The sequence below is a fragment of the Dreissena polymorpha genome, chromosome 6 (assembly GCF_020536995.1).
Source record: "Dreissena polymorpha isolate Duluth1 chromosome 6, UMN_Dpol_1.0, whole genome shotgun sequence".
Taxonomy (NCBI): Eukaryota; Metazoa; Mollusca; class Bivalvia; order Myida; family Dreissenidae; genus Dreissena; species Dreissena polymorpha.
In genome coordinates this window covers 71,113,489-71,235,988 of record NC_068360.1, presented here as the reverse complement: position 1 = coordinate 71,235,988, position 122,500 = coordinate 71,113,489, and the positions used below count along the sequence as shown (strand labels likewise).

The window sequence follows — 122,500 nt, the reverse complement described above, 5'->3', positions numbered from 1 at the left end:
GCGCATGCTTAATTGTTTACATCAATATCTCAAACTTCTTCTTGCTATAGCGCAATTCAACACAGGAGTATCTAATACAATATACACGCAGGCAAAGACTGCACTCCAACTTCAAGATTGAACACTTATTTATTAAACCACAACTACCATTATCATGGTATCCAATAAATAGCTACATGAAAACAAACTTGTATAACTTTCACATGATTAATTTATTCCGAACACGTTTTATTAAAATGTCTTCCGTTTTACACACACTCCACATCGCATTCTGTCTGTGTTTAAAAAGGGATAATAATGCCTGTATTTGACTTATACTATTCACATTTGCAGTTTGCGGAAGTAGAAAATACGTTGCATATAGAAGTATGTCTTCTGTTGTGTATACAAACTGGTTTAACAGGGCAAATAAGAAAGATAAAGCCTATGTAAGTGTTTATTGTTTTCATGTAAACAATGTCACAATAAAATAATTACTTCAGTTTTAATACTGAATTTTCTATACGTTTAAATGTCTCTCAAAACATGAATAACCACATAAATTTGTGAATAGAATAATGATTTAAAATCGGTTCCCTAACGTTAAATACATATTAATATTGTCAGTTTGATTTGATCTGCAACAGTGCCATAAAATGGGTGGTATTTAAAATGTATTCCTCAGTAATTATCATACATACATTTTACCCTTTTGACAATAATTCACACTACAACTATGTGTTGATATCCTTGTATTTCTTACACTGAGTCACATTTGAATTATTAATAAGCAAATACAGCTTGAAACTTTTATGAATTGAGCTGTTAATACGATCTCAAATCATATATACCACTTCTTTAAGCCGGTTTAAGTCCCCACTGTGTAAGGGTGGTGGGAGTCATATTAATTTGCTTGTGTCCGTTTGTCAGTACCTTCTTTTGTCTGTCGAATTATTGTTCGCATGTAACTTAAAGCGAATTTCTGCTAGAGGGATCATATACGCCGCCCTTTTTAACTTTCGCAAATGATTATTTTGGTGGTCTTGACAACAGGACTCTTTAGATAAAATTGGAATGTTGCAACATTCGTGTCATACACACGCATGTCCCTTTAAGGTATATTTAGACAGTGGCTTCACAACCTGTACTTAAATGCAATACAGTGTGTATACAGTTAATAATTGTATATATTCCAATTTCCAACAATTATTGCGAGAGAAACGTATTTTAATTACTCTGTTAATACTGTGTAATGTGTATAATATACAAAAATAGGGTTAAAACAAAGAATAACAAATTGCTGATATGTCTATTTTTATTACTTGTTTATAAGTTAAACCGTTTGAACAACATGTAAAATGATCGCATGTTTAAACATTATAAATGCCCGAAAAATCTAAGAACACACAGTTTAGTGTTTCCAATTGAAGAATGGTTTGAGAAAGTATAATGAATCCTAAGATCCAAAGTATGTTAATGCAACATAAAATAGCCCTTGCATTATCAAAAATATAATTATTATAAAATGATCCATATTGTAAACATGTGCTAATAAAATTTAGAAAACACGTGTTATATCAAAGATTTTGTAATAAGGATTTTTAATGTAATGCAGATTCTTACAATAAAGTTTGTTTTAATATTTTTCTGAATTGCTTCAATGACCTTAACAATAAAACGTGTTAAGTTGCTTTTTTAAACAGAGGGCGGTGACAATTGCAGGTAATATGGAGTTTTCTGTATAATACAATAGTTTGGAAAGACACATGGAATTTAAGAAATTTAATAACATGTTCCATCAAACTCGAAATGATACTATAATGTTATCATTTATTAAACTGTTTTACTTATTTAACAATAACGGAACAAAGTGTGTATTTAAAATTATTGCCACGTAAGATGACGTGTGGATACAGGTTTGTTGTTCATTACAATGTAACAAAACTTTAATTAATAGCTTTTGGTCAAACTGATAAGCATTATAGAATACTATTTTTTTCCTATTTTTTTTTAAATGAAGCTCATGTTCCATTTTTTGTATATTTACAACCGGAAAACATATATTGAACTTTATGGACACAATTAATGTTTACGATTGTGTTTATGTGGGAACAAAGGTCTGTTTGTAGTACGCTGTTCTAGGAATCGGAAGGTCCCTGGTTCGAATTCTGCTGAAACCACTGGAATGTTTCTTAGCAAACAAGTAACCACACGCTTGCTCCTTTCCACACAGGTGTATAAATGAATTATCTGTGAGGGAAACAAGTAAGGTTGCCTTGCTGCATATTGCGGCGTCGATTGTGAACGGACCACTTAAATCAACAGTGATCGGGGGTTGATGTGGAAGTCGGCTGAAGATGTATAAACATCAATATCAGACTGTAAACCCAAACAGTTTACATTTAACCTAAACCTTCACTGGAATAACATATTCAGTGTAAAGGATTGTTCAAGATAATAGTGTAAACTCCCCAGAAAAGCTCACAACATTTTCAAACAAATCAAACTTATACAAATAAATGACGTATAGTTCAAATATTATTGTGTGTTTAACAAAAGGCTAGTGTGTATTCTAGAGTTCAATTAGATTGCAGTCTTGTTACAGAGTAAGCAGTACACAAGTATGCCACTTACTTATCAAGTGCTCGCTGGAGATAACCCTGCCTACTTGCCCACATAATGTTGAAATAAAGAGACTGTATTATTGCAAGCGCCTATGTTAATTTGCTTTACATTTAAAGCAAATTTATGTATGAAATCTATACTCATCCCTTTACATGATCTGACCCCAGGGTCGAAAGTTATAGGTGTTGGGAAGGGGCCGGGTAAGAGATTTTCACTTATTTTTTTAGGTTATTTTATATTAACTTCTTCATTTCTAAACCAATTTATTTCAAATTGATCATGAAAGTCTCTTACAACAAAACGGTTAATCTGAACTATGCATGGGCCAATTACCAACAATGGGGCGCCCCGCCCACATACACCTCGCCCACCCAAAATTTTGTTTTAACATGACTTCTTCATTTATTCACCAATTGACTATATATTAATACTGAACATCTCATATGACAACACGGTCTATCTCGACCATCCATGTCCATATTATCCACCCAGTGGCCCCATAAACATACGCCTTGCCCACCCAAAATTGCCTTTTAATATAACATCTATGCGGCGCGGGGATACCCGTCGGCCTCTGCCGCGCCATTTCTAGTTACTCAGTGACTTGCTAATTGATTAGCTGATTAATTGCCTGAAATATTGACTGAATGAAAAAATGACTGACTAAATAACTGCCTGACTCGATCACCGACTCACTTACTCACTGATACACTAAATGACTCACTCAAGAACCCGACCACCCATCCACCCAAGACGTCGTTTTGTAAGGTGCCACTTTTTTGTCTAGCAAACGTCCTTGAATTACTTCGAGCCTAAGGACTAAACATACAGACCGTAATTGCAGTACACATAAACTTTACTGTTTCTAGTGTTGAGCACCATGAATTATGATGATAATACAAAATACATAAATATATTTAGTGGGTATCTAATAAATATTATAAATTTAGTAAAAGGTGCATTTCACATATATTCAAACAAACAAGTTACATAACATTTAAAAATGTAGGTAGTTATATATGAAAACTATTAGGATGTCGATGTAATCAATAAAATAAAATACTGACGACAAATACCGTGTTATATATATTGAACTTAACGCAAACTTATGCGGCCTTTTGATTGATTGTTCTAAACAATCTCAGTTAAGATTCTGTAGTTCAAACGGCTGCCATATTGAAAATAACTTTATACATGCTCTCGAAATCCATATGTCTAATAAATAAAATTGTAGGTAATATTCTATATATCTGCACACCTCATACGATTTAATAAGGGTTTAATGAAAAACAATCCTCATCGTTGAGATTCGAACTTTGCATATTTGAAATCAAAATTGATCGCGCTACTACTGGATCATTTGACCTTTAGCTATTAGGCTCATATTTCAAACACAAAGCAAGTTTTATTATTATTTTCAAACTTAAAATATCAGATTTTCGTTGAAAAGCTAAACACTAGAAAAACAATATTTTTTAAAGATCTTTGCTTGTCAAGAGTGTTATTTATGTGTTTCTTTGTTTTGCATCTATACCACGTTTATTTAATTTTTATTTTGAAAGACCGTCAACGTGTTGCGTTCAAGTAATATATGGCGAAAATTAACCTACACATTGGTAAATAAAATTGAAGAGAAAGTTTAAGGAAAATCGTTCCATTATCAATATTAAAGAAAGATTTCGCTGAATACAGATAATATAGTGAAGTACAAAGTGTATATATAATGTCACATTTAAAGCGCATGTGACTCTCTGATATATGGACTCTCATAAAGTTTACTTGATTAAGCAGTAATATGATATGCAATTGTTTGTCAATATATTTGCATTAACAACTTAATTTCTCTAACCATGCTGATACATATTGAATTAGCTTTCAAATATTATGTCGTCCTTTAGTTAAGGGAACATTTTGATAATAAATTGTAATTGGTGCGAGCTAAAATTATGTCGTGACTAAAACATATCGTAAGATCTTGATAGGACAAGATTATCTTTATTAAAGACTTAAGAACATTTTAGAAGTCGGAACCTGCTTGCTTGAAACATGTTTACTACTTGTTCTCATCCTTGACATGGGCTGTTGGGCCAGTTTTGGGACGATTTGTTTTGCTGTCGATAATATTACAAAGTACATAAGAAAAACTTCAAATCAGATTTGGACGTACTCTTACCGCTTGATTAAGAATCCCCTTCAAACACTTCCTTGCTCTAAGTAGCATAACAACTTCATCAATATCTTTAAGGACCTGTCACCGCTTTTCTTGAAACTAAAGCTAGTGAGAATTGGCACTTGATAATTTGCTGACCACATGAGCTGTGTTATTTTGAATCTGGGTCAATGGCTGTTGTGTTGTTTTTGGTACAAGACCAGCTCAAATTGAGACGCCATTTTGTTAGGAACAACTAAAGTATAAACAAATAACTAAATAAATAACTAAATAAATAAACATACAATATATGTATATATATATATATATATATATATATATATATATATATATATATATAAACAGCCTTTAACAGGAATTCAGAAAGCAATTTAATAAATAAGTTATACATTTTACGTTATTTTTATTTTACGTAGAACTAAGTGTAAAGTGTTGGCGAAAAGTGCGTCGTTCTTATATGACCTTGCCTAACTTGAACATTTCACTTTAAATGTTTGTACTATAATAATTGTGTGAGTTGATGATGCTAGGTCTCACTCTTCAATACATTTTATATGTTGTTATCTCTAAAGGGTGAACTCAATAAGAAAGTTTCAAAGAAAAGTTCAAATCATTTTCAAATTCATTGCTATCACATGTTTTGCAAAGCCCCCAGTTTCTTACTATTCGATCACATCTACCAGTCTGCATTATAAGGTAATAAGCGCACTTATTATAATACGAACTTTCATAATCGCTGTTTTGAAATTTCTTGACATTCTTTCGCAACAGATAGAGGCGATCTTTTGTATTTACGGGTGCTTACAACGCAATAGTAGAAGGTTAAGCTTATTTATATTCACAGTACTCAATGTATAAAATGTTTGCAGTTTTATCCACGTTATTTTTGTCCATTAAACGTTTTGTCCACTTACATTCACAACGTTTGGCGGTAGTACATATTTGGCTATATGCTTGATATCTACAAAGTCATAGTACTACATCGGCACTATAACATACGGATTTCTTTTTCGTGCAACCCTCAGAATTGTTTCTCACTGGCTTGGTACATCTACCGATGTATGTTGCTTTGCTAGTTCTATTGAAGCATGTACACTATCACAGCTAACGTCTTCTGGAAGAAAGCGTTGCAAACACGTTTCTTATCTAAGTGATATACTCTGGAAATAGCTCTGCGCTTTGATGAGTGTGTCCTTACACGACTCGGCACATCCTCCGTTAATGGCAATTGTAAACTATTGAAACCAATCCCTGAATCATGTGAATATGCCATGAGGTTGGGTTAACATATAGCCCGATCAGACTAGGATATTTAATACATTGTATACACATTGTCGGGTATAAAAAATAGTAACATAGGTTTTAACTCAAATTCCTCATGCTTACTTTTTGTAAACTTATTATTATGCGTGTATTACAAACTGGTTGGAGAGAAACTTATGTTTGTTCTCTATTTCATGTGCGTGAATTACATTTTGAATTAAATTTTGAACGTGAGTAAAATACTTTGTTATTATTTTGTAAGAATAAATACTAGCAATTTCTCTCGCAGAATATAATTTTATTTGTATACCTCCTTGTTATACCATTCGATCCTAACATATTGACTGATTGTATTCATAAATATAGCATTATTTGTGTTAAATTATATTTGTATGTTTCTAATTGGTATTTGTGGTCATGTGCTTCATTTAAATATAAAAAGTCTAACTGGTAATGGTTATACATGCGTAGTAAAATACAACACCCTGATGTGCGTGATGCTATTCAAGACTTAAGGTAGACGTTAATATTACTCTAAGTTGGATTGTCAGGATGTCACATGCTGAGAAACATAGTGATACTCATTCATTGCTAACCACTCGAAAGTGAATTACGTAAATTGATGTGGGGTGTTACGAAAAAGGCCTGAATTATGTGAAGATCCAAAGTGTGTCCCACCACTCCTATCTAAGTTAATTGCTAGACTCATGAAAAATGAAACGAATTTGAAATTAAAGCTTAAGTTTCCAGCTACATGTGTATTTAGGTTTTACTTAAAGTTATTCAATTTTAGTGTGGTCTTATGCGGTGGAGGGGGGAACCGTATTGCCCAGAGGAAACCCACCTGTCAGGTATGGCGACCACCTACCAAACTCACATGCCACGGGAATGAGGATTGAACCCCGGTTGCAGAAGTGAGAGGTGCATGTACCAACCACTGCGCTGACTGGACAGCATTGAAGATAATGACTTAACATAAACCTATTTAAATTGAGATTTTAAAAATCAGGTCAATGCTGTTGCTGCATAATACAACTAAATCTGGTCCATGTGTTTGCTGCATAAAACAATTAAACCAGGTCAATTTGTTCGCTGCACAATAAAACAAAGTCAGGTCAATGTGTTTTCTGCATAATACAACTTAACCAGGTCAATTTGTTCGCTGCGTAAAACAACTACATCACGACAATGTGTTCGCTGCGTAAAACATCAGGTCAATGTGTTCGCTGCATAATGCAACAAACAGGTCAATGTGTTCACTGCATAGCGCAACCAACAGGTCAATGTGTTCGCTGCATATTGCAACAAACAGGTCAATGTGTTCGCTGCATATTTAAATTAAATCAGGTCAATGTCTGTGCTGCATAATTAAACTAAATCAGGCCAATGTGAGTGCTGAATAATGCAACAATCAGGTTACTGTGTTCACTGCACATAACAACTAAATCAGCTGAATGTGTTTGGTGCATATTGTGTTCGCTGCATAATGCAACGTTCATGTCAATGTGTTTGTTGCATAATGCAACAATCAGGTCAATGTGTTTGCTGAATTATGCAAAAAACAGGTCAATATGTTCACTGCATAATACAACAATTAGGTCAATGTGTTCACTGCATAATGCATTAAACAGAGTAATGTGTTCACAGTAGAATAAAACAATCAGGTCGATGTGTTCACTGCATATTGCAACAAACAGGTCGATGTGTTCACTGCATAATACAACAACCAGGTCAATATGTTCACTGCATAATGCAACAAACAGGTAAATGTGTTCACCGCATTATACAATAATCAGGTCAATGTGTTGTTTTGTACTAAATCACTTGAATGTGAATGCTGCATAATTAAACACTCAATTCAATATGTTTGAAGCAAAATGTTATGTCAGTCTGTTCGCTGCATAATACTTCTAAATCCGGTCAATGTGTTCATTGCATAATACAGGTGAATGTGTTTGCTCTATAATGCAACACTCAGGTCAATGCGTTGGCTGCAAAATGCAACACAATCAGGTCAATCTGTTTGCTGCATAAACCAACTATCAGATAAATGTGTTCGCTGCGTAATGCAATCAGGTTATTGTGTGTGCTGCTTCAGGTCAATGTGTTATCTGTATAATGCAACAATGAGGTCAATGTGTTTCCTGCTTAATACAACAATCAGTTCAATGTGTTCTCTGCATAACAACTAAATCATGTTAATTCATACCTTGACCAATACATTAGTTGTTACAGTGATGTATGCATTTACCTTTTCGTTCATTTTCTGTTCTTATTGATATCCGAGTTTTTCACAATGCAGCGTTACATCATTCTCTGATATATTGCTTAAGTGCGAGAAGGTAACATAATTGCAGGGACCTAATTTGTGTAAGTTAATGCATGTCATTTACCCACGATCTATGTCATTACATTTCTATTTGGTTTATTGTTTTTAACAACAACAAATACATCTGGAGCAGTTAGACAAAACTTCCGTGTCATACAAATATAAACAATCAATAAGAAACATCTTTAAGGATATAACAATTTTAAAAGTGCTATGTTGCAGATAATATTATAACATGTATATCGCCTTTCTAAGTTTTGCTTGTGGCAGTCCAACTATTGTTTTCCGATCAAAATTAGCAATGTTTGTATCGATCCGGAGCGAAATATACACAGGGCGATTTGTTAGTGACTATCTGATATATCTGTTAAGTTGATAACTCGTATCGTGTTTAATTCGGTTGTTATTGTCTCTATGAACTAGGATGTACATACTAGCAATACTTAACTATCGGTCCTTCAAAGTCAACATTCAAATATGCCCTTTCGTTTACCAGATCTGATTTGCGCTCCTCACTAGTGGTTATTTCCGTTGATCTTGATTGTGACACCAAATTGTGTATGGTTCTTACATGAATATATTTAACAGTAGACCCAATCCGAAAATATTGTGTATGCAACGGCATTGACTGACTGGGGGATGTATATTGATTGACCCATCCTTCCATCTCTACACGGTTAACACACAATGACACATGCCATAGAATATCAATTATGTTTTCTACAAAGCTTTCATACTTGAACACTATCAACACCCCCACTCTAACCTTACCTCATGTTGCTGTTGGCGCTGACCTACATTTGGCTCAGACTAATGCAGATTCCAATCTCTTGTTTAATTCTTTACCACTTAGATACATATTTTTTACACATTTGTAGTCCCTAAGAAAATAATATTAAATTGAATACCTATCTAAAATGATGCAAGTTTTAAAGACCTCATTTCCAACCCTTAGATATTGATTAGCACCAAACAGCAAAAAAAACACGAACAGTCTGCGAGTTACTCGCAGGGTTATGGTTAGAACGGTATTTTAGAACTTTTCTTTTTTCGAAGATCTGGTTGACTGCCCCTCTAAGGCTAGTGACTAATAACTGACTTTACAATATTGATCTATTCATCGTATCTTAAAATCTGTTTTTGAGCAAAGTATGCTGTCTCATCATGTGTTTTAAAAGCCCTGCTTTAGACAGAATTTCACTACCAACACCCTGCCAGCTCACATCGAAATATGTATAAAAGGTGCCCAATATACATACTTATGTATCTTTTTCATGACATGGTAGTGATGGTGAAAGATTTGTGCTTAATATCATTAAACATGTATTAATATGAAGTCAGTCAAGAGCCACTAATTCAGGAAACGGATGCAGTTTTTATTTACTGATAATCCAGCCATCCACTATCTAAGTACTCTCAGTCAACAAGGATGTGTGTTGACCGTATTGTTTTTTCTGTAGCTGTGTTATCCAGAGGTTTTGACCTAGATTCCTTTCCATAGTTGTATGCAGCGAGAAAATTGATGACATATATATTTGCACACATGTTCATGTTTTTTGCATGTTCATTCTATTTGCATCTGCCTACCATGTCAACATTAGTAGATTTCACGCAAACAATCTACCCTCCATGTAAACATAAGTAGATTTTACGCAAACAATTGACGATATCTGCAAGGCCCATGATGTTAGTACATAATAGGATGTAAATATATGTTAGTAATTCACTGATGTAAATATGGGGTGGTATTTCACTGATGTAAATGTGGGGTGGTATTTTACTGATGTAAATATGTGATGGTATTTTGCTGATGTAAATATTGGGTGGTTATTCACTGATGTTAATATTGGGTGGCATTTCCCTGATGTAAATATGGGGTGGTATTTCACTGATGTAAATATGTGTTGGTATTTCACTGATGTAAATACGGGGTGGTATTTCACTGAGGTAAATGTGGGGTGGTATTTCATTGATGAAAATATGTGATGGTATTTCACTGATGTAAATATGGGGTGGCCATTCACTGATGTTAATATGGGGTGGCATTTAATTGATGTCAATATGGGGTTGTATATCACTTATGTAAATATGGGGTGGTATATCATCGAATTATTCACAGTACAGTTTATTTATAATAATAGAGTTAATATCAAATAAAGAATGGCTATTTTGTCCAAATAAATATATGATGCAAACTCAGGGACAGAGAATTCAATTAACCAACCCTTTGTCCTGTTATGTTTTCAGTGTTTTTATGTTCGATTTTAGGTCCATTCCATATTCAAAAAAGTATGTATTTTTTCCAAAAAATCCCAATAGAAAGTTTCCAAAAAAGATTTTTTTTATAATAAGTCTTAACATTTCAATTATCTCCAAATACAGCTCTACAAGTTGAAAATATTATCTTGAAGCACTTTTATGAACACTTTTGAAATTTTCCCAATTTCAGATTTTTTTTCTTACAATTTTCCCAAATGGGATGGTACCGGTATTTTCTCAATTGGGCAAAACAATCGCTGCAAATTCTCTTTAATGGTTGGTAGATCATGCTCAAACTCACACAGCTGAATGACGTGAATGTGCAGATGATCGTAAATACATGTAAGGCCATTTGGCTGCAACTTGTTGTGGCAGAATTATTGCCCTTTGTATGTTTTTCGATTATGTAAAAGCCCAAATATCTTAATTAATTCTCAAGTTTGTTCCAGATTTTTTTCTAAATTTTTCTCAGCTTAAAGTCATGGATGTGTAGACATTTATAAAGAGGTGAGTTTTGTATGCTACCAGTTTTAGTTGAATTATGGCTCTTTGTCATTTTCTTCTTCTATGGACTTTATGGGCCTCGAAAGGGTGCACTCAACTCCTCATAAACTGCTTAGCGATTTTGCTCAAACTCACTTGAATGACTGAAGAAGTGACATGCACAATAACCATAACCATTCACTGTCTTAAATAATGGTTATTGTCTTTTGTTGTCTTTGTATGATGTAACTTTTCAAGGCTATATCTCAGATACAATACGATATTTCAACATAAAACTTCATGGGTGTAAATGTATATATGAGCGAAATTCATAAAACAATTATCTCGTGTGAAACCTTTTTAATTCACTAAGTGCCACATTAATTGGCCAATATTCATGAAATTTTGGTCAGAACATTCGTCCCAATCAAATATCGCTCATCTTAGCCCCGGCCTGTAAATTGTCAATTAACTTTAAAAGACATCTTCAAACCGCCAAGCATATTTTAACCAAATAGTACAGTTTTAATACTTGTGTAGGTAACCTCAGCGGCCTTTATATTATTATGTTCATATCTAACCCAGCGACCACTTTAACTAAGTGACCAGATCGCTCCCTCTGTCAGAACGATTTCAGACCAGAAAGCGGTTAACGAAAGTCCGTGCTTACTAAAGGTAGAGGTGGAGGATGTAATGCGCAGTCTGAAGGCAGGGAAATCTCCGGGAGTGGACAACTTTCCTTCTGAGCTGATCATATGTGAATATGAACCGTAAGAAAGGCATTTTGACAGTTACCAATTTTATCTTAGTTATCGACCTTTGTGATTTTTGCCATTTGTGGAATATCATAGTGGATTTGTTTGTGTCCAAACATGTGCCATGGGGGCATCAGTGTTTGTGACACATTTATAGTTTCTTTTATAGAATATTAAACTATTTTCTTAAACTCAACCTCTCTTTAAATGCTTTGCAAATTTCACTCAACAGCTGAAGACAGATCATGCATAATTGATCATAGTTGCAGGAATTGTTTATGCAATCAATTTATGAAAAATCATGTCTGTCTGTCATTTTTCCAGTATTGCTAAACATATATTTGCTTCATTAAATTATGACAGTTGTATTGTTTACGTATAATGTATATTAAAATTTTGGTGATGACCTACATTTGATTTGTCTGTGTTCAAACATGTGTCATGGGAAATCAGTGTCTGTATTCTAGTTTTGTATGATATAGGTGGAAAGTAACACATGAACATTCAGAGTATTGTAGATTCACTTGAATAGATTCTTGTTCTTAATTAACTTATTCTTTTCTTAATCTTATTTTTCACATTTTTTCTCATTCGTATGTAGGAATTTTTAACTTCGTTTGCAGATTTTAGTATGAAGGCCACAATTTATTTTACATGAAATATTAAAGCTAGACATTGTTTAATCTATAAAACAAACTTTTATTTGGAATTTTTGTTATGCTCTCTTCCAAAAACATTTGTAATAATTTAACATTCAGGCTTGTGGAGGAAGAATGGTAGACTGTTCTCAAGTGGTTGAATACAGAGTCGTGAATGCATACTTCAACCACTAGTTAATAACTAGGAGTGTTCTCCTTAACAAGGAAGATTTTATACATAATGAGAAATGTTTAACTGAAAGTGATTTCCGAAAGACACACTCAACTTATCAATACCATCATTGTAACTATATACTTGGAGAAAGATGAGTATGAAAACCCATCAATGGTTAAAGAGGTTCGTTTAAAAACAAATTCAGTTCGCAAACTTATTATACAATTTTAAGTAAGCATCACAAGATACTTTGCAAATTATTTTTAATTGACTGACATGTATAATTTAATCATATAGAATACATAAATGTGATATTTTATTTCTTAGACCGTCTATGGCAGTATAGTACTTGCATATTTCTTCATATAAAATGTTTATCATTTGTTTTCAATGATTTTTATACCTCAATAGAAGCAATAATTTCCTTTTGCCTTATTAAAATGGCATGAGCCAACATTTTGGTTCAAATTGCAGTATTAAGTGGATTTTAACAAGTTTGCAATTCCACTACAATTTACAGAATCATGATTAACTTTATTTTAAATAATTATCATTTTAACACCACCCTTACCTATTTTCTGTAGACAGAGATTGAAATTAAAGGTTATTTTGCGATAAATCATGTGGTTATACTGCAATACATTATGGAGTTATTCTACCATCAAAACCTGTAAATGCTGAAGTGCTTTTTTCCTTCTTTGCGTGTGGCCTGGGATGACCATCTCACAATTTTTACTCAAGCATTTCACAAATCTAATATTTCCACACTTTTTTTTTACAAAAAAGCCTTTGTAAGATGTTTGACATTTAACAGGCATTTTATATTCAAAAGTATAATTTATCCGTCTGTCTGTCACAAACTTTTTAGGGCTATATTTCAGACACTATTTAAGTTTTTTAACATGAAACTTAGGTATCGATATATAAATAAGGAGAATGGGATATCAATTCAACGAATATGCTTGTTGTTAATGAATTACACGTATGAGACTGGTGAAACCAGTGTTGTACCGTAAGCTCGGCTAATAAACACAACCAGTGCATTAGACCATCATTAAATTGTATAGTAAAACTTGAGATCCTTTGTTTAAAAAGTCAGCATATGTGTAAATATTGTTTAAAGTTTAAATAATTTATTTTGAAATTGATTAAATTGCTTTTTCATGAAATGCATTTCAATTTCAAATATTGTTGATATTTATGATTTGTAGGGAATCCAATGCGAATGTGACATGTCACAATTGTTATTGACAAAGGTTTTAAACTTGGCAAAATATATGGCTTACATTTCTCACACGAGAACTGTATATACATGAACAAACCTTCACGTAAATAATCAATGGGTGATCCTATATCAAAGTTGTTAAAAACGTTGCAGTAAGATGCATGTATTGATCATAAAAAGTACGATGGCATAGAGGTGACATTCACTCCTTTTTGTTAATCACTCCTCTTGTTTTACAATGCAATCCTCTTTTTTCTATCTCATTGCAACGACATACTTACTTGAGAGAACGACCTACTAACTCGAACTCGAGGAAACAGTCAGTTAAGTCGAGTGAACGAGATAGAATAACGAGGAATGCACAACTAAATGAAAGAGGCGTGCGATTAAAAAAGCGGTACAGTAAATATATGAGGGGTGCATTAAACAAAAGAAGAGACCATTTTAGCTAAATCCAGGGAACGACATACTAACTCGTGGGAACGAGTTGGCTATGTTGTGGGAACGACTAATTAAGTAAAGGGAACGATCGATATAGAAAAAAGAGGAGTGTAAAACTAAATAAAAGAGGAGTGCAACGAAACAAAGCGGTGCAGTTAATTGGTTACTGCACTCCTCCTTTATTTAATACACTGCTCTTTTTTCATTGCACTCTTCATTTATTAAGTGTTGTTCTACTCGTTTTTGTATCTCGTTCTCTCGACTTAATAAGTTATTCCCACGACATAGTTAATCGTTCCCTCTAGTTAGTATGTCGTGGGAATGAGTTAGAAAAAAAGAGGAGTGCATTTTATTAAAAAGAGGAGTAAATGTCATTACTATATCACGATATTAAACTATACCAAATGTATACAATAAAACTTAAAATAAAGTTATGCAATTCAATATAAATTTAATTTTGTTACATACATAAATGGGTAAAAAAAAAGAAGTATCTACTTTAATATATATCCCTACATAGAAGCATATATATTATTTTTCTTCTCCATCCATCCGTTATTGAGAAACTCTAGTGAATACGTGAATGAACATTTTAATTAGTTAGTGTTGTATCTAACTTTCTCCAAAGGATATAAATAATCGCGAGCTCTCATCATCCTACATATATACTTCCGTGAACACTTGAGTATTATTATTAAAATCTCCGTCCCGGAAACTGCTCTTGACTATCTTAAAGCTGATATTGTCAACAGCTATATTTGCAAGTGGTCTTGAATAGTTTGTAGATCGAAATTAAACAAGGAGAATATCAAAACACCGAAGATTTTAAACTGAGTTTGTTTTCCGATTTATTTTTTATTTTCTGTGGCCTCGTATCTAATTTATGCATAAAACTTTACCTTGGTCGAGTGCAAAAAACAATTTGACAGTTTAAAGAAAGTTTAAAAAGGGATCATATATTTAACTCCAAGTTCATTGACACTTTCCCCGTCATAGTATTATCTTCCCTATTTAGCTTGTTCATAGATGTACATACGCTTTAAATATTTGAAATTTATAGTGTATCGTGCAAGGGAGAAAATCTTAACATTTTTGTCATTACTTGATATTCGATTGGCTAGTCTACAACCATGTATAGATTTAAACATAATCATTGTTGAATCACAAGTATGACAATATTCCCAATACAAATTTGTCTCGTTGAATATAACTGCAAGGTGATACATTTAATTATATTGAGCAAATGGACAAAATATTGAAGATCCTAACATCTAGAGAACGTGGTACCTATATACCTTCTATGTCATCTTATACGTTCAGTGAAAGCACCAGCTGGAGAGAAACCATATTAAAGCTTGTAGTCATATATAGATGATAAAAACCAAGCTGCCAGACAGTGTGGCACTAAATAAATGTTCTAGAAAAGATGCTCATGTAAACAACAAATACACACAACCAAAAACTTGGGTCATTACCTAGGACAGGCCAATATGCATATTATTGGGGGTAAAACCGTTGTAACAGGAGCTTCAACCTCATACTTGGTCCAGAATTATTTTAAGAAAACATTTTAGTGTACCTAACAATTTACTTTATAGCCGGAGCACAGACCCTTATGCCTTTACACCCTCTATAACTGAACCGGACACACACAGAACCTGGAGTCTATACCCATTTAAATCAAAGCATAATAACTAAAAAAGGTTAAACTCTTGCCCCAAGAGCAAAAGGGGTTATCATACTACCTGATGTATGGACTTTTACACCAGGCTTTTACCCTGCACGAGCTGGCCAACTTGAGGGGAACTGAAGTGGGCAAACCTCACCCTGTCCATGAACAAGAAAGCTGGATTCGTTGAGAGGTAAAACTATACAGGTTATTGCATTTTATAAGCGTCACAATTCTGACCAATGTGACAAATATTTTTAGAGTATGAAATGTGATGAAAGTAAATTACAAGCTTTGGGAAATTACCAATTGTAAATATTTTGTCAAAACTCCTTTTCTTTTTTTGGTTCCAGAGTATCATTAAAGCTGAAATCCAGCATGAAACCAGGGAGGTGAAGGCCATCGCACAGGCCATGTGCCGACTTTTCACTCCCCACCAGCTTGTGACTTGCTCCATGAAGGGAGCAACAACTACAACGGGGTCACCAAGACCAAGCCTCCCCGCTGCTGAGAGAAATGCAATCATTGGTACTTTTTCTTCATCATACAAATTTAAAGTACCAGTTACCCGTATAGAAATTCAATACACAACCTACAAATATTTTTCAGATCACTTACTGTTTACAGTCGCATAAATGATAATTATATTACATCATTTGTGAAAAGGGGGAGTTTTTATTATCCAAGTGACAGTTAACAATGTTTTTTTTAATTCATGAAGACAGGATTGAAAACTCTGTCTGTCTCTCTAGTCACTGTCTCCAGGACAATCAGTTCTAAACTCATTTGTGTTGACTTCATTAATATGCAAATATTTAACCTCTTTTTCTGGCTAGAGTATTTTATATTTAAGAACAGATTTTGTTTTTTTTGGCATGTTTTTAAAATGAATAGTCAATTATATTTTTTCAGATGTCATAGCCAAAACCTTTGACAAGCCTCTGGTGGATGTTGAAGAAAAGATGAGAGGTTGTTTAAGGCGTCTGCGGCTGATGCACAAGTAGACTGAAGTCTTTGTAAATAACATGTGCTGTTAAAATTATTATTTAACCATTGTTTTCACTTTGTTATATAGATTTGCACCTGTTGCAACAAAATTAACTTATTTTTGTGCTCCCGGTAGGGTCTCATATAGCAGTTGAACTGTCTGTCTGTCTATCCGTCCGAAAACTTTAGCATTGGTCATAACTTTTGCAATATTGAAGAAAGCAACGAAGAAAGTATGGGGACAGGGAAACATGCTGTTAAAAATGCCTGATTGTATGCTGTGATTTCGTTGAATGTAGATATGTTATTTAATGTTAATAAATATGTTTATTTACTAAGTTTATTGGCTGTACTTGTTTCAGTTCATATTTAAACTGGTCACTTTTCATATCCAAATGAATGTATCTTTAAAATACTCATTTTTCAAAGATACACTTAAGTGTATCTTTATCTATCTTAAAAATACTCGTTTTAAAAAGATACACTTGAGTGAATTTTAAGTGCACTAATACGCTTAAAAATACACTTGAGCGTATTTTTTATAAAATACACTTGAGTGTATTTTAAGTGCACTAATACGCTTAAAAATACACTCGAGCGTATTTTTTTATAAAATACACTTGAGTGTATTTTAAGTGCATTAATACGCTTAAAAATACACTTGAGCGTATTTTTATAATATACACTTGAGTGTATTTTAAGTGCACTAATACGCTCAAAAATACGCTCGAGCGTATTTTTTATATAAAATACACTTGAGTGTATTTTAAGTGCACTAATACACTCAAAAATACGCTTGAGCGTATTTTTTAGTATAAAAAAATACACTTGAGTGTATTAATGCACTTAATTAACGCAGTTTAAATGCACTTAAATACACTTGAAGTGCAGTTTCTGGGGATCAAATAAAACTGAAGCGTATTAGTGCACTTTAGTACACTTAAATACACTTAAATACACTTAAAAATACACTTAAGCGCATTAATACACTTGAAAAGTGTATTTTTTGAGAGCAAAATGCAGAAAAAACACACTTTTTTGCACAGAAAAATGCACTTGGTAAAGTGAATAATACGGTGCCAATACCGCTGCGTTTTATGCGCATTAAATGCGCATTTAATGCGCATTAAATGCGCATTTTACACACTTTTTCGGGAAGGGGAAGTAATGTCAAATATTATTGTATATTCAATCATTTATCTGTTATAAATAGGAGGTTTTGGCGTGACGTCACAAGATGGTTTTTCCGTAACTAAATATAGATTGGCCGTCACACCTCTCGATCGTGGTCATTTACATTGTATCAGAGGAAAGGCCGTTGGAAGACTTAATACTGACAATTTCACAAAACAAAACTATAAATACCCGTATTCTTTATTAAAGTAACACTTCACTTAATGATATTTCAAAAATAAAACATATAAATATTTAATTATAATTATAAGTGGTGTGGATGCGATAGTGTTATTTTTCATTAGCAATCGAAATTTATTGTAAGAGGTGCATTGAATCAGTTATAAAACATAGCCCTAAAAAAGCGCAAAACATAATGTACAATCTTTAAATGTAGTTTGAATTTTCTTTTACATTGAATGAATGTTCGTTTCGTTTACATTGAATATAGATATTAATAAATTTTAGCATTCATATTGAAAAAAACACCTGCATATTTTGAAAATCAAACTGGCATGTACATGTGTATTGAAAACTCTTAACTAGTGATAATGAGCGATACAAATCTAGCATTGTATGATACCATAAATATATACATTTAATTTATTTTACGCAAGTATGTTATATACTATGATCAAACATGATTGCTTGTTTTCATGATGATGTTTAGAACACTGCAGTAACGCACGATCTTTTCACGTTATAGCGGAGTTTACATTTGCAGGTACCCGTTAAATATGTTAATTGTGTAGCAGTAAATTTGTACAATATTTAAAATTTATAGTTATTAAACACTTTATTGTTATGTTTAAACTGGCTAATATATATATATATATAAATATATATATATATAAATATATATACATATATATATATATATATATATATATATATATATATATATATATATATATATATATATATATATATATATATATATATATATATATATATATATATATACACTTTATAGTTCCTGTTAATCCATTTCGGGCAAATGTCTATTTTACAAAATATGTTCAAATATTTTATTATAGCAACTTTTAAGTATTTGGCTTAAATGACTGCTCAATATGCCAAGAGATGGCATGGAGGTATCATAAATTGTGTTTAATAACCAGACACATGTGTTTTATGCAGGGTACAGGTCCCCGGGTTTATCACACCCTGTTTTCTTAGTAATGGTCGTATTCCATCATATCGAGATAATCGGTTTGTGATGAACAATGGGGCAATTAAACACTGGGTTAAAAATAATGTGTCAAAGAGTGTCAAACTTGGTGTGAACAATTAAATGAAAAACAATTACATTTAACAAGAGGATTTAGTTAATCTGTAACAAAGGTAAGTTTTTACAGACATATAGGTTAAAATCAGTTTCTATTTGTTGATTACATAAAATCTATCTATTTGTTGTTTGTTTTCGTCAGTTATTTGTGTTGTTTCATTGAAATCAATTTATTCTGAAAGAATTACAATTTCTGAGTATTTTGTTGTTCTTAAAAGGGTCGCGAATATGTGTCAAGTAGAGATTATTATGGTAACTTTATTACGATGCATTTCATCAAATGCAAACAATAGCAAAATGGCCGCAGTTTTGACCGCCAAAATTTGAGCATGCACAAATGTGACGTCATTGGAATCCCCAAAACCTCCAATATGGTGTTTGTACACAAATGATTATTCCTTTAGTGCCCAGGGGTGTAATTTATTATCCTTTCAGCTGATTTCCTCCCTTTCAATGTCAAACTGATTGTACAAATAATTAATTTTTTTTAAAGTGATATTATGGGAATTTTTTACTATTGAATTGAGCTGAAAAAAATTAACAGGTCAAAATAGTAAGTTAAAATGTGGTAACTGACCAATTATCTACAACTCATCTTGCTACCATTTGTTTATAAAATATATATAATATATTCGATATTTTACATGACTCACCCAGTCCTCTAAGCCGAAATGATCTGTATACAAATTTGTGTTTAGTGTCGTATGAATGAATCTGCATGAAAACTACATTTAGACTCACATCGTACATCGAATCGTTTCTGTCATCAGTTGTCAAAACGAAATTACGGATGATATTAAAATGTATTATGTTTCTATTGCCAGTATATTGTTTTAGTATGTTGATGCTGCATTAACAAATATAAGTGTATATGAAGTGAAAACATCAACAATAAACAAGGGTTGCAATAGACACCTATAAATATAACATATACTGTTAGATGCCGATAATATCACTTTAAATTTTATGGATTTTATACAAAGTAAGAGTTTGATTCAACCCTGTAAGGGGAGTAGGGCATTTTCCTCCCTTCAGGTGGTTCTTAAATCACACCTCTGGTACCGCGAGAATGCTGTTATACAAGCTACTTTGATTTTCTGTGATAAGTGATTTTAAGTAAATAATAAATATGCACCAAAGTAAATTTTTTAGTAAAAGTGTACAGAGTTTACTTTGTTAAATGTTTACTTCCTGCACTTGAATGACATAACCAATTTATAAAAAACATTTAAAATGAAAGTTTTCTACATATTAACTGTCACACATAAAATGCAAAAAAACAGTAAAGAATTATGGAAATATCATATTCAAAACTGTTCTTAACTGACTTATTCCTGCTTAATGTATGGACAAAAAATTACCCATCAATTAACCAGATATAACTTGTGTACCATTAGATCGATACCTTATATGAGCATAAGATTGTTTGTATATCCACGAAGTGCCAATAATAGTCATAGTGGTAGGCTAGCAGAGTGCTAAGGCTAAGCTACAATTGCTTGTCAGTCACTGTTAGTCTTCTGTCATCACAAATGCCGACCAGCACCCAATTGTATAAACGCTGGTTAAAGTTACTGCTCGGTAGCTTTTAAACCTTGGTAAGTTTGCGGTTATTCAGGTTTAGTAACCGTCAACGTAACTCGATTGTATAAACACGAAATACAGCAAAGTAACTAAACCGCGCATAGTGGAATTTAACCAACGGTTAATTTAACCAAAACATCCCCACAATGCATTTTCTAATGACGTAATTTTCGCGCGAAGTGTCACGCTTCGATTTCGTTAACAAACAAAATAAACAGCGTCATGTATTTTTTTGATCAAATTCATTTACAAATGCTTTTACAATAAAATAAAGTGTACATTTAAACTATGAATTCATCAAATTTTTCAAAATGTTTACGATCATATGTCACAGACCAGGGAAAAAATATCATGATGTCGGGATTTGCCTCATTTAGCGGAATCCCTGGTGCTTCCAACTGCGAGAGAGTGCTTGATAAGACGCCTAATTTTCTTGTTTTTTAAATGATGTAACATATTCATGGTCGTCGTAACATGCTAGCCTATTCTTTTAATTTTGCTTATAACCCGTTTTCATATGACTGCGTTATAAAATAATATCTTTCGCCAAAGAACGATGTTTACACATTCAAAGCACAACGATGAGTATATCCCTAACTTCAAATTACATCCGAAAATCACTCTGTCTGTAGTCCAATATTGCATATTGAAATTGAGAAAAGTGCGAGTCTTTTTGACGATTTATTATAAACGCGACTTATTTCACACGTACATTCACTGTATATTGACGCATTTCAATTGTCAATTTATCACATTTTCCTTATTTCGTGCAATGTGCTTTGTTTTATAATCCGTGCATATACTTTTGACATTTTTAGAATGTACAACAAGCCATACAAATATCGCACAATTCATAAATAATCTGCAATATTTGCTTTCCGATTAAATTCATGTTAGGCATAGAGATGTGTAAAGTATAAGATGATAAAAATGGATTATTTATGGATTTTAAAGGATTATCAAAGGTAAGATACTAGTTCGAACGTGTTTTGTTTTTTGTTTGTACTATTGTCGTTTACGGTTTTCGGAGAAATGATTTTTACATGGGCGCCATTGATGCATCGAATCACACACGGCATATCCATAACATTATATAAAAAATCACGTTCTGCGCTTCCTTAAATTCGTCGTCCGAAGTCGATAAACGTATTGCCCTGTAAATTAAGTCAAATAAAGTGTCAGTCGCTGCAATTGTCTGTTTACTTGTCGAAATGTTCAAGGTCGTCGATGGTTAGCTTTTATAATGTCGCGCGACTCGGCCATTTTGTGTAAGTTACCTCTCGGTTACTCGTACTTACCCACCTAGAGAAGCAGGGTATGTTTTAACTGGGATTTAACCGATCGGTATAACTTACCCAATTTTATACAAACGCTTACCAACCAGTTACCAACAAGTTACCGACTTTTAACCGCCGGTATGTGGTTAACCGCCGGATTAACTGTTTATACAATCGGGTGCAGTAGGTTTGTTCTCTACCTTTTAATAATATACGGTAAATACACAAAGCAAACTGCTTGGTTGATTAAAAGCAATATTTCAAGAATTGGAATGACAGCGCCAAAAATATGTAATGTGTTATTTTTTATTTTAAAGGAAAGGTTGAGATTTAATTGTACTTTTTTGATTGATTCTGTCTCCATTAATTATTGCAGCAAAAAGAAAATGGCAGTGCCATTTTGGATGCAACCACTGCTGGTTGTTATCTGTCCATCAGCTTTAACGAAGATATGTTACCACTGGGAGAGTCATTTATTGAAATGGATACAGTAGGCATAATTTTGATTATATATTTCTTTATATGTATTCCATGTTTTTAAAGTTAAACATCACCTTTATGACATTATCAAGGCTTACTCCGTCATTTGCTTCAAAAATCCTCATTAAATATATATATTGAATATTCTTAAAAAAAAGGATATTATAATTGAATACAATATATATTTAGCTAGCAAGAATTTGTATAAATGATAATTGTGTCACCAAGTTAAAAGACAAATCTCAACCCGATAAGTAGGACTATTGTTTAGAAAAATATGTCCTCAATTACCAAATAAAAACACTTCTAAAATGTTGCCCCACGCCAAGGCAAGGCTCCATCCGGCATAAAAATAACAACACCTGATCACTAATGCTAGTATAGTCTTTTGATTTGTTTATGATATTTTCAGGGAACAACACCTCTTGAACCTGCTCTTGATGACACTGGGAGATATAGTTATATTGCATCTGAGAACAATGACTCGGCAGATCATCCACTAGGATGCTTCTTGATGCAACTACATGTAGGCCTGGTACATTTTGTTGTTTTACTTAATAACCTTCACGTGTTGAATGAAGTTAGTAAAATTCCTATATGCAATTCATATATGATTAATACAATTTGTATATGATAAAAACAAGCAGAGTCACTGGTATGAGCTTTTGTAATTGGAATGTATTCTGATAACAGTTTTCATGCCCCCGGTGTAACAGGCCATTTTTTCCCCCCTGGCCACTTTTTCCCCGGGGAAAAAAAGGACTAGTCCATTTTTTCCCCGGGGGAAAAAGTGGCCTAGGCCAATTCTTCCCACCCTAGTCCAATTCTTCCCCCCCCTGATTTTTCATTTAAAGGGGCCTTTTCACAGATTTTGGCATTTTTTTTACTTATTCATTAAATGCTTTATATTGATAAATGTAAACATTTGATCGTAAAAGCTCAAGTAAAAAATCAAGAAAAAAAATAAAAAAAGGAAAAGAACATTGCCCGGAGCAGGTTTCGAACCAGTGACCTCTGGAGTCCTGCAAGAGTCCTGAAGTAAAAACGCTCTAGCCTACTGACCTATTCCGCCGAGTATATATTCTTGACGTATTTTATACCTTATAAAAGCAATCTTCGTAGTTTCACAAAATTTAACGACAAAAACAGAACTCTCCAAATTATTCAATCGTTTCGCGTTGCAACGCTTTATAATTTTTAGGTTTTAAAATCGTCAAAAGATGCATATAATGGCTCTATTAGAGCATGGTTAATGTTCAGTATTACTGTTTCCTCACAAATATCATAACTAAAACGAAAAATTACGAATCTGAAACAACTTTTTTCAATTTTGTCAATTTACCAAAGCGTGAAAGATCCCTTTAATATATCATCTTCGTCTACACCTTTCGTCCAGTTTTTCGCCCCTGGCCAGTTTTACCCCCCTAACATGTAAAAGTAGTTTTAATATCAGAATTTGATTGAGAGTTGCTAAAACTGCCTCCACCCCCTTATCTTTTATTTTACTAATCTTTTACATTTATATTTCACTTTTCTTCCAGTTTTTCTCCACTGGCCAGTTTTCTCCCCTACCATGTACAAGTAGTTTTAATATCAGAATTTGATTGAGAGTTGCTAAAACTGCCTCCACCCCCTTATCTTTTATTTTACTAATCTTTTACATTTATATTTCACTTTTCTTCCAGTTTTTCTCCCCTGGCCAGTTTCCCCCCCTACCATGTACAAGTAGTTTTAACAACAGAATTTGATTGAGAGTTGCTAAAACTGCCTCCACCCCCTTATCTTTTATCTTACTTATCTTTTACATTTATTCTTCACTTTTCGGACAGTTTTTCCCCCCATGGCAAGTTTTTCCACCTCAACATGTAAAAGTAGTTTTAACAACAGAATTTAATTGAGAGTTGCTAAAACTGCCTCAACCCCCTTATCTTTTATTTTACTTCTATTTTACATTTATTCTTCACCTTTCCGCAAATTCCCCCCCCCCTCTGAAAATTGGTCAGAATGTTCATCTCAATGAAATCTAGGTTAAGTTTGAAAGTGGGTCATATTTGTTCCAAAACTAGGTCACCAGACCAAATCACAGAAAAGGTTAGTTAACACTCCAGAGTTCACTTTTCATACCAATCTTCATGAAAATTGGTCAGAACCTTCATCTCAATGAAATATAGGTTGAGTTTGAAAGTAGGTGATAGGTAGTCAAAAACTAGGTCATTAGGTCAAATTATAGAAAACTTTCTTTAACTCTCTAGATGTCATATTTTCTTCCTGATCTTCATGAAAATGGGTCACATTGTCCATCTCTATCAAATCATTACCTGAGTTTGGAAGTTGGTCATGTGCAGGCAAAAGCTAGGTTACAACTAAATCAAATCATACAAAATGTTTGTTTGCAATCTAGAAGGAGTTTCAGGTGAGCGATACAGGGCCCTCTTGTTCATTCACTTTTAGGCCATTTTCCCCCCTGGCCAGTTTTTCCCCCCTACCATTTGGTTTCGTTCCAAAGACCACTTTTACACTTACATTTTATCTTTTGACAATTACTTTGGGGGGGGGCGAATTGGCCGAGGGGAGAAAAATGGCCAAGAGTCATGTTGCTATTAATTCTTTAAGTAGGGGGGGGGGGGGAAATTGGCCTAGGGAAGAAAAAAATGGCCAAGAGTCATGTTGCTATTAATTCTTAAGAAGGGAGGGGGGAAAGATTGGCTGAGGGGCGAAAAAAGTGCCAAGAGTCATGTTGCAATTAATTCTTTAAGTAGGGGGAAAAATTTTGCCAAGGGGGGGAAAGATTGGCCTAGGCCAATTTTTCCCCGGGGAAAAACTGGGCGGGGAAAAAATGGACCGCTACACCGGTAGGGGGCATATATATATATATATATATATATATATATATATATATATATATATATATATATATATGAATAAATAAATAAAACGATTATCTGAAATATCCATTGTTATGCCCTGTTTGCAAAACAGGTCGTATGATGGATATTTCGATAAGAACCTGTTACTTGAGCATTAATTACTCAAGCGCATGTGCAGGTACCTACATTTGTGCAATATTGAAATTTGCCTTCCATATCTCGAGGAGTTTATTTACAGTACTACTTGTATGAATCTGTTTTACGGGCATATTGCTGGGCCTTTTGATACATTTTACCGATTAAGGGATGTGTCATGAACAGTTTGAGAAATTTATTAAGCTTGCATAACAAAAGTGATATTAAAACTTCAAAAGTGATATCTTATTACCTATATTAAATGTATTATCTTAAATATTGGTATATTGACATCTTATAGGTTGGGATGTATTTATAATTTTTGTATAAAAAGATGTACATAATTATTTATTTCGTTTACATATTTTTATCGGCACTTTGATTATTTAATGTAATTATTTAGTGAATTGTTCATGTATGCACTCCTGGAATTTGAGCTTTAGCCTTTGTGAAATCCTGGTAATTCTAACATTTTAATTTTAAAGAAGCTGTTCTAGCTATGAACACATTCCTTTAAATACAACATATTTAAGTAAATGCTAATTATGCTTGAATTTTAGTCGAAAGACATAAGTGGCAGTTTCCAACTAGGTGAACAAGATCTTGGAGCTTCTTTGACTGATGATCACCCAAGTCCATTAAAAGGTATGTATGTTCCTAAGATGGTTCATTAGCTGGACTATTCACAGAATTCAATAGTCAGAGTTATACTACTCAGCAATGTTATTGCCCCCGGTAGGGTGGCATATAGCAGTGGAAATGCCCGTCTGTCTGTCTGTCAGTCTGTGCATCCGTCCGAAAACTTTAACATTTTCAATAACTTTTGCAATATTGTGGATAGCAACTTGATATTTGGCAAGCACATGTATCTCATGAAGCTGCACATTTTGAGTGGTGAAAGGTCAAGGTCAAAGTCATCCTTCACCCTTGCAAAAAGTTAACCCACTTTCATACCAAAACACACTTAAACCAACATAAAACTGTGTTTTTTCTAAGTTTTTCTGAGCGGAAGTTGGTTTTTGCTAATAAAAGCGAGTTTTATGTGAGCTAAACTGTGCTTAACTGAGTTTAAAGTTGGTTTTTTAAAGTAGATGTGTGTTAAAGCGAGTTTTTTTGCTGTAAGAAGTTGGTTTTTTATGTGTCAAAAGTGAGTCTTTTTATTTATGAGTTGGTTTATGTGTGTTTAAGTGTGTCTTTTTGTTTCATAAGCGAGTCTTTTACAACAGAAGTGGGTCTTTTTATAAACAGAAGTGGGTTTAAGCGAGTTTAAGTTGGTCTTTTTATAAATAATTTGAAAGCCGCAACAAGGCTAAAAGACTCACTTTAACACACTTTTCAATAAGTTGGTCTTTCGTTTATTAACATAACTCAACAATAAAACAATAATTCTTCAACTAGGTCTTTGTTTCATGTTTATAGCCATATATTATCAAGGTGAATTGTAAAGGGGCTTTTTTACAGCTTGTTTGCCATTGCACCTTTTGTACATTTGTGGGTTCCCCATAATTTTAAGAAAATATTGAATAAAAATTGCTCTTTCAGAACATCACAGGTTCTCAGATACTATAAAAATGTTAAAATGTTCAAACTTAGTTTTATACCTGAATATGAAATTGTTTGTCTTTCACTTTGAATCAATACATAAATATGAAATATATTATAAGAACAATCACACATCTATAAAAATGTGAATACTTCCATTTAATTCATGTTCTATGGAGAATTCAACAGACTTACAGTGTGTTTTTTTATTCATTTTTTTAAGGGGGAGGGTGACACTGTTTCTATAATAAATAAAACTAGTTTCAGTGTGAAAGTGTTGATTAATATATGGAAACTTATGTGGGCTTGCCAGCATCAATTATATCTCCTCAACATAAAAACAATAACTATTTTAACTTTCTTATACTGATATTTAACCCCAATACAATTAATGTCTACCACATTGACCTTTAACATACAATTTAAAAGGCAATAAAAATAAATAATATTTATAATATTATTATTTGTTAACACCATTCAGCATGTTATATTGAAATATTCACAATTGAATATAATATGCTAAGGGTGCTGTGTATTATTCAATAAATACATATATGTTGGTGTTGAAATCAGTAGATATTTCTCAGATTTAGTAATTGGCTGACACACATAAGAGATTAGCCCTCCCCCCCCCCATTAAATCATAAAGATTAATCCTTATCACAGTATCAGTGCTCCATCTTGATAGGCCTAACAAAGGGGTGTTGATAGACTTTTGATTGGCTGAGCCACCATCTATTTGAAAACAAGCGACTTTGATTGGCTGGAGACAGGAAGTTATGTTTTGAAAACAAAGGGGGTTTTCATCAACTGACTTTGAGCTATAAGGTATAATTGAGTAACATTAAGACTTATAATTCTAGTTTAAAATGTCTTGAATAACTTTCAGCATGAAGTATTGTGTGGTGAAAACAATGTGTATTTACTACAATGTGTAAATCAACAATAAGTTTGTTGCAAAGGAGATTCAAAGTGGATGGTTAAAGTGATATGGTCTCATAATTCATCAACTGCCTGTTATCTTGGAATACTGAAGAACAGTTGTTTAAGGTTTGTATTTTCATTTTTACATCACTTTTTTATTTAGTTTTATATTGAATTAATTATGATCATTATCATATTTATGTATTGTCACTGAGAAATGTAAATGGATAAGTATAAATGTAATGCAATTATAAGGAAAAACAACACCATTTGAATAATTATGGCTGTATTTTATGATTATAGACGAGTTAACGTGTGACGTCACACACACCTGCAAAGTTTAGACTCCGCCCACTGGTTGGCAAAAGAGGTGCAATTTATATAAGCGCATAAAGAGAAGGTTGACACAATCTTCGTTTTTAATGATAATCATGCACAATATCAAATATAATTTTACTAATTATGTCTGAATAAAACATTAGCATGCAAGGAAATGCATCTTTGGAACGATTATAGTGTTGTTATTATTATTTGTTTTTACTGACAACGAACTCGGGAGTGGAACACAATCTAAGAGCTCGGTATGTGGTTAAACAAAAATCTCTCTACTTGGCACTTCATCGCGACCATTTTTAGTTAAAAACTTCTCAGAAATTGAAATTCTTTCAGAATAAATTAAATTTAATGAACGAAAACAAATAAGGATAAAAATAAACAACGAATAGGTCAATTGTATGTTTGCGACATAGGGTAACTGATTTGAACCTCAGTGCCTTCCCCAGGAATTTTTCCAGGCGCCCCGGGGCCGATCGGGGGTGGGATCGGGAGGGGTGTCCCCTCCCTACGTTGATTTTTTAAAAATTTAATGTGTCAATTCACGTTCTGTGGTGCGTTATAACTCAAAGAAAAACAGCGTCATAAGACGTCATTTGGTGCGCTATGACTCTCAAAAAAATCCCCCAGTCATTTAAAAATATATATTTTTTTTATTGTTTAATTGCTTTAAAACTTTTCCGCACAGATAGTAAAATCCCGACTCGAACGATTCCCCAATACATCCGTTTCAACCCGACTCTATTACTGTATACTTACTATTTTTCAAGTTTCTATTTATTACCCGATAATCCCGTTTATTCCGTTTTTATCAATCTCTTTCTGGTAAATATTTACGATTAAAGCTTTCAGTTATTTCATTAACACAAACCTTGCCAATTTTTAAGTGACTATTTATAGATTTGATGTAATATTGCCTCTGAATATGCGTCAATCCCCTGACCTGTTGTGTGCTTGTTAAAACGCTCCATACACGCCATTTGTATGCAATAGACGCGACGTTTTACATGCTGCATAATTTTCGCGCTCTTTTTAATTGAGAAAAAGATTCGACACAAAATAAATTTGCACTGCTAATTTGAAGCAAAAATATTTAACGTTGAGGTTACATTTACATTCGGAAGTGTGTTTCGGATTAAAAACGCGTTAACATCGACTTACGGGAATGGGTTTCGGATTACAAATTTAATTAATTCAACGATAATTTGTTTAAACACTTTACGAGTCTAATAAATGTTTTGACGGAATTATGCATGAAATTCACGTTGTCCACGAGGATCATGGCCGGTTGCCATCATCAGTCTTCTAACTATCGATTATCGGACGAAACATTTACAAGTGTGCGTAATAAATTCAACGAAAATTTGTTAAAGCGCATTACGTGTCGAATAAATGTCAGAAAAACGAGGTTAATCAGTTCTATAAATGGACATGTTGAAATATACATGTACTGGAATTAAATAAATTGTTATCACATAATTGTAACTGGGAGTCATTTGCACAACTTACTGGCTATAATAATTAATTGTTTACCACTTGCAATTAATTTCTCGTATTAATTATGAGTCATAGGTAACACTTGTTTACAGTAAAAAGGTGTGATGATGATGCCCTAAACCGTCTTTAATGTTCTGTACTGTACTAATTACCGGTTTATATTACTCAAATGGTACATCTTCTTACTTATCAAGCTGCGATAAACTCTTACTTCATGCCCGACGTCAATCAAAAATAATGGTCTATAGTTAACCCCGCCCTCATAAGCATTCGCGTAACCGATTGGACGATGAACTTCACAGTTTGACGACTGGAAGTTACCAGATACATCCTTGTCAGCATTTAAATGTGTAATGTGGCTAGAATAATCGATATGCGCGTCATGCTATTCTCTTATCAGTGGATTATCCATTACCCCATGTGGTGTTTATGGCGATTACTTGTGAAAGTAGGTACCGAGTGCTCTTTTTAAACAGGGAATATTGATACACTGATAGGGAAACCTTGATTTTTTGGACAATCTCCACTTTCTTTTACTGAAGAATACACTGATCGGAAAATTTCAAGCGCCCCGGGACTCTGATTTCGAAATTCAAGCGCCCCGGCAAGGGGCGCTTAAATGGCCTGGGGAAGACCCTGGAACCTTTATGTGTCTGGAAAAACTTACCTTCTTACACATTCAATAAATTCTTTTGTTGAATGTAATTGTTTTATTTAATTGTTCACACTAATTTTGGCACTCTTTGTTGCAGCATTTATATCCCGGTGTTTAATTGCACCTTTGTTATCACAAACCGATTATCTCGTTATGATCAGATACTGTCCAGACAATTACAAAGAAAACATGGTGTCATAAACCCAGGGACCTATACTTGTGCCCCTGCATAAACCACATGTTGCAGACGAGTCAGTAAACATAAGTCACGATACCTCAATGTCATCTCTTGGCATATTGAGCAATCATTTAAGCCACATTTAAAGGCTAAAAATACTGATATGTTAATTTTAAAATGAAATATTTTAACATTTTAACAAATATGAAGACATTTGTCGGAAATGTATTAACGGAAACGAGTGTATATATTTATTAGCCAGTTAAACTTAATAATACATTGTTTAATAAATATACATTTAAATATTGTGCAATTTTACTGCTATGCAATTAAGGTATTTAACAGGTACCGTCAAAAGTTAACTCCGCTATTATGTGTAAATATTGTACATTACTGCAGGGTCCGAAACACGATCATGAACATAAGCAGTCACAAAAGGGGCCGTTAGATAAGTTAAATATATGCATTAATCATAAAATGCTATATTTTTATCACTCCTTATTACTAAAAGAGATTTCAATATACGTGCAAAGACAGTTAAATTTGCGTAATTAATATGCAGGGTTTTTCCATTTGTATGGTAAATTGAATTTATATTCATTAAATGTAAACGAAACGTAAATTCATTAAATGTAAAAGAAAATTACCACAATATTTAAAAATAGTACTGTATTCCGCTTTTTAGGGCTTTTTTATAATTGATTAAATGCAACTCTATCGATCGCTGATGAAATAAAACACTATCCACACTTAAAATTATAATACAATTAATATATGTTTTATTAGTGTTTAAATATAATTTATTCAAGTCTTATTATCAGAAAGAATACGGCTAATTTATTGTTTTGTTTTGTGGAATTGTCAGTATTAAGTCTTCCGATCACGTTTACTCTATGCTAATAACTACTTCGTATTTTTATGAAGAGGAAATTTTATTTGTGAATATACATTTATTTGGTACTAAATATGCTATATTTGCGCTTTTTTTTAAAGAGTTTTAATGTTTATTTCGTTTTTATTATCAATTTATTGACTAAACAAAAGCCCTTTATACATGTTTTACGTTACTGTAATCAGTGTTTTTGCCAACCAGTCAGTGCGCATGCGCGGAAAATCCCGAATATAAACAATAACAATTAACTCGTCTATTGTCATCTTAAATGTTATTTATACCTATTTCTGGTCATTAAGGAACAGATTTCTTTCCCACATATTCATGAAAACTTTTATATTTTAAATTTGAAGGTTAAACTCCCAAGGTGAAATTTACATTGATTGGAAGATTCTTTTGATAGAATATTCCTGCCAAAAGACAGCAGAAGGGGGACTAACTGATGTATGGATTTTGACACCAGATTTTACCCTGCACGAGCAGGCCAACTTGAGGAGATCAGGAGTGGGAATACCGAGCCCTGTCCTTGACTAAGAAAAGTTGGATTTGTTGAGAGGTAAAACTATACAGGTTTTAGCATTTGAAAGGCGTCACACTAATTCCGACCAGTCCACACAGCCAAATGAGACCACATATCTTGGTACATTTTCAAACAGTATTTTCTACCACACGTAATTTCTTTTAATTATTTATGACAAGCGTTAAGTCACATGTGATCACAAGATTTAAATTGCAAAAATAAACAAACAAAAACAACACGCAAACAAACTTGTTTTGATTTAAATTAATAATATTTATAGTAACAAGATATACCATAACAGCAATATTTATCACTTACATTATAAAATATCTTTCAGGACCTGATCTCAAATGAGATCATGCACAAGACGCACCTCGCAAAGGCCATGACAGTATAGTTTTCAGACCTGATTAGCTGGTGACTGCTCTATGAAGTGTTGTTCAACCTACCCTAAGGGGGAGATTCGAGAGGGTCTCCTGATTGCTGAACACTACGCCATGGTTGGTATGATTCTTTTTTTTTAGGGAAAAAGGGGATTTAAATATATAGGTGTTCTACTGCCTCCATATTCATTTTGAAACAAACATAATGCAATTAATTCAAATTTGACTCCAGCACATAATCTGTCTTGCGTTAATTTAATACTACTGCTCAAATTGAAGAGTTACTAAAAATTGTGTTTGTGTATAAAAAAGTTTTGAGAATTTAACACATAGGCAGACAAAAATAACCTCAGTATAAAGTTAATAACCTCAGTATAAAGTTAACGATCAAGCTCTCATTTTGAACGATATAAAAAATTCAAGCAACAGTAATTTGCCTCCTTGTTTCAAAAACCTCTTTTGAAATCCTTCTAATGTAGATGATGTTAAAATGGGATATCTGAACTGATGATATTGATGTAAAAGTTTATTCCACCAAAATTAAGTCATTCAGATCAGACTTGATTTGGGTGGAATAAACTTCTCCATGTTTTTTTAATAATGTAATGTACAGTAAAATCCTGCATTGATTGTCCATATACATTTCAGATGTCATCTCCAAAAAGTTTGCCCTGCCCATATCAACAGTGGAAGAGAACATGAAATGGGCCTTGAGGAGGCTTCGTGTCATGTACTGCGGGGAGAATATATAAACTGTGTAGTGTTGAGCAATATGTTCCTTTGTTCATAGGTGTAAATATGTGTATAGGGCTATTCCAGGAAAAGATAGGATGAAGGATTCCTTAATGGCGTCATTTAATAAATCCGGTACCACCAATACAGTTAAAAACAATTATTATTAATTTTATCCTCTGTATCACCCCTCACTAACTGAAACTGTATATATCATGGTTCATATCCTTCCTCCCATTTTTACCTGTGGTAGCCCTAAGAGGAGAATGTTATTTATTTTAATTTATTATGTTAAATGTGCTCGCATATTGTGATAATGTATCTTGGGTAGATGTTTTCCTGGTTTTGTTAAAAATGCACTGTAAAAATGTTCACATTATTTGTTTTTTTAATATAAACATATTTTTTTGCAAATTGTGTGTGTCTTTTCTTTTTAATCACATGGGGCTTGTAATGATCTGTTGTGATTTTATCTCAAATACCCTTTTTACCATAAAGGTGTAAATATATATTTTTTTACAAAGGTTACAGGTCAGACTCAGTCAAGCAAAATTTTATGATCCCTTAAGCGAACAAAAGACTCACAAAAACCAACTTTAACACACTTTTGTAGACAGAAGTGTGTTTAAGTTGTTTTTTTGTGAGTTTTGGTATGTTGGTTTTTTGTGAGTTTTGGTATGTTGGTTTTTTATGAGTTTTGGTATGTTGGTTTTTTGTGGGTTTTGGTATGTTGGTTTTTTGTGAGTTTTGGTATGTTGGTTTTTGTGAGTCTTTGTAACACACAAAAAACCAACATACCGAAACTCACAAAAAACCAACTTACCAAAACTCACAAAAAACCAACTTACCAAAACCCACATTTGTGTAACAAGTGAGTTTTTTCTGTGTTTAACTCAGTTTTAACCAAGTTGGTAAAAATACCCACTTTAAACACAGAAAAAACCAACTTACCAAAACTCACAAAAAACCAACATGCCGAAACTCACAAAAAACCAACATACCAAAACTCACAAAAAACCAACTTACCTAAACCCACATATGTGTTACAAGTGAGTTTTTTCTGTGTTTAACTCAGTTTTAACCAAGTTGGTAAAAATACCCACTTTAAACACAGAAAAAACCAACTTACCAAAACTCACAAAAAACCAACATACCGAAACTCACAAAAAACCAACATACCAAAACTCACAAAAAAACAACTTACCAAGACCCACATGTGTAACAAGTGAGTTTTTTCTGTGTTTAACTCAGTTTTAACCAAGTTGGTAAAAATACCCACTTTAAACACAGAAAAAACCAACTTACCAAAACTCACAAAAACCAACATACCAAAACCCTCTAAAAACCAACTGCCAATACCGCTTGGTTTAACACGGATAAAACCCGTGTTAAACTCGAGTTTTACACACTTATTTGGGAAGGGTGCAAGGTCAAGGGTCAAACTAATGGCTTCTAAGCGGAGCAGTAGGGGGGCATTGTGTTTCTGAAAAACACATCTCTTGTTAAGCATCTGATGATTTATTAAACGTGCAACATCTCCCCATCAATGTAGTACAGTGGTCAGGTATTAATTTGAAACTTCAAACTTGTGTTCGGGATCATCATCTTAGGTCACAGACTAAGTCCCATGGGTAATTTTGACCTGCATTATAAGAGAAATATGTCCTGCTTTTTACTTTTAAATTCATTGTTAGCTATTGTGACTGGTCTTTGTCTGTTGTAATGCATTAATGTGTCGTGCATCATATGTCAACATTTTTTATGGCCCTCTTGTTATTATTTATTAGGATGCCAGACTTATTCTATTGTTAAAACTTCAACAGTTGATTGGTGCCAAGTCCTGTCTAGTACACCAGTAAAAGGACAACCCATTCCCTTTCCGTTCATTGATATTGAGGAATTTTCAACCGTTCTCGCATCAACATTTGTAGATTGTTCAAAAGGTAAAAGTTCTTTTGGTAAATATAAATGCATGATCTCTAACTTTGGGAAAGCACGTCCATTTGTAGGATAGACACAATTTGAGAATAGATTCATTAGTCCTCTTCTTTTTCATGTTAAATATGTTTAATATTGCTGCTTATCTAGAAGTAAAAGAACTGGAAATATTTAATTAATAAGTGCAAGTGTTTTTTATTCCTTTCCTGTATTTTAAAATGAGTGTTTGTTCATCTTCTCTGTCCTAAAATTCATACTTTTTGAAAGTGTTAATTATTAAACCACATACGAGGTTAACCCTTACCCTCTTTGTTGTGTATGTGATATTCATTTTTTTGCATGCGATAACAGGGTTCTCATCTCTGTTTTGTGGGGCCGAATTAAGGCCCCCTCCCCCTTACAAAAAAAGTATTATTTCACCCATGTGAGATAAAAATTCCCCCAACACTCATGCAGTCGAATGCCTTTAACCCAAAATTGTCAATATGAAATTCACAATGGTGAAATCTAAATAAAATGTTATTAAGGTTCATTATGTTAATAGACAGTCGGCGGATTTTTTACAATAAAATGATATAAAAATGTATTTTACAACCTATTTCTTATGTTTTGGTTCAATTCCCCTATTTGGGAAAAGAAAAATGATCCTAAATTTCCCCCCGCCTAAGGGTACAGGTACTGTTGGCTCAAACTAGAGGGAGACCCCTTGTTGTACAGATAACCTCTACCCTTTTTTGCAAGGTTATAAATTAACATTTTTAAAACATGAGTCCAGCGTTGTATTTTTGATCTTTCTGTATAGAGAATTAAGGGGTTTTCTATCAGCCCAACACAAAATTTAGGGGCCATGGCAACTGGGCTCGTGCAAATTTAAATCCCTATTTTGTGTGTGTGTTTTTTTGGGTAAAATATTTGCCATTTGAAACGTAATCCAATAACGGCTTTTACAACAGCGGAAATAGTCCTGCAAAGAATTTATGGCAGATATGTAACATCAGTTGTCTGTTTCTTTTTTTACAGGATATCACAAAGATTCTTCAGGAAAACTTGTCCAGAAAGCACTGAGCATTGAAAACGTAGAAAAAAGTTCAAAACATGTATGCAAATGTTTAAAAAAATGTATGGACAAAATTTCGAAAGATGCAATTTTAAAAATGCGCGAGACATTCTGGATGAAATCTTATCAAGAGAGATTAAATTGGATATCAACAAAAGTCGGAATGAGCCAAAGGTGGGAAAGTTCACCTATGTTTTTTGGACAATGGCCAAGGAGTGTGCCTTAAGGCCATTCAGAATATCCTACTAATCAATAAAAATACTTTAACGAAAGCTAAAAAAATCAAGAGACACTGTTTGGGCATCATTTCCTAGTATGAAAAGCATAAGAAGGCAAAGCATTGAGTGTATCAGTTGGATTGAAACATATGCATCAATGTACGTTGATGGAAATCCAAATTCCAAAGATGTGCTTTTGCCATTTAAAACATTAAAAAATCATGTTTATGAAATATACTTAGATATGATAGACTTTGTCTCTGAAAAGACATTCTACACTTTATGGAGGAAGCATTTTCCACAGGTGAAAAAAAAGGTAATATTTTTGTTTGATTATGCATGTTTATTTTAATCCGTCAGAAAACAATTACTCAGTAATCTTATTGTAAAGCAAAAGTACTTAAATTTAGTGAACAACCCTGCAATAAAGTCCAACTCCTAAATACCTGTATTTGCATTTGACCTTTCAATTTTGTATTTTGATCCTTCAATATTTTTGGTAAAATGGTCAATGACCCTTGGCATGAATCTTCTGATGGGGTAACTGCATATATTGATTGTACCATTGTTCTTTTTATTTTGTATAGTCCAGCACATTTTCACAGTGCGCGAAGTGTGCAATTCTGCTAAGAAAATTTGAAAGTTCCACTTGCCAAGAAATGCGATTGCAGCTTAGAAAGGAAAGGGCGCTGCATAACCAGCGGCAAATGTGAGTATTTAGGTGTGGCCAGTTTGGGTAGCTTTGTGAGGATTTATAAGAGGAATAGCTTGTAGTATTATGGTCAACCCAGATGCATACTGGTATGCTGTACATTGTGTTGCATCTGGATTTATTAAGATCTACAATAAATATGTTCATATACTAAGTAAATGTGACAAAATGATATCATGTTAAAGGTATTTAATACGATTGTTATTATTTCTGGAGCGCGAAGAGGTGGATTAAAGTTAACTTTTGTTATTCTTAATGAAACAAAAAAATGTATGACAAATGGTTCGCACGTCACCAGTTTGTGTACTTTGACATCATACATATGACGTCATTTTAAGCCAGAGTGAAAATATCAACCTTATGTTTTTCACTAATGAAAATATTGGGTTATCTTTCACTGGTATTTGACACTCTTTTACAAAAAAGTATTAAATAAAACAGTTTCTGTTTATAGACTCTGGGGCCAAATAAAAAGTTACAATATTTAAATCTATATAGACAATAAATACCTTCCACTCAATTTAAGATGCCACTTATTGTTATTCGCAAGCGTACTATCCAGATTTAAAAGAACGAGTTATCAACAAGCTCAATACAAAAATCAATCATGGTCCATCTGATTTATTATCCCCGGCGAAATTTTTTTTGGAGGGGATATAGTAATTGGTCCTGTCCGTCTGTCCGTCCGTCTGTCCGTCCGGCCGAAACTTTGTCCGGAGCATATCTCCAAATCTATTCAATGGATTTACTTTAAACTTAGAATATAAACAGATGGCAACTAGGAGCAGTGCAGTGACCAAGAACCATAACTCTATCTACCTTAGATTTTGAATTTTCTCCCCTTTCATATAACTTTAAAGTAAAGTTTGTCCAGAGCATAACTCTAAATATACTAAAGGGATTTACTTGAAACTTGAAATATAAACAGATGGCAACTAGGAGAAGTGCAGTGACTAAGAACCACAACTCTATCTACCTTAGTTTTTTAAATCATCTCCCCTTTTATATTATTTTAAAGTAAATTTTTGTCCGGAGCACAACTCTAAATCCACTAAAGGGATTTACTTGAAACTTGAAATATAAACAGATGGCAAGTAGGAAAAGTGCAGTGACTAAGAACCATAACTCTATCTACCTTAGTTTTTGCATTATCTCCCCTTTTATACAACTTTAAAGTAATTTTTTTTCCGGAGCATAACTCTAAATCTACTTAAGGGATTTACTTTAAACTTGAAATATAAACAGATGACAACTAGGAGAAGTGCAGTGACCAAGAACCATAACTCTATCTACCTTAGTTTTTGAATTATCTCCCCTTTTTATATAATTTTGAAGTAAATTTTTTTCCGGAGAAGAACTCTAAATCTACTGAAGGGATTTACTTGAAACTTGAAATATAAACAGATGGCAAGTAGGAGAAGTGCAGTGACTAAGAACCATAACTCTATCTACCTTAGTTTTTGCATTATCTCCCCTTTTATTTAATTTCAAAGTAAATTTTTGTCCGGAGCATAATGAATTATCTCCCTTTATTTGTTTTTACAAATATTATTCTACTCTCTAAAAAAAAAGTCAAACAAGCAAACACATTTTGGGATTTGGCACTTCTGTGACAAGCTCTTGTTTATTTTACTTTCACTAGTGTATTTGCTTATTTTAGAATGCAAACATTATAAGTAAAATTGCAGCAATATGCAGCATTATCAGTTATGTCAATGAAGGACTGTTAATTAACCATGCATAACATAGTGTAACCAAATAACAATTTACATGTACATATCTATTGTGGTTAAGGTTAGAAAGGAAATACTACTATGCAAAACGGCAGGCTGCAAAGTCTATTCCTGATGTGTTCCTGTCTCTTATAGTAGATGGTATGGATCAATGTAAGTTGATACAGTGTATAAAAAAATATTTGTTAGGTGTCCTTAATTTAATGCTTATGTGAAAATCTAATATCACAATCATTAAACACTGCATATGTAATTCAGTGAAATCAGGATTTTTGTTCTTCGCAAGTTGTTTCCTAATAGTTTTTGAATTAAATTTCATAAACCTTGAATAAATGTATATCCTTTGGCAGTTGTGCACATACAAGATTTGTTGGGATCAAACGGATTTCTCCAAAGATGTGACCACTCAATTGATTGAAATTGAGGAAAATTTTCCATCCCGACATGTCTCTTTGTGCTTTAATGACAATACATTTTTATATCCCCCACCACTATAGTGGGGGACATATTGTTTTTGCCCTGTCTGTTGGTTTGTTTATGTGTTTGCATCAAACTTTAAAATTTGCCATAACTTTTGCAATATTGAAGATAGCAACTTGATATTTGGCATGCATGTGTTTCTCATGGAGCTGCACATTTTGAGTGATGAAAAGTCAAGGTCATTCTTGAAGGTCAAAGGTCAAATATATAGTTTCAAAGTGGCGCTGAAGGGGACATAGTGTAGTTGACAAACACATTTCTTGTTGTTTTTTTCAAATTAATCTGTACATGTTATTCATTCTGCAGGGATATCAATTCTTTTAATTTTTATGTAAGCTTACCTTAGCCCACATTATAGTTAATAGTGTTTTTTTTTCAGCCAAAATTGACCTACCACATTTTACTGGAAGGAAATCAAAGGTAATGTCAAAGGGACAGTTAACTGCAAGATTTTGACAGATTAAATATTCCTTAAACTGAATACAACTGTGTATACTAGCAATTTTTTCGTAATAAAATGAACAAAAAAATGAACCTTTTTGTGAAATGTGTAACTTAAGTTTTAATGAACATGTATTAATACATTATAACATGTATGTTATGTATCATTTGGAACATTGATACTCCTTTACGTTAATGAACTTTTCTGTGTTTCAGGCTATTAAGTCTGCAGCTCTTTTGACGACGCATATAACTGGAGTAATAAGTCATGGAGATGGCCTTTTTGCTTCATTTTTGGATTATTTGCAATTTCAACATGATCCAAATTTGACAATCAATGTAATTCTCAAGACATTGGAAAACAATTTCATTAAGAAAGGTACTTTCTTATTTCTTACCTCGCAGAGTTTTCGTATAATATCTGTCTGTTGTCTGTCTTTAACTAACATTTTCAAACAAACATTAAAATACCAGTATATATTAAGTTGGTATTATGAAATTACCAGTATGTGCATTGTTTAATTTAATATCTCAAAAAAGGGAATCATCTAAAGAGTGTTTTTTTAGGTATATTAAATTGAACCATTTCTTGAACTTGCCACTTTACAGATAGCTTTTTGAATATTTTCATTTTGAGGTATAATTTAAAACTGATTAAATATAGGATCTGGCACGAGTTGTCATATTATACCATATTTTATTAAACGAGTTCAGGAATTTTGTAAGTAAGCGAGCCTTTGGCGAGCTTACTAATGAATTTCATGGACGAGTTTAATAAAATATGGTATGATATGACAACGAGTGTCAGATCTTTTTAGCTCATCTATTTTTTGAAAAAAAAATTATGAGCTATTGTCATCACCTTGGCGTCGGCCTCGGCATCGGCGTCCGGTTAAGTTTTGCGTTTAGGTCCACTTTTCTCAAAAAGTATCAATGCTATTGCATTCAAACTTGGTACACTTACTTACTATCATGAGGGGACTGGGCAGGCAAAGTTAGATAACTCTGGCGTGCATTTTGACAGAATTATGTGCCCTTTTTTTACTTAAAAAATTGAAAAATTTGGTTAAGTTTTGTGTTTAGGTCCATTTAATTCCTTAAGTATCAAAGCTATTGCTTTCATACTTGCAACACTTACTAACTCTAACTATCATAAGGGGACTGTGCAGGCAAAGTAATGTAACTCTGACTGGCATTTTGACAGAATTATGTGCCCTTTTTATACTTAGAAAATTGAAAATTTGGTTAAGTTTTGTGTTTAGGTCCACTTAATTCTACAGTATCAAAGCTATTGCTTTCATACTTGCAACACTTATAAACTATCATAAGGGGACTGTGCAGGCAAAGTTATGTAACTTTGACTGGCATTTGGACGGAATTATGGGCCCTTTATACTTAGAAAATTGAAAATTTGATTAAGTTTTGTGTTTCGGTCCACTTTACCCCTAAAGTATCATAGATATTGCTTTCATATTTGGAACACTCGCAAACTATCATAATGGTACAGTAAAAGGACAAGTTGCATAACTCTGGTTGTCATTTTCAGGAAATATGGACCTTTTTTGACTTAGTAACTTTGAATATATGGTTAAATTTTGTGTTTGGATCCACTTTACTTCTAAAGTATCAAGGCTATTGCTTTCAAACTTGAAATACTTTCATACTATCATGAGGTTACTGTACCTGGCAAGTAGAATTTTACCTTGACCTTTGAATGACCTTGACTATCAAGGTCAAATTATTAAATTTTGATAAAATTGCCATAACTTCTTTATTTATGATTGAATTTGATTGATACTTTGACAAAACCACTCTTACCTAACATACCACAATCGACTCCACCCAAACCATTCCCCCGTGCCCTCCCCCCCTACCCCCCTCGAACCCCCCCCCCCCCCAAATTATGTTTTTTGAAACGGTTAAAAAACACAAATATTTATTTTTATTATTTAATATTTGAAATACTGTCCAACCATCGCACCCAAGAATCCCCTCCCCCACCCCCACCCCCACACTATACGCCCCTCTTCACTCCACCCCTCCCCCCTTTGTGATTTAAATTGAGAGTCCCTTCACCTTAAAAAAGAAAATAGATGAGCGGTCTGCACCCGCAAGGCGGTGCTCTTGTTTATCACATGCTTTTAAATGAGCAAATTAAATACATATTTACGCACACATAAAGATAAATCCCGAATGTTGTTTACATTTTGTGACGTCATTTGAAGTTGCAACGTCATTTGAAAACGCTTAAAAATGTTGTAAAACACATGTGTAATAAAAAAAATATGTAATGGTTGTATTACATGGGAAACGGTATAGCATGTGATAAATTTGCTTTAATTGTGTGAATATTTAATCTGAAGTAACCAGATACACAGGTATGCCTAAGTTAGCTTTGTTTGGTTGATCAGGCGACTTTAGATTAATTTGCCTGTCAGTTTGCTGATGAACACAGGCATATCAATCACAAGTGGAAGCCACTTTACAACAGTATGTTGTGTGTAAAATTTAAGCTTTCATTAAATTATCAGCAATCTGTTTGGCTTTTATGTTTTCTTCCTCCTATGTGTGCCACTTTAGTCCTCTTGGCGTCTTTTATAAAAAACCACATCTACATTACCTTTATTTCAGGGATTTTTGCTCCCAGTATTGTACATTCAGCTAGACAATTGCCCCCGTGAGAATAAAAATAAATATGTAATGGCCTTCTGCGAAACATTAGTTCGATGAGGTAAGGCATACATATTTTAGTGGCAAACAATAAAACTTCAATGTACGATAATGTTTTTACATAACCCTGCAAATAAAGTTTGGGGAATGATATATAGGGGTCACTTTGCTTGTCTGTCAGTCAGCCTCGGTTTTTTTTCTTTGTATGTTACCACATAATGGTTGGAAATAAGCTTGATTGTGTAATTTTTGTTACTAATTCTTTAACTTTCACATATTAAATAAATTGAGTTCAAACATTAGATTTGTCATCAGCAGCAAAGGTGGAATTTTAGTCAAATTTGTAACAAAGCTGAATTTGTTATGCCCCCGGATCGATAGATCGGGGGTATATTGTTTTTGGCCTGTCTTTCTGTCCGTCATTCTGTCCCAAAACTTTAATATTACAGTAAAGTTCTGCAATTACTTTTGAAATATATAACATAGCAACTTCATTTTTGGCATGCATGTGTATCTCATGGAGCTGCACATTTTGAGTGGTGAAAGGTCAAGGTCAAGATCATCCTTCAAGGTCAAAGGTAAAAAAAACACTTTAATATAACAGTCAAGTTTTGCTATAACTTTTTAAAAATATTGGACATAGCAACTTCATATTTGGCATGCATGTGTATCTCACGGAGCTGCACATTTTGAGTGGTGAAAGGTCAAGGTCATCCTTCAAGGTCAAAGGTAAAAAAAGCGGCGCATTAGAGGGGCATTGTGTCTGACAAACACATCTCTTGTTTTGTGTGCGCATGTGTTACTTTAAAAAAGTACATAGGTAAAACATCATTTAACTAGAGTGACACAAGTAAATGTATCTTATTTCCAAATAATGCATTAAAGCCAAGCTGAAGGTATTTACAATAAAATTTCTATATTTTGTTAATAAAACCAACCTTAAACAGAGTTATGTCTCTTTTTTTCAAATTATTAGCAAAATATTCTTTTTGGTTCATTTCTTTTAGACAAATGTATTATATTTGTGATAAGGCCATATTGTGGGAGTACTCAACACTCAAATTAAAATTGAAGTTTAATGTGTTCATATGTATATGGTTCAATATGTTCCATTGATAAATTTCTAATGCATAGCTTTTTGAACAAATTTCAGGTCCACATTTCGTTCCTCTATGTTGGACACACACATGAGGATATTGACGCAGCATTCAGTAAAATTTCTGAAAAGTGACGTTAAAGAGATGCTGAAACTATCCCTGATATTATTAAACTAATTGATGGAATGGAAAAGATTGACTATATATGGGATATTAAAAAGTGGCTTACACCAGACAGTTCTGAACAAAGTTGATAAAATTAGTCAGCCATTACACTTTAAGATTAGTCGTACAGGAAAAAAAGTGTTAGTACAAATTAAAGGACAGCAACATACACAATGGACAGTTCTCGGCGGGAGGGGATCTTTTTTTAAAAACATTCCCACCAGTAGACCCACTATTATAAAACCTAGGTATGACACAATTAAAGAAAAAAGGGAGCTTTTGTTAAAACTGATAAAAACACATTAAACACTTCTTTAATGAAAAGAACAGTTTTGAGTGGTGGTTAGAATTTCTGGACAATTTTGAAAGAACCAAACAACCAAGCAGCAAATTCTGGGTTACACAGCTACCTCGACAAGCAAGTTATCCAAAGAAAAAAAAAACACATGGATTGTCTGGATCCCATGACCCGAGCCATGTTGAACAGAGAAACTTCAACACCACAGGTTTGCTTCTTTATAAGCAATTGTATTAATGTTATATACAAAATGTCAGACAATTCTCCGCTCCGACATTTCTCCGCTCATTATTTTCCAGACCCCGGACAAATCTCCGCTTATTATTGTGCAGGGTCGCCTGGGTCGGACAATTCTCCGCTCACCGTTTGCAGATGCGGGCATTTCTCCGCGTCTCCGCTTTTTTTCTTATCATGATTGTATAAGTATTTGTGCTGGATTAATGTGTGTGTCCTTAAGGATGATATTTTGACACTATACTTCTAGAGTATGATAGACTGTGAATCCTCAATTAAAGAATCATAGTGTGAACAAATTAATTACAGCGTTTTCACATAGTGTTTTAATGAAACAGAATAATTTAATAATCGCAAACAATGACAGGTAATTATTAGTTTAGAGTTTTCAAATGTCTGTAACAATTGAAAATTATTTTTGTTGCGCATTTATTGTTTCATTAAAATCATCAAAAGTGACAATGAATGTTTTGATACATAAGTTACTCTCCTTTTCTAGTGTGCTTGTAAAATAAATCACTAGTTTACTGTTCTATGCGTCATAATAATAGAAGCAAAGATTTTTCCCATCATGTTAAGTGGTTAGCAGAGAATTTTCCACTCTTGAAAAAAACATGAGAAGTGGATGCCATTACAATTTGAATGAGCGGAGAAATTTCCGGATACCTTCTATGCATATTAATTTGTACTTCGTACAAGTTTTCTTAATTCCCTTACTGTTCTCATGCAGACACTAGATGACAAGAGGAATTTATACAAATACCTTTGTTCAGGCGCCTTTGAACGTGCACTCTTGCATGAAAAGGGCGCTATATAAATCCGGAATAATAATAATAAAATAATATGTCGCAATTAATTTGAACTTGTTGTTTGTGGAAAACTATCGTATCTTTGATAATATTAATGTCATACAATGCTAATGGTATAATATTTTGTTCATTTTATGTATTGATTATCCAAAGGTTAACAAATGCAGGTAGCCTTAAAACTTTGTGCTTCTGCTTCACTGTCCAACTGAACAATAATGTTACATAAGATGTAAACGCAGAAAAAAATAGAATTGAGATTATTTATACATAGAAAGCTCCAATGCCGTGTTTTGATTGACTTAGTTTTGATTCAAAGGTAATCTTACATTTAACACTCAACTGGATTATTTCTTAAACAGGTTACGAACTATAACCGATCAAATATACATACCAAGATTTGTATTGCCTAATGTTACGTACTGTGATGATTGTTAAAACGTTTCTTTAATTATTCCATGCGTAAATACGCAGATACGCTTTTTATCTGGAGCTCTGAATATGCCGTTTAATTGCAGCATTTTTTTTTCTTATTAGCAACCAGACTTTTTTCAGGGTTCTTGAACTTCTACTGCATGATACTTGTTATTACCGGTAAACTTTTCCATTAAGGAATCTTATGGAATCTGTTAACATTCTCACAATTTGTTCAAAACTTAACATTTCATCTGTGACCAAAGTGCCACTTCAAAACTGTACGTATTATTGCATGGACATTTCTTCACTTCTTTTTTTAAGACGTCATGTCAGCGGATGAAGAAGTTAAAATCAACAAAATCATCAACTGCACGACATTGCATAGGGAGAGTGAGAAACAGAGAAAACGGGAATCAAAAGAAGAGCAACATAAAATCAACAAAATCATCAACTGCACGACATAGCATAGGGAGAGTGAGCAACAGAGCAAACGGGAATCAAAAGAAGAGCAACATAAAATCAACAAAATCATCAACTGCACGACATAGCATAGGGAAAGTGAGAAACAGAGAAATGGGGCATCACAAGAAGAGCAACATTGGATTAGGTAGATTTAATGACTTGATCAAGTCAATGTTTATTCTACATTATATATTATGCTTATAGTAGAAATAACAAAATGACCAAATCCTATGTGAACGTTTCCAGCTGCCCTAGCAGTATAACACTACCATGGTTGGCAAATAACATGAACTTATTTATAGTGTTACTCTGTATGTACAATGTATCTGTGACAAAGCTCCAATTGAATTGAAGATTTTTTCCACCTGGAGCTGTTTCTCAGTAACTTTTGCATAGAAGTTCATAAAAAATCAAGTATACTTAAACTCAAAAGGAGCAACTGCACACACTATCAGTGCCTTACATAAACATTTAAATTACTATTCTAGGAAACATTCATCATCAAGGTCCATTTCACTTAGTAGAATCATTTAGCTAATAACATAATATTATAAGAATATATAACATTTTCAATAGGGTTGCTTGTAACTTGTTTATGTTTTTGTTCACAGGATAACAGAAGACACGTTCAGAGAAAAGTATGTCCTTTATCATATTATGCCTCCAAAGAGAATTATAGTTTTTGAACAATCTGTCGATCCGTCCATATTTGTGTGTCTGGTCCGTATCTTTGTTCTTAATGTTTAGATTATATATTAACTCGGTGCATGCATATAAATATCACAACAAGAGAAAAATGTGGCAGACAAAACTAAGGTCCCTAAGCATAAGGCCGTGTCACACTCATTTTTAATTTCAAGGTCATATTTCATAATCATATTATTGGGCATTCATAGGTGTGACCAGTTGGTGTCTTTGTCATTAATGATTAGAACATAAAATTATGTGGTACACATCAGGACTTTAGAACTGACCTATACTCGTAAAATTGGGAATCATAGCACCGAAGCATTGATTGTGAAAATATGCCTCCCTAGTTAATGCTAAACCTAGCTGCCTGCTTATCAGTGGCAATATCAGTGCCCCATCTTAATAGGTATTATATGAAAAACGCAGTGTTCTCACCCTCATTACCTTTGAACCTGATTTTCACATAATAGTTGAAATACAATTTTAACACACTCATATGAAAGTTAAAGCTATAAAATGTCCTTTCCTGTGGTAAAAACTATGTATTTGTATCTTTATGTTTATTTATTAGTTATAGTCCTGTAATGTTGACTGTAGTGTATTTTTAAGAGTTTCAATTAAATTCTCCCATCTCCTAAACTGCGATAAGTTTGTGTTTTACAGCAAATACATAACAATAAAGTTTGTGAATGTTAATGTTTCTTCTTATTATCCAAACTATATGTCTTCTTTCTTGAAGGATATATACATATATTTATTTTATACTCAAGTCTCAAAATTCCTGAGAATTGTTATAAAATAAGTTAAATCTTACAATACTTGGTATTGCCATTTCATTTGTATTTACCACATGATTTATTAATATTTATACGTACCAATAAATATTTGCGGTTACTTGCTAAAAAATGTGTTGTTTTAATCGTTTGGTCTCAAATGCCATCTATATTTTTATGCCCCCTTTCAAAGAAAAGGGGGCATATAGTGATCGGACTGTCCATCCGTCTGTCTGTCTGTCCGTCCGTCTGTCTTTCCGTCACACTTCGCGTTTAGGTTTCGAAAAATGCTCATAACTTCTATGTCCCTTGAGATATAACCTTTATATTTGGTATGCATGTGTATATGGACGAGGCCTTTCCATACGCACAAAAATGTTCACCCCTGTGACCTTGACCTTGAACTTAGGGTCCGCGCTTAGGTTTCAAAATCTGCATTTAAGTTTCGAAAAATGCTCATAACTTCTATGTCCCTTGAGATATAACCATCATATTTGGTATGCATGTGTATATGGACGAGGCCTTTGCATACGCACAAAAATTTCACCACTGTGACCTAAACCTTGAACTAAGGGTCCGCGTTATGGTTTCGAAATCTGCGTTTAAGTTTCGAAAAATGCTCATAACTTCTGTGTCCCTTGAGATATAACCTTCCTATTTGGTATGCATGTGTATATGGACGAGGCCTTTCCATACGCACACAAATCTTCACCCCTGTGACCTTGACCTTGAACTTAGGGTCCTCGTTTAGGTTTCGAAATCTGCGTTTAAGTTTCGAAAAATGCTCATAACTTCTGTGTCCCTTGAGATATAACCTTCATATTTGGTATGCATGTGTATATGGATGAGGCCTTTCCATACGCCCATAAATTTTCACCCCTGTGACCTTGGCCTTGAACTTAGTGTCCGCGTTTAGGTTTCGAAATCTGCGTTTAGGTTTCGATAAATGCTCATAACTTCTATCAAAGCATATATAGGTGGCATATGTCATATTATGGTGACAGCTCTTTTTTATGCCCCCAAAGGAGGGCATAAAGTGCTCGGACTGTCCGTCCCTCTTTCCGTCACGGTGTACGGAAGAAACCCCCTCCGGAAGAAACCCCCTTCGCTTAAAACGGCAGGGCGGAAGAAACCCCCTTTCATAGTTTGCATACGCGGAAGAAACCCCCTCGCTAGTTTTGCATAGGCGGAAGAAACTCCCTCGCTAGTTTTGCATAGGCGGAAGAAACCCCCTTCCATAGCGGAACAAACCCCTTCCAGAAGATTTAGTTACATTCAAATGCACGGTAATTGTTTACAGAAATTCACTTTCATTTTCAGAAAGTTCCCGGGAAGCATGATTGCATGATTCAAATTTTGTTTAAAAGACGAATGCTTCGGTTATTGAAGGAAAATATGTACAAATAAAATATCTTCGTCACTATCGGCTCTGGGCGCTAATTTTGTGTGTTTTGTTATTTGTATCAATCTAGTACAAGTTAACGCATATAAAATGGTATAATCTCACTGAAACGAGTGTAAGACAAATTCACACGAGCATCTTATCATAAACAACTTGTGAACATACGGCCGGTACACCTCTTTACTCAGCACATAACAGTTTGGAAATAGATTCTCGCACCTTCATTTAATTATATAAAAGGTCCTTTAATGTACCGGCTATTGTAGATAATGATGAGAAGTTGTGTCATGATCGGCGCCTTTGCGGCTCGTGTGAAGTTATGTACAGTTTTGTTTAATTACATTAGCATTCGGCTAGAATTGTGTGATTTTAGGGAATGATATGATCTTTGTAAATAAATGTAAATATATGCCTGTTTATCGTTAATTAATGCGTGTCTTTTTTCAACAACAAATTGTTTATTGCTTTTTAATATATGCTTGTTTGAGATCTTTGTAAATAAATGTAAATATATGCCTGTTTTTTCATTAAATGCGTGTCCTTTTTTGCAGCAACAATTTGTTTAATGTTGTCTAGTATATGCTTGCTTGATCTTTGTACATAAATGTAAATATGTTTCATTCTAGTTTTGTCTATTTTTTCCTTCAATAATAATTCTTTCCCCTTCATTCAATTATCACGATAACGATGTTTGAGTTTCACAGATTGAATATTTAGTGTGTATCATTAACAACTTCATTAACAACTTGTGAACAAACGGCCGGTACATTTCTTTACTGTAAATCCGAACACGTTGTCCTTATTTGTTAATTTGCTTAATCGGTTGCAAATGGTGCCTTGGAGTTTTGGATTTCAATGGTCTTTTAGTTCGAGTATTATATATGAAAAATATATAGTGGAGCTATCCTACTCACGTCGGCGTTCGATTTCCGTGCCGTTTCCGTTAGCGTGCAAATGTTAACGTTTTCGTACTACCCCATTTATTTTCATTGTCCCTTTACATATTGCTTTCATATTTTGCATACTTGTGTACCAACATCACCCCAACCTATAATCAAGAGCAGACAAATCTATCAAGCATTTTGTCTTAATTATTGCCCCTTTTATACTTAGAATATGCATATTATTGATAAATCTATGTTCAAGTTTGCGTACTATCCCAAATATTTCCTATATCCTTTGACATATTGCTTTTATATGTTGCATACTTGTTCCTTTGGTTTTTTTTTGGTTATATTGTGTGACCATACTTATATGGATCGCTTTTATTGCGTATATAATGGGTGATCAGTGTGCCAAGTGGTTAAGGTAATTGCTTTTAAATTCAATTAGGTCATTGGTCTGAGCCCTGTAAGTGTCAGCTTTGTATCTTTTTATGCACCCAATCAAATGATCGTGGGTATATTGTTTTTGGCCTGTCTGTCTGTCATTGTATGTGTGTGTCTGTGTGTCTGTCACAAAACTTTAACCTTGGTCATAACTTTTGCAATATTGAAGATAGCAACTTGATATTTGGCATGCATGTGAATCTCATGGAGCTGCACATTTTGAGTGGTGAAAGGTCAAGGTCATCCTTCAAGGTCAAAGATTTGGCTTCAAAGCGGCACAGTAGGGGGCATTGTGTTTCATGAACACAGCTCTTGTTTTAAATAAGAAGATAGATAAAAAACAAAACAGTGAAGACAATGTCATAGTGAATATCAATATTTATTGCTACTACTAAACAAACCACTTTGACATTCAGAAGCCAAAATAAGGATTCAAAGCCAAAAAGGAACTGTTAAAGCAATTTTACTGATAGTATTGATGTTGTTGTTTTTTTCAGAAAATTTGTTTCATACTAATTCCTTCTTTTATTTGAAATTTTATTACTAGCACTTATTATGCTTTTTTGTTTTTAGCTCACCTGAGCGATAGCTCGAGGTGAGCTATTGTGATCACTCAGCGTCCGGCGTCCGGCCGTCCGTCTGTAAACAATTTGTAAACATCTTCTTCTACTAAACCATTGAGCCAATTTCAACTAAATTTCATGTGGAGCATCCCTAGGTCATGGGACAAAAGAATTGTTAAAAAAAATTTGATCACATAACCAAGATGGCCGCCATGACCATATATGGTAAAAACCTTAAAAAATCTTCTTGTCAGAAACCGCTCATCAGATTTTCAAAAAATTTCACAGGGATGACCGTTGAAGGCTCCCCTGAAAAAGTTATTCAAAGAAATTTGATTCGTCAAAAAACATGGCCGCAGGAGCTCGTTGAACTTTGCATGTTTATTCGTTTTTGCCTATTTTGTGAAAACTTTCGAAAATCTTCCACATTTTTTGTCCGATCCTTTCCAAATTTGCACAGTGTCTTTATATCAATGAGGACACGAACCCTACAAAAAATGAGCACTATTGGTCCATGAAGTACAGAATTACCTCCCCTTGAATTGAGAAAATGGTGTTTATGCAATGAAGTCCAAATTTTTCATCCAATTCTTTCCAAACTTGTAAGGATTTAGCATGGTTCAAACAAGGGAAACAACTACGGTTTATGCATGTTCTTTTTATTACAGATTTGCCTCCCTTTAATTCATTCAAAATCTCATTTTACAGCAGAGATTCCAAATCTGACCTGTAAATGAGCCCCATATTTACTGCCAGTGCTAGGTTACCTTTTCCCATTTGATCATTCTTAAGTATTGCTGCTACTACTACTACTTCTACTACTACTACTACTACTACTACTACTACTACTACTACTACTACTACTACTACTACTACTAACTCTACTTCTCGACTACTAACTAGTACTACTACTACTAGTACTACTTACTACCACCACCACCACACCCACCACCCCACCAAACCACCACGTCTACTATTACTACTTCTACTACTACTGGCACTACTACACCGTAAAGTTTACCACTACTACACACTACTACTAACTCACTACTACTACTACCACTTCTACGCCGACGACTACTACTACACGCTACTACTATACTTCTACATACTACACGTACTGACTACTATACTGTCTACTACTACTACTACTTCGACTGACTACTACTTACTACTACTTACTACTACTAAACGACTATTACTACGACTCTACTACTACTACTACTCATACTACTACTAGCTAAAAACCACACTACTACTACTAACTAACTACTACTACTACTACTACTACCACCACCACCATTCACAGTGACAAAAAAGTATTCACACAAATGGCTGTCGCCTACAACGTATAGCCCATAGAGGGGGCAATGCATGTTTACAAACAGCCCTTGTTTCTATGGGATTTTTGTGATCGTGTGATGTCCGGCGTCCGTTGTGCGTGCCTGCGTTTGTCCGTGCGTCCGTCCGTCAACAATTTGTTTGTGTAGACAGTAGAGATCACAGTTTGCATCCAATCTTGATGAAATTTGGTCAAAATATTTATCTTGATGAAATCCGGTTTGGGATTGTATTTGGGTCATCTGGGGTCAAAAACAAGGTCACTAGGTCAAATAATAGAACAACCTTCTGTAGACTATAGAGGTCACAGTTTTCATCCAATCTTTATGAAATTTGGTCAGAATGTTTATCTTGATGAAATCTGGGTTGGGATTTTATTTGGGTCATCTGGGGTTAAAAACTAGGTCACTAGGTCAAATAATAGAAAAATCTTGTGTAGACATTAGAGATCACAGTTTTCATCCAACCTTTATGAAATTTGGTGTGAATTCTTGATGAAATCTGGGTGGGATTGTATTTGGGTCATCTGGGGTAAAAATCTAGGTCAAATAAATAGAAAAACCTTGTGTTGACAATAGAGGTCACAGTTTTCATCCAATATTTATGAACTGTGGTCAGAATGTTTATCTTGATGAAATCTGGATTGGGATTGTATGTATTTGGGTCATCTAGAGTCAGGAACTAGGTCACTAGGTCAAATCATAGAAAAACATTGTGTAGACAATAGAGGTCATAGTTTTTATCTGATCTTAATGAGTCAGGTGAGCGATTCAGGGCCATCATGGCCCTCTTGTTGTTATTCCATTTTTTATTTCCATCGTAATATTTTTATTACATAATTGCAGAACATATAATGTATGAAATACATAGTTTTTAATATATTTGTTTCACATTTTTCTCGATATAATTATGATACAAAGCATCAGTGAAGACTATGGTTGGTGTGAATAAATATGTTTTAAGTTTCACCAACATGAAATAGAATCACAAAGTTACATAAATATATGGATAGAAAAAAAAAACTAAAAATTTAAAAAAAAAAAAGGAAAGTGTATGTTGCTTTTGGGTAGGTGTATCTATGTTACAAATGTCCAGTGAGTATAAAATATATGTAATTTATTTTGTGTTGTCGCTATTAATTCCTCGAGTTTAATTCGATTATTAAAAAAAGATACAAAAGCATCTATTTGCGGTGTTGCTTTTTCCTGTTTGCATTTAAAGATAAAGTATTTAGCCAATAATATTACGGAGTTTATTACGTGTGAATTTTTAGAGTCAGCTATGGTGAAATTACAGAATGATATTTTTGCAAAATTTAGTTCAATGTTTTCTAACCTGTTTGATTTGTTGTCAATAAAGTTTTTGATATCCATCCAAAATTTTTGAATGAGATGACAATCCCAGAATACATGACTATTCGTTTCTGAGTACATATTACAAAAATCGCATAAGGTTGACGGAACAAGATTGCATTTATGTAGGTAAGTGTTGTTTGGTAAAATGTGCATGAGATATTTATATTGGAAATTTCTAAGTTTGGTGTCAATAGTTAATTTAACTGATTGACTGAAGATAGTTCTTTGATTAATTTCTGGATTATTAAGCGTGTCTTTCCATTTGTCAAATTGTTTGAACTTTTCAGGTTTGTGTTTTAGTAAAAGAGATTTATAAACTAGTTTGCATGCTTTTGTATGTTCTGTTATTTTGTTAAGCATGTATTCCGGGGTGGTATAAATGATATCGTTTACGTTTAGTTTATTTTTCCAATCGACGGGTATGCTTTTGACAATTTGATGGTATTTTATAAAATCTGCTTTATCTATTTCATAAAGAATTACTATATCTTGGAAACTGTAAAATTCTCTTTTTCTAAAATCATATATATGTTCAATATATTGAATACCTCTTTCGAACCATGTTTTAATAAAAAAAGTTTTATTTTCGTTTTTTATAAATGTATTATTCCAGATAATTTGCTTTTGTATTGGGATTTCATTTTTTTCTAATGAGACACTGAGCCATCCACAGAGGATGTTTTTTAAGAATTCGGATTTGATGTTAAGGTCTCTAACATCTTTTTCATGGTAATTTGATTTTAAAATTAACATTCCTCCATAGTTGTTTAGCATATTGGTATAGATTCTAATCAGTTTTGAGACGGGTTGAAATATAAATCTTTTCACCCAACTGGCTTTTAGGGATGTTAAGAATAGGTCAATGTCTAACATTTTTAAACCACCATCGGCATAATCTTGTATGATCTGCTTTCTGGCAATTTTGTCAGGTTTTTCATCCCACAGAAATTTGAAACATAGTGTATTTATTTTTTAAATGATTTCTTGGGATGGATTTGGTAAAAGCTTGGGTATTGCAAAGTTTTTTAAAACTGTGATTTTTCCAATTAACGATAGTTTCCACCGTTTCCATTTATTCAAACAAGTTTCAAAAGCATGAATTTTTTGAGGAATATTTAATGACATTATTTCTGTTGGTTCGTTACTAAATTCTATCCCTAAAGTTGAGGCGTGTTTAGAGTTCCAAATGAATTGTTTATATTTGCAAAACTCTATTGGGTTATTTTTGAATGCCCCTATTTTAAGTATTTTACATTTCTGTCTGTTTAATGTAAGTCCGGATATTTCTGCAAAGTCTTCTATGATTTTTATTAATGTTTCGAACGATGTACGAGAACCGTCTAGTATGAAAGAAGCGTCATCAGCAAAAAGTGACTGTTTTAGTTCTACATTATTAATTTGTATTCCTTTTACTTCTGTGTTAAGTTCTATGTCTATCGACATTAATTCAATGCAGATAATAAAAAGGTACGGCGATAAAGGACATCCTTGCCTCACCCCTCTTTTGATACAGAAAAACTCCGAAAAATGTCCATTATTTGTAACACGCGATGTTGCATCTTTATAGAATAACTTAACCCACTGTAAAGTGTGTTCGCTAAAACGGAAATGGCGCAGGCATTTAAACATAAATTCATGATCAAGACTGTCGAAGGCTTTATTAAAATCAGAAAAAATATTAGGCCGGTTTCGTTAGATTCATCAATTCGTTCAATAATTTCTTGTAAAAGTCTTACATTTTCGCCAATGTACCTCCCTTTAATAAAGCCGGTTTGGTTTGTACTAATTATGTGATTTAAGAAAGGTTTTATGCGATTGGCAATGGCTTTTGTAGCTATTTTGTAATCCACATTAAGAAGTGAGACAGGCCTCCAGTTATCGATCAAAAGGGTGTCTTTTCCGGTCTTGGGTAGCAAAGTAATTATGCTTTGTTTTTGCAGTTCTGTAAGGTTATTTGTGTCTAAAGAGTAATTAAGAGAATTAACAACATATTCCTTAATATTTGTCAAAATATTTTATAAACATCTGCAGAGATATCATCAGATCCTGGACTTTTATTGTTCTTCATGTCTAACAATGCTTTAGCGCATTCATGCTGTGATAGATACTTTTGTTCATTTTGCGTTTGTTCTGGACTTATCTTATTGCATATATTCGTAAAGAAACGTTCATAATTGTTTTTTTTCTATATTGGTGTCCTTTTTATAAAGATCTTTATAAAAGTTTGCTGTGTGATTTAGTATGTCTTTTTGGTCTTGTATTATGCTATTATTTTTAGTTTTGAGTTGTTGTATAATTTTGGCTTCTGCTCGTTTTTTTTCCAGATTTGCAAAATATTTTGTGTTTTTTTCGGAGCCTTCAATCCACTGTGCCTTAGCTCCTAGCAGTATTCCTTTTATATTATTTTCAATTAGATTATTTAATTCACTTTTTGAGTCGATCAGTTGTTTGCATTTATCTAAATCATTGCTATTTATTATTAGTTGTTGTTCTAGCTCTGTAATTTTCGATTTAAGTGTTTCTTCCTGTTCCTTTTTCTTCTTATTTATTTTGCTGGCATATTTAATTGTCTCGTCTCGAATGCTTCCTTTAATTATTTCCCACAAAGTATTTGGATTAGCTTCGCGATTGATGTTTGCGATTTCCGATATAGACGCCCGGATACAACTTTTATATTCTTGTTCCAATAAATATGAATTATTTATTTTAAAGTATCCAGGGCCTCTGCAATATACAAGTAGATTTAATTTAATTGATATTATTGAGTGGTCCGATTTGAACCCTGTGGAAATGTTGCAATCTGCGAGACAATTTACAATGTCCTGAGATTAAAAAAAAATAATCTAAGCGACAAAATATAGGCGGTCGAGTGTTTGAATGCCATGTGTAAACTTTTTTATGTGGATTTTTTAAACGCCATATATCACATAGGTCATTGTTTTCTATTATTTCTTTTATTTTTTCGTTACATTTTTTATTTGTATCTGATCGACCGTTTAGTTTAATATATGTAACTTATAGTTAATAACAGTGTTAAAATCCACACCAAGGATTAGTGAATGATCATTATATTTCTGTATATGTATATCCAAAGTGTTAAAAAAATCCGTATTATCCGTGTTTGGACCATAAATATTAAACAAAACAATTAGTTTCCCTTGTACTTCTATTTTCAATAATTGTAGCCTGCCTATTATAATTTCCTCATATTCTAAAATTTTATATTTAAAGTCTAAATCTTTCTTGATAAAAATGCCAATGCCTAGAGAGTTAGAACTATTTCCGCTCAAGAAAAGGTCTCTTCCCCATTGATTACCCCAAGGTGTGTTATCTACATCTGCGTTACAGTGTAGTTCTTGAAAAAAGCATATTTGTTTTCCTTAAGCCATTGAAACATAATGGTACGTTTTGCTGATGATGCTAACCCTTTTGTGTTATAACTACATATTTCGACTGTCATTTAAAAAAATGTATTCGTCGTTCTCATCTTTTCAACCGACACTGTGTTATAAGTATTTGTAACTCGACCCTTAAAATAAAAGTTTTGGTTACATCCCGAAAAGCAACAGGTACACATGATAAATAAAACTGTTTACAATAACAAAAAGGGAAGGGTTTTGCCATAAAAAAATATATATACAAAAATTGTAGAACATACACATTAAATTAACATATGAACTAATACACTCGGACTAAACTAAATAAACTAATTAGAGCGAGTATGTGTGTGCGCGTGCGTTTGTGCGTGCGTGCGTGTGTGTGTGTTTGTATAGCTATCAACGTGGGGACTCAAACTTGACTGCACACCTACGTCGTGAGGACTGGCGGACAGTGCGAGGACTTGCACTATAGTCCTCAGAAAGTTTTCATTTATTTCCGTTAGTTTTGTTGTCCTACATCTTTTAAACATAAAACTACATAGTCCTCAAGTTATCGGCTATCCATGGTACTCATACACATACTACGCACAGTTTACTACTGTCACGTGACCTTGAAAAGTGTAAAATCGACTGGTATCCGTGTTTTCCCGCCTGTATGGCCATTCGCTATAGTTTGGTACCCCGCTTCATGTGATATATGCAAATGATGGTCCTCGTCTTGTTTGTAGTTGTCCAGTGTGTAATATATGCATGACGTCAGAGGTCGCGACCTTAACTTCAGTGCGAGGACACTCTAGTCAAATGGCGGAGACTGAAAACGTGTCGTTAAAACAACTGTTTTCATGGATTACAATGTGGGTGTTGCAGAAAATAAATATGCTCCATTAACTAGTGGAATATGGGTATCTTTCAACAAGGTATGATATATACAACGCTTTGTTTTTTGTTTGTTGCTAATTTTAATGCAAAACATTAACAACGCAAATCAACATACGTCGAGGATATTTATTCAATTTTAGTGATATCGAAAAAGTCGCCAAAATTCGTCTTAGTGAGCCAGTTTAAAGCGATTGTTGTGAATATACTGTAAGTTTTCTTTTTACATTTATTTTTGTCAAGCTATATTTTTGATACACGATGTTTAATGTCATGTTTTTGTTTGCATTCGAAAAATTGTTAATGGTGAAATAATCTGTTTTATACTTAACATGGATTGCTCAAAGTTGCTTATATTCGTCATTGTTGGTGAAAGTAGAACCCCTAACATTTTTTCGTGTGAAAATACCGGGAACAATCTGTACTCCACCAACTGATTTACATCATCATCTCAACATGTGATCTCGTTTGTTCAGTGACTCATTATGCCTATTTTCTGAACTTTATTACAATATTTTCAAATGTTTCATAAGAACAATACATAAACCGCCACAAAACGCTATATAGTGTTCTAGCAGCAGGTGGCTCGAATAATTATCACGCGCTTTCGTTTTAAAAACAGGTTCGTATCTGAATTTCGCATGTAATTTATAATTCAATGACATGTGATGTAAGATCTTAGACAGTCGTTTGACCCTTTTCATATAAAATACAACGTAGAAACCATACATTTTCGGTTAAAAAAGGTACATACTTTTTTTTACTCATGATTGGTAGCTAATGAAATCAGGTTTTGCATTCTTTTTTGGACAGAACCAATAACCTTATGCTAACAAATAAGATCTGCAAAGTTCTGACCTCGTGTATGCACCAAATTGCAATTGTTTGACAATATCTTATAGCAAATGAATAACAAAATCATGCGTGGCACGCATGAGGAGCTGGCGCCTCGCATGAGAGAATGTAATACAAAAAGTGATCTGGCTTTAGGCCACAACAAATTGATTAAATGTTAGTCAGATTTGCTGCACCTATAAATTTTAAAACGAAATAAAAATATTTTTATTTTGCGCCCTTTAAGCAGCAACAATTTTGCATTGCACCTATACATTTAATGATTTAGTTTAATGTAGCCTATATCTAATTTAGGTGGCAGGGGATATGTCAGTGAAAGGGGGTGAACATTACATATCTTTAGGGTAGGGATAACTTATGGTCTTTAAAAATCAACTAGGAATTTATAAGATTTATTTCTTGTGTTAGGTTAAAGAAAGAATGTCTCAACATTTTGGAAAAAAAACATTGAAACTAGTTGACAGCTCCCTAGCAAGTACATTTTGAATTTCACTTTTGGCGGAAGTCAATATTTCTCGCTGAAGAAACAGATCACAGATTTGAAGGTAAATTGTGAGCAATCTAAACGTATGGGAGACACTTTTCTAGGTAAATAAACACAGCACAGGGATGAAATAAATGAGTAATGTAGTCAAAACTAGGATTGCATTCTGTTTGAATGTTCTGTGCCAAATGGGTGAAATTTCTCAATTTTTATTAAAAATTAGGTTGGTGGGGGGAAACATCAAGGACCATAGTTTCACAAGTGAAGAAGCCAGCCTTTTCTTTGGGTGTATTTTCAATGTATGTTGCCTATGTTATGACACTGACACAAAAAGATTTTCCTGTGTCACTTTCTGTTTTGATGAAATGGATATGAGTGTTTGCGGCCTCTCAGAACTCAAAATTTGGTAAAAAAATATATCCCCTGCCCCCTTACAAAATAGACTGTTATAACGCTATGCGTTACTAGATTGGTTTATTGTAAAAAAATGGCGACGTTGGTCTGTCTTATCGTGTCGGCCAAAGACACAAATGGAAATGTTAATTTTGCCCCATGACAATGAGTCATTGCATCGCAGATGATTTAAGTAACTTATTTACATTACAGCCAACGCGGAACAAACATAATCCTTGGTCACACCACAGCCAGAATCATTCGGCGGCCTTGTCATGTTTTCACGCGGCGTATCGCCCAGGCACTCAACATCAATCCGTGCAATAACGCTGAGTCTGAATTTACCTCGCGTACTTTCGCGGCATAAATCCTCTGCATACGTACGCGGATAGAGTTCAAAGATATACACCTACATGTGCATTTGTGTAGCGTCGAAACCTAGATTTACGCTACTTTCATGTTATTATTTTCATGTTTTAATAAGCGGATATGATGTTTATATGATGCTTTATAGACAAGTTTTATAATAGCATATCCTAAAATATATTCAACAAATAATGCGCTTTAACAAATTATTGTTGAATTAATTAAGCATAACTGTAATGTTTCGTTCGATCCTTAAATTAGCATTATTCAATTTGCAATCCGAAACATGCTTCCAAGTTTTAATGCTAACTCAACATTAACAATTAAATTCTAGTGTCAAATAAACAGTGCTTATCCTTTATCTAAAAAGAAAGTTCTCGAAAATTATGCAGACATGTAGAATGTTGCATGAAAAGTGTGGGTTTATTTTGTGTTGTATAAATACATGAGCATCACTTCAGAATGTTGATGCGTGTTCATTTGGGAAAAAAAAACGCCCTGATCGCACGTTATTTCATCACATCTTTAAATAGAAACAAATGCCAACATTCATTTCATACTTAATAAAAAAGGCAAATATTTGTATTTCTTGAAATTCTGGAGCACTTTTCTTGTAAATATTTACCAGAATTTGCTTTAATACTGGATTATACGGGATAATTGGGTAATGAGTAGCGACAGGAAAAATAGTAAGTATGCAGTAATAGATTACATTAAATTAATTATGATTTTTAATATTATAATAATTTTATTATAATTGCTCTTTTAAAATTTAGTGACTAACTAATCTTTTAAAGATTTTTTTTATGATGCCAGAGCTCCAGATAAGGGTCGTATTTTCGTTATTACGAACAAGTCTGTTACGTATTTATTTTAAAATCTTGTCGTACCATTAAGAATTAAAAAAACCACGTTACGAATATTATTTTTACACTGGTTCGTATCGATTTTTATTGAGTTATTTTCGCGTATTAAAGATCTTTGCGGTGCTTATATAGAATGGTTATCGGGTTTGTTTTAAAAAGCGCATTTTTCCAATAAAAGCGGCGTATACAGTCTATCTGTCAAAAAACAATGGCGGTGCCCAGAGAGCGTCCTAAAAAACTGCAAAGCGTCCAAAAACACGCTTTTAACATATTGTACGCAAAGTGAGCAGAAGTTAAATGTTTAGAAAGACATATTATAGAAAAGATCTTATACGCTGTTGTATGTTCAGTTGCCGATACAGTCGAAAAAGCTAAACAAAAACGCGACACGATGGGTCCAAACTTAAACACACACAAAAACATTGAACGAGTGGAAGGGACAAGTCCCGTGGCTAATGATAAGGGACGACCCGTTTTAAATGTGAAATATGTAAAAATTCATCTAAGGCATGCAATCTAAGCACAGTTTGGGCATATGAAGGTATTGGGAAAAAAAGGTGTATAATACTGAAAAGACACTGTTGAACTCGTATAAATAAAGTTGCTAGTATGTTTATTTTGATTTTTTTTGCATGAACATAACCATTATTATTTATTTGAGGTCATTTAGAAAAAATAAGAATTATTATCCAAAACTTAGTAGTAACGTTTAGAATAAAATTTCAGAGTTAAGAATTCTTTTTGAAAATCTGGTAGTAATTTAAGAATTTCACAAAACCTTATCTGGAGCTCTGGATGCGCATCGACTCGGCGTCATATAGCGGCTTGCCTTGGCGGACAGATGCGAAGCATGGCGTCAAAATGCAACGTGCCGCCGCAGGATGTGAAATGTCACCGATCATATGCATATGTTTGGTAAAAATCTGCAATAAACTTGTTGGTATTGATTACGTTAAAAAAGCCAAGATAACATGCAACTGAGTGTCGCCGTTGAAGTCGACAAAAAAGAATGCGTCTTATATAAATTGTACACGCCTCCTATCTACTAGTTCAAACTGTTGATGGCTATAAGTTCAAGGTGTACAATTATGCCCCAAAATCATGAACTTAACATAAGTGCAAAAGTGAAGAAACTTTCCGGACCTCAACAACTTTACTTGGATTTGATTGACTTTTTTATATGAAATACAAAACGTTTACTACCCATTTCGTATTTTTCTTTCATTACCAAGTTACGTTGTTTTTTTTTTACTTTACAAAACTTAAACTTCTCATTAAATTACTAATTTTAACAGTGCTAAACTAACAAAAGTAATGCATTGAGTATTGTATAATACCATAACCTACTATGTTTAGAACTAATACAAATGCAAGATATTTCCTATTAGTGTTGTTTTTTTCCAAAATTACAGCCTCTTACAGGGTGGCAAAAAGTATTAAAAAAATCCCCAAAATGTCCAATATAATAAGCCAAACTTTAAAATAAATTCAATTGGTCAAACAGAAGTTTAATTCCCTAGCAGTTTTATAATAGGAATTTTAGAAAGCAGTTAAATATATGCACTTATTAACAATTGGTATACTGATAACTGTTATTTATAATCGTTATAATAATGTTTTAATTTTCCCTATGGTTTATCGCACTTTTTCCCGAATCAAAACAGTACAGGCTGTAAAATATAATGTGAAGAAAAATCACTGCTTATGCTTAATGTTACATTTTAATGTATTATTAATTGTTTCATGTTATTTACACTGTAACCATCATTGAAGAAACGCTGAGTTTCTTACATGTATAAAACTTTGATAATGAAAACTAATTTAAGTAGTCACTACCTGGTGTGAGTAAGCAGAACAGCTATTTTAGATTTTTAACCAGGGTTTCGAAGAAAACTGGTTATTAGATTGGCGAATGTCGGCGGGCTAGCGTGCCTAATAAGCTTGTCCTGGCCATAACTATGTTGTTCATTGTGAGATTTTAAAATCATATGGCACATTTGTTCACCATCAGTGGATGGTGTGTCACGCCAAAGAATCACGTCAATATCTCCAAGGTCAAGGTCACACTTTGAGTTCAAAGGTAAAAAATGGTCATAAATGAGCTTGTCCGGGCCATAACTATGTCGTTCATGGTGAGATTTTAAAATCAATTGGCACATTTGTTCATCATTGGAGGCCGAGGGTATGTCGTGCGAAAGAATTGCGTTAATATCTCTAAAGTCAAGGTCACACTTTGAGTTGAAAACCTGGTTTTGTGACAATTTTGTCCCTTGTTTTATTTATTTTTACAAACTAATATATTGGATAGGAGCTAAAACTCAGTTATTATCAGTAAATGATCTTGCATTGGTATTTTGCAGATATTGTGCATATATTTTTTATACCCCCGGATCGAAAGATCGGGGGCATATTGTTTTGGGTCTGTCTGTCTGTCATTCATTGTGTATGTCACCAACTTAAACCTTGGTTAAACTTTTGCAATAACTTTTTATGCCCCCCTTCAAAGAAGAGGGGGTATATTGCTTTGCAAGTGTCGGTCTGTCTGTCCGTCCGTATGTCCGTCCACCAGATGGTTTCCGGATAATAACTCAAGAACGCTTAGGCCTAGGATCATGAAACTTCATAGGTACATTGATCATGACTTGCAGATGACCCCTATTGATGTTCAGGTCAAAGGTCAAGGTCACGGTGACCCGAAGTAGTAAAATCGTTTCCGGATGATAACTCAAGAACGCTTATGCCTAGGATATTGAAACTTCATAGGTACATTGATTATGACTCGCAGATGACCCCTATTGATTTTGAGGTCACTAGGTCAAAGGTCAAGGTCATGGTGACCGGAAATAGTAAAATGGTTTCCGGATGATAACTTAAGAACGCTTACGCCTAGGATCATGAAACTTCATAGGTACATTGATCATGACTTGCAGATGACCCCTATTGATGTTCAGGTCAAAGGTCAAGGTCACGGTGACCCGAAGTAGTAAAATCGTTTCTGGATGATAACTCAAGAACGCTTATGCCTAGGATATTGAAACTTCATAGGTACATTGATTATGACTCGCAGATGACCCCTATTGATTTTTAGGTCACTAGGTCAAAGGTCAAGGTCATGGTGACCCGAAATAGTAAAATGGTTTCCGGATGATAACTTAAGAACGCTTACGCCTAGGATCATGAAACTTCATAGGTACATTGATCATGACTCGCAGATGACCCCTATTGATTTTTCAGATCACTAGGTCAATGGTCAAGGTCACGGTGACCAGAAATAGTAAAATGGTTTCCCGATGATAACTCAAGAACGCTTAGGCATAGGATCATGAAACTTCATAGGTACATTGATCATGACTGGCGGATGACCCGTATTGATTTTCAGGTCACTAGGTCAAAGTTTAAGATCACGGTGATCCGAAATAGTAAAATGGTTTCCGGCTGATAACTCAAGAAAGCTTATGGCTAGGATCATAAAACTTCATAGGTGCATTGATCATGACTCGCAGATGACCCCTATTGATTTTCAGGTCACTAGGTCAAAGGTCAAGGTCACAGTGACAAAAACATATTTACAAAATGGCTGTCACTACAACTGAGAGCCCATATAGGGGGCATGCATGTTTTACAAACAGCCCTTGTTAACATATTGTTGTTAACTAGTAAAATGGTTAATTTATGTATACTTTGATCATTCAATTTTCAAAGTTTATGGGTCATAATGGGATATTGCAAATAGAAAAGTTTACCAAACTTTGACAGTTAATCGACAGTTACCATGAAAACTCAACCTATAGTGCTTTCTATTGTAGCACTGACTAAAATACTATTGTATTGGATCTAAAATTATACTTATTAGCTCATCTATTTTTTGAAAAAAAAATTATGAGCTATTGTCATCACCTTGGCGTCGGCGTCTGCGTCGGCGTCGGCGTCCGGTTAAGTTTTGCGTTTAGGTCCACTTTTCTCAGAAAGTATCAATGCTATTGCATTCAAACTTGGTACACTTACTTACTATCATGAGGGGACTGGGCAGGCAAAGTTAGATAACTCTGGCATGCATTTTGACTGAATTATGTGCCCTTTTTATACTTAGAAAATTGAAAATTTTGGTTAAGTTTTGCGTTTAGGTCCACTTTTTTCAGAAAGTATCAATGCTATTGCATTCAAACTTGGTACACTTACTTACTATCATGAGGGGACCGGGCAGGCAAAGTTAGATAACTCTGGCGTGCATTTTGACAGAATTATGTGCCCTTTTTATACTTAGAAAATTGAAAATTTTGGTTAAGTTTTGTGTTAAGGTCCATTTTATTCCTTAAGTATCAAAGCTATTGCTTTCATACTTGCAACACTTACTAACTACCATAAGGGGACTGTGCAGGCAAAGTTATGTAACTCTGACTGGCATTTGGACGGAATTATGGGCCCTTTATACTTAGAAAATTGAAAGTTTGGTTAAGTTTTGTGTTTTGGTCCACTTTACCCCTAAAGTATCATAGATATTGCTTTCATACTTGGAACACTCGCAAACTATCATAAGGGTACAGTAAAAGGACAAGTTGCATAACTCTGGATGTCATTTTTACGGAATTATGGCCCTTTTTTGACTTAGTAACTTTGAATATCCCGTCTGTAGATTTGCCACCGATTTTCATCGTTTTACATGAAAAAAAAGAGTGGCAAACAGTGGAGTATTGGAACATCAAATTTGATGAAAATTGGTGGAAAACAGTGAAAAAAAGAGGACAGTGAAGAATTTACATCATCGATGGCATTTGGTGGCATTTTCTGGCAAACGATGGAGTATTGAAACAAAATGCCATCGTTTGCCACTCAGTGGAAAACGCTGTAAAATTTTACATCGTTTTCCACAGACCATGGCAAACGGTGGAGTATTGAAACAAAATGCCATCGTTTGCCATCCAGTGGAAAACGACGTAAAATTTTACATCGTTTTCCACAGACCATGGCAAACGGTGGAGTATTGAAACAAAATGCCATCGTTTGCCATCCAGTGGAAAACGATGTAAAATTTTACATCATTTGCCACAGACGATGGCAAACGGTGGAGAATTTGGACAAAATGCCACCGTTTGCCATCCAGTGGAAAATGGTGTAATATTTTACACCGTTTGCCACAGACGTTGGCAAATGGTGGAGCAAGATGTACAATTAGTCATTGTTTTACGGATATTGATGGCACTTTGCATTCTCAGTTTGAATGTCACCTAACTGAAAAAAAGGATAAATAAAAAACAAATTAGGTAAAGAAATAATGTATAACAATTTATTATTTGAAGTAGACAATGGATATATACACTCTTAACAAAACAGAATATTTCAAGTACTCTAGTGTTTCACAGTCCTTCGTTTTATTTCACTCCTCCCTGTACAGGCGGCGGAACAACTTCTTTGCAGCCTTACTGGCATCTGTTATGCCAGTGATGTCTAATAGCAGCTGGGCCTGAAATAAATGTTTACATTAAATTCTGTAACTTTATATACAAAGTTTGAATTCCTTACTTTCCTTTTTGCTCAAAGAAAATTAGTTCTTTTACCAGCACTTTTCTGTGACATAATAAGACATTATAATAATTTTACAAATTACAGAGTAAAGATAAAATTGATTGAATCTGTTATAAGTGAATTGAGATCAGTAAGCAATAACTAATGCTTCAGTTTGCCACAGCATACTGTAGCTTTAAGTTATATACTTTTTGTAATAATTACTTTTGTGTACCCACCATAATTATGTCCTGTTGACAGGTAGGTCTTGACAATCTGGTTGAGGATCTGGTTGTTGTTGCTGGATTTGTTTTTGCTGCGGTTGTTGTTACTGGGGTGGTTGTTGCTGCTGCTGGGTTGATTGCTGCTGGAGTTGTTGTTTTCGCTGCTGCAGTGGTTGATGCTGTTGGAGAAGTTGCTGCTGTTGGAGAAGTCGCTGCTGAAACTGTTGCTAATGCTCTGTAAGTCGGCCATCAAGCTGTCGAAAAAAGTATGACAAACCATAGAAATCAATAAATCTGTAGTCATCTACCCTTAATATTGAAGTCCTACTGGTTACTCAAATAAATGTAATTTTGATCTTATATCACGTTTTGAATAAGTCAATTTAGTAGATAAATTGTCAGGTTGCGGGATAGCTCAGTCTGTAGAACACCAGCCAAGTTAATGATCACTTTTTGCTCAGGTTAGATTAAAACTAAACAAAATTATGACAAAATATATTTAACACATTATCTTTTTATTTTAACTTAATTTGTTGGAATGATAAGTACAAATTTAATATTGCTACAATTATAATAATGTTTAATTATAATTTCTATTGGTATGAAAATGCACAGTGAAACATAAAAATTTAATTAATTAATTTATTATTATAAACATTAACATCATTAATGAGCATTGAGTGCTCATCATGCACAGCACAAAACTCCCTTTAAGCATCTGTTCCCTAGCATGATAAACTTCCAATACTACATTCAACCTTATTAATTTCTACACATTATATAGGTCTAATTACTTCCTTAATCAAGCTGCAAACTGCACTTATTGTAAATTCGTATTACATTATTTAAATTAATATTTGCCATAAATATCACATCAAAAAAAAATTCTACAATGATGACATAAGCAGCATTTATTTTAAGGAATATTTAGAAATATTATGAAAAGCACAAACCTTTAGTTGTTGTTCTATTCCTAGACAGACTGCTGAAACACTGTATTCATCACTCTTTAACAACACTTCATGTCACTATCCAAATGATATTAATTATACATAATTATTTTAAGAAATTGTTGGTAATGGAATAACTCATCTCTACTGTTTGTGAAATTAATTTAGTTTCATTTTAACAACAAGTTAAACCTGTATATTTTCTAACATGTGTACCGGCCAGTATTTCAAACCAAGAAGAAAACCATCTGTGTTTGAATTCAGCCAATCAGAAAAGGCTGTTAAGCCAACAACACACAGTGGTTATCAGATAGTTTGTAAACCTCAGCTGTAGTTGCTGTAGTTTGATATTCAGAGAGAGTGTATGTAACTTGAACAGGGTTAAGACATTTTTATTTGTAGAAATTGCTTTGCAAGTTACAACAACTACCACTGCTGCTACAACAACAACAACAACTGCTGCTGCTGCTACTGCTGCTGCTACTGCTGCTGCTACTGCTGCTTCTACTGCTGCTACTACTGCTGCTACTACTGCTGCTTCTACTGCTGCTACTACTGCTACTACTACTACTACTACTACTACTACTACTACTACTACTACTACTACTACTACTACTACTTCTACTACTTCTACTACTACTACTTCTGCTACTACTACTACTTGCAACTACTACTGCTACTACTACAACTATTACTACTTCTACTACTATCACTACCACCACCACCACCACCACTGATACTACAACAACTACAAAACTGCTATTACAACAATAACTACAACAATAACAACAGCAACTACTTCTACTTCTACAACTTGTACTGCTGCTGCTGCTGCTACTACTACAACGACAATGACAACAACGACGACACCACTGACTACTACTACTGCTACTACTGCTACTACTGCTTCTACTACTTCTACTACTACTACTACTTCTACCACCACCACCACCGCTACTGATACAACAACAACTTCTCCTACAACTCCAACAACAACTATTACTATTACTACTACTACGTTTACAACTACTACTACTGCTACAACTTCTATCACTACTACTACTAGCTATACTACTGCTGCTACTGCCTCTGCTACTACTAATACTTCTACTACTACTACTACTACCATCATACCAATATATCCGCCACCACCACTGATACAACTACAAATGCAACTGCTACTGCTCTTACAACAAGAAACAGCACTCAGATTTGTTTTTTAATGCCTATGTCTAGAATACTTGTAAAAATGACAAACAGTGTTTTCCGCACACATCTGACTTCTGAAATAGCCTGAAATAACTAGTCCTAACTTTCCCCAAAAGTGTATTTTCCGTGTACAAAATCAAGCTTTGTGCAAACAAAAATCTACTTTCCGCCTATAAAAACCAAATGTTCGCAAAAATTAAGGACAAATTTTCTTGAGCATCCGCAATCTCATAAAAAATCAAATATCCGCACATTTCAGTTTTTTCCCCATTATTCCGCATATTTTCTTCATTATTCCGCATATTTCTGCATATTTTTACTAGTTTTCCGCATGGAATTGCGGAAAATGTCATTTAATTATATGAACATTCAATTTAAATTAAAAGAACTGTTTTTCGTTTTCTGTTCTGTCAGAGAGCATTTTGTTTGAAAATGTTCTAAGTTTTTTTTCCACCGTTTGCCACTCAGGTTTTCTTGCAAAATTTTCTAAGAGCCATTTTCTCCTATTCAAAATGTACATTTTCCACTTCAAAAAATGACAAAATCCTATTTTTCACCGTTTGCCATCAAATTTCCACCGTTTTACATCGAATGCCACTGTTGATTTCCATCGATTAGTGGAAAACGATGGCATTTTACCATTTTCCATCGTTTTCCATCGAATTTTCACCGTTTGCCACACTTTTACATGGCAAATGGTGGCATTTGGTGGAAATCGGCGGCAAATCTAGAGACGGGATATGGTTAAATTTTGTGTTTCGATCCACTTTACTTCTTAAGTATCAAGGCTATTGCTTTCAAACTTCAAATACTTTCATACTATCATGAGGTTACTGTACCTGGCAAGTTGAATTTTACCTTGACCTTTGAATGACCTTGACTCTCAAGGTCAAATTATTAAATTTCTCTTAAATTGCCATAACTTCTTTATTTATGATTAGATTTGATTGATACTTTGACAAAACTACTCTTACCTGACATACCACAATAGACTCCACCCAAACCATCGCCCGTGCCCCCCCCCCAACCCCCCCCCTATTTTTTTTATTTTTTATTTTTTTTTATTTTTTAAGATCATCTCACAAATGACCACCACACCCTCACACTTTACCCCCCCCCCCACCCCACCCCCTCCCCAATTTTTTTTTTCAACGGTTAAAAAACAAAACTATTTATTTTGATTATTTTATGTTTGAAATACCGTCCAACCATCGCACCCAAGAATCCCCCACCCCCCACCCCCCCCCTCCCCCCACCCGAATCCCCCCTATTTTTTTTTTTTAAGATCATCTCACAAATTACCACCACACCCTCACACTATACCCCCCCACCTCACCCCCCCCCCCCCAATTTTTTTTTATGAAACGGTTAAAAAACACAAATATTTATTTTTATTATTTTATGTTTGAAATACCGTCCAACCATCGCACCCAAGAATCCCCCCCCACCCCCCCCACCCCCCCACCCCACCACCCCACCCCCCACCCCCCCGATTTTTTTTTTTCCTTTTTTTCGCATTTTTGGAAGAAAATGTAATAAATGTCCACACCCCCACACAATGCACCGCTCTTCACTCCACCCCTCCCTCCTTTGTGATTGAAAATGAGAGTCCCTTCACCTTTAAAAAGAAAATAGATGAGCGGTCTGCACCCGCAAGGCGGTGCTCTTGTATTTAACATATTTGACCGTTAAATACATGTGTACTAAGTATTTGTTTTATAACAGTAATAGACGTTACCAAGAACAAGTGTCAGAATGAAAAAAAGATGTCATTACACATACTTCTGTGCCTTCTTACAATACAAATTTAGCGCTTGCATGGGCTAACATGGTAATTTCTTTTCTTCTATCCATTAATCGTCAGTTTTTATTGAAACCACCATTATACTTTGTGCATGTGTACCATTCTGATCAGAAAAACATCATAAAAATCGAATGACTGGTCATAACGATTGCTTGTATTGCTTTTTAATTCTCCAATAGTCCCTTTTCACATTCCTGATTTCGAGCTCTGCAAGAGTTGCATCTCTTGATAAATCAAATCGTGAACGTCAGGCTGACGATGTGGGAGCTGTGCTAATCTTTATAGGCATAATAATGTTAAGAGAATAAATTTGAAAAAAAAGAAATGTTGTTCAATTTGTTGTATTAAACATGTAATCAGTTGGAGATACTTAATTGTGTTGATTTGTTTCCTATTTTTATTTTATTAAACATGTATTATACAAAGAACACTGTATTATGGGAATTTTGAATAAGACATAACTTGGAATGGACATCATTAAGGGAATTTTCTCAAACAAAACTGTTCATTTTGTTTTCTGAATATCATTTGGTAATAATCTGTCTATACTGTAAGTATAATGAGCACTTTTCCATTACTTTTTCTTTCACAGTGAATTATTTTTTTCATTTTAAGTGCATTTTTAAACTGCGTTCATGCATGCATAGACACGGTTTCATGTTTTTTAGGATTTAGAAAAATCTTTTTAAGCATCCACTTTTGTAGAAAAATGTGTTGAAATGATACATTTATATAATTGTATGCAAGTGTCTATTTTACTGAAAATTTGTCAAAATTAATAAATACAACAGGTAAAATTGCATATAATGAATTGCTGATTTTTTCCTCCAGGATTGATTGCTTATTCCAACTTCACATATTAGTGTTTTAAAATGTCTTTAACAATGGCAATATATACTCTTTTGATAATGTAACCGTGATATACATGATGATTGTTATGCCCCGGGATAGAAAGATCGGGGGTAAATTGTTTCTGGCCTGTCTGTCTGGCATTCATTCATCAATTCATTCATTGTATGCGGTGTGTCCCAAAACTTAACCTTGGTTAAAGTTTGATAACTTTTGCAATATTAAAGATAGCAACTTCATATTTGGCATGCATGTGTATCTCACAGAGCTGCACATTTTGAATGGTGAAAAGTCAAGGTCATCCTTCAAGGTCAAAGGTCAAATATCATTGTATTTTTCTTTCCTAAAACTTTAACCATCGTTAAAGTTTGGTCATAACTTTTTGAATATTGAAGATAGCAACTTGATATTTGGCATGCATGTGTATCTCATGGAGCTGCACATTTTGAGTGGTGAAAGGTCAAGGTCATCCTTCAAGGTCAAAGATCAAATATATGACTTCAAAGTGCTGCAATAGGGGGGCATTTTGTTTTTGACAAACACATCTCTTGTTTAAAGTGAAAAATGACATTTAGAATCATATTGGTAGTGTGTGTGATACAAAGGGAATTCCCAGGCATTTCCATCAGTTAATGAGTAGTTTGCGGATTTATAAGACACGGTTTGTGAGCAATACTTCAACTGTCAGTGAGACTAAAATAAAACTTATCTGAATTAAATTGTTTCTCATTAGCGTCACTTTATTTTGTTTATAGATAAGTAATTTTGTGTTTATTTATAGATAATAAACTTAAAATTACTGCTACTTCATGGGTGTATACATGTAGATAGCAATGAGGAGAAGTGCCATTCACAAGAACCATAATCCTACACTATCTTAACCATTTGCATGCTGGGAAATTTGTCGTCTGCTAAAATGTTGTCTGCTGAATTTCTAAAATGGTGGTTTTCTGGATCCTGCGATAACTTTAAAAGGTCTTAATATTTTGTTCATGAAACTTGCAACAACATGGATAGATGGCAAAATGGACATGATGCACGTCATTTCATTTTGTTCCTACGTCAAAAATTGTGGTTGCTATGGCAACCATAAAAAAAATTTAATGGTGGAATTTCTGACAAATTTTGGAGCCGGTAGGGAACCATATTGCTTGACAAAAGCCTTGTTTTAGTAAGAGTTTTCGAGAAAAAAACTAACCAATCAAAATGTGGACTTTACACAAAGCTTTTTTTATTTTAAAAATGAGGACTTGACATACAATTTATTTACCATTAAAGTTATGACTTGATACACAATTCAAAATAAGACTTTGCATACAAGTATTTTCAAAATAAGACATTTATCCAAAAAAATCTTAGCAATCAAAATGAGGACAGGCCATGAATGACATTGATGAAAATGAAGACTTGTCCTGCAATATTTTTTTAAATAAGAATTTTCTCAAAAAACCTTATCAATCAAAATGAGGACTTTGCACAAAGCTTATTTTATTATAAAAGTTAGGACTTGACATTATTTTAACGCTTGAATTACCATAAAAGTGAGGACTTGATACACAATTTGTTTGATCAAAATAAGACTTTCCTACAATTAGTTTTTTTTTCAAAATAAGAACTTTCGCCAAAAAAATCTGTAAATCAAAATGAGGCCTCTACACAAAATTGATTTTATTATAAAAGTGAGGACTTGACATCCATTTGATTTATCATAAAAGTGAGGACTTGATGCACACTTTATTTGATCAAAACGATGACTTTCCCTACAATGAGTTTTTTCAAAATAAGAACTTTTTCAAAATAACATCTTAGCAATCAAAATGAGGACTTTGCACAAAACTTATTTTATTATTAAAGTGAGGACTTGACATACAATTGATTTATCAAAAAAGTGAGTACATGATACAAAATATATTTTATCAAAACGATGATTTGCCCTACAATTAGGTTTTTATGCCCCGGATAGAATGATCGGGGGTATATTGTTTTTGGCCTGTCTCTCATTGTATGTGCGTGTCTGTGTCTGTCCCAAAACTTAAACCTTGGTCATATATATATAGTAACTTTGAATATTTTGTTAAATTTTGTGTTTAGATCCTTTTTAATTCTAAAGTATCAAGGCTATTGCTTTCAAACTTCAAATACTTTCTTACTATCATGATGGTACTGTACCTGGCAAGTTGAATTTGACCTTGACCTTTAAATGACCTTGACTCTCAAGGTCAAATTAATACATTTTGCTTAAATTGCCATAACTTCTTTATTTATTTTCACATTTGATTCATACTTTGACAAAACAACACTTACCTTACATACCACAATGGACTCGACCCAAACCATCCCACACACCCCAACCCATAATCCCCCCCAATTTTTTTTTTCTTTCTTATTTTTAAAAGATTATCTATTAAATGACCACACACCCACATTATACCCCCTCTCCATGATGGCTTACTTTATACTGTCAAGCACTCGAATAGTCGAGCCTAGACAGCTCTTTTTTTTAATGCTCATAACTTCTATGTGGCTTCAGATGTAACCTCCATATTTGGTATGCATGTGTATAACTGTATATTGACAAGGCCTTTCCATATGCACACAAATTTTGACCCCTTTGACATTGACCTTGAACTTAGGGTCCGGGTTTAGGTTTGTAAAATATGCGTTTAGGTTTTAAAAATGCTCATAACTTCTATGTCGCTTCAGATGTAACCTTCATATTTGGTACGCATGTGTATATGGACAAGGCCTTTCATTACGTACACAAATTTTGACCCCTTATACCTTGACCTTGAACTTAGGGTCAGCGTTAAGGTTTCGAAATCTGTGTTTATTTGCTTATTGTGTTGTGTAAAATGACTGATGAAGCTGTTTTGTACTTTGCAGATGATGCTGAGGTGTAGTTAAGTCATTAGGGAAAGAACTTGACAAAACCAGTTCCTGTATCATTTCCTGGCTTATGATGAAGGTGTGTATTTGAATTTTTTTGTGTTGATGTTAATTATGTGTGTAGAAAATAAGAAAATACCATAATTCATCATTTGTTCGGAACTCTAGTCCTCAAAATGTTTTCATTTATGTTAGTTTTGTTGACCAAGCAGTGCTTTGCACAGGATATTTTTCAGACGCCCCGGGGCCATTAGGGTTGGGATAGGGAGGGCAATTTCCTGCATACGCTAATTGTTTTACATTAACTTTTGACGTTATTTGGTTTGCAGAGTTTTTGCGTGTTTTTTATTGAGACAAAGAAACAATATGAAATGCATGAAGCACTGTTCATTTGTCGCATTAACATTAAATTTGGGAAGCGAGTTTCGGATTACAAATTTAACTATTCTAATTTGAGAATTCAACAAAACATTTATACATGTAGTTGTGTATAATTCAACAATAATTTGTTAAGAGGCTTTATGAGTCTAATAAATGATTTGACAACATTATGCATGAAATGCACTATTTCCACGAGGATGTATTGAATGCCTACAAGTGCTGTTGCTCTTGGAAAGCGTGCGCTGTCATCGGTTAATATTGATTTTCCAATACAACAACGCTCCACCTTAAGGTGGGCTTAAGTTGGGTAAAAAAAATTCAAGTAATTGACAGATGATCGTAAATTGGCTCTCAAAATATTCACAAATTTCGCTTTGATCTGAAAAATGGCTAGATTCAATTACTGAAAAAATACTAGTACACTAATCGGTAAATTTCAAGCGCACTGCAGACTCTGATTTCCAAATTCAAGCGTCTCGGCGAGGGACCGTTAAATGGCTTGTGAAAAGCATTGCCTAATCTTACATCATTTTAACAAAAACATGCAATGTCCTCAAGTTGACTGCTACTCACGGTACTCATTCACAAACACATTGTGTTATAAGGTCAATATCTTTGAACCCAAATTGGTTTTGGATTATCGTGACGCATAGTTAGATCCAAAAACACGCACATATGGTGTTGTGTTCTAAACTGCTTTGGGGTATATTTCACCTTAGGTGACATATCTTGTTATACACAAAACTGTTTTAATAAGAAGGCACCTAAACTATGTATAATTATTTTATTAAAGGTCAACCGAACACTGTGTCAAGAGATTGGTTATTTTACAGTCTTAGTTTAATCACACCTCTGAAGATGGATTTCATAAAATTAGAATAAAAACAAGTCGTGCAAGAGAGCAATAAGTTCTCACACATGACCATTAAAAAATGTACAGGGTTTATTTGTTTTGCTGAAGTCCTCACAATGCTGTTTCACATTCCTAATTTTTTATGCAACCCGGATCGAAAGATCAGCGGTATATTGTTTTTGGCCTGTCTGCAGTGCCTGTCATTTTGGCATTGTGTCAGTCATTGTATGTGTGTGTCCCAAAACTTTAACCAAGGTTTAAGTTTTGCAATAAGGCCTAAATTAAAATTAAGTTTGTTTGCCCTTTACCGACCGACCCACTTTTTACCCCCCGACCCAAAAAATTTTATTGCGATTTCTGAAAACATTTTTTTTTTCGCCAATCATAAAAGAGCCGAATGCAATATTTATTTCTGCGCATATTTATATCCCTGTCCATTCTTATCGCCCCTGACCAATCTAGGTCGCTCCGATGGTTGGAATTTCATAACCCCAGAATAGACAGTAATGCAAGCGTCTATTACCAGCATCGCGATCGGCGGTGTTCCGTGACCCCGGAAATGGCCGTCACTAAAACGCTTACGGATTATGCATACAATATAGATAACGTTGAAAACTGCATACGATATGAACAAAGAAGGAAATTGCATACGATATGGACAAAGAAGGAAAATGCAGACGTGCTTTAATAAAATGGATTTAAATCATTATTTACACGTCACTAAGATGCGCAACACTTGTAAATGTGATATTTTATTAAATATAGTAGCATTATTATCCATTATTATCCATAGTACCGATAGTTTAATCAAAAAGAAAATATTTAAAACGGTTGAAGTCCGTGGGTAATATGTTACGGGTGTAATTTTTCGTGTTTTTTTTTCTTTGCAATTTCATATACAATTAAAAAAGACAGGAAATGTATAGGTATTTCTGCGTTTTTATATAAATGACACGCAGACGATATAGAGAACGCTGAAAACTAATATATATTTCCACTTTTTTTAAAGAATTAACGCACACAATCCATGTTCTAAGAAAAACAACACAAAACATCTAACTTAATGATTAATATCCGGTCACACGTGTCATATGGCTTCAACAGGTGTTAACATTTTCTATACTGGTCTCGAAAAATATCTACAATCCCCCTGCGCGACACCATAGCAGAAGTGTAGAATATACTTACTCTGCAGTACTTGTATTTTTATAGCAAAAAATTTTTTTTTCCCACTTTTTGCCCTTTATACACAAGTTAAGTGTCAGCAGAGCTGGCAGGTGGACTCCATAGTATTCGAGTTAAGTGACCCCATGCTAATTAATATCCATCAATTTCCGCAACAATTATCAGTTTGATGTGACGATAATCTAGAATGTGTTACAAATGCTGTCGTTATTTAACAACTCGATTTGTATCTAAGAACAGAGTTTAAATGTATAAATAACTGTAAATCATTGTATTTATTATTTAAATAAGAACATAAATTAATTTTGTATATTACTCGCCGACGGGAATAAGTTAGATGTACATTGCTTATACATCTTCTCATTATGTGTACACACACAATAACATTTATCTGTCAACAAAATAATTGGTTAGATTTACAGCCACTAAAAATAAAATTTTAACACAAACAGAGAAGTGCCGTCTGTTTGGAAGTGTGTAATGACCGTACAATATGATTTATTTGTTTAATAAAAAAAATATGTGGTAAGAATCCGAGCACCTAGGACTATAAAACAACAGAACAGCTACGAGAATTTAAATTCCAGTTAGAGCATAATTTGCTTTATGTTATAAGATATATGTATAATATAATATAACATTTTTAGCAGTATAGTTCTTACCCCGCACGTTTAAAACGACAGTCAATATATATTTATTTAATGAAACAATATTAGAACGTTGGAATAAAATACTAGAGACTCGATCTGTGAAAAGGGGTTTAATGTACATGTGCGTAAAGTGTCGTCCTAGAATAGATTGTGCTGTCCGCACAGGCTAATTAGGGACGACACTTTCCACATAAACTCGATTTTTGCTTAGAAGAGACTTTGGTTAAACGAAAAATGTCATAAAAGCGGAAAGTGTCGTCCCTGATTAGACTGTGCGGACTCCACAGACTAATCTGGGACGAATCTGTACGCACATGCATTTAAACTCATTTTCACAGAGCAGGGCTCATTATGTATTTGCTAATATTTATTTCAAATGTTTCGAATGTGCATTTTCCTGTTGCTCATATGGAATAATAAATATAATTCAAAGTTTTCAAAGTATATCGGCAAGCTGTTAGTTAACATGGTAACTAATTGAATAAGGGCATACTCGAAATGGTAATTTTTTTTTCATGTATCTACTTTAAAACGTTAAGCATTTGGTGTAAACTTTTATGTAAAAATGAGATAATTAAATAATAACTTGATAGAACAGTATCTTATTAGTGTTCACAGTTTACAAAACAATAACAATTTGTAATAACTTGTGAGCTTAGTTATAAGAGAATGTCACAAATATCAAACAAACAGTAGTCTATACGATAAATCATCGTATATTGTGAAAAAGAGTTGTTACATGAAAAATCTTCAGTATAGGGTAGGTAACATAAAGGTGGGATTATGATAGTGATAATGATAATACTTATAATGATGATTATATCAATCACGGTGATAATGATAGTGATGATTATACAGCTAGGAAGGGCCAATAGTACGATACCACTGAACATTAGGGGTGGTACCTAAGTCATAAGTCTACAAATTCAGTTTATTTTACACGCTATGGCATTTCCTATGTACAATACATACATGCACATGCACTTGTGTAGTGATTAAAAACTATTGCAATATCCGTTTCAAAATTGTAGTATGATTGAACGTACGTAGGTCCCCATACTATAAATAGGGTACTCGCCCATCGAAAGTTTGGGAAGGTAACCGTAGAGAAACTTTTAAGCGATTAAATAGTACGATTATACGTTTTATCGAATTCAGTTCATAAAATTGCTAAACGCAAATGTGTACAACTCTTTATGATAGAAAAAGTTTTATAAAATTAAACAAACATCTATATTATAGAACGATTCCGACAATTCGTAGAAATTCTGATGGGTATTTAGGCCAAACAATGTTATTAATTTCCACTTACATAGACAAAAAGTAGGAGAGATAGGTCGTTAGCTTGTTTTTACTATTCAATTGAATAAGAATTATTTATTAATATACAAATGACATGAATTCAACTTTCAAATCTCTGTATAATCTCTTTCGTCACTTGTTGGCAAATTACAATTATTAATTTAGATAATATGATCGCAAAATATACAGCTGGTTAATTAAGTGTAATAAGCAAAAATGATGAAAACTTAACATGGAATACCAAAATAAACTTTGGGGTTCGTTGGGGAACCAGTAACTTGTTAACCTCTTATACTCCTCGTAAAATTAGTGATAATTGATGTTTTTTAGGGTTCACTAGAAATAATGTTTTATCTGTCTAATTTGCAAATGTAATACTTTATGTGTATTAAACTTATTATAAACGTAAATGTTACCATTTGATATATGTATATAAAGTTTTAGTGTGTAATAGTAAAAGTAATTACCAATAATTGTGGCAAAAGTAATTTTCATGTACCTTATTTTGATACAACCTAAAACGATATGTATCTAGTGTCTTGTATTATTTTAATACTATTTTAATACCCGATATGTATCAAAAATAGACACAGCGTTTTTAAAGAAGACAGATAAATAAGCAGGAGATCTATCAAATTCAACAACAACATTTATTTCAGCAATGAAGCTTACAATAAAGCTTCTAGCATACAATAGTAAATGTCTGTTTTTAGATATATTCCGTAATGGAAAAAAATACTGATTGATAATGCTACAAAAATCAAAAAGTAAACTCACTGATCGCCTTCCCTAAATAATTCTGTAATTGTTGTTTTGAGAAATAAAATTTTGTGAGCTAAATGCTGTTACAACTTATGTACTGTTTTATCAGGGACCTATACAAACTGTTTGTATAGGTCCCTGGTTTTATGTGGCCTGTGAAACAAATTAAAATATATTCTGTTCTGTTCTATAAATATACCTCTGGTTCAGTTGATTGTATTCATTATTTGATAAAGGAGTCAGCAAACTATGAAAATAAAATTGGTAGATTTTTGTATAAGCGTTTACACGCCAAATTCGATTTTTTAAATACACGGAATAAAATTCTCATTATATTATTCATTTGAAAATGAGCAAATAAAGAAATATAGAAATGTAATTATAATTGTATATTTGGTAAAGATATTTCATTCTCCATTTATGTAATACCACTTATGATGTTGTGGTTGTTGTTGTTATAAAACCACTTGTTTACAATGTATTTAATATAAGAGAGACGGACATACTTTATTAACTTATCGTGTTAATCAGTTTTCAAAAATACAATTTGAAGATCAGACGCAATGGTAATATCGATTCTTTAAGCATTCTTACGTGATTTACATATCATCAAATATTTTATGAAAATATTAAATTAATGCAAAGCTGTGTGATTTAAATCAGAATGAAGATGTATAACATATTCCTGTCAGTTGATATACTTTACAAATGCTTTTATTTGCCTTTATATATATATCAGCAAAAAGAGTTAATTAATAAAGTATCAATCCTGTGTATTATCTCCGTTCATTGAAAAATACAGCGTCAATAAATGACAGACCCCAGCATATCAACATTATGCGTATAATCCTCATAAGCTCTCAACGGACCTACCACTGGGTTAATGCATTTATGTGCACCTGTTAGTTTTGATCACCGATAATGATCGCTGCTCTGTGACCACAGCAGGATATCAATGAACGGGGATAATACACAGGATTGGGGCCAATAGTGAACCAAATAAAGTACATTAATGTTGTAACTATGTACTGCATAGCTATTGAAGATTGCAAAATGGGTCTTTCGAACTGGGATTCATGTGTATTTTACTGTAAGGTAACTTCTAAATGATTTTGGGGTTTCAGATATAGTTTTATATTATAACAAAATAAGTAGTTCTTTGTCGTTTAAGAACATGTATACTACATATACAATGTTATCACATTCTATGTACACTTATACAATTACTATTGCCAATTCATGATTTTGCGATATGTTGTCTGAGGAAGGACATTTGTTGCACGCTTTAGGATTTTTGCATCCTCTTTAAGTATGAATATTTTGATTTTTGCATCCTCTTTGAGTTTCACAGTGAGTGATTGACTAACTATGCGATTTACTTTTCGACGGTGTGATCGACTGACTGCGCGACTGTTTATGTAAGCGAGTGACTGACTGTAAGAATGTTTGAGGGACGGACTCACTCCCCGAATGAACATGCGATTTACTGACAGTGCGAGTTTACAAGTGCGCGATTGAAATACAGTTACACTGATTGAATAATTTGGCTATAACTTTTTTCATCAAACGCCATAACACTGATAGAATGTAAAGAATGTATGTGATCTACCGTAAATTCGGCTAATGAAAATATTGAGCCGGAGGAAACTCACTTATTGACTTACTGTAAGAATGGGATTGATGGACTGAATATGCAAAAGAAGCTGTGAGTGAGTGACAAGTGGGGTTACTAGATTAACCGAAAGCGCGCGCTTTCGGTATCGGTACCGAAAGCGCAAAAGAATTTCCGAAAGCGCATTGAATACATGCGTCCGTCCGTCCCTTCTTCGTTAAGGCCGGGTTTCCATGTCTCCGCGTCCGCGTTCCGTGTGTCCGTGTCCGCGCAAAAAGCGAACTGGTTGAAATCTGTTGGAGCGATTCCATGTATCCGCGTTCCGCGTCCGCATTTTTCGTCCTCAGTACACGGACGGAAGTGAACATGAATGGTCGACTTTCAAGCATAAATATTAGTGAAAAAATAATATATTTAGTAAGGGATCACTCTGAAATATACAACCAACGTAAGAAAGAATACAAAGACAAAGACATTGCATCAAACAATTCGAATATATATCGTCTACACTCTATAATCGCTTTTCAAAAGACACAGTATATATTTCAAACAAGATATAACGCTATAAGAAGTCGCTATTTATGTTCTTTTTTGTCTATGCGGGTTCACATTCAAGTTTTAATGTCTGTAATACGAATAATCAGTAATGTTTATCAATCTAACTATGCTAATTGTCATTAATTCAGCTTGTCCAGAGTGGCTTATCAGCTAGTTTCGGCTTTCTGTACTGTGGTGTTGGAGAAATTAGCTGAGAGCGGTATGAAACAATGAGATAATTAGGATTGTTGTATACCTTGGGTTATAACAGTATTTAAATATTTTGTTAATAATTATTAATAACTTACCAAGGTCTTAAACTCTTCATCGTTCAGCTCTAAGTCTCTAATAAGATGGTAGTATGTACCGTAATTTAGACGGTTTCTTATGATGGCACGTGACAAGTACCTATGTCTGCGTTTCCGTCTACTAACTTGCAGTGCTGCCGCAGCATAAAAAATGTGTGCTCTTCTAATAACGACATCCTAATCCAAGTACCACCACGTTTGGAATGAGCTTTTTACACGGAAAGGCTTAAATAATAAGCGGATGCATGGAAACGATACTCCGTGTCCGTATACGGAACGCGGACACGGAACGCGGACCCGGAGCGCGGACACGGATGCATGGAAACCCGGCCTAATCCGTCCGTCTGTTCATTCGTCAATTCGCTAATCCGTCCGTTCGTTCGTTCCTTCGTACGTCCGTCCCTTCGTCCGTCGGTCCGTACGTTCGTGCGGCCTTTCGTTCGTACATAACATAACATGAACTTTGTTCAGTCTGTGCGTCAATGTCACCTATCAGCCTTATCGTTACTGTCTCTCATAACGCCCCACTGTGGTGTGGTCTTATGTCAAATATATCTATCTTGGTCTGATGTGCGGATGTAGTATCTTTAAATGCGGCACATGTAATACAATAATTAATTCAAGCACTTACACTTAACAAAAACACACGATATTTCTTTATTTCCGTTATCAGTTTAAAAATGATGGTATTACTAAACAGTAAAACAGATTAATGCATTTGGCCGCAAGATGAATAATGTTATACAATTATTCTGGGCAAATTTATTATTTCAAAACATTTTTAGTTGGCAATGTTATTCACGTCCAATAAATATATCAGTTCTTCTTATCAACCAGATGCCTGTTGTCTGCTACTGTTTCTTATCATAATTGTATATATTACAATACGCCATCAGCGGCCGAGCGCAGAATACTGCGCTTGGCCGCTAATTTTTGTTGTGTGGATTGCATCAAATTAAAGGTCAAATTCCGATTAAGTGCGCGTGCCATTGAACGTTAAGTTAAGCGAGAGATGGGAATTAAGTTACCGTACACATAATTAAGAACTGAAACTATTCTGTCAGCTTGATTTATAAATCATGTTTCATCGCGCCAATATATTCATTATTTCAAAAATTGTGTATAAAAGCAAAACGATTGAAATTATGTCCGAAACCCAGCTTTTCACATAAAATGACCTTGAACATAACGCCAGCAGACCCGATTGAATACACCTCATTTATTCCAATCAGGTAAATAACAAATACAATAATAAAACAGGGGAAGTCTACACTGTGTATTAGCAACCTGCTGTGATGATCCCTATCTTGTCAGCTCAATACACAGGCACCTGGCTACCGTACTGGAAAAAAAGGATGAACTGCCAAAATAACTGATTTCATTTATTGCTAAACTGTTGTGTACATTTTAAATTAACAACGAGAATGGATCAATATCACCGTTGCACATTTTAATTAATTTCACAGTAATCTGTTCTTTAAGTAGTGATAGCCTAATGAAAGACGGCGCTAATAAAAAATAAAGTGTGAAGGTGGATATTAAGAAATAAGATCCATTTTCGCATGACACTGGCAGTATAGAATGTAGTCTTATATAAATAAAACACATTTAAGACATGGATAAAAAATAAATAAGACACATTTGAATCTCCCATTTCTTAAAAAAAATAAGCACGTAGTCACAAATAAATAAGATACGTTTAAGAAACAAAAAAAAAATATATATAACATACATTTGCATATTTCATTTCTTAAAAAAAAGCTCGTGAATCTGAAGCAATACATTTATTTCTAACACATTATTCTAAAAGTCGACAGACAACATAAGTTCAATGAGAGAACCACAATTAAATAAGATCCATTTTCGCATGATACTGGTCGAACGAATTTTTCAAACATTCAATTAATAGAGAGCAATATCTGGCTGTCATCATCGAACCTAAATTTGGTTGCAATGGAAGTCAAAATTGATGTGTAATGTTTTGTTTTTCAACTTCTTGCTCCAGAAAATGTTTTTTATTTACTTTCTCCATGTACATTAGTTAGTCCGTTTTAGTGTTATGATTAACTCAACAATAATGGTGAATTGAGTGTTTTTATCAAAGTTGTAACATTATGCAGTTCATAAGGAAGACGTTATACGAAATCTAGCAAAATAACGGCGCACAGACATTTCACTTAACAAACGTAGTAGGTGTACGTTTCGGCGGCTACTGCGTCTGACTGCACTAAAATAATTACGCTTTAATATCAAATGATCAATTATATTCAAGTCACATAGAAGCCGCTCATATCTTATTGAGACGCAAGGTAAAGGGTGTTATAAATGGGCTTCAGTTATCTGAATCCTTACCTATGTTGTCCGAAGATAAGAGTCACTGGAATGTGGAAAAATTAATGGAACCAGTAACACAGCCTGCTTGCCAAATTCACTACACCCATAATTACCATTGGGTCGTGTCGATTTTGCATGATAATCAAATACTTCTATTGGACAGCTTAGGTAACGATCGTTCTAGAGACAGATTAATACCACATGGCCTTACATGAAATACAACTTTCAGTATTATATGGTAAAGACAAAGAATACATTGATATCACAATTCCGACCGTGATGAAACAAAACAATAATGTTGATTGTGGAGTTAATGCCATTGCCTTTGCTACCCAGTATTGCCTCAATAAGCAATTGGAATTCGAAATAATTTTTGATTCTTCTAAAATGAGATCGCACTTGATGCCTTGCTTCGAGCAAGAAGAGATATCTCTTTTTCCGGTCACCCAAAAAACGTTAAGTTAACGTAGTATGCTTCATGTGAAACGCGAACGGATAAATAACTACTGTTTGTGTAATCTCCCCGAATGCGTTGACAATATGATTCAATGCGACCGTTGTCCTTCTTGGTAACATAGATCGCGTATAAAAATACCATTGGATGTGTCAATGAATGATAAAGTTTTTGTTTGCATTAAGTGCAATGTAACTGACTGCTCAACTGACATACCGGCCGCCTCCAATTAATCTAATACCGACTAAATAATTGTCACCGTAAACATAAAAACAGCATTTTAAAACGACCACATCAGTCTAACGCCAGCAAATAAAAATACCAAAAAATCGCGCGATCTATATACTTATACAAAATATAAGTACAATCCTATCACATAGCAGGATTTTGGTGACCGGTTGCCTTCGGTATTATGCCGTACGCCGACTCGCCAACGTCCTGCACTATCTCTACAGGCTAGTGTACATAACATGTGACTTATAATTTAATAGTTGTGCAATATAACTGTTAATGCATTTCCTTACTAACCTCTGTGTATCTCTATCTATCCAGTAGTCGAACTCAAAATATCTAGAGTAGGGCGTACCAGTATGCATTTGTACATAATAAGGATGTTTCAAGTTATGTCAATATTGTTTCAGTATATTTTTTATACTTAATTGTATCATGACATCAAGTTATACTGAAGTCGTAATTCTGCGTAAATTTCTTGTTCTGTACAGTTTTTGAAAATTGTTTTTTTTCCATAGTAACGAAGTAATGGTTAGGAGAAATACAAACTTGTTAAAACACTGTCATTTGTTAGACTTGTACTCGCGCGTTTCTGTTATTTTTTGCAGTCAAACCCATGTGTTACTGTCGTGCCATTCCAGTGGTGTCACGAGATTTCGTCAAACTACAAGAATGCTACAGCACGAAGAAAATACCAGAACATTGTGCTCATAATTTTCATAAGACAATTAAATGATTTTCACTTTTTCCATTCACCTATATTTATACTCGAACTGTTATTGTTATTGTTGATGTTTGCTTACAGTTTATACTTAACGATTGTTAGTAGCATATATTACAATATATGTTTGTACTGACCGTATATTTTAATAAGACTAATACTTAAATCCCATAAACTGTTGCTTGTTGTTTTTACAGCTTATTATTAAGTTATCTTTATTGTCGATAATGAGCCTTTGCACACACTTTTTCGAGCCAATGTTTGAAATTAAAACGGAAAAAACGATCGCTTACATCTAATTTTACTTTGATTGTTCGTGTGTTCATACTGTTAAATGACAAATGGTCGATAAAGTGAAGTAAGATCAACAAATAATACCCACTGTAAGAACGTGACCGTCGCGTTTAAACGTGAACTCAACGAACGTTTCTATTGTGGTTCGCGAACGTTATCTACATCGTATGCGTTAAAACAATTTCTATCAATAACTGCATAAACCAAAATTAAAGTTATATTTTCATAAAATTATAATAGTTGATGACTTATTATGCATTTTTCAAAGAACAGAATTTAAAACAAAGTACATGCATTTTTCAAAGAACAGAATTTAAAACAAAGTACATTAAAAATCTTCGTTATTATGTTGCTTTGAACCAAAACAAGAATCATTTGTGGCTCGGCACGAGATAAGGACACCACCATCTTGTCAAGAGATGACTTCTTCATTATAAAAGTGCAAAATCTGACAAATTAAAATCAGAAATTTTAGCTCTGACTTCTCAATAGGGACGAATTTGTGACACTTTTTATGTTTACTATTTAACACCGATTTTGATTAAAAGCAAAACAAGTATCATGTGTGGCTTGGAACGAGATCAGGACATCACCATCTTGTCAAGAGATGACTTCTTCATTATACAAGTGTAAAATCTGACACATTATAATCTGAAATTTGCGCTCTGAATTCCCAGGTGGGGACGAAGTTGCGACACTTGTGATGTTTAGTCTTTAACACCGTTTTTGCAAATTGTGTCAATAAAAGCCAAACGATTTTATGATATGCAGTGCATGTAATGACCAACCTTATGACTGTAAGCCTCGCCACAAATGCCGTTGTCAATGGTTAAACTGCTTAACACGTACATTGGGCCGCAAAATGTAACAGGCAAAAAAAAACATAATGATATCATGGATGAAATGAAAAGACAAATTCAGTGTATTTCATAAAAAAATAAGATGATTGAAAGGCCATTACATAACATAACAAGGTATGTGTTTGTAAAACACAATACACAATGTCCCTTTTTGAGCGATTTTGACCCATATATTTGACCTTTGACCTTGAAGGATGACCTTGACCTTTCACCACTCAAAATGTGCAGCTCCATGAGGTACACATGCATGCCAAATATCAAGTTGCTATCTTCAATATTGCAAAAGTTATGATTTTGACCCATATATTTTACCTTTGACCTTGATGTTTTTGTAAAAAAAGTGTGACATGTGCATAATACACCCCATTTTAAATCAACGGATGCAATGTAAAAAAGTACATTATTCACAGGGAGCTAGAGACAGACAGATTTGGAAACTAAAACAAGCAAATTCATTGACAATGTGTAAACAGTGCTGAGTGAACATATAATTTCTTGTACAGGTATTCAAAAGCTTGTGCAGAAACAACATAACATTTCTACATTATATTCCCTTAAAATACTTTATCATGCTTAATATTCATAATTATGGATGAAAGGCTGATTAAAAAACAGACACAAGATATACATCAATGCCATTATAACCACATATTCACCCTTACAAAAAAACTGTATTTTTAAATTCTTTGATGAAAACTGACCTCTTAAGTCTTCAATTAAATACTTGATATGTTAAAAAGGTCCATCACAAGACAATTACTGGGCAATACATGTATATAGTCCGTGTTACCACCCTCACACAGCTCAAACTGACGGTTAGATGTAAACATGGTAAGGTAAGGTTGCACCAGGATCTGCCAGGTTCATTTGTGAAGATCTGCAATGAAAATATATAACAATGACTGATAATTTATGACTGCAACGTTCCACAAACACATCAATAATACATCAATACAGTGGTAACCACATGTTATTTTTCCCTTCATTGTTGTTTTTCTTATTGAACTTAATATTTGTAAAAATAACACAACACATTATTAATCAAATGATACACTGTTATCAACATGAAAATAAGATTTTTGTTTTGTACATAGTTTATTTCTGTTCCCTCCAGATATGCATAGTGAAAAAAGCTAAGGCATTTTTGTTTAATAAATTCTGTTAGTTTTTATCTAAACATCCGCATACCATGGATAAGATAATCAATAAATCATATGTTGTTTTTACTAATGGAAAAAATAGAATAAATAGTAAACACAAATGAGGTAAACAATACATGGTGTGAGTCATACCATACCTGCTAATTACAGTATAAGCACATCTTTTGGTACTATGTCATTATTCCCAATCAGTATGTTATGATGTGGATCAGCTTTGGACACATGCCCCTACATGTATATCATTGGAGTTCTTCACTGAAACAACAAGATACAGGCCTTAACAAAATTATTGCAAAATATATATGTGTGGTTTAAATTATATTTAAACATAATATATTACAAATAAAAAAAAATGCCTGCACAAGTATTGAATCTGGTAACAATCTTACCAATATTCCAAAACATATGAGCAGACAACCTTTAAATTGTCTAAAACTGGAAACTATAGTCTCTAAAGTGACAAATTTGTGTTGTTCTACATTTTTTATTTCTTTTTTTGTTTTAACGAATCATTATCTTTGCGCATCACTGCTGTAATTTCAACTTGATCATGAACACTTATTTGACATTTATAACGCATTCATTAATTCTTTCAGTGCGGGAACCAAATTTTGAAGGCCATTGCAAACAGTTTGGATCCAGATGAGATGCCACAGAACGTGGCGTCTCATCTGGATCCAAACTGTTTGCTATTCTGATAGTATTTTTTGAAAAAAAAACAAAGAAATGCTAATTGAAGAAATTCAGCAGACGACATTTTAGCAGACGACAAATTTCCCAGCATGTAAAGGGTTAATTCTGGTGTTACAAATAGAATTGCGATTGCTTACAGTCCATTACAGGATTGCACACAGATTTTTAACACAAATTTTATAATACATGTACAGTCAAGTTACCATTACCAGATCAGTAGCGTAATAAAGTTGTTCTGGTGAAAAGCAATAAATGTTTTGAGACTTCTTTTACATCAGTTTGATTAAATATTACCTTTGCTCGCTGATTCAGCATATAGTCTTATTTTTAAACGCAGGCAAAATGTATTTGTGATACCTTTTTTTCGCTGCAGAATTCATGCATTAACAGATCAGTTGTAGCCATAACGGATCACGTGATCGAAACCACTCAGGGGGCTTCTACCACGCTATTTGAACTGTCGAAACATGAACTGTGTTGTTTACAATGCCCAAATTACATTGCCAGTTGTAAATTATATTCATTTGTTTTTGTTATAATTGTTTTCTATATGTGATTGAAAATGCTGTGTTCAAAATATCATCCAAAACTGACAACTATTTATCGGGAAGCGCATTCTTGAACATGAAAGTGATCCTCTATGTGTAATGATCCGGTAATGGTAACTTGACTGTATCTACTACAACCTAATTCCATATTCATTTGACAGTCTTTCAGCTATCAATTGATCAACAGTAATACAATCATCTTAAAAATAAATAAAGTGAAAGTAGAAAACTTTGAGAAGCATATAAGCACTAAAATGTATCAAAGATGTGTTACTACAGTGATGTCATTTTAAAATCGTATAATAAGAAATGATTTCAATCATTTGACAGATAAATTGTGAAGCGTTTTAGATTTTGACAACTGTGTAACAGACAGAAATATCCGCTAAAATCGTCATTATGAGAGCCAATACGTCTCATAAACACGTTATGATTGATGAAATATATTCTTTTTACAGGAAATGTTTTTTCCACATACTACTTCTTGAAGCAAACAAACTGAAAATCTATGAAAAAATATACCTTGGCAAAATCCAGAAAGTTTATCCGAAAATTAACAATGTTGATCTGCCATTCCATGCCCTACTGTTTTGATTGTTATATTAACTTAGGTTAATCTACACCATAAAATATCAAAATAAAAAAGGTAAACATCAATATTTAAGTATCCATCGTGTATTTTTAACATCAAAAAATAAAATAAAAATAACTAAACCATAATAAACACCATAATAACGGACAGCGATTACCGTCTGCAATTTCCTTCTTTGTTCATATCGTATGCAGTTTTCAACGTTATCTATATTGTATGCAAATTCCGTAAGCGTTTTAGTGAGACCCCCGTGAAATGGCCAAACGACATCATACTTAACTATTGGTTCGCGAAAGTAGTCTTATTGAATACTAACTATCGAATTTACGATGGACATCCTATAATTAGTATGGATTAATGAAAAGAAAGTGTCATTCTACGATGAAGCATACATTTTAGATACAAATAAAACTCTTTTTTTGAAAATGTATGAACTGAATGTCACAGAACAAGTGTTTGAAAATTGAAATGCAGTCTACTCCCATAGAAAAATACATCTAACAGTTACAGGATTATTGTTCGAAAATGCAAAATAAAAGACAAACATGATTAGATTTATATGCAAGTGGATCTGTGTTTAATCAGATTCATGTGCATATTCTGCTTTATTATGCTTGCCACTCTAGCAGTTTACTGTAATGGCATGTTAGTGAAATGGATATTTAAAGGTAAACTTATTTAATATATTAATGTCTCTTAGCTAAATGCATCGACAACACTCACGTATATATGTTTCAAGCGTTAATATATCCACAAACTGAAACTAACACGCTTAATTTATTTCCCCAAATCAAGTTTTCATGCTAATGTTAGTTGCAATAATACAACTCCCAGCTATTGACCTTATGAGCTGTACGAATGTACTCATTAAAGCTCAGAGCATTCAAGAAGAACTAATGCTTATGTTCAGTTTGCCTTTCCGTGAATTTACTTTGCCATGCCGAGACTATGCACTAACCGGTCAAACACTTTCAATTGAGGCCTGTAAAAATTTCAACTGGCCTGTGAATTGTTTCTCCTGGTAGGCAAGTCTGGCCTGTTAAATGTGACGGTCTTTCGCAATGTCTGATTTTTTCCATTAAAGGCTTTGGGCTGTCTTTCTACACTCCTTCAATGCTTGTTGCATGCTAATTAAGCCCAATTGAAGGGAAGGGTTGAAGTTAAAAACAAAAGCTGTCTGGCAGTTAAATAATGACAAATGCATTTGAGCAATTAACATCATATTATAATGAACACGTATTTGATGTTATAACACACAAGCATGCATTTGATATTGATATATGCAAGAAACAGCAAACAAGATAATGTAAAGCTACATAGGGCATCGTACACTGCAACAGTGCTTTAATAACGCTCGATTGGTCATTGTTGGCTCGGGTACTACTTACATGTACCCCGGGTACTCTTAAGTATACTTACATGTACCCCGGGTACGATAAATATACTTAATCGTACCCGGGAAATTTCACGCTAAATCGGTCGTTGTCGGCTATTTTTTTTTTTTAATTTTAATTATATTGACATTTATATCAATTTTCTGTAAAATGGCTTTCTATATTATCGAAACTCATACTCAAAAAGCATGTTGATGCAGATTTTTTAAAGAGAAGTTTGTTTAAGCTAATCGAAAGCGTGTTTTACAACATCGGATTTGGGGAGGAAATACTACTCGGGTACAGTCTAATATCGACTTAAATATTAAGTATATTAACCGTACCCGGGGTACATGTAAGTATGTACTCGAGAGCGTTTATATAAGCCTCAGGCTTTCGATGCAATCGAGCTAAAATAAATAGGTTTAAACTAAAACTAAACATGTAAGTATACTAAAGAGTACCCGGGGTACATGTAAGTAGTACCCGAGCCGACAATGACCAATCGAGCTTTAATAACAGTGTTTTAAATATTCATAGACTATTAGTGTATTAAAAATATAATTTCTCAAATAAAATAAAATAATTTTCCTACCTACCTACCCACCTGTAAAATTTAGGGTCGGTAAAGGGCAAACCAACAATATTTTTATTGTGGCCTAATTTTTGCTTAAGTTTTGCAATAATTTTTGCAATATTGAAGATAGCAACTTGATATTTGGCATGCATGTGTATCTAAAGGAGTTGCATATTTTGAGTGGTGAAAGGTCAAGGTCATCCTTCAAGGTCAAATGTCAAATATATGGGGGAGACATAGTGTTTAGAAAAGTGCCATGCATGAATTTGATGAAAATGAAGATTTGTCCTGCATTTCTTTTTAATAAGAGTTTTCTCAACAACTTACCAATCAAAATGTGGACTTTACACAAAGCTTATTTTACATGTATTATAAAAGTGAGGTCTTGACATACAATTGATGTACCATAAAATTGAGGACTTGATACACAATTGATTTGATCAAATAAGACTTTCCATACAATTACTATTTTCAAAATAAGAACTTTATCAAAAAATTCTTAGCAATCAAAATGAGCACTGTCTATGCATGACAGTGAAGAAAATGAAGACTTGTCCTGCAATATAATTTTTTTTTAAATGAGAATTTTCTCAAAAACCTTATCAACCAAAATGAGGACTTAATTACACAAAGCTTATCTTATTATCATATTGAGGACTTGACATACAATTGAATTACCATAAAAGTGAGGACTTGATACACAATTTGTTTGATCAAAATAAGACTACTCATTTTATTAGCTCGGCTGTTTTCGGAGATAACCCGAGGTATTGTCATTTCCAGCTCGTCGTGTTGTCCGCCGTCCGCCGTCCGCCATAGGCGTCGTGCTAAAACCTTAATATCTCTAAAATCAAAGTGCTTCCACCTACAACTTTGAAACTTCATATGTAGATGCACCTTGATGAGTTCTACACGCCACACCCAATTTTGGGTCACTAGGTCAAAGGTCAAGGTTACTTGACCTCTAAAAAAGCCAAAAAAAATTCTGACAAGCTTTCGCAGCCGAGGGTTGGCACCCATTATGCGGTGCTCTTGTTCTCCTTCTATTAAGCTGATACTGTAAAAAGAACGGTACTCAAGAAAGTATTTGTCACATTGCTACTTACTCATCCTGCACTGTGAGATAAAATGATGTAAATTCATAATGGGCTTGAGCTCATCTGTTTTCCATTGTTGATTATCTGACCCCATGTCATGCTGTTCAGGGTCTGACAGTAAGAAGCTGTTTTACCCTTTACCACTTAGATACGTATTTTCACGTATTTGAAGTCGCTTAAAAAGTTAATTTGAATTTTAGACCTTTCTTAATAGATTCAAGTTTTTAAGGCTTCGACTCCAAACCTTAGATACTGATTAGCAACAAACAGCATAAAACCTGAACAGAATGCAAGTTGCTTGCAGGCTGTTCTGGTTTTATGCTGTTTGCTGTTTGCACATTTTCACTTTGCTTCTGATAGGAAAAGGCTTAACTAATAATATTAGCTCACAATTTTCTATACAATCCTTATCTGACACATTCTGGTTTCCTGCTTGTCATAGAGATCTGCTTTTGGACTTAAAGTTGCACGAGCTGCACAGAGAGTACGTTTGGCTGCAAGTGGTGCCATGTTGCGGGGACTGCGTGTCAGTGATGCAGCACCAGCCTGCTCGGATCAGGTAATTTAGAGAGACTCTCATGCCAAAATCAGAAATATACTTTAAAGCCTCTCTATTAAAGATTGGAGCATATGGACCTGGCTTTGTCGGGCTATCTGAATTATAAATTTGTAGAAATTTAGATTGATAGGGTGTGAAACAAGATATTTTGTCTGTCATATTTAATGCAGAACATTACGCCCAGTATGTACTGGTAAGTTGCCAAAAGAAATGTTGATCAAAGTAGATCAAACAAATAATCTTATGGCATGCAAAGCAGTAGAAATTTATATAATCTGACAGGAGCTGCATGAAATCATATTGTATTATAGTTTTGTTAATCACATGGCCACAGCATTGAGATACTTATGGCTTTCAATGACTGAGCAATAAACGGAAAGAAGATTGTGCGTGTGATAAATGAGTGATGGAACGCCTGCATTTTAGGAGTGTAGTTGAATACAATTAAAATAAAGCGAAAAAGGTTATTCACCTTTTAGATGGTTGGCTTACAGAACATAGTTGAAGCTATCAGCAAAGAGCACTTTAGTTAAGCACATGTGACATTCCATTTTACCAGTGAGTGTTTGTTATAGACTACAGCTGCAGTTCAATCCCCTGTCAAGTGTCCACAATTGGAGACTACCTCCTTTGACACTGACGTGGTTGTACATTCCGGCCAGAATAAGAGCATCAGTGTACGTGTGGCGGACATTCAGGTTTGTAAAATCTTCATGGATTGAAATAAATATTTGTTTGTTCAAGACTAGTAATCATGCATTTTACTGGTTTATTGCTGATGTTGGCTAATACTTCACAGGAAATTTAAGTAGATGTACTGACAGGCATCATATAACTAAATCAATAAAAAAAACAAGCAAACATTTCAATACAAACAAAGATATAGCAAAGATTATGTGCAATACCTTGTTTTATGGAACAATGTCTAAAATATGTCGAAACTTTGTTCTTCATCTGAAAGTTTATTTTAAAAAAGAGCAAAATTTTAAAGTCTCATTTCACACTTTAAGCCACATGTTAGTCTCATTCCACTTGTTTTTGCCACATTTTCAAACCTCATTTCACACTTTGTGCCACATTTTAAAGTCCCATTTCTTACTTTGTGCCTTATGCAAAAGTTGCATTTCAAATTTGTGCCTTATTTTAAAGCCTCATTTTACAGATTGCCACTTTTTGGAGTCTCATTTCACACTTTGAGCCACATTTTACACTCTCATTTCACACTTTGAACCACATTTTCCAGTCTCATTTCACACTTTGATCCACATTTCAAAGTTCAGACTCATTTCACACTTTGAGCAACATTCTTGAGTCTCATTTCAGATTCTTTGTCAAATTTTGGTGTGCAATCTCACCTGCTTTCTTGCAGCCAGACCAGATGGACAATGTCCTCTGCCTGTTCACGTACAGCTGGGAAGTGAAGTACTCCACATGGAAAATCACGTCCTCCAACCTCGAGTGTGAGGCTCTCCAGTTTGAGTTTTCTGACGTCACTTTGCCCATAGTAACCGCTCAGTTCACCGTGACGAGTGGGAAGAACAGCGTCCCATTGGATAATCCACAAAATATCACAGGTGAAGTAGCCTTGAGGTTTGATACCTTTTCGAGTTTATAAAACAGAGACATGTGACTGGGTATAACATCATTTAATATTTTAATGACAGCTTATTTGTTTTTGTTTTACTACAATCAAGGGTTATTGTTATTATTCTGCGATAACCTTGTCTTACGGCCTAGATATGATCAGATGAAATTAATTTAATGCTAATTATGCAAGCCTTTAGGAATAACAACTTTTATTACAGGTTATTTCAATTCTACATCTGGATATTACTCTTCTCTATATGATATGATGGCCTTGAAAAAAGTAACAAAACAAAACATACTGTTTCCTTATCTAAAATGTGGTATTAAACTTTTTATTCCATTTCTAGTCCGCATCTACAAGTGTGGTACCATGGTAACCAACTGCGGTCAGTGCCTTAGTATGGACCCGGAATACGAGTGTGGCTGGTGTGTGGGTGCAAGCCCCACATGCTCCTTGCAGACTCTCTGCCCTGCATCTGACTGGCTCGACCGCTCAGCTGTCTGTCCCAACCCTCAGATACTCGGGGTACGTGTGGCCATAATGCAGGTGTGTAAAGTGTCGTCCCATATTAGCCTAAGCACAGGCTAATCGGCAATAACGTTTTTCTTTTTTATTGAATTTTGAGTTTAAATGAGGTATTTTCTTAACAAAAATCCAGTTCAGCCAGAAAGTGTAGGTTTGGATTAGTCTATGCAGACTGTATAGGCTAATCTGGGGGCAACATTCAACGCACATGCATTAAGCCCCATTTTTCTAGAGTGCGAGACATTTGGAAATGCTTATTAAACCCCACTCCATTTAAGAATTACAGTACTGAAATAATTTGGGCTGTCTGTCTTCCTGGGAGTTCATTAGGTTAAATTGTTCTTTTATTTTTAAATAAGCAGTCCTCATAGGCTTATCAGGGACAACATTTTCTGCCTAGACTGGATTTTTGTTGAAAAGAGACAAATTATCATCCCAAATTAGCCTGTGCAGACTGCATAGACTGATCTGGGACGCATGCATTAAGCCAGGTTTTCCCAGAGACGGACTTATAGACTTGTTTTTTATGAGCCTAGGGTAAGTTACAAATTTGTATACCAAAAAAACTCCTAATAAAGTTTGGTATTTTTGTTTCATCAATTCTGTAAGTATGGTCGCACACATAAACTGGTCTGAAAATCTTCTGTATGCACTTGCAAACATTCAACAATAAAACTTAATGCAATTTTCTTTATGATATCAAGATGTCAATTTGAGAATTTTAGCTCGGCTGTTTTCGGAGAAAACCTGAGGTATTGTCATAGCCAGCTTTTCGTGTCGTGTCGTCCGCGTCATGCTAAAACCTTAATAATAAAGGTTTTGAACATTGGCTCTAAAATCAAACAGCTGCCACCTACAACTTTGAAACTTCATATGTAGCTGCACCTTGATGAGTTCTACACGCCACACCCATATTTGGGTCACTAGGTCAAGGTTACTTTGACCTCTAAAAAAAAATATAAAAAAATCTGACAATCTTTCATTTATTCAAAAATGCACCCACAGCCGAGCGTTGGCACCCGTTATGCAGTGCTCTTGTTATAAAAGTGAGGACTTTACATACATTTGATTTATCATAAAAGTAAGGACTTGATGCACACTTCATTTTATCCAAACGATGACTTTCCCTGCAATTAATTTTTTCAAAATAAGAACGTTTTCAATAAAAAATCGAAGCAATCAAAATGAGGACTTTGCACAAAACTTATTTTATAATCCAAGTGAGGACTTGACATACAATTGCTTAATCATAAAAGTGAGGACTCAATGCACAATATATTTTATCAAAATGATGACCTGCCCTACAATTATGTTTTTTGAAAATAATAAATAACCCCAGAAAACTCTTATCAATCAAACTCAAAACTTATTTTATTAACCCCTTGCATGCTGGGAAAATTGTTGTCTGCTAAAATGTCGTCTGCTGAATTTATAAAATTAGCATTTTCTTCATTTTTTTTTCAAAGAATACTATCAGAATAGCAAACAGTTTGGATCCAGATGAGACGCCACGTTCTGTGGCATCTCATCTGGATCCAAACTGTTTGCAAAGGCCTTAAAAATTCGGTTCCCGCATTGTAAGGGTTAAAATACATTTAGTCCAGACTTGACATACAATTCTTGGCAAGCATGTCGTATTAATCATTTCCTAATTACAATCATAAGATGGATAGTTATGTAGATTGATGTTGTGATTTTATATGGCTTTCGATTCTGTCATGCAGGAGATGATGCCAATGATTCTCATTAGAAGACATGATGGTAACGGTGGCCCAGAACTCTGCACAACTAGAGTTCTAGCAACATTCTGACATGCTCACAAACAACAAAACATACTACCGGGTAAGGTATTTGCTGACACAAAATCTCTGGTTCTCATAGGCAATCATTCTTGTTAGCTTGGCTGTTTTCGGAGTAAACCCGAGCTATTGTCATAGCCAGCTCGTCGTGTCCGTCGTCATGTCGTGTCGTCCGCTGTCCGCTTCGTGCTAAAACTTTAGCATTTTGTTAACCTTTTGAACATTGGCTCTAAAATCAAAGTGCTTCCCCCTACAACTTTGAAACTTCATATGTAGCTGCACCTTGATGAGTTCTACACGTCAAATTCATTTTTGGGTCACTAGGTCAAAGGTCAAGGTCACTGCGACCTCTAAAATAAAATTCTGACAAGCTTTCATGTATTCAAAAATGCACCCGCAGCCGAGCGTTGGCGCCCGTTATGCGGTGCTCTTGTTCAACTTCATAGTGGACATGGAAGTTATGACAAAGGCTGGTGATGCCCCAGATGCACCAGAAGACATTAGTTATTATGCCCCCCTTTGAAGAAGAGGGGGTATATTGTTTTGCACATGTCGGTTGGTCCGTCTGTCTGTCGGTCGGTCCGTCCACCAGATGGTTTCCGGATGATAACTCAAGAACCCTTAGGCCTAGGATCATGAAACTTTATAGGTACATGGATCATGACCGGCAGATGACCCCTATTTTCAGGTCACAAGGTCAAAGGTCAAGGTCACAGTGACTCGAAAGAGTAAAATTGTTTTCGGATGATAACTCAAGAATGCTTATGCCTAGGATCATGAAACTTCATAGGTACATTGACCATGACTGGCAAATGACCCCTATTGATTTTCAGGTCACTAGGTCAAAGGTCAAGGTCACAATGACTCGAAGCAGTAAAATGGTTTCCAGATGATAACTCAAGAATGCTTACGCCTAGGATCATGAAACTACATAGTTAAATTGATAATGACTGGCAGATGACCCCTATTGATATTCAGGTCACTAGGTCAAAGGTCAAGGTCACAGTGACTCGAAATAGTAAAATGGTTTCCGGATAACTCAAGAATGCTTACGGCAAGGATCATGAAACTTCATAGGTACATTGATCATACTGGCAGATGACCCCTATTAATTTTCAGGTCACTAGGTTAAAGATCAAGTTCACAGTGACTCGAAACAGTAAAATGGTTTCCTGATGATAACTCAAGAATAATTAGGCCTAGGATCATGAAACTTCATAGGTACATTGATCATGACTGGCAGATGACCCATATTGATTTTCAGGTCACTAGGTCAAAGGTCAATGTCACAGTAAAAAAAAAATTCACCCAATGGCTGCCACTACAACTGACAGCCCATATGGGGGGCATGCATGTTTTACAAACAGCCCTTGTTATATTCAGTTTAGCAAATTGTTATAAGCAATAGTTACTAACAAAATAAGGACTCAACACACACTTCCTTGTATTGTGCATGTGAGGACTTCAAATACATTTCTTGCTTAACATGTTCTGTCATTTTTTTGCTTAATTTCTTTATCAAATATACATGTAGTTACTAACAAAATGAGGACTCAACACATAATTCCATATATTGTGAATGTGAGGACTTCAAATTTAATTTATTTTTTTTATTTCATGATATAATTATTTTCTTTTTAACTTCACCAAATACACATATTTGTTAATGGAAGTTGTGAGCATTTCTAGCTTTCTTGTGATGCAGGAGTTTTTTCCCATGCACAAAGGGATATTTGTTTGGCAAAATGTATGCATTTATTTAACTAAAACCGCACTTGTTTGGACAAGTATGGGTCTAATTGCTCTAACACACCAATTTCATCAAAAAATGACATTTTCAATATGTACTTGCGGTTATTAAATCATTCGCCATATTTCCGAAAAAAGAATGAAAGGGTTTGGATATTAACATATTGTCTTGCTGCTGATTATAAGCAGAACCGGTAGTTAAGTTTTAGAAACTTATTTTCAATACTGTCCACTGAGCAATGTGAAAGAATTTTCTTGCTCAAAGAAAACAATGGCATTATAAAGCGGTCCAGCTTGAGCCTAAAACCTCCTGATCAACTTCTGAAGACTTTACCACTTTTGGTTAACAGTCAAAGTGGCTTTAATGGCTAAGCACTCCAAAATTGATATATACATTTTGTAAGAAATTGTCATTGTAACGGTCAGTTTTATGCTGAACTGTTTATAGACAAACTGAAGTTTCAGTCTTTGATCCCAGACATTATGCCAAGTTAAAACAAAAGATAGTGTGAGAGGTAATTTACTACCAAAACATATCTAAGTAGTGAAGTATTTCATCCAGTTGTTTGAAAGTTGTTTGCCGGTGAAGGAAATCCAAGTAGATTCTGTGTGACTGGTGAGGCCTTTAAAAAGGCTGTAAATAACTTAAGTTGTTTTGCATCTAGCACTTCCATACTTTGTAGACAGGTACTATACCACATCAGGAAATTGCCTATAGTTGTAACCTTATATATACACATGTTTAAAGAAAGCTTTCAGACCCAGCATTTGATGACGTCTGCTCATCTAAGTGAAAAGATTTTACTAGTGGCATTGAGAAAATCAAAGCGCTGAAGGCACTGAAGTTGTTTGTTGTTGTCGTCCTTGATAAGCATGTGTGCATTGCACAGGCTAATCAGTGTGCACAGGCTAATCTTATTTGACATGCATTAAGCCCCGTTTCCCTGAAAGCAGCCAATATGTACAGATTTCAATGATAAACACTAGACTGGTCAATGTCCTCTTGCAAGCTGGTAAATACACTCACTGCAGGAGTAGAGCAGACGCTCCTAACCATTCGTCGTCTGCAGTGCAGACAGGCAGCGTAATCATTCCTAGCATAGTAGTTACGGTTCTAAGCGTAGCTAAGGCTTCTAAGCACATACTGATTTGCAAAACATTCTCTGTAAATTTAGTTTTGGCTCCTGACTAAAAACCAGCTAAGTAGCTGTACATTTTTTATGGAACATGGTATCTTTCTGAAGTATTGAGTTTGTATTATTTTAGTTCTATTGTAAGGTAAGGGCAATAGATGTATCCACTTTATAGCAGGGTCTGTATTCATGGAAATTTGTTTTTTAGCCTGGAAATGATTTTTGAATTCTGTGTATTTTGCTTATCGTGATGTGTAACATGACTGATGAAAGCTGTTTTGTACTTGGCAGATGATGCTGAGGATGTAGTTCAGTCATTAGGGGGAGAGCTTGACATAACCAGTTCCTGTATCATTTCCTGGCTTATGATGAAGGTTGTCTGACATGAATTAGTGTCCTGAAGTCTTTTGTGAACAGCTCTTACATACTTGCAGTGTTAGTATACCCCTACCTAGCTACCCTTTGGGAGAGGGCTTTTGTATATAATACTTGAATCATTCAGTCCTTTTCGTTGGTCTCCCTTGAAGGATTTTCATCAAAATTTGCCAAAATGTCCATCTCAACATGGTGATGTGCAAACTGTTTGCCACCATTGTGTAGGCTAGACAAAGTCACTATTGAAGGTCAAATGTCAGACAGCCAATATTGAGTGTCTGCTTTATAACTTCTATTACCCTTTAATGATTTTCTAAAAACTTGGCTTAAATGAATATACCAGCAAGGTTTTTGTGCAGAGCAAATACAGTAGTTTTACCAGCTAAAGGTCAAGGTCATAGTTTAAGGTCATATGACAGATGTCTGTCAGTCCGTCTCGACTGCAATACTCAATAAATCTTATATTCCTTAAATGATTTTCTTAAAACTTGAGCCAATTTTGTGTCCAATCTATAAATCATATACTTTGTGAAGGATTTTCTTCAATCTTGAAACAAATATTGACCTCAACAAGGCTATGCGCAGAACCCATGCTTTAGCTATGCCAGCTAAAGGTTAAAGTCATAGGTAAATGTCACATGACAAACCATCTCATATGATTTTCTTACATGATTTAAAAACTGTTTTATTAAGTATTTGTTTATTTGCAAATAAGATACTTGTCTTTCTGAGGATTAATATGATCCTGTGTCCTGGTGAGGTGGGTTTTTATGTCACTCCTGTGACAAACCTCTAGTTCTGACAAAGGTTTCTGAATGGCATTCTTGTTCATGGCTTCTTTCAAATCTAATATTCAGTCACATAAATTATGAGCAGTGCAGTAAGTGATAAATTCACCGTGTTATCACACAGGATTAATGAAACGTAGAGAAATTGAAATTTCATGAACATAGCATTCACATGTAAATTTGTTTGAACTTGCCGCTCATTTAGCCTGCATAATGGTCTAGCATCTTACTTTCCAAACATACAACAGAAAAAACTTGTTACACTCCTGCATTTCAATAGGATAATTGTGATAAACAAAGCTAAAAAAAAAATTTTTTCAGGTTCCAACAAAAAGATTACGAAAGTTTGATGATGAAGACTGAAAGGAACAAAGTGCAAGCAGTCAAACAGATGAAAGAGTCAGCTAGAGTAAAGAGGTAGGATTACTTTAGTCAGTAATAACCTACCTGTTGCATCCAAAGCCATGTCCCTATGTTAAAGGTCAAACATACACAAATTGAGTCCGGACCATAACTTCATAATTAATGCTCCAAATCAAACATAACCTGACAAACATATTACCCATCACAGACGATGTGCCGACCAGTGTGTTTAAGGTCTAGGTCACAATAAGGGTTCAGAAATCAATAATAATTTAATTGTGTCCATGACATAACTTCAAGGTTTAGTATCCAAATCTGGAATAACTGTACATACATATAACCCCACATCAGACGGTGTGTTGCGTGCAAGAGCTATGCCCTATGTTAAAGGTTATGGTTACAATAAGAATTCAAAGATCAAACATACACAAACTGTGTCCTGCCAATTACACTGAGAGCCTGTCTTCTCTTTCCATGACCACTATCAGTACCCTAATAAAGACTGTAGGCGAGGATGCGCACAACAAATTGTATGTTCATTGATTTTTAGCGAGGCTGTTTTCAGAGAAAACCCGAGGTATTGTCATAGCCTGCTCGTCGTCCGCCGGCTTCGTGCTAAAACCTTTACATTGGCTCTAAAATCAAAGTGCTTCCACCTACAACTTTGAAACTTCATTTGTAGATGCACCTTGATGAGTACTACATGCCACACCCATTTTGGGTCACTAGGTCAAAGGTCAAGGTCACTGTGACCTCTAAAAAAAAAAAAAATCTGACAAGCTTTCACAGCCGAGCGTGGCACCCGTTATGCGGTGCTCTTGTTTATATTTTACCATGGTTCCGAAAATGTTCGAAAGTTTCATAATGGCACATCATATTTGCTATTGCACAAAACACTTACACTGCCACCTACAATCATCAAATTATGTGTAGGTTCCATGTAACACATTAAACATGTTAACTGTGTTTTATGAACATATATTGTTCCTCAATAAGGTTGACTTTTCTTGACATATGTAAAAAGAGATTAATAGTTCAAGTCCTCACATTGGTTTCAGTGTGTAGATAGAGATACATTGCTGAAGTCCTCAAAAGATAAGTTATTAAGAAATTCACACACAAATGCACATACATATTTAAATATAAAAAAGCAGACAGGTGTCATTATACCAGTATTTATATAATACTGATATAAAGGCTTTTGTCAGAATATTGGTAGAGTTTGTATCATAAACATTACAATTTTATTGTTTATATTTTGTAGGAATGCTGAAGAGCAACAAATAGAAACCGATGACTTTGTAGAAGATTCATATGATTATGATAATCATGCCGATTACATCTCATCAGAGGAAAGTGACAGTGATTGTAAAGGCACAGTATATCCAGAACGAGACACAGTGAACATATACGTTGAGGAAAGTTTAAATGTCATACAAGGAGATGGAGACAAAGAACAGGTTGAAATAGGAAAATCCAGTATCAAACTAGTGAATGTACAGAAAGAAACCATACACATAGCTACCTCAAAGAATACTAATATGTGTAATTTTAATTAATGCTTTTGCAATGCTTTGCAATACCTAAATATGTATAAAGCCAAAATGAAAACCTCAAGGTGCTTTAAAAAAAAGAAAATTAACATTGTTGATAAAAAGCTGCCAGCTTTAATCTCCTGTTTGTTTACATTATGTTTGTTTTTGTGCGTAGTATACATTCTGTATCTTAATAGCGTGTAACAACTAGTCCTCCATGGTGCAGTGGAAGAGTACTCGCCTGCAGATCTGGATGTCTTCAGTTGGAATCCTTCTACTGGCTTAGTGTTTTTTTTCCTAGAATGTTGAAATTCAAGAAATGTTTTGATAATACACATTGACAGCAAAAATACAACGTTTACATGTTGAAATTAGTGATCAATCTTATTGCATTGTTATATTATATTATTGATTTGATATATAGTGTTATTTCTTATTCTGAAAGATTCGTATTGACTTACCGGTCCAGCATCTTTAAACAATATACGGATCAACATACAAATGTACCTAAATAGAAAAATAACCTAATCTGTTTAAATAGCTTGGCAAAGTGCTGACCTGTTTTACACAATGAAACACATTTTTTGTAATATAGGTTTTAAACTGTTAATTGTGGTTGTGGTAGATGCAATTGAGTTAGCGACTAAAAATGAAAGTGGCATGGCTTATCTAAAAAAATGTTGTCCAATCCCTCCTAATGTGCAGTTGGCAGATCATCACAACTTGTAAATGAATTATGAACCAGTATAAGGCGCTGTCAGTCGCTATAACACGTTGTCAGTCGTTGATTTTCGTTGATTTTGAGTATTTATGCGAGTTAAAATATTTTAGGTAAGAGTGAATTAGTATATAAAATAATAGCCAATATAGTATCTCCTTTACACGAGTCTTGATTGAGTTTACCATGCTTTTATGGTAAAATATTTGTTCAGGATAGATATGCTATTTGTCTTGCATTGTATTTATTATTGCTTCATTTCAAACATTTAAAATGTTCTCCCTTATTTTGACACTTTGTGTGTTATGTTAAATAAATGTATAAAATGATGATATTTGTGTATGTTTTATCTTACAATATACATTTTAGCTCACTCTGGGAAAGCATGTTTCAATTATCATGTTCGTTTAATGTTGCCCTAGAATAGCCTGTGCAGTCTGCATAGGTTAATCAGGGAAGACACTTTCAGCCTAAACTGGATTTATGCTAAAACCAGTGACTTCCTTGAAACAAGAAATTCTATGAAAACACGTCAAGTGCTGTCCCTACTGGGGACTGCAAAGGCTAACTGGGATAACACTACGTACATGCATTAAGCCCTGTTTTTCCAGAGCGCATCTTATTTTTTATATTGCCAGTTCTCGTGTAAAATTACATGCTCTTGAGTCTGTTTCCTGAATAGAACCAGTCATTGGCTGCTTTACAACGATGGGAAAAAAGCGTGTGTAATAACCTCCTTTTTTCCATATAATATTTTCATCTTTTTTAACTCTTTCAGTGCTGGAACCGAATTTTGAAGGCCTTTGCAAACAGTTTGGATCCAGATGAGACGCCACATAATGTGGCGTCTCATCAGGATACAAACTGTTTGCTATTCTGATTGTATTCTTTGAAAAAAATCGAAGAAAATGCTAATTTTAGAAATTCAGCAGACGACATTTATGCAGACGACAAATTTCCCAGCATGCAAAGGGTTAATGATGAAAGTTTACTTTTTGGCTGAATGGTAAGTGGGGTGCGTATTAACTGTCCATGGCTTTCAGTAACTATATGTCTCTATCTTGTCCCTTAGTATAGAAAACCTGGTTCATTTTATCTTGTTCCTTTCCCGGTCAAGTCTCAAATAGACTTATTTTTTAATTTCACTTTTTTTTTTTAAATACCAAATTAATTATTAGTCATTGATGGAGATCTAAACAACCCTCAGTTTGAATCGAACTCGTGACTAACTGTATCCGATAATTAAAACCAAAATCTTCATCCGCAAAACTAAATGACTGAGTGAGTGAGTTTGTGATTGAGTGACTGACTGAGTGAAGGAGTGAGTGAGTGAGTGACTGACTAAATGAGTGATTGATATGCATCTATTTAAAATGTATTCTTCACCATTAAGGCATAATAATGAACGTATCGAAACTTCTGGAAATGCGTCCCTGGGTTCTCCCTGTGCTTTGTATTGGAAGCTTAAAGTGATATTATGGGCATCTAACAGTATGAAGGCGTCTATCGCAACCGTTGTGTTTATTTCTGGTGTTTTCACTTCATATACACTTATATTTGTTAATGCAGCATCAACATACTAAAACAATATGCTGGAAAGAGCAAAATAATCCATTTGAATGTCAACCGTACTTTCGTTTTGACAACTGACGACAGAAATGATTCGATGAACGATGTGAGTCTAAATGTAGTTTTCATGCAGATTCGTTCATACGACAGTAAGACACAATTTTGTTTTACGGATCGTTTCGGCTTAGAGGACTGGGTGAGTCATGTAAAATATAGAAAATAATACATATTTTTTATAAACAACTGGTAGCAAGATGAGTTGTAGATAATGGGTCAGTTACCACATTTTAACTAATTCTTTTGACCTGTTAATTCTTTTCAGCTCAATTCAACAGTGAAAAAATGCCCATACTATCACTTTAACAATTGTTTATATTCACATTGTCTTGTTTATCTATTCATCCATTCATTTATTAACATGATCGTCCGTGTTAGTGAGATAAATAACTCTCAAATCTTTAATGCAGCGATTAGATGTAATGAAATGTATTATTTTCCGGAGTTCAAAATACAACAAATGCTTAAATATAATGGTTAACCACCAATCAGTCAAACATCAATAATTCTTTAAGGGGTCCAGATATCGGAAAAGTAGCACCGGAATCGGATTCAGGAAGACAAAATCACATAGATTGGACCATCTTATTGTTTTATTTCCCTGGAATGTAAGGTGTACTGGGTTTTGCGCTTCTATTAAAAGGGTGCTGCATTCTTATCGAAATGCACAATTTAAACTCAATAATTCTTTAACGAGTCGAGATATCGAAAAATTAACACCGGATTCGGATTCAGCGACAAAAATTCATAGAGATTTCACTATCTTATTGTTTGATTTCGATGGAGCGAACGAGCTAGCGAGCGAGCGTATTTCATTTGTGCAGGTAAATAGGACTGCATGAGAAAAGGGTGCTTAATGCAAAACATTTTTTGATTATAACTTTTTTATTTTATTTTTTTTTCAATTTCTTTTTCAAACTTTTAAACAACACTATAAACTGTTTATGTTTTATTGAAAACAAAAAAAAATATTTATTTTTTTCATTATATGATACATATGTATTTTTTTATTTATTTTTTAAAAATTGATAACTTTTGAACGGCTGTAGATATCTTAAAAATTCCAACGAATTCGTGATCAGCGTGGTCATAGACATTTAACATTAAACATCTGTTTATTTTATTTCAACGTTTTTTTTTTTTTAATAAATAAATAATTGATTTATGTTTTAAATGTTACGGACATAACATTCCGCATCTATCGCTTCAATATCATGTTCTTTATTCTATCGTACAGTTCTGCATTATAAAACAAACGTTTACAATATAGTTAAGAAACTAAATCACTCGCATCATGCCAACAACTGAGTCTGGGATTGAAGCCGGATCGCCTTGGTGAGAAGCGTGTATACCAACCACTGCGCTGAAAGGACATGCACATGTGTTTTCCCAGAGCGAGGCTCATTTTGTATTTCAAATGAATTGTGCTGATGCAGTACTTACTGATAAGGATTTCTTGACAGCTGATATATAGATATACGAGGGTCGCATGATAGGAAACATGGCTTAATGCACACGCTAATCTGGGACGACGCTTTACGCACATTTTGCAACTCATATCTAATGCAGGTGTTTCGAGTTTTAACTCAAAAAGCAAAATAGGTTTGCCGAATGGTTTCCATGGGTGAGTCTTGGCCCGATGTTCTACAACGCGGTCGTTAGTTTCGCATCTCTGACGACATCATTATCAGTGTGTTCTTTAAAGTGATATTATGGGCATTTTTCACTGATGAATTGAGCTGAAAAGAATTAACTGGTCAAAAGAGTCCAAGTATCTGCAACTCATCTTGCTACCAGTTGTTTATAAAAAATATAAATTCGGCGCCAGCCCGATGAGCGGAAAAAAACGTCGGCCGCTAATCGGACGGTGATCGGTGTCTATTTGTGACTGAGGTTTTTAACTTTGTCACTCATCGGACGGCGGACGGCTCCGACGTGTCCAGTCTTCCCGATGCATGGAGATCGGACACATCGGCCGGCGACCGGATAATTTGTGACTGAGGCATAAAGGAGGTGGATTATGAATTCCAATATGTCAACAGTTGTGAGCGAACCTGAATATTTCTAACGACCTATAAAAGTGTGTTTTGAATATCTATTTATGGTACACACCACTTCTGCTCATTATTGTCTTAGAACTATGACATGCAGATTTACGCATGTATTGACACTATTACTGATATTGGGATTCGCTTACAGCAACAAGTTTGATTTCTTTCGGGATAAGAATGGTTGAACCCATGGAAACCTGGAGGTAAAAGACTGATGTTAGCAATATTATTTTAAAGCTCGATTATGAGCTGATGTCAAGCATCAATGGCGATGTAACAAATGAAGCACACTGTTTAAATAATATCGATTAATTAATTGGAAACTTTGATCCAGGTGTCTGCGAATATATGTATGTCTGCACATTGTATGTATGAAGGTCCTCGCGTTGGAAGTCCTTAAATTGTCCGAACTTTTCCAGTGTGTGATATATGCAAATGAAGGTCCTCATGTTGCATGTAGTTGTCCAGTGTGCGATATATGCAAATAAGGGTCCTCGTGTTGTATGTAGTTGCCCAGTGTGTGATATATGCAAATGAAGGATGTCCTCGCTTTGATGTCCTCATAAATATAGCTAAGTGAGAGAGGACCTCGAAGTGTTTTCTGTGGTTACTACTGCGTGTATCATATTTTTGACTAGAAATGTTTCTTTCCTATCTATATCTGCGTATTTATAGATTTTGTAGTAGAGAAAGGACGGCGTTATAATGATGTCCTCAAAAACCACGTTAAAGTCATGGTCCCCGGAATGGTACCTATACAAACAAGGATGCGTGTGCATGTGTGTGTGCGTGTGTATGCTTTTGTGTCCGTGTTCTTATGTGCAAGTGTGCTGAACTTAATATCTAAGAACAGTCCCGTTAATTTTAGCCCCCTAGTGGAAGCTAGATTGCCTTAACGGTTACAGAAAAAGCATTATTTAATCTTGTGTATTTATTTAAAGCTGCCCCTGTTTGGTCGTTTAAAACACGAGAACAAAAGTTTAGACAGCCATTATGGCAAATTATAAGAAGATGTGTCTATGTATGCTACAAAACAGTTTTAGCGTGTATGCGTCTTGTGCGCGTGTGAGTGTGTGTGTTTGACTCCTCTTATCATAACATGCATACACACAATTCTATTCCTCATCTCCAAAAATATCTTATTTATCTTGTAATGTTTCACTTCATAAAACATTTCATATTCAAATTGAACTCGAAAAACTGTAGATCCACATAAAAATAATCTTCAAAAAAGAACAAAAAACAAACAAACAATATTGTGTTTTATTAGAAATTTACCAAACAGTTATGAAATTTTCTGAAGCCTTATATTTTGCGCATGATGTTGTTAGAGATTGGAGTCACTGTATTATTATAACTATTATTTGCTGTTTAATGTTTCAGATGTTGTCTCCAGCCAAGTGGTGTACTTCTATACTTCATACAGAAAAAGGAAAGTAATTTTAAATTCAAATACTGACACTATTGTTGGAATTGTGCAGACTTTTTCTAATTTACTTCACAATACTTATGTATTGCATTCACGTTTGGATGTGTTTAATTTTATTTTTGGTAGCATCATGCCAATCACTATTTGATCTTTTTATGGACCTTTGTGAAGAATTAATCAGGTTGCATTTATGTTACTGTGCGTCCATTATTTTATGCATGTATGGTTTTTGTGAAACACAGCACACTTTGTTCGATTTATGCATACAAGTGTCTTAAATAAGTTGAACAATGTAAAAGTTTATTTCACTGTCTTTCCCTGTGCAATGTGTATTGACAAAGGATTTTCTTCCAAAAAATAGCGACAGGGCGAACCACATTATGAGTGTCTGCAGAGAAAATATGTAAATCAATATTGTAGATGGTTATAAAAGAGTTATAATAAGAAATGCTGTTCTTAATTTGTTGTTGTTACATTTTAATGATTGTGAACTGTTTATATTGTCGTGAACTTAAAACATAACTTGAACATAGAATGTAAGAGAATTCCTTTGGTTCATGGTCTTTAGAGCAAAATCCACTATTTCTTGTCGGGTTCATAGCTGAACATAACAACTGAACATAAAATGAAAATGACCCCAATTTAACTTGAATACCCAACAGAAAATGAAACATTTCTCATCATCACTTTATGAGAATTTTTGTGAAAAAGTTTAATTGTTAAGATTAATTCAAGTGCTGTTTGTTTAGCTCATCTATTTTTTGAAAAAAATTATGAGCTATTGTCATCACCTTGGCGTCGGCGTCGGCGTTCGGTTAAGTTTTGCGTTTAGGTCCACTTTTCTCAGAAAGTATCAATGCTATTGCATTCAAACTTGATACACTTGCTAACTATCATGAGAGGACTGGGCAGGCAAAGTTAGATAACTCTGGCTTGCATTTTGACAAAATTATGTGCCCTTTTTATACTTAGAAAATTGAAAATTTTGGTTAAGTTTTGTGTTTAGGTCCATTTTATTCCTTAAGTATCAAAGCTATTGCTTTCATACTTGCAACACTTACTAACTATCATAAGGGGACCGTGCAGGCAAAGTTATGTAACTCTGACTGGCATTTTGACAGAATTATGTGCCCTTTTTATAATTAGAAAATTGAAATTTTGGTTAAGTTTTGTGTTTAGGTCCACTTTATTCCTACAGTATCAAAGCTATTGCTTTCATACTTGCAACACTTATTAACTATCATAAGGGGACTGTGCAGGCAAAGTTATGACTGGCATTTGGACGGAATTATGGGCCCTTTATACTTAGAAAATTGAAAATTTGGTTAAGTTTTGTGTTTTGGTCAACTTTACCCCTAAAGTATCATAGATATTGCTTTCATACTTGGAAAGCTCGCAAACTATCATAAGGGGACAGTAAAAGGACAAGTTGCATAACTCTGGTTGTCATTTTTACGGAATTTTGGCCCTTTGTTTACTTAGTAACTTTGAATATATGGTTAAATTTTGTGTTTCGATCCACTTTACTTCTAAAGTATCAAGGCTATTGCTTTCACACTTGAAATACTTTCATGCTATCATGAGGTTACTGAACCTGGCAAGTTGAATTTTACCTTGACCTTTGAATGACCTTGACTCTCAAGGTGAAATTATTAAATTTTGCTAAAATTGTCATAACTTCTTTATTTATGATTAGATTTGATTGATACTTTGACAAAACAACTCTTACCTTACATACCACAATAGACTCCACCCAAACCATCCGACACGCCCTCCCCCCTCCCCCCCCCCTCGAATCGTCCCCACTATTTTTTTAAGATCATCTCACAAATGACCACCACACCCTCACACTATACCACCCACCCCATCCCCAAATTATTTTTTTTGAAACGGTTAAAAAACACAAATATTTATTTTTATTATTTTATTTTTGAAATACCGTCCAACCATCGCACCCAAGAATCCCCCCCCCCTGAAATTTTTATTTTTTATTTTTTTGCATTTTTTTTACATTTTTGGAAGATAATGTAATAAATGACCACACCTTCACACTATACACCCCTCTTCACTCCACCCCTCCCTCCTTTGTGATTGAAATTGAGAGTCTCTTCACCTTTAAAAAGAAAATAGATGAGCGGTCTGCACCCGCAAGGCGTAGCTCTTGTTTATCTCGACATTGTTAATATTTTATGCGTTGCTTTATTAATTTAAGTTAGTAAACTATCCACTTGAAATGTATTGGTCCATATTTCCATGACCTTATACCGGTTTATTCTACAGTTTCGAAATGATGTATTTTTTCGGTAGAATATGCATTGAGTATTCAAATCATTTCATTATGAGGAAATATGGACCTTTTTAAAATGTTTCAAATATTAGAAGTGTACTTGGGTAAAATTCTGTATGTTTTCTACTACTTCCCAAAACTAGCTTATTTTTTTGTTATTCCCCTTTAAATTCATTGAATTTCTTGTAAAAGCGTTTCAGTTTTTATTTATTTCTTCTGAATAGTTGGTAAAAACAGCAGATATTTTGATGTTTATTGAGGTGCGTAATAAAACTCTGGTATTATATGTTGATATAAGAAACTGTAGACAAGGCTTGCCCTGTACTCGTACATTATCGCATAAGCTTGGGACATTTTTTTCTTAATTAATTCGACTTAGTTTGTAAAATTATTAGGTATTCTTTGATGATTATAGTGCGTAAATTTACGCAGAGCTTGGCTTATGTAGAAAAGTTCTTTGGACAATTTTGTTTGTTTGAAAAGTTGGAAAAGATATCAGGTATTTTGATAGATTTTAAGTTCGTAAATTTACGCAGAGCTTGGCTTATGTAAAAAGATAGTACAAAAATGTTGTTTTTGTAAAATGCAAAGTACAAATCTTCTGTTGTGTTTTCCCATGATTTTGATCGTACTTGGGACAAATTGTGTTTATTATTTTGAGAAGTTTGTTAAAATATTTGGTTATTTGATGTTGATTAAAGTGTGTAAAATTTTCACAAGGCTTGGCTTATGCCGACAGCTAGTCAGAAATATGTTTTATTTCTGATATTCATGATACAATATAACCGATCTCTTAACAATAAATAAGTTCGTAAAATTACGCGCTACCACTGGAGAAATTGCCAGGGTTTTATTTTGATTTAAGTGCGTACATGTACGAAGACCTTGAATTATGCGGAAAGATCATATATATTTGTTATAAGTGATGTATATTTGAATATCAAACTATAATATTGCTATCTTTTGCCATCAATTAGTTTGTTAATTCACTGCTCTCTTTACAATAAATAAGTTCGTAAAATTGCTCACTGCCACTGGAGAAATTGTCAGGATTTTGATTTTGATTGAAGTGCGTACATTTACGAAGAGCCTGTCTTATGCAGAAAGATTTTATATTTTAGTTAAAAGTGTTGTACATTTGAATTTCAAACTATAATATTGCTATCTTTTGCCATAAATTAGTTCAGAAATGTATGCAGTGCTTGAGACAATTTTTGTTTATTACAACTTTAAATAGTCTGTAAATTTGCTAGGGTTTTGGGAATTGATTGATTAAAGTGCGTAAATTTACACAGAGCTTGTAGAGAAGTGCTTGGACAATTTGGTTTGTTATGCAGAAAGATAATATATTTTAGTTAAAAGTGTTGTATTATATTGCTATCTTTTGCCATAAATTAGTTCGTAAATTTATGCACTGCCACTGGAGAAATTGCTAGGGTTTATATTTTGATTTAAGTGTGTAAATTTACAAAGAGCTTGACTTATGCAGAAAGATCATATATATTAGTTAAAAGTGTTTTAGATTTGAATTTCAAACTATAATATTGCTATCTTTTGCCATTTACGCAGTGCTTGGGACAATTTTTGTTTATTACTTTGAATCGTTTGTAAAATTACATGTATCTGGTATTTTGATGTTCATTTAAGTGCGTAAATTTATGCAAGGCTTGGCTTCTGTAGAAAGCTAGTCAGAAATCTAAGTATTTCTGAAATTCAAAGTACAATATAACTAATTTCTTTGCAATAAATAAGTATGTAAAATTGCGCACTGCTTGTGCCATAAATTAGTTCGTAAATTTACGCACTACCACGAAAGATCATATATTTTTGTTAAAAGTGTTGTTTATTTGAATTTCAAACTATAATATTGCTACCTTTTGCCATAAATTAGTTCGTAAATTTATGCAGTGCTTGAGACAATTTTTGTTTACAACTTTAAATAGCCTGTAAAATTACCAGGGTTTTATATTGGTTTAAGTGGTAACTTTACGCAGAGCTTTCGGCTAAAACACGGTACTCGTGCTCATAGTAGTCTTACTCACCTAAAAAAATGAAATTGTAGATACAGCATTTCCTTGGTGTTATTTTTAAAGTTTAAGGTATCCCCTACTCAAATCAAGTTGAATTTTATTTGATCATGCATGCATTATTTTTTATCTAACATTTTCATCCTATGGTATAATACAAGTTACAGACACTACACTAGTCATATAACATGCAAGAAAAACATAGCAGAACTATAAAACTTCAGATATTTTCACTTTAACATCAACTACAGGTTATAAACTGTTGAATTAAGCAAAAACCAAAAGTGATTACTATCTTTAAAAAAATCAAAGCATTAATTAATCAGGTATCAGACCAAAGGAGAACCAAGCAAGAAACTTTTCTATAACTTTTATTATAGACCCACAAGATAGCTAATTAGGCATTTGTCTGAAACCAGGAAGTATATTCAAACAAAATACACATGTAAATCGAAACAATTGGTTTGAAAAAGCATAAGTTTTCATAAAAGTTAGAATTGCATGCTCATATGTTTGGACACTACCGAAATATATGATTCCAAAAACAGTTGCAGAATGGCATAAAGCATTAAAAAATGCACTATTAAAGCAAGTTTACATAAAAACAGTGACTTAAACATTATATCAAATGATTTTTGATCTGTTAGAATTTTAGTTAAAACACATTTTTTGTGTACATGATCTGAGTTGGTTACAGACACTACACATGGGGTAACACTAGCTGTCCAGGAGACGTGTAGCTTGACAATTCTCAGTGCTGGGCACATACAAGTCAAAGAAGACTAATCTGACATTATGAGTTTGGCGTCTCATATGAATTGGCACACCTGTATAGAGTTTCAAATTAATATAATCTAGAATTTCATTATGCAGCAATAAGCATTACCAAATAATGTGCGGAAAACTTTCCAAACATTTCAGTGTAAAACAAAATGTAATATTGCAAGCAGCAAATCAGTGATGTATTTATAACCCTTTGTTACTCTAGCTATCAAGATAATCACAGAGAAGTTTAAGCTTTAAGTAATGTTTGCACTGAATTTGAATTGCGAAGTTCACTTTCAATAATATCTCTGGATCTTGTGCGCTATAAACAAGATGACATCTATTGAACAGCCATCTCTTCCAGGCCAATTTTGCTTAACTTTCAAAATAAATGTATTTCAATCTGATTTCTGTTCCAAAACAAACACTAAAATGTCCTTTGATTCCATTCTTTTGCTCTAGCATAGCAGCTACGAAGGCATCATAGTTGTATTTTAGCTTCTCATATGTTCGTTTTTTTTCCCAATGCTTAACCTTCATGCAGCCAAACCTAGTCTTATTTTTTATTTTATGCTTTCCGGTGGTTTATAGAGAAATATCAGTGAATTAAAACTGATCATTTCACTGTTTCAAACAGTGAAAATTATCAGTGAAAATTATCGATATTTTTCACTGTTTCCTGTGAAATGACGTCATTGTTTTACGAAATGACGTCATTATCGCAGCGAAATTCTTTAGTTAAACTCTTTAAAAATGTATATAAACTCTAAAAAAAAGCATAAAATAAAAAGAAAATTGGTTGGATTCGGTGGCTGCGCAACTCGTGAAAATATTATTTAATATGATCACTCGTGAAATAAAATCGATAAGCCACCGAATCCAATAAATATCCTCTATATCTTTTCTCTTTTGCTTGATTTATCTTTGCTTCCTGAAACAAGAACGGAAACAAAATTCATTTTCCTTTCTTCAAAGTTTCTGCTTCTAATTCAAGTATAAGAATGTAAATTTATATACATGTAGTGTAAAGCTTACAGTGCGCATGTCTTCCTTGATCCATTCATAAGCAAAGGAAATGATTAAATGCAGCCATTTGGATCAAAGTAAAAAACAAAAGTTACTTCAGACATGGTTAAAACTCATCACTTTAGCTTTAAAAATGATTTCATATGCTCTTTGATAGCATGAACAATAATAAGTTAAATGTGTAGGCATTTTAGAGTCTGTAACCATATGACCATCAAAACAAACTGTTTGATATTGTGTCTGATCTCAGTAAGTTCTCAAATGGTTTTGTTTGGATTTACTGTTTTCATGATATTTAATGCAAAAAACTATGTTTCCAATTGCATATTCTAGGAGATAATTGAAAAAATGCCTGTTTATAGAAAGCAACACTATGAAGACAATTTATTTACATTATTATGATAAATATTTCAAATTTCAGACAGAAAATGTCTAAATAATGCACCTTAGACATCAGCAATGTAATACAAAATACAATTTTGTTTCATTTTACTCACATATAACAAAAAAGGTTTAAGGCTTACAGAAGGAAGTTGGTGGTTACAGACACTACGAATTTTAGCGTAGCATAATCAAAATGGTAGATACATACCTGAGCCATTACAAGAGGTTTGCTCTTGTCTTCTCGCCATATTAAAGGGTTGTATCATCGTAAAGAACACAGACATATTTAGATAAATCATTTTAGAAAAAGAAAATCAATTTATATTGTTCCTAAATAAATTGTTCATAAAATAATTCCACAATAATTCTTACAATATTTCATCCCAAGAGGTCTTGCTTTACCTTTTTTGCACATTAATCTATTGCACAATGTATGATGTAACATTCCAACATAAAAGATGGAAGTTTCCCATGATTAAAGCAAAATATTTATGAGAAATAGAACAGGGATTTTTTCCTTCATTTTTTACACATTTTTGTAGTGTCTGTAACTTTTCTTTTATTGAGTTGCTGTTTTTTTAATGGTACAATACACCACCACCAATTTTGGCCAACTTGGACATCACATGGATACACATAAGCCAATGTATGATTTATACTTTTCCATAATGAAACATCAAAATTATTGCCATATAAACTTGTAAAGGTTGCAGGCACTACAAAATTTAGAACTGGAAAGTTTGACAAAGAACAAGCTCTCATTCGAATATCTTTGCTAGAAATGTGATTTAAATGGTTTAACTACTTATTATAATATACAGTCGAGTTCTAGATGTCAATAAAAGTAATAATTAATGTCATTTTGTACACAATGTTGGCATATAACAACAGATTAGTGTTTGAATTTCAGTGTTGAAACAAAACTTCTACTGACGGTATTTTGCTTATAAAATCCATAATATTTTACCGATTTCTTTAATTCAAGAAGCAACATTTTCAGGATAAAACTCTGAATAAAATCAGACCAATAAATGCACAATTTCAGTATGATATTTCGAGAAGTCTCTATTTTATATTCAAGCTTTTTTCGAGTGAGACTGCATAACGCTCAAAAATGGCCATTGTTAGAGCTTGTTTCCATGCATATCTCAAGAACGGGTTACACAAATCTCTTGAAATTTTCAGGAAAGTAAGAGAGGTATATGCCATCTTACCAATCTTTAATATTGGTTCTTATCGTGTTTACTTTTTCTTTTTTATGCATATAACATGAAAATTCCCTTATGAGCACCAATACCGTGTTTTAGCCGTTTGCTTATGTAGAAAAGTGCTTTGGACAATTTTGTTTGTTATGCAGAAAAATCATGCTTAAAGTGTGTAAATTTACGCAAGGCTTGGCATATGTAGAAAGCTAGTCAGAAATATGTAGTATTTCTGAAATTCAAAGTACAATATAACTGACCATTTTACAATATATAAGTTTGTAAAATTACGCACTGCTTGTGCCATAAATTAGTTCGTAAATTTACGCACTGCCACTGGAGAAATTGTCAGGGTTTTTATTTTAAATTAAGTGCGTAAATTTACGAAGAGCTTGACTTTCCCAGAATTATCATATATTTTAGTTAAAAGTGTTGTATATTTGAATTTCAAACTATAATATTGCTATGTTTTGCCATAAATTAGTTTGTAAATTTACGCACTGCTTGGGACAATTTTTGTTTATTACTTTGAATCGTTTGTAAAATTATTTGGTATTTTGATGTTCATTTAGTTGCGTAAATTTACGCAAGGCTTGGCTTATCTTGAAAGATACTTGGAAAAAATATTGTATTTGTGACATTCAAAGACGTAAATTTACGCAGTGCTTAAGACAGATTTTGCATAGTTGTTCGATTTTTATGTAAAATGAATGGTTTTTATTATGTTTTGAGAGCGTAAATTTACGCAGTGCTTGCAAAAGTCAACAACTGTATTTTGAATAGTTTGTCAGAATTAAATTTAAGTGCACTATAATGAGAAATAAATTACACGTTTTTCTTCATTTTGCAACGAAAAAAGGAAATATTGAGGGATATTCCCTTATAAAATGCCAGTGAGTTAAAGATAGTCTTCACAGGATGTCATTCGCATCTGGGCATAAGGGACACTTGACATGACGCCGCCTGTCAATCAAGTTCTTATCTAAGAACTGATCTAACAATCAGCGATCGATTAATCGGGCGCGTTAGTTAGCAACGAACTGTCTAACATTTTCTAGACAAGCTATGTATAGGTTCACTTTTACTTTAGCGAGTTTCTTTTGTTTTACTCTTAAAAAAGTAGATTAAAAATGGTTAAACGGTGTCGATGGGGACTATGTAACTCGCACAATTGATATCCTGAAAGATTAGTTGGTGACATTTAATTTATATCGTTTCCAAAGCCGAAAAGCGATCTTGAGAAGTGTAAGAGATGTATAAATGTATGCGGTCGTCACCACGAACAACTGAACGTCAACACTGTCAAAGACAATTATAATATATTTTTATCGGATATACTAGCAGATTTAAATAGTTTATGTTATCGATCTGATTATCACATAATATTTCACGTTTAAAAAAAAATAGTTTTATCAGTTACTAGGTCATTAATATACAGAAGCGAGGTTCATCTGCATTACTTAAAGATAAATAAAACCCAGCATGAGGCCTAATTTGTGTTGTGTTTTATTACTCTGATAGTAATGCACTTTATTGACATTATACATGTTATTAGAAGGTGACACGTGATATATTATAATAATAACGGAATTTACACATGTGCAGACATGTGATGTCACCAATGAACGCTTTTAATCCACCTTTGAGATCGAATGCCTAGTTCTCATTTTTCAACGAGTTTCGTTTGATTTGTTGGGAAAAAAAAACCGGAAATTAATTAAGGCAAAAACGGTGTGAAGAGGTTTTATGTAACTCTGACATTCGGTATCCATAAGTTAGATTAATTAAATATACATATATACCATTTCAAACGCGGAAATGCGGTCTTGACAAGAGCAAGTGGAAGCTTCAATGTGTAGAATTACCGAGATCACCCTTATGGAGCATTTATTTACTTTTAAAACTGGAAATGTTTATGTTAGAAATACCTACGCATTATTAAGTATGAATTATATCACGTGTGCTCGTTGAATAATAGAGAAGATTGGTACCAACTTTGCGTTACTTAACGAAATCCCCGTTATAAATCGAGTTTTGTGTGTGTCAGAAACAAGTGAAAACGATTATATGTTTCTATTTGAATAGAATCGAATCGATAAATGCCAGATGATAAGATTTATTATTACTGATATAACTAATAAATGCCGACTTTGGGAGAAGATGGTACCTGCGCCAGCGTCTGATACAGGTAGCTTTACTGAATTCCCCTTCATACAGCGCTACTTTATATATGACAATGAGCAAACTTATTGTGCTGTCTTGCACTTTCATTATAGTGATTGATAAATGTCCCATAAGCAATGTTTAATATTATTAATATCACTTTTATACGTAATAACATGTGGGGATTTGGTACACTCGGTGTCAGAAAGCGTGTAAAACTTCACCGAAATCCCAGTTATAAGCGCTATTTCGTGTCAAATACACGAGTGGAAATGTTTCGTAAATAACATGGGAAAATGCCGTTGAAGAAGTGTTAATTTATTGCTAATACCAACATCACACGTAATAACAGGTTCGATTTCGGTCAGCCGCGCAAGCGTTTGAGAGCGTTAGTTATGTACCGAAAAACCCGTTATAATTAGCTGATGTTCTCTATAAACGTATATTTTTTGCATTCGCAGAATAAACAAATGACACCAAACCCCTTATAAAAGTGTCATATTTTGTCAAAAAGTCCATAAAAAATAATCCGGAATATCGCGCTAATCTACATGCAGTATATAGGCAATGAAGCCATTTTGGTGTTAGCTACCCCGCTGAGCCACGTGATTAAGTGGGCGTAGCGATCATAGATAAGGCGTCATGTCAATTAAGGGACAGTTAGTGATCTGATAACAATCAATGACCCTGGAGCTCACTGGGGGCTGACGAGGTCAAAGCGTAGTCCGTTTCGCTACGACGTCGGGTATATGTTTTACTACGAAAACATTGTGTAAATACACTACTTAATCAGGCGAGTTTCATCTTTTCTGGTGTTTATGGATTAGAGAACGGAACATCAAGTAATGTTAGGCACTTATTTTCAATAACAAACTAATAACAAATCCGCGTAGTTGCAACCTTTAAGTTTATTTTGAGCTAAAATCGTAATATTTTGATTGAAGCAATTGCATAAGGTGGTTATTCTGTTAAAATTACCAATTACGGTAACTTAAATTAAATAAAACTATATGTTACTTGATTCAGTGTACATAACACATTTTAAAGTACAAAACAGGTTACGAACATGTGTTTTAATTATTCAAATGCTTTGTTTTCAAAGGTTAATTACAGGTCGCTTTATGTATAGGTTTCGCACAGAGTATGTATTGGTTGCGCAACGAAGTACAAATATAATGTATAGGTTGCTCAACGAAGTCTCTGTATCCATTTCAGGACATATCACATGCAGTTTGCAGTTACTGCAGACTGCCATTGTCCAGTGCAAAAAGATGCCGTGCTTCACTGTGCGCATGAACATCAAAACGAAAAGGTTGATCCCGGTGAAAGCCGGCAGAGCCCCGGTATACCGTCACTACGCCGGCACTCACCGGGGGCTATACCGGCACTCAGACCCCGACAGAGCAGCGGCAAACGCCCCGGTTAACCGGGGACAACCGGGGCTCCACCGGGAAAAGTATTCAAATGTTCAATACCTCTGGAATGAACCAGAGTGACCGGAAGGACCGGCAATGACCGGCTTGGCACGGGAAACAACCGGGACTTCACCGGGAACACCGGGACGCTGCCACCGTCAGAGATCCGGTTTACTTATTCAACGTAGCTATAAAGGGACTCTGCCGGCATTCACCGGGGCTCTACCGGGGCGTTGCCGAAGCTCTGCCGGGCTGTGTTTGGGCCCGGTGGAGCTAAGGTGCCCGTCCCGGTTGTTCCCGGTACAGTCCCGGTTGTTCCCGGTGCAACGCCGGTCGTTACCGGTCCTACCCGGTGGACTCTCGCTTCATCCGGAGGTAATAAACATTTTAATACTTTCCGGTGGAGCCCCGGTTGTCCCCGGTCGTCCAGGGTCATCCCGGTGGAGCACCGGTTCATCCCGGTAGTGCCCCGGTTCATCCCGGTAGATTCCTGACACGCACTGGGGCTCCGCGGCATCATATTGAGACTGGGCCTTAACCGCATTGTAACACGAGGTAAATTTACCGGCCGTCATGTACGCAGTAAACAATAACCTGTGACAGAAACCCACTGCCACACCTTTACAACGATATATTGATTATGCAATTGCGGATTTATGCCATTGGGGTCCTACTTTCCACACCTTACGGCTGTTACAGGTGTGGATTTTACAGTTAAAATCATGTATACGAACATGAAATTCATCTCAAAATTAGTTGACGATAACGGATTTCAAGAAAATCGCTTTGATATATACAATGTAAAAATCAAAATCCGTATGAGATAAAAATGATCAAAGTTGGGACATGGGATTTACTTTGACATAAGCAGAGTTTCGAGATAAGCGAGTTTGGGATAACGAGAATCGAATGTTATTTGATAAAGAGTACCGTATGCTGAAAACCTATCGTCGGTCTCTATCAAAATGAACGTATAAGGGATTGTCACAAGGTGGAGATGCGTCTTTTTTATTGAGACCGACGACATTAGGTTCTCGACTCTCAACTGTCATCTTATATATGGATTTTCGATTTTAATCGTTTCCTTTGGCCTAGTCGTGAATTTAATTATATCATAATGTGCATTACCATATCGACTGTGCGCCTCGGATCATGTTGTGCCGTTGTTAGTACCTCTTCCTCAAAGGAAACATCCAGCCACTCCATGACCCCGTATTAAAAAAAAACTTTTCTTTATTTTGCCTTTGAGAGATAACCAATACGTCTTCTGTGAGTAACGCATACACGCTAAAGCGTTGTCGTAGCGAGGCATATACGTATACTGTCGGAGACATGATCATGCCTAATAATAATATTTAGCCTTTATTTCTGATAACTGGGTCACCCTACACATTTCTAAACACACCAGTGGCTTAACGATACATAGACCAATATGGAAATTGTAAAATTGTGTCACTTAAACACAGTTGTAAACCTTAATTGCATTTTTTTTAAAGTGAAACTTTACGTCGGTTTATAAATCAGCGGTATATTTCATGTTTAACCGCATATAAACCAGACACATCTTGGATTAAATTTGATGTAACAGCCCTATGAAATGTCATTGTGCTTAAAGTCAGAGTTTTGTTATTAAAAAAGCATAATCTTACATGTTTAAACACAATTTTCGACTAATCCGTTCTCGATGTCATGTGTATTTAAACAATGTTTTCGTAGTAAAAAATATACCCGACGTCGTAGCGAAACGGACTACCGCTTTGACCTCGTCAGCCCCAGTGGAGCTTGTTTGTAGGCAATGTGATGACTAAACATATTATATTGTACCAGACCACATTCTTGCTATAAAGATTAGCACAGACTACAATTATTTTGTCAGTTATGAAATTGGCCACTTTTGAAAATTTGTCGCAAGTTGAGACAATGGCGATGATGGCAGCAAAACCCCAGAAGTGTTACTCCGTAGTTATTACCTTTGATAATTGCCAACAGTCCGTTTGGTTATTAATCAGTCAACCAGTTTAGAATCACCCTGCAAAAACAATTAATTCTTTTGACCACAATAATTTCTTTCGGGATTTAGTGCCAATGTGAGAAGATGTAAAAATAAAAGGTAAAATTTATTTTTTATGATAACAGTTTAGGCCAGACGGCATTTGCATTTTTTTGTCAAAAATAGCAAATTACAGT

General features: G+C 34.1%; 3 protein-coding genes and 3 long non-coding RNA genes across 9 annotated transcripts; 4 read left to right on the top strand and 2 right to left on the bottom strand.

The window, feature by feature from the left end:
• Positions 1-16,065: 16,065 nt before the first annotated feature.
• On the top strand, positions 16,066-17,042 carry LOC127833823 (uncharacterized). The gene is made up of 3 exons (XR_008027614.1): positions 16,066-16,204; positions 16,365-16,539; positions 16,924-17,042. It is a non-coding gene; the product is annotated as an uncharacterized LOC127833823 (long non-coding RNA).
• A 15,113-nt stretch (positions 17,043-32,155) lies between these two features.
• On the top strand, positions 32,156-33,924 carry LOC127833321 (uncharacterized). Its single transcript, XR_008027345.1, has 3 exons — positions 32,156-32,379; positions 32,681-32,847; positions 33,375-33,924. It is a non-coding gene; the product is annotated as an uncharacterized LOC127833321 (long non-coding RNA).
• Positions 33,925-57,817: 23,893 nt separating this feature from the next.
• LOC127835790 (plexin-A2-like) lies at positions 57,818-97,289 on the top strand. Its single transcript, XM_052362226.1, has 7 exons — positions 57,818-57,935; positions 74,280-74,361; positions 93,249-93,365; positions 93,941-94,063; positions 94,735-94,939; positions 95,300-95,499; positions 97,203-97,289. The coding sequence occupies exons 2-7, from the start codon at positions 74,353-74,355 to the stop codon at positions 97,287-97,289; spliced, it is 741 nt and encodes a 246-aa protein (XP_052218186.1). The 5' UTR covers positions 57,818-57,935; positions 74,280-74,352.
• LOC127835016 (uncharacterized transmembrane protein DDB_G0285607-like) lies at positions 66,129-67,780 on the bottom strand. The gene is made up of 3 exons (XM_052361187.1): positions 67,538-67,780; positions 66,600-66,838; positions 66,129-66,319 (listed from the first exon to the last, which is right to left on the bottom strand). Exons 2-3 carry the CDS (start codon positions 66,832-66,834, stop codon positions 66,276-66,278), a joined length of 279 nt encoding a protein of 92 aa, XP_052217147.1. The 5' UTR covers positions 66,835-66,838; positions 67,538-67,780; the 3' UTR covers positions 66,129-66,275.
• On the bottom strand, positions 83,072-89,857 carry LOC127835017 (uncharacterized). Of its 4 annotated transcripts, none has more exons than XR_008028309.1 (4): positions 89,690-89,857; positions 88,064-88,181; positions 87,468-87,643; positions 83,072-83,214 (listed from the first exon to the last, which is right to left on the bottom strand). It is a non-coding gene; the product is annotated as an uncharacterized LOC127835017 (long non-coding RNA). The 4 variants fall into 4 exon arrangements; XR_008028308.1 differs by having other exon boundaries at positions 87,527-87,643; XR_008028310.1 differs by having other exon boundaries at positions 87,568-87,643.
• LOC127835015 (uncharacterized) lies at positions 97,224-104,268 on the top strand. The gene is made up of 3 exons (XM_052361186.1): positions 97,224-97,320; positions 101,644-101,739; positions 102,950-104,268. The coding sequence occupies exons 2-3, from the start codon at positions 101,672-101,674 to the stop codon at positions 103,242-103,244; spliced, it is 363 nt and encodes a 120-aa protein (XP_052217146.1). The 5' UTR covers positions 97,224-97,320; positions 101,644-101,671; the 3' UTR covers positions 103,245-104,268.
• Positions 104,269-122,500: the final 18,232 nt, after the last annotated feature.

What these genes read in the sequence shown, in the direction of transcription:
- LOC127835016 (XM_052361187.1), bottom strand. Translation starts at nt 66,834, where the DNA reads ATGGCCGACTTACAGAGCATTAGCAACAGTTTCAGCAGCGACTTCTCC. An exon ending in GTCAACAGGACATAATTATG is followed by an intron (nt 66,320 to 66,599) that starts GTGGGTACACAA and finishes CATTTATTTCAG; the next exon opens with GCCCAGCTGCTATTAGACAT.
- LOC127835790 (XM_052362226.1), top strand. An exon ending in TACGTGTGGCGGACATTCAG is followed by an intron (nt 94,064 to 94,734) that starts GTTTGTAAAATC and finishes GCTTTCTTGCAG; the next exon opens with CCAGACCAGATGGACAATGT. An exon ending in TAATCCACAAAATATCACAG is followed by an intron (nt 94,940 to 95,299) that starts GTGAAGTAGCCT and finishes TTCCATTTCTAG; the next exon opens with TCCGCATCTACAAGTGTGGT.
- LOC127835015 (XM_052361186.1), top strand. Translation starts at nt 101,672, where the DNA reads ATGATGAAGACTGAAAGGAACAAAGTGCAAGCAGTCAAACAGATGAAA. An exon ending in GAGTCAGCTAGAGTAAAGAG is followed by an intron (nt 101,740 to 102,949) that starts GTAGGATTACTT and finishes TATATTTTGTAG; the next exon opens with GAATGCTGAAGAGCAACAAA.